The 144179-nt window shown below is 41.4% G+C and overlaps 2 protein-coding genes across 8 annotated transcripts; one reads left to right on the top strand and one right to left on the bottom strand.

Annotated features, from left to right (window-relative positions):
* Positions 1-25318: 25318 nt before the first annotated feature.
* On the top strand, positions 25319-94260 carry TPD52L1 (TPD52 like 1). Of its 7 annotated transcripts, XM_037045826.1 has the most exons (9): positions 25319-25533; positions 69601-69716; positions 74714-74862; positions 82286-82387; positions 85513-85527; positions 87129-87167; positions 90384-90444; positions 90953-91031; positions 93657-93737. In XM_037045826.1, the coding sequence occupies exons 1-8, from the start codon at positions 25515-25517 to the stop codon at positions 90995-90997; spliced, it is 546 nt and encodes a 181-aa protein (XP_036901721.1). In that variant the 5' UTR covers positions 25319-25514; the 3' UTR covers positions 90998-91031; positions 93657-93737. The 7 variants fall into 7 exon arrangements, with proteins under 7 accessions (XP_036901721.1, XP_036901718.1, XP_036901719.1 ...); XM_037045823.1 differs by lacking the exon at positions 90953-91031 and having other exon boundaries at positions 93657-94260; XM_037045824.1 differs by lacking the exons at positions 85513-85527; positions 90953-91031 and having other exon boundaries at positions 93657-94260.
* A 4432-nt stretch (positions 94261-98692) lies between these two features.
* HDDC2 (HD domain containing 2) lies at positions 98693-117928 on the bottom strand. Its single transcript, XM_037045821.1, has 6 exons — positions 117791-117928; positions 116548-116669; positions 114595-114697; positions 108347-108415; positions 102636-102774; positions 98693-100338 (listed from the first exon to the last, which is right to left on the bottom strand). The coding sequence occupies exons 1-6, from the start codon at positions 117872-117874 to the stop codon at positions 100235-100237; spliced, it is 621 nt and encodes a 206-aa protein (XP_036901716.1). The 5' UTR covers positions 117875-117928; the 3' UTR covers positions 98693-100234.
* Between the last annotated feature and the right edge of the window lie 26251 nt (positions 117929-144179).

The following is a 144179-nucleotide window of genomic DNA, read 5'->3' as shown; positions in this document are numbered from 1 at the left end:
TGGCTGTGAGGAGACTACCCGCTTTGGGTGACCAGAATGAACATAGCACACTTGATCTCAGTTAAATTTAACTTCAGATTAACAACCAATAATTTTAGTATAGCTATGCCTCACATATTTTATTTATGGTAAATACATACATACAGACACATACACACCAGGCATGCTATAAATGATAGAATTAACATAACATAGACAGACACTGGGCCCAGACAGACAAGATCACAAATGTAGGCTCTGATGTTTATCTCAAGGGACTGAGACAAGTCACTTACTCTCTCTGTGCTCCACTTTCTCATCTGTAAAACCAGAATCTGCTCACCTGGAAGGGCTGTTGTGAGATGAAGTGCCTGCTCTGTTGTGGCTCAGTAACGAGAACATTGTCTGGTACACCGTGATCAGTGGCTTAACAAATATTGTTGAAGGAATGAGCACTCTCCTCTTCCCTATATGGAATTCTCTGGAAGACTGGGACAGTTTCCGGCCATCCCTGAGAGGGGCTAGAGCACAGTCTAGAGAATACCGCAGGCTTCCACTGGAAAACTCACTCTGCAGCTGCTGCACCCCAGAACAACCTCGTTCTAGGATGCAGGGGCATCTTCTCCAGGACATAAAGCCCATTTGACACAGGCACTGTTTTCCTTCTAGAGAAATGAGTGACTGTTACGGTACATTGGTAGAAACATCTTACATTAAAATTGGAAAAGTCACCTAACTTTTCAGAGCCTGTTTCCACATATGTTGCATTGAAATTAAAAAGCATCTTCCCACTCGTGAATGTGATCCCTAATTTAAATGTGTCTAAACAGCTATTAAATAGCAACATAGGCAGCTCCCATTTCATTAGAAAATCATTTGGGCTGCTCATTTATTTCCTGGAGCTGGGATGAAATTTTTCTGTTTCCTTTTACAGAGGGCATTTTTGTATAATCAATTAGTAATAGTGAAAAACATCCAAAAGTGTATCATTTGTAGACACAAGGCTATTTCTGTTCAGAAATGAAAATCATTGTAAAGCAGAGTTTTTTCTTAATGCTACCTTTGTACCTAGGAATTTTGTTCTTGACTTTCACTCCCAATCAGCTCCACTGCCTGCTCACAGGTCCTGGGACCTTGAACCAGGCATTTGGTCTCTCTGCAGCCAAGTTTTCTCCCCTCAAATATGGGGAAACCAGCTCTCTAACACACTGTAGTATGTCCAGTCAACAGTAACATGTAACCAAAGTGAACTGCAGCAATTAAAAACTTCTCTCACAATTTTATAAAGTTAAATTTGTTTTAACAACTGCACAGGGGGAATACATATACTGTGGATACTGTTATCCAGGGGCCCCAACACAGTATTCAGTGAATGGGAAATCCCTTCTCCCTCCCCTCAAGCAGGGAGCTCTTGACTCAGAGAATGTTATTATTGAAATAACAATTGCTGGGTTGTAACTGTGACACCCCCGCCCCCATGAACATGCTTCTTATTCTGGCCAGCACACTTTGAATTAACACATAGTGCCTTTCTAAATTAGAATTTTGATTTTTCAAGTTAGACATGCTGGCATGCTTTACAACGTTTTAAGGCTTGTGTCTCTGAGACAAGCCACTGTAGAACTTGGGCACAGGAAGTGCCAGCACCAGCATGGCAGCCCCAAGAAATCACCCAGGCACCCCGCAAGGGAGCTTAGATGACTTCCCCCTCCGCGAGCAGCACAGAGGCCCTTTCAACACCCAGAAATAGATCTCCCATTGAGCCTCTGTTTATCTCCTCTGACCATAAAAAGCAGCTGGCCCCCAAGGAAAGGCGGGTGGCCGCAATTAACTCCAGGAGGCCATAAGCCGGAATCCTGAGCAGAGAGAATAAAGCCTGCTCAAAGAACTTTGGGAATCATGTTGCTGGCTCATTGCAAGGACCATTCAGTCCTGCAAGGAGTAAATCTGGGGACGAAACACCACACCCATCACGTCCAAGTTTCCTGTAGTCCCCAGAGGCCCTCAGAATCATTTCATTATTCTCAGAGTTGCTTCATGATGATTATTTATTAAATATGTACCATATGGATAAATACTGGTGTGTTGTTAAGCGAGAGGTATTTAGAAAGCCTTGATTGTTGATACAACTGGCCTTACCGTCCACTACTTTGTATTCGGACTTCGTTCAGTATTAGACTAACAGTAATTATGAAATCAGATGATGTTGTAAGACGACCTCAGGCAATAAACTGTTTCTATTAGAACACTTTTAGTTGTTCTAATACTGTTGCTGAATAATTACCAAGTCATTAGGAAACAGCTTCAAACATCTGTCATATTCTTGCTAAGAGCCTTTAAAAACACTATTCTTGCTGCTTATCTTCTATACAAACACATTAATGAAAGCCTGAAAAATTTGCAATAATTTAATTCATTAGGCATGTATCCAGGAGCAGAACTAGGAAATATCAAATGCAACCAAATCACCCTCTGGGACCTATTTGCAGATGACTCTCTCAGCTCACACCATTGCTACTCCTAAATAAACCAAAGTGAGGCCCCACATCTTTAACCCCAAATTTCTCTGAGGCTGAACAAATGTGCTCAAAGCTATTGGTAGACAATTTCATTATAAAATCCAAGCTCTTGGCATGACACTTTTATTTTATCTAAACATTATTTTATAAAACAAAAATAAATGTTCCTGATGAGTATGGGTTTCTGATGCAGTGATGCAATCCCCCAGTAACTGATCTCACCCTTCTGTGGACAACAAAAATAAGAACTCGCTACCCGAAAAGGCTGAGAATAAACAAGTCCAGGCAGAGTGTGGTGCTGAGTCCGAACATGCAAACGCTACTACCCCGAGGTGGAAAGGGTCTTAGCTTCCCTCAGACAATTTTGTCCCACAGGCAAGGTTTCAGAGGGCGCAGCTGCTGGAACTTTGCAGAAACCCTTGCCAGCTCACCTGCCTTCGGAACCACAGAAAGAAGGCAGGACAAGAGGGGCATCTCGGAGGGAAGAGAGCTGAGAAAGGGAAAATGAGTGAAAATAGAAAGCCCAGTAAAGACATAGAAACTGTTTTTTTTTTTTTAAAGAATCAAACAAAAAATTAGCACCAAACAATATAATCTTTGGAAAGCTTCACTGGATGAGTTCGAAAGTATAATGGAGATAACACACTAAAGACTCAGCAAGTGTGATGATGGACCAATAAAAATCATTGTTATCTGAAAAACAAAAAGAAAAAAGATTGAAGAGAAATATGTAGAACCTTAAGGATCTGTGGACCAACATGGGAAGTTCTGAAGGATGTGCCCTCGGAATTCCAGGTGGAGAGAAGAGAGGTTGGAGGACAGATTGCAAAGAGATTGGGGGAAACTCTGGAAAGTGTCCCTTCACTTAATCGTGGTCATGATTTCCAGGCACAATATGTGGAAATGCATTTAATTGTACACTATAAAAGTTTAATGTCATTTGTGCTTTAATGAAATTGTTTAAAACTTTTAAAATTTGCATACCCACACAAAAAAGGGAAAAAAATGTTTTTACACCTGAAACTGAGGGTCCTTACAACTTTGATTGAATTAAGTTTTAAACATTAGTTCTAGAAATCATCTCTCTGTATATATATGTATAGATATATATAGATATATAGATATATATATAGTAAGGATATAGAGAGAGAGGTAGATCTAGATATATAGATATAAATATATACTATAGTCTCTCTTTATAGAGAGAGAGATTGATAGATTAGATAGATAGAAAGATAGATAGATAGATAGATATTCCTTAGAAACCTAGCCTCTCCCTGAATAATTAACAACCCCAAGGCAGCAGAAGACAGTAGCCAGGAACCTGACCAATAGTCACAAGGTTGGGGCCTCTGGCAGGCTGGAGAGCTTGACTGAAGTTGTATTTCAGACCCTGAGCCCTAAGGTGACACTACCATTAGGCTACATGTTCATGATGCCAGACAGAGGGACACGGGAGCAGCCCTCAGAACTGCCCTTAAACCCTGAAGAAATGAACAATTACCCTTATGTGGCCCCCAACCAATCAGCTCCCAGCACAACCTGAACCCCTTAACCCACGGTATCTTGTGATTTTTCCGTATATAATCTGTAGCCGCCATTGAGGAGTCAAGTTTTCTGCATTAGCTTCCCATCTCCAAATTGGTCAACTCAATATTCAACTACTTTTTCTTTTTATACTGTAAACTTTCTACATTTATTTGGGCCAGTGCACACAGGCAGATGAAATGAAAAACACTGGGGTTCCAGTGACACCCCCAAATAATATTAGAGTGGTTTTTGTGTTCTTCTATTTTTTGTATGTTCTTACGTCTCATTATGCACTGGTCTTTATTTGGTGTTCAAATGTTCTGTTTTAAAATTGGGAAAAATTAAAATTATCTTTTTCTAAATAAGCAACTTAGATTAAATATATTACTTATCTGGTCATGTATTTGAGTATTTCCATTAGTGTTTTCAAGAATATTTAAATTTTATATTTGTCTTATCTATTTGATATGTTGTATGTTTAAAGTGTTTCTTCTTTTATTTTATTTGAACTAGCTGACCCCAATATTAAGTTTCTGATTTCTGGTTATCTGAAAGAGAAGAAAAACACAAAAATACATGAATCATAATAGCTATCTTACCCCACTTAAATAGTTTAAACTTAAGCCAAAAATAATATAAACCAAGCTAAAACTTAGAATGATTAGGGGTTAAAACTACCTTCTGAGCCCATTATTAATATTTTTTTTACTTAGGGATGTGAAAATTAACTTAATCACAATGTTCTGCTATTTTATTTTATTTTATTTTATTTTTAGATTTTATTTATTTATCTTTAGAGGGGAAGGGAAGGAGAAAGGGATAGAAATATCAATGTATGGTTGCCTCTCCTGCGTCCCCTACTGGGAACTGGCCTGCAACCCAGGCATGTGCCCTGACTAGGAATCGAACTGCAATAGTCTGGTTTGCAGGCCCCGCGCTCAATCCACTGAGCTACACCCGCCAAGGCTGCTGTTTTAATATTATGATGATTGTTTTCATAACTATTTTAAATTCCTACACTACATAAGAATTCTGTGTCCTCTTAAGCATATACCTCTAGGATGTCATTGTAAGAATTCACTTTTCGTCGATGTGGGCAGGAGAAACAGACAGCTTACTGAGTAATGTATATTTATTTGTGGTTGATAATTTGTTTGTATATATACCTTAAATAGAATGTGTTCAGGACAACTGATGTTATAAACTGTTGCATTGCAAGTATTTCTCACTTTTATAGGGACCATTTGGATTTTATTACACAGCTATCTTTTCTTTATTAAAAGTTATAATCTAAGCCAAATGGCCTTAATTTCCAGTTAAACTAAAAAGAACACAAATTAAGTATTTTGTAGACAAACATTAACTAGTGACCTACTTGGTGGTGTTGGAAATGATTATATTTCATCAAATCACTGTCATTATATAGCCTTGGAAATAAGCCTAGAATCTCAAGCTGTGCCCGCCAAAAAAGAAAAGCCCAAGAGGAGACCTTGCTTGAAGGTAGTAGTTTATTTGGGGATGTGAATTCAAGAAATAAAAGGGAGCCACTAGGGGATAAACTGGGGAAGGAAGGAGAGCATAACCGAGGATGCATTATCCAGGCTCTGTGCGTTATCACACAGGACCCTCTAAAGAGCCATGTGGACTGTGTGTCACAGTTGCCCACCCCAAACACAGAAGCAGAGATGTTCATCCACCTGCTCTGATCCCCATTAGCTAAGGATTGCTCCATGGGACAGTACCTTGCTCCTACTTCCGTGTTTGCACCTGAATCTCAAGGGCATTCTAGGAGGTAGAGGCAGAGAGCTCCCAGGATGGAAGTCTGAGGAAGGTGCTGCCAACTCTCACTTCTTGGTAACTGATGGCCCTCACATGGCTGAAGTCAAAGGATGCTCCGAGGAGATCTGAGAGCACAGAGGTGTCAAGACAACATCGTGGGTCTAAAGACACACACACACAACCCTTTAGGTGTATTGTGCATGTCCTGAGGCTGGCCTCCATCAGCTTTGGAGAATCAATTATGTTCATCTCTTTCAGAATTCTTGTTCAGTGACACCATGTTGGTAATTTCAAACTGGCAAAGATGGGGGCTTTGCACTACAGAAATTGGCAAACCGTGTAAACCAGAGCATTTGGGGTGGGGGGTTGGGAGTGAGGGTGGAGCAGAGAGGTGGTTTACTGGCATACCACTGGTGTGGATGTGTGTGTGTGCACATGCATAGATACGTGTGATAAAGGTGTCACTAATTTGCAAATTGTATTTTTGTAAAATAATAAAAATAAATTAAAATTTAAAAATAATAATTTATTGGTTCCAAAGTGACTATCCATAAGAGCCTTTCTAAGGAGAAATAGAATTGAAAATACGAGGAAAATGTTATTGCCACCACCTGCNTGTTCATCTCTTTCAGAATTCTTGTTCAGTGACACCATGTTGGTAATTTCAAACTGGCAAAGATGGGGGCTTTGCACTACAGAAATTGGCAAACCGTGTAAACCAGAGCATTTGGGGTGGGGGGTTGGGTGTGAGGGTGGAGCAGAGAGGTGGTTTACTGGTATACCACTGGTGTGGATATGTGTGTGTGCACATGCATAGATATGTGTGATAAAGGTGTCACTAATTTGCAAATTGTATTTTTGTAAAATAATAAAAATAAATTAAAATTTAAAAATAATAATTTATTGGTTCCAAACTGACTATCCATAAGAGCCTTTCTAAGAAGAAATAGAATTGAAAATACGAGGAAAATGTTATTGCCACCACCTGCCAACCCAAAGGTTAGATAGGAAAGCAAAGAGGACGTTAGCTCAGGTAATAGTGATGACAATCTGTCAAGGTCTTGCTGGTGTAACCATGAAATTGTCCAGGTTCAAAGATGGGGCCATGCAGTGCAAGCAGCCCTCCCATCCTTTCAAAGTTCCCCGTTAAAAAACAAGTGTGTTTTACAATTTAAACATTGTCCTTTTTGGCCTAGGTTCAAACTATTGAAGTCGTCGTATCAATTATACCTTCTCACAATTTGCAAAATCTTACTTATAACAGGATCCAAAAGCTTCGACCAATTTAGAGAACAATCCAACGACCAGATACAGAAGGGCTCATCAGACAGGAGTATTTGTTCAAAGGGCCAGAACACACGGACAGGAGAAACCTCTGCAAAGTCCAATTCTTTTTTTTTTAATTTTTTATTGTTGTTCAAGTACAGTTAAAGGCTGGTTTTTTAATTCAATAATTGTCTTTGCTGTCAGGACCCAGGACTATTCTATGCATATTTTTCCCATGTGATTTATTAGTAAAGTAAATAGTCTAATTGTGGGACTACAATCACATTTTAAAATTCACAGTTTAAATTATTTTTCATGATACTTCTACTTAGTAGAAACTAAAATAAAAGTTTCTGGTAGTGAACATTCTAGGTTCTAGTGAAATGTACTCAGCAGCATAAATTTTAGCTGAATCAAGTGATAATTAAAGCCATAAGAATTATAATGATTCCCCTGGACTCCCTCCTTGACTGTGCCTCTCTCTTGTTGAGTAGAGCACTCCCTTTGTATTCGGTGCTTGCCTTTCTGAAATGACCCATATTTGGTTTTAGGTTTGAATTTACTCTTGCCTTGTAATAAGTCACTTTCTGTGTATCATGAAATGCATCTAGAGTACGGTGGTGAATTTATTTAAGTCTAGTGGCTCATTCCCGTGCTTGTTTTTTCCTGATAAATACATGTAATAACATTGTAATCAACTCCCAACAGTTGTATCAACATTGTTGTGGTTTGCATGATGATCGTTGTTACGTTTTAAACCTACCGCCACACTACTATATGCCATGGTAATTAGTGAGGTCAGTGTTATGTGCTTAATGCACATGGAGAGAAGCAGGAAGAGACTGAGAGAAAGTATTTACTGTGAGATCCTTGAGAAGCTGTTTGGCATAGTAAAATCCAAAGCTTTAGCTTTAAACAGACTTGCTTTCACCAATAACTGGTAATCTTGGGTAAATTCATTAATCTCTCTAAACCCCAGGTCTTTCTTCTACAAAAAAGAAATACAATATAATCTAACCCACAAGATTCTTGAAAATCGTAATTTATTATAACCTATAGCAAAGCCTTAGCACCATGCACATATGGAACAATATCACATTCAAAAGATCAAACTGAAATAAAATAATAACATTTTATTATCTCATCTAGAAAATTGGGATAATAATTGCTAATTTTTAAAGATACAGTGAGAAGCAAATGAGTTTACATATGTAAATTGCCCAGCAAAGTGCTTAAAACAAAATAGATAATCAAGAAGTGATAGCTATTATCATCACTGGATTTGTTGTCACTGAAATAAGGTCATCTTTTATAAAACAAGCTTTTATTTTAAAGTGCTTATGATTTGGCACCCTCTGGTGTTCATCTTGGGCACTGCAATTTGAATCTGTTCAGCTTAGATCACTGATTCCTCTGGTACAACCGTTTACAATCATTTTGCCATATTCAAATGAGCAGTTTCTTAATTTTTTTTACTTAAACTAACTTATTTCCTAAAATAAATATAAATAAATATATTTCCAAAGCAGGTTTTCTATCATTATGATAAACGGAAAATCATATTTCCCAGTGTGTTTAATCTTGGGGTCATTTATTTTTTAAAGTGCTGTCTTACTTGTTTTTATTTTAGGGAAACATATATAAAATACCAAGTAAAATAAATTTGATCAATGCCCCTGGACTATGGACAGTTTTTTGTAGTAAAAATGATTAGCTCATTGGTACCAATATGGTGACTGACTTGAAGGAAAAAAACAAGATAAAAAAAATTAGAGTTCGATTATGCAGTCCACAATGAAGGAACATAAAAAAAGTCATTGCATTTGTCATTAGTGTGGAACCATGAGAGTTAAAAATAGTTTTAGGGCATTACAAATAAAAAGGCAGCAATTTATACTCTTTAAAAAAAAAGACTCATTAAATTAAGCAATGGAGTTTATTGGAAGAAATGAAACAATCTAAGAGACAAAAAGTACTGAAGGAAGAATAGATTTCTTAGAATGAAAAAAGGATATCACGTGCCAAGCAGAAGTTAGTACAATGACAAGCAAGTCTGGATAACAGCAAATAGAACCACGATATTTGAATAAAAGGTAGACTAAATGCTCAATAGTAGCATATAAATTATAGAAAAAATTCCCTTAAATAATTGCATTGTGTACTTCAGATCTCATGCAGCTCTCATAGAAAATGACAGATCTGGGTGGAGCATTAGAGCTTGTGAAGGGGTGGAAATGGATGGCGAGTCCCTCACTGCGGGTCGTCATCTCCAGAGTGAGCCTGTGCGTCTGCGTGGGGGCAGCGTGGTGTTTCAGCGAGAGTGGTCTGGAGGTAGAAGAACTTTTGTAAAAAGGTAAGGTAGAAAGCAAAACCCCTTGAATAGATAAGAAGAGTTAAAAGCGGGAGAAAATCTTTTTTTAATAATTCAAGACATTGAATTTTTCAAGCAGTTTGATGGATCCTGTTTGCTCTCAGATTGATTCCATTCACCAGCAGTTCTGCGGCTGCTACGCTCATTTGACAGTTCTGGGGGATAATTAAGCATTTCCCTCTTCTGAACTGGTTTGAAATGTCACATTGCTTGAGAGTTCCTGCGGTGTGTCGGGTAATGTTGATTTTCTCCATTTTCCTAGTGACTGCTTTAAACCGCTGCCCCCGCTCATGAATAGAGCGGCCCTTTTCCTCCTCCCCTGGAAAGACAAGGGACTGGTTAGTGGCGTCATTCGATGCACAGAAAGTGGAGCGTCCTGACACAGAGGTAGGTCGATATTTCTCAGAGAAAGTCAGGGTGTTTTGCTCTTCTTTTTCCCTCAAATGTTTCCATTAATACCATACAACACTTATTCTAGGTGAGTTTAGTCCATTAAACTTGGTGTTTAGTTTATAGTTTCACTGACTGCTCTCTGATATTATTAGTGTATGAGCTGTGACAATAATTGTTCCCAAGAGAGGAGGGAAAGGAAATTAGAAATTGGAGGCAGACCGCTATTTGTGTTAAGATCATAGGTTGAGGAATTTAGTCTGGGATCATATCCCAGATGTACTGTTATTAACTGTCTGACTTAAGTCACAAATAATCTCAGTTAAATAAGACTCGGTTTCTTTGCCTGTAAAAAAGAGACAAAACTAGCTACTTCCAAGGAGATTATATGCACACACACCCGGGAGTGGCGGGGTGGTTGGTGGGACAGGCCTTTCCAAAGACCTGCCAAAAGCACGAGGGAGAGGTGAGAAGATGTTTAGGTGAAGGAAGGTTGGTCCATAAACCCCCCAAAATGAAGGGTTAAATCTGGGAATTAGTTATAGGTAAGGTTAGACAGGTGAGTGAAAGCCAAAGAGAATGCCATGTGTTTTATTTTACTATTAGAAGTCATGTTTTCATATAGTAATAAAAAACCCAAACTAATAATATTGACTTAAGTATACATTACCAATTTTATTTTGGACTGTGTCAAATAACAACTTCTCTCTCTCTCTCTCTCTCTCTCTCACACACACACACTCTCTAACTTTAAACATTCTAAATATGCATGTGAAACCATTAAGAAAATCAATTAAATAATAGAATTATTGTGTATATATTGAAACAATTACAGGGAAATAGTGAAATAAGCAAAATGGCCGGGTTCAGAATAAAAATGTACACAGTAAGATGGTAGAAATAAATGACTCTATGTGAAGCAATTACACACAATGTTAAAGAAATAGATTGTCAGACTGTATAAAACAAACAAACAAAACTCTGCAGCATGTTTTTCAAGACAGACAACAGAGAAAGACTGAAGGTAAAAGTTGAAAAAAGTCCTATCAGGTAAATACAAACCCAAAGAACTATGACATAGCCGTGCTAATATTGGCTTAAGCAGTATTTCAAGGCAAAATAAAGAGAGTCAGTATACAAAGATAAAAAATTAACTTCACTGGAAGGATATAATATCTTCTAAATAGGAGATATTAACTACACCATTATAATGGAAACCTTTCACACACCACTTTTAATAATTGATTGAATATGCAGAAAAAATCAATAAAGGCATAGAAGATTTCGCCCTGGCTGGTGTAGCTCAGTGGATTGAGCGCGGGCCTGTGAACCACACGATCACAGTCAGATTCCCAGTCAGGGCACATGCCTGGGTTGCAGGCCAGTTCCCGGTTCCCGGCAGGGGACGCACGAGAGGCAACCATACATTGATATTTCTCTCTCTCTCTCTCTCTCCTTCCCTTCCCCTCTAAGATAAATCTTTTAAAAAAAGATATAGAAGATTTCCACAACATAGTAAACAAGTTTGATCTAAATGGAATGTAGATATTTATGAATGGGGGTATATACATTCCTTCAAACATAAATAAAAAAATTAAACAATGACTATATATTACACAATATAGTATGACTCAACAAATTTTGAAGAGGTGATGTCAAAAAGACCACATTTGTTAAACACATGTAATTAAATTGAGAATAAAAAGCAAAAAGACATCTCATTAAGTTAGATACTAAAAACATAATTCTAAAACAGTTCTTAGGTCAAAAAAGAAATAAAAATAAAATGTAAAATTATTTAGAGTTAAATAGTAAAAGCGCTACATGGCAAAATTTGAGGTCTCAGTATAGTGACACTCAGAAGAAAATCTAAAACCTTACCCATATTAGAGGAAAGAAAGACAAATGTGAAGAGCTGGTCATCCCACTTAAAAAGTCACTCACAAATACAGATTCAAATTTTCTAAACAAAATATTAGCAAGCTAAGCTGGGTTTATCCAAAGGATACAGAGCAGATTTACATTAGAGAGTGCATTCATATAATTCCCTATAATAAAAGATTCAATAAAAACTATATTTAACTCACTAGATGAAGAAAAATCACTTGCAAAAAATTAAACATCTACTCAAGGTGAAAAACTAAGAAAACATGAAACTGAAACGAATTGCTACAAAAAAATCTATTATATTATCCTAAATAATTAAAAATCAGAAATTTTGCTTTAAAATTTGTAATTTTAAAGAAGACAAAATGTTTACACTTTTGTAATGTTTACACATTTTACACAAAATGTGTATAGAAAGAAGACAAGAATGTTTATACTTGCCACTTCTGTTTAGTTCTTGTACTGAGAAGGGGTTGATTAATACATACAGATGGGTGATAGTTAATCAGATATATAGACAGTTGTTTTTTAAGATTATCTATCTACCTAGATAACCCAAAAGTATATCCAAAAATGAGAATTTAACAAGTTTAGTGAATGAAAAATCAATATTAAAAATTTTACTATATTTCTAAACATCAAAAAGCTAGAAATTATAATTATAAAAGTACTCTTTTAATAGTAGCAAAATACAAGGAGCCTAGGAATGAATATAACAAAAGAGGTTCAAGGTCTCTATTAAGAGATTAAAACTTTATTGAAAGATATTGAAGAAAACTTAAATGAATGGAATTAGTTGCTATAATCATGGGTGAGAAAACGGAAGATATTATTATTTAAATATGGAAGACAAAATATTAAATCCTTTAGAAGAAAATACATAAAATACATTTATAACTCCAGGATAATGACTATCACTTACCAAACAGAAAAGCACGACAGAGTTTATGATAATGGACAATAGATGTGTGCCAATATTAGATCGGTTCAATCAAAAAAGAGAAAGAACTTCTGGCACTGCCTTTCTGCAGAGGCAGAGGGCAGCAGCCACACTGATCATGCCACTTTCTCCTGCTCTTCCCCCCTCTCTCTCTGGAAATGAGGTAAGGCCCCTCGGAGTCCTTTCTTGGACAAAGGCATCTGTTCAGGCAGCAGATGAGGAATGACCGACAATGACAGAGACAGGAAAACTCTAAGCAGATCTATGTGGGAAAAATGGGCAAAAAGTGCCCTCCTTGGCTAGGTCCAAAGGATCTCCCTGTACTGCAGTCCTCCCTGAATTATTCAAGATAGTCATTTTCATTCATAAAGACTCTGGATCTTGAAGAACAAGTTAAAGCTATGGTTCTCACCTTGGGGTAACTTTGCTCTCCAGAAGACATTTGACAATGTCCAGAGAAATTTGTGATTGTCACAACTGGAGTTTCTACTGGCATTTAATGGGGAGAGGCCAGGGATGGTCCTGTATGTCATCCAACACAACAAAGACTTAGCCGGTAAAAATGCCAATAGTGTGCGGTTGTGATGCCCTTCATTAACACTTTGGAAAACAGATACATTTAGATGTTTTTAAAGATTGCTCTTTACACAGAGCTGCCAGCAGCACCAAGCAGGAAAGAGCTGACCCTTTTACACAGATTTGCCCCTCACATGAAACAGAGGGCTAATTTATCCAAAACTACACATTATTGGAAATAATCTGGGACAGACCAAGATGTGTGGCTCGGGGTGGAGGAACACACCCACCATCTTCCCTGAGGGACTGAACAGTGCCTCCCAGGAGAGAACCAGGAGTTACACCCTCCCGATCACCAGAAACGCCCTGTGGAGGCAGGTGGAGGTGGTACATGTGGTGCTGCCGAGGTTAGACGAACCACCTGCTGATGCAGAGACAGCAGGGCAGAACAGTGAGGATCAGTCAAGCCTGAAGGAGACAGCCACAGATTGTGGATTGTTTGTAGCCTCAAAAAAGGCTGCCTAAAGCTAGATGGAAATACCAGCTGACAATACCAGGGACAGATCCTGAAGGAGAAGACAACAGGCAAACATACACTAGACTCTGCTGAGATTAATCCCAACTTATTCTTTTTTATTATGTTTTGTCCTGCATAGTTTTTTAACATTGATCTTTGTCTTCAATTTTGTCCCTATTACTTCATCATTTTTAAATTTTATTTATACATATTTTTATTTTTATTTTAGTTTTATTACAAATCTCCTATTTTACTCTTTTTCTCTATTACTTCATTTTACCTTCATCCTCTCTTTCTTATTTTTGTTTTAAACTTTATTTTTCCCTTTCAATGCCTTGCATTGAAAGGGAAAAATAAGTTTGTTTCCATTCCTCATTCTTACTATTTCTCCTCCCTCCATTCTCTCAAAACCCATTTTTTTCATTAGTCATCTCACATTATTTTTCCCTTTCTTATAATATCCTATTCTTGTTCCATCTTTATTAATATTTGTTCAGTTGTTATTGGTATTGGATTGTTGCATTTCTTCAATTTTATTCCTAGTTTTTCATTTTTTAAATTTTAGATCTCATATTTTACTGTTCCCCTGTCCTACTCCATTTTGCATGTCTCCTGCCCTCTCTTATTTTCATTGTAAATTTTGTTTTCTCCCTTTATTAGCCTGGTTTCTAACCCTTATGCTTATTATTTCTTCACCTTCTATCCTCTTAAAATCATTTTTCCATCCTTTAGAAATCTCACAGTCTTTTTTTCTTTTTGTTCTTTTTTCATAATATTCTTATTCTCTTTCCACCTTTATTAATTTTTGCTCATGTGTTGTGTATATCACTGCAGTGATTGTTTTTCTTAAATTTAGTTCCTATTTTTTCACTAGTTTTTTCAAATCTCATATTGTATGCTTCCTTTTTCTTATTCTGTTTTGCTCTATTCACTACCTATTTTATTTACACTATAAATTTTATTTTCTCCTTCTCTTCACTTTGTTTCCATTTCATACTCATTATTTTTCCTCTCTCTACCCTCTCAAAATCATTTTTCTTTCCATTAGTCACCTCATATTCTTTTTTCTTTTATATAATATATCCTTATTCTCTTTCCATCTTTATTAATCTTGGTGCATTTGCTGTTAACATCATGGCAGTGGTTGGCGGGCATTTTTACTGGTTGGGTGTTGTTTGCTGGGTTGTTTTGTTTTGTTCTGGCAGCTCCTGTACAACAGCATACAAGATTTAGTGGGAGTTGTGACTCTCAGTCAGCCAGCCAGCCAGAGGGGAGAACCCACTGATGAACAAGCCAATGACAACAAAAACCCAATTACAACCAGAGAGCCCACATAAATAGCATAAAGGGAATCCCTAGAGCAACCATCTCAGGTGATCAAAGAGACTGCACCATCAAGTCCCACAGCTCTCCTACCACATAAGTCCACTCCACAAATACAAACAATCAAAGCACATCAATAAAGTATGCAGAAACAAATTAAAAGAGTCACCAAAATGGGGAGACAAAGAAACAACCCCCAATCAAAAGGAAAGGAGGAATCCCCAAAAGAGCACTAAATAAAATGAAGGCAAGAAATTTATCAGACATAAAGTTCAAAACAATGATTGTAGAGATGATAAAGGAACTCATAACTATAAGGAACTTACTGGGATAGAAACTATGAATAAGAGTCAGTAGGAAATGAAGAATGCAATATCTGAAACAAAGAACACACCAGAAAGAAATAGAAACAGGCTAGATGAAGCAGAGGATTGAATAGCAAGTTAGAAGACAAAGTAGAAGAAAACACCTAGTCAGAGCAACAAGATGGAAAAAAATACTAAAAAAGAAAGAAGATAGTTTAAGAGAGCTGCAGGACAATATGAAGCATAACAATATTTGCATCATAGTGACACCAGAAGGAGAAGAAAAGGAGCAAGGGAGAGAAAACTTGTTTGAAAAAAAAATGATGACAGAGAATTTCCCTAACTTGATGAGGGAAAAACTCATGCAATTTCAGAAAGCACAGAAGGCCCAAATCAAGATGAACCCAAAGAAGCTCAATCTAAGACACATTATAATTAAAATGGCAAAATTTAAAAACAAGTAGTGAGCCTTAAAGGCAGCAAAAGAAAAACAGTTAGTAACATGCAAGGAAGCTTTGATAAGGCTATCAGCTGATTTCTCAGAAGAAACACTACAAGCCAGAAGGGAATGGAATGAAATATTCCAAGTAATGAAAACCAAAGACCTGCAACCAAGGCTACTTTAACCAGCAAAACTCTCATTTAAAATGGAAAGTGAAATAAGAGTTTCCGAGATTTTTAAATAAAGGCTAAAAGGCAAGAGATGCTAAAGGGACTGCTTTAAGAAGTTGACCAGAGAGAGAGAGAGAGAGAGAGAGAGGAACACAGGCAAAAAAGGAAAAATAACAGTGAATAAATATCTATTAATAATAACTTTAAATGTAAATGGATTAAATGTCCCAATCAAAAGACATAGGATAGCTGAATGGATGAGAAAACACAATCCACATGTATGCTGTTTACAAGAGACCCACTTCAGGACAAAATATCTACAAAGACTGAAAGTCAAGGGATAGAAAAAATATTCCAAGCAAATGAACATTAAAAAAAAGCTGGGATAGCAATACTTATATCAGACAAAGTAGACTTCAAAACAAAGTTCATAACAAGTGACAAAGATGCCCTCTACGTATTACTTAAGGGAGATGTCCAACAAGAGGATATAACTCTTATAAGCATATATTACATATACATAATCATATATTACATATATTACAATTGCCCAACATAGTTGCTCCTAAATATATAAGACAAATCTTGGAGAACTTTAAGAAGGAGAATGACAGCAATACAGTCATCATAGGGGATTTTAACACCCCAGTATCAACAATGGATAGATTGTCCAAACAAAAAGTCAACAAGGATATCATGGCATTGAATGATACCCTAAATTGAATGGACTTAATTGATATTTACAGAGCATTTCACCCCAAAGAAGCAAAACATACATTTCTTTCAAATGCACATGGACCATTTTCAAAGATAGATCACATTGTACGGCACAAACCTTGACAAATTCAAGAAAACTGAAATCATACCAACCATCTTCCCAGATAACAATGGGTTGAAGCTAGAAACCAACATTAAAGAAAAACTCAAAAACATTCAGATACATGGAGACTGAATAGCATATTATTAAATAATAAATAGGTTAACAATGATGTCAGGGAAGAAACCAAAAAGTATTTGGAAACAAATGCAAATGAACACAAAACAACCCAAAACTTATGAAGCACAGTGAAGGCAGTCTTGGAGGGAAATTCATAGCAATATAGGTTTACCTAATGACAGTAGAAAAATCTCAAATAAACAACCTAACTCTTCATTTAAAAGAACTAGAGGAACAATAACAAATGAAGTCCAGAGAGTGTAGAAAAAATAATCAAGATCAGACCACAGTTAAATGACATAGAGACTAAAAAAATAATTCAAAGGATCAATGAATCCAGGAGCTGGCTCTTTAAAAAGTTAAACAAAATTAACAAACCATTATCCAGACTCACCAGTATAAAAAGAGAGAGGACCCAAATAAATAAAATCAAAAACAAAAGAGGAAAAGTAAAAACTGATACCACAGAAATACAAAGTATTGTAAGAAATTACAATGAACACCTATATGCCAAGAAATTGGGCAACCTGGGCACAATGGATAAACTTCTAGAAACATTCAATCTTCCAAAACTAAATCAAGAAGAAGCAGACAGTTTGAATAGACCAATAACAACTAGTAAAAATCGAAGCAGTAAGCAAAAATCTCCTGGCACACAAAAGACCTGGAGCAGATGCTTCACAGGCAAATTTTACCAAATCTTTAACAAAGAACTAACTCCTATCCTTCTCAAACTAATGCAAAAAAAATCAAGAAGAGGAGTCTTTGAGAAGAGTCCCAAACACTTTTTACGAGGCCAGTATTATCCTAATTCCAGAACAGGTAAAGACATGACAAAGAAAGAAAATTACAGGCCAGTATGTCTGATGAACATAGATGCTAAAATCCTCAATAAAACATTGGCAATCCAGATACAACAATACATTTAGGCTGTTTTATAAAATAATATTATAAAATATTATAAAATAATACATTATAATATTATAAAATAATACATCATGATCAAGTGCTATTTATCCCAGGGATACAAGGATGGTACAATATTTTCAAGTCAATAAACATGCTACCACATAAAACAAATCGAAAGATAAAAACCATGTGATCATATCAATGGACAGTAAAAAAGCACTTAATAAAATCCAGCACCCATTTATGATAAAAACACTCAGCTAAGTGGGAATAGAAGGAGCATACCTCAACGTAATAAAGGTCATATACAAGAAACCTACAGTCAAAATTATACTCAATGGACAAGAAGTAAAATCTTTTCCCTTAATCGCAGGAATAAAACAAATGTGTTCACTTTCATTGCTCTTCTTTAACATAGTACTAAAGTTCTAGCCACAGTGATCAGACAAGAAAAAGAAATCAAAGGCATCCAAATTGAGAAGGAGGAAGTAAAATTTTCATTATTTGCAGATGACATGACAGTGTACATAGAAAACCCCATAGTCTTCACCAAAATACTACTCAGACTAATAAGTAAATTTGGCAAAGTAGTAGAATACAAAGTCAATATTCAGAAATTGAAAGTATTTTTGTACACCGACTATTAACTATCAGAAAAAGAAACTAGGAAAAAAATCCCATTTACTACAGCAACAAGAAAAATCAAGTACCTAGGAATAAATTTAACCAAGGAGGTAAGAGACCAATACTCAAAAAACTGTAGAAAACTGAATTAAAAAATTGAGGAAGACACAAATAAATGGAAGCATATACTTTGTTCACAGATTGTATAAATTAACAACATTGAAAGTCCATACTACCCAAAGCAATCTATAGATACAATGTAATCTCTATTAAAATACCAATGGCATATTTCACTGATCTAAAGCAAATATCCCCAAAGTTTATATGGACCCAAAGAAAACCCCAAATAGCTTGAGCAGCCTTGAGAAAGAAGAATAAACTTGGAGGAATCACAATACCTTATATAAAACTACACTACAAGGCCACTGTAATCAAAACTGCCTGGTACTGGCATAAGAACAGATGCATAGATGAATGGAACAGAATAGAGAGCCCAGAAATTAACCCATGTCTCTGTAGCCAATTAACATTTGATGAAAGTGGCATGAGCATACACTGAGATAAAAAGAGTCTCTTCAATGACTGGTGTTAGAAAATTGTACTGGTACATTTAAAAAAAATGAAACTAGGTCATACACCAACTTGTACCATACACCAGAATAAACTCAAAATGGGTAAAAGACTTAAATATAAATCATGATATTATAAAAGTCTTAGTGGAAAATTTCAGATATCTTGCATAGCAATATTTTTGCCAATATATCTCCTAGGGCAAGAGAAATAAAGGAGAAAATGAACAAATGGGTCTACATCAAATTAAAAGGTTTCTTTACAGCTAAAGAAACCATCTAAATAAAAATGGCAACCAACCATGTGGAAGAACATATTTGCCAATGGTATATCAGACAAGGGTTTAATCTCCAAAATATATAAAGAACTCATATGACTCAGCACCAGGAAGACAAGCAATTCAATTAAAAATGGGCAAAGGACCTTGAATAGACACTTCTCCAAGAGCAGATGGCCCATAGACAATTGAAAAGATGCAAAACATCACTAGCTATCAGAGGGATGAAAATTAAAACCACAATGAGATGTTACCTCATACCTGTCAGAATGGCCATCTTTAATAAATCAACAAACAACAATGCTGGTGAGGATGTGGAGAAAAGGGAACCCTAGTGCACTGTTGTTGAGAATGCAGACTGGTGCAGCCACTGTGGAAAACACTATGGAACTTCCTCAAGAAACTAAAAGTGGAACTGCCTTTTGACCTAGCAATTTTACTGCTGGGAACATACCCTAAAAATCCAAAAATACTGATTCAAAAGAACTTATGCACTCGTATGTTCTTAGCAGTGCTATTTACAATAGCCAAGTGTTGGAAGCAGCCTAAATGCCCATCAGTAGATGGTGGATCAAAAAGCTCTGGTACATTTACACAATGGAATACTACACAGCGGAAAGAAAGAAGGAGCTCCTACCTTTTGGGACAGCGTGATAGAATGTTATGTTAAGTGAAATAAGCCAGTCAGTGAAAGGTCAACACCATATGGTCTCATTTATAAGAGGAATCTAATGAGCAAAATAAACTAACAAGCACCATAGAACCGAGATATAGATAGATGGAATAGACTGACAGCAGCCACTGGGGAGAGAGGAGGGGCATAAAGGTGGAAAGAAGGGAAAGGGACCAGTGAAGGCACATGTGTGAATGACCCATTGACATAGACAACGGTGTGGGGATTGACTGTGGGACGGGGGGTGGGATGGATGGAGGAGGACAAGGGGGGAAATTGAGATAACTGTAGTAGAATAACAATGAAAAAAAGAGAAAAAGGGTGAAACAAAGTTCAAAAAATGTTTTAATAAATTTAACAGATTTTATGGTAAATATTTACTGAACCAAATTGAATTGAAGACAGAAGGCAAATAATTGTTTTGAACAGCTTTTTTTTAAAAAGTAATAAACAGCTTTAAAAAACTTTAAATAATTAGTCTTAAAGTAAATAAATATATTGCATGGAAAAAGATTAGTCTTTAAAAGTGATTTTATATTTTAGAGTTTTAAAGTATAAAGGAGTAAGCATTAACATTCAGGTACATAGGAATGTCAGGGTTCATTTAAATAATATGTCTCTTTATAATGAGCAAAAAGGGACCCTCATCCTCTAAATTATTTGAATTTTTATGCATACTTGATGGGTCCAGGAAATATGTCTAGAAATGTTTGAGGAATTTGGAAAAAACAAAATGTGTACACTAGGTTTTCTGTAAAGGATTTCATAAATGTAACCAATTTATTGAGAAGTCCCAAATTTTGAGTGATAAATATAAAATATGTGTTCCCCCAACTGGCTTGAAAATGGCTCTTTTGCAGGCAGCTGGTTCAGCTCCATTGAGTTTAGTTAGTTTTTGGTTAGTACAGCAGTCTCGTATTGGTATGTGATCCAGTCTCGTCTCAGCCTCAGAGTAAATCTTTCCTCCCCTCCCTCAGCACTGCTTGCAAAACCTCTCTCTCTCTCTCTCTCTCTCTATACCCCTCTTTTAGCTCTCTCTCCATCTCTCCCTCCACGTGTGGGTGTGTGTGCTTGTGCATGTGTGTTGGAGAATTACAAAGGAAAAACTAACAGGATTTTTTGCCCCTTTCTCTTCTAGGCACCAACCCCTCTTGGAAGAGTACTGGGTGGGAGTCGAGAGGAAGGGATGAGACCAAATGACTCCCTATTTAACTGGCTGACGTTGACATTCAGGAGCCCCTACATCCTGGTGGACCCTAGCTGATGGCCTTGTGGAGAAAAGGGTAAATTTTCTCTTCCTTCCTCTGGTTCTCATGACAGACTGAATAATCAAATCAACATGAAACAGACTGACAAGAGAAAAATCAAATTTAATTTGTGCACACAGGAACCCCACATGCATGACCGAGTCAGAGACCCTGCATACATAAGAGGTTCAGAGAAAAAAAGGAACATTTGGTATATGTGACATTCTGAGCTAAAGATGAGGTAAGGCACCTTGGGACCCTAGAGTTTTACTTCAGGGTAATAAAAAGAGACAATGTTCAGTAATTAATAGTTTGTCCACCACGTGGATAAGTCAAAAGAGGTTATTTCTGTTGATTCTTATTACGCGTAAAGGCTTAGCTAAAATTCTAAGTATTTGGAGAGTAGGGGGTAGAAGTTTCTTGAGCCTGCTGGGACTCCAATGCCTTAGGCTCAAAATAATCTACATAACACAGAGACGTGTTGGAATGACTTGTTCTGCACCCTGCAACCTCAGGCTACACTCTCTGATGTTCACCTCTTGACTCTCTACCTCAGTGATCCTGGCAAGACTGCAGCCCACTAATCTCTGGCCTCTACGGCCATCCCTCTGGCTGGTGGACTTGAACAAGAGACATGTTCTAAGTCCCCCTGAGGACTGAGGAGTTTGAAGAGTTTGTGGGGAGAAGGCAGTTTGGGTCTCCTATTGGAGCAACACCTCACCAACTCTCCCCATTTCCTTTTCCTCTGCTCTGCAGCATTATGTGGGTGGTACCAGCAGGCCAGCTGGCCAGGCAGGGGTCCCCTCAGGCAATAGCTGCTCTCCTTTCATTCAGCCCCTCTTAACTTCTTGAGGGACTCTGCTGCAGCCTTTTCTGCCCTGGTCTCTCTGCAGCCTCCTGCAAATGATGGTTCACTAGCTGGTTCTCTCCTAACTTCACCCACATGGGGCTCAAGGAAACATCTAGATGTTTTCCTACACCACTTAAAAGTGTGGGAAATACAAAGTCACAGTCATTCTCTCCTAACAGTCCTCAAAGCAATCTGGCCATCAGAGTTGCTGATGGGGGACTGTCTCAATCAGGTCCTCTCTGCTCTGAAGAGCAGGGGAGAGAAAACAGTGAGAGACACAGGCAGACACACAGGTAAGCTCTCCTTCAGACTTCTCTTCCCTCCCCAACTGCCCTGGAAGCAGGGGTGGGGGGAGGGCACCAGAAGCCCTTGCTTCTCCTGCTCTTTTCATTATTTCTTTTCATTATTTTCAGTTTACCTGGGCAGAAACGTTCTTAATTTAAAAAAAAAAAGCAAATCAGAATATCTGGAGACTGGGGCAAGTATCAGAAAAGTTTTTAAAGCCCCATGGGTGCTGTTGATGCAGGAGAGGGCTGGGGACCACCTGCCCTAGAAATCCAGACACCCAGTGGGCTGGGAGGGGAAAAAACATCCATTAACACCTCTTATAGCCACAAAATGCAGAACCCGGGGCATGAAAAGACTAAGAAACGTGCTTTAGGTTGCACAGTCATTTTCAGTGTAAGAATGTAATGGACCCCAAAGTCCATGTTCTCCTTCAATGTGTTTGTAATGTTTGTGAGCCAGAGCTACATACTTTATTTGTCCTCTCTTACTGCTTCCTCTCATTTCTGTGCTCCACCTACCTCCCAAGGACATCCATCTTCAGTGTGTTATGTTACAAATGACCTTGAACGTGGTTAGACAAGAACTGCTGAATACACTTTGGACATTTATGATTTCTGCTGCATCCCCACCTCTGCAGAAGATCAATTCTGCAGGACTGAACACTTACTGCATTGACTACAAACACTTCTTTTTTTCCCCTGCACAGTAGCTGCAGAGATGAAGAACAAAAGGAGGTAGATAACTGTTCAGTAAGCTTTAAGGAAGTTGAGAAAATTCACCATCCTCAGTGAAAAGGAAAAGAGACATCACAATAGTCTTCCCTGGCTAAACCATTATCTGGGGGCTAACACAACATACCTGGTTGACTCCTTCATCTTTTAGGACTCAGATGAGGCAAACATCTTTAAAGAAACGTTCCTTGATCTCTCCAGCACTCTGAGTTAGGAGACCTCCCTCACTGCTGACGTGCACACTGGGCTCACCTCGGCACAGCACCTATCATATTGCATGGCTTTATAAAGCTTCTGTTTATCTATCCGTCTCCCCAGACGGTGAGCTCCCTGGGTAAAAAGGAACAGGCCTTTCACTTGTATCTTTACATCTACCACAGTCCCTGGCACAGAGAATATTCAATGAGTATTTCTAATGAATATCAATATTTTATTATTATAAACAATGATATTAAAGGGATAGTATCTTAAAATGTTATGAATCAGAAAAATGAGTCAGAGTTTAGGAGAAGGTTAAATGACTCAAGCTGGAAAGTCATTGACTATTTTTAACTTCTTTTAACAGCTGGGAGTCAAGCCTAACCTGGTGTTTAATTTCCAGGGTGAAGAGGACCAGAACCACTGAACAGAATCTAAAACTGATTTAATCACTGATTGTGTTTTTAAAAGCACGGATTCTGACTTATCACTCGGTGCATCCATGGTCACTATCACCAAAAGCCATTTAAAAAGCCCTGTGCTTGGTGTTCTAAAGAGCAATTTTAATGTCAATGACTACAGATCAAGGATATCTTGAACATAACCCAAAAAATACTGATATGGTTTTACATGTGCCTGGAATCCATCAGTCTTCCTTCTCTCAAGCAACAATTTAAAAGTACATTGTGTTTATTAAGTCTATACTTTGAAATAACTTGGGCATGGATAAAATAGAACCTACTGGTCCCTTAGTTGTTTATTCACTACATTTTTTTGGAGCTATGAATTTGAATAAGGCTCTTTGGTAGGAAATATGGGGACTCAATATGGGACTGACAGTTGGCCCTGACAGACTTTACCATCTAGCTAAAAAAAAAAAAAACACGGAAAAAAATAGAAAACCAAGACCAAGTGTAAATAAACACTACATTTCCTTTTCTAGATGTGGATTGTGTAGGTGGGAAGACAAAGGGGAGATATGTAACCGCTAAAAATCCGAGCAGGTGAAACATGAGCTGATGATTCTTAGTCCCTGCTACGCTTTCTAGTCCAATTGCCAGGCCAGACTTGGAATAGAACTATACATATCTAGCTTTTTCTTAAAATGTGACTGCTCCCTCAACCTATAGACATGGCTTTATTGATTTCAGAGAGAGAGAGGAAGTGAGACAGAGAGAGGGGGAGAAAAACATCAGTGTGAGAGAGAAACATTGATCAATTGCCTCCCATATGTGCCCTGACCAGGGATTGAACCCACAACCTAGGTATGTGCCCTGAAGGGAAGGAACTAGGGACCTCTCAGTAATGGAACAATGCTCCAACCAACTGAGCCACACTGGCAATGGCAGGTTTTCTTTAATTAGAAAACGTATACACAGTTAATTTATTGTTTGCAAGTTCCACATTTGTGAACTTGCCTCATCACTAAAATTTATTTACAACACCAAAATCAATACAGCACTTTCACGGCCATTCCCAGACATTGGCAGAGTCGTGAAAAATTTGGGTGGACAGTCGTACACATTCCCAGCTGAGGTTCAACAACACTAAACTCTACCTTTTTATTTCAGCTCTCATACTGTACACAAGTACCCTCTCCACAGACCGTGATTAAACCATTTTGTGCACTTGGTGGTGAGGAGGGCTGGGAGTTGCTGTTTAAAATGGCCCCCAAGCACAGTGCTGTAGGGAGCTGCTGTAGTGTCCTGGGGACAAAATACATAAGTTGAAAAGGTTAATGAGTTAACCAGCAAAATATGTTAACAAATCTTTAAACAGAAACTCACAGAAAACAAGGTTATGTATTGGTGAGTTGATAAAAAGGTCGACTCCAGAAAGTAACAAAAACCGAAGGGTTTTCCCCCAGGAGCAATAGTCGTTTAGTATTGTAAATCTTCCCTCTTTCCTCTCTCCCGCGGTATTTGCCCTGGTACAACCGAATTCGGGGCCTACTCCAGCTCCGTGAGGCATTTATTTGGCCTGAGCAAGGGGCCTGAGCCAGGAGGGGGCGCCCTCCACCCAATGCTCAGAGTGGTCGGTAGGTGGCGCCCACCGGTGGCCTTTTTCTTTACCCCCCAAGGCCGTCTAGGCCAGGTGGACTGGGAGCCGAGGTAACCAGAAGCTGCTGCCGGAGGCTCTTCCCCGCCTTCCGAGCTCGCGACGCGCGTGCAGAGAGAGGGCGCCTGCGGCTGGGCCAGCTGCGTTCTGAACTCGGGCACCGCTGTCTGAATCTCTGAGAGCACGCTCCTGCCAACCCCAGCCCGAAGTCGGCCACCATGGAGGCGCAGGCACAAGGTGAGTGGTCGCCGACCGCCCTGAGGGCCAGCCCCCCCGTGCGCATCGAGGCGCTTTTCTTGCATCACCTAACTTCTAGGACAGAGCCGACCGGTGCCATCTTCACAGGCCCGTAACTCTGCTCCTACCCGCGCCCGCGGGATGGTTCCCACTCCCCAATCTTAGGGTTTGCCGTGGGGCTGGAGACCTGCGAAGGAGACGTTAAGTGGAGAGGTTCCTCCGTGGGAAATACGCCCACGGAATACTCTGGCCACTTTTCCCAGTTCGTCGCCACCCCCGGCTCCTGAACCTCGCAAGTGCCCAGAGGACCTGTTGTGCAGGCTTGGGGATCCGCGTTTTGTTCCTTTTCCCGCGGGGAGTGGGGGAGGGAGGGCGACTTCTCTCGCCCGGAGCGGCGGGCTTGCGTCCTGCACTTCCCAAGTAACAGGCTGGGCGCGGGGCGCCCAGATGTGGTGGGTCTCGGGTCTCCCGGATACGGGAGAGGCTGGCGGCGCAGGGACCGGCCTTCCCCGGTGTGGAAAGCGTTGCCCGCCCGCCGATCTGCAGCGGATCAACACGTCGTGTCCCGGTTTCCCTCGGTCCAGGAGCACCCTGTGCCTCCCCAGATGCACGGGGCGCCGGGTCGTGCTCCAGTTCCCCAGCTCCCCAGTCCCGGGGCCGCCAGCTGGAGGAGCCCGCGGTGCTTCTCGGAAGGCATCCTTATATCTGGGATCACACCGGGACGGGGTTAGGGAAGCCCAATGGAACCTTGCAGGAACAGGAGTAAACGGACTGTGGGAAGGAGCAGAGATGGGAGTATGTGAAGCACGAGACGGGGAGGAAGAACGCTGATTCTGGCACCTAACTCGGGAGCAACGCCGGGAAGGGATGGGTTGACTTCTGATTTCTTCGGCCTGTAAAAACAAACACCACACGTTTCTCACACAGTGTAAGGAATTCTGCGGTGACTTTTAAGGTAAATAAGAGAAGAGGATGTTCCTACGTGCTCACTTTCAGGGCCAGAAGCGTCCCGAATAAGACCGGTTCGTGGGGGGTGGGGGGGCAGGGGCCTGGAGCCATCCAACAGGTGAACTGCCAGGATCACTACTGTCTGAACAATGTGAACCATCCTTGTTTGTTCCGCGAGCCAAGATCCTGCCCCTAAAGCTGCCCATTATATAAATAAGAAAGAATTCAACCCCCCTGAGATTGATCAAATTCAAAAACAGAGATCGGCCAAGAGGCTTTCTCTTCCGAATTGAAACAGATGGGAACAGCACTGGGGCTTTCCAACCTGACTTGCAAATTAGAATTATTTGGAGAGTTTTCAATGCTGGCGGTGGCTAATCCCAGAGCAATCAAACTGGCATCTCTGAGGTCCGGGCATGGGTATGTCTGATAGCTTTCCAGGTCATTCTGTTACTTAGCGAGTTGGAGAAAAACGAATTCTGAAGACATCTGAAACTGCAGATTGGAAACTCAGGTGTCTTGGTTCGCCTTACTTGAGAGATTTACTTAACAAACATTCTAGTGCTTTTCTTTGCCAAACACTGTGGTAGGAGAAGCAAACATACGATTCCTGCTTCCCGAAGCGGAAGCAGTAGAGGAAGAGAAAGACATTAATTTGAGAGTTATTTGATAAAATGTGAAGTTGCAGCCGTGATTATGATATGAAAAGAGGCCCTGGTAGTGCAGGGTGAGCCTGAAAAAGTATAGGTATGGTCGGTGATGATAAAAATAGTGAGGTCTGTTTACCGTGCACCTGTTTCTGTTCTTTGTGCTTTGCATGTGTCGACTCGTTTCTTCTGCACAGTCGTCTCATGAGGCAGACAGTGTTCTCATTCCCATTTTATAGAGAGAACATAGGCACAGGATGTGAAGAAATTCTTTGTAAACAACGTAGGTAACGAGTAGCAGAGCTAGTGCTTGGGTGCCCCAGTACTGCTGGAAGCCGCCCACCCCTTTTCCAGGATAGGTGAAGAGGCCCGCATCTCCTCCCGGGCCTGTCTGCCACTCTTCCCCGTTCCTCCTAAGTGGGTGGAACCTGAGTGGTTGGGATGACAAGTTAAGAGGCAACTGGAATAGTCATCGAGAGACCTGGACAGGGTGGTGGCCAGCCACGAGGAGAAAAGCGGACAGGTTGTAAAAACATTTCAGAAGAAAATCAACATTACTTTGGTTGGAAATGAAGGAGGGTGTTGTCAGGGCTGAGCCCCACTTTATACTTCTACAACCAGATAGATATTTGCCTCTTAAATCTTTACCTTCTTGGTACCTTAAGTTTTTCATTTTAACAGCCACTTTTTTGATCATTTAAGGTTTTTTGTGCTAAATAAAGCAGTTTTTATTACGTGTTTTAAGGGGAAGAATACTGTCCCTTTTTTGTTGTAACTACAAGGTGGCATAAAATTGAGGACAGGATTTTAAAGCTGGAAGGCCCTGTGCAGCAGCTCTTGCCAGTTGAGCCCCCTCAGTCTTCAGGTTAAGAGACCGCGGCCCCGGCACCTGAGGGACTCGCCCAGTGTTGCAGAATGGACACCGTCACTGTGGTCTGGCCATAGCGAATGGAACAGTGTGCTTTGTATGTCAGACTTCAAAACGCATTTCATCCACATCAAACTTTTCATAGTTTCAGAGTCAAAACTTTTGTTTTATTTCTCTTTTTTAAGTTAGGTAGAAAAAGGCAGTGGTTTCTGGTGATTAAAGGCCTCCTAACCCTTGACATACTTTCCTGGGTGCAAATCATTTTTATTAATTATAGAAAAAGTGCTACTTGTTTTTTGTTTTTGTTTTATTTTAATGCTTGCACAGGCTTAGGCTTAATTTTCCATCTGTCTTCCAACTAATGCCTTTTTTTATTGTTCAGTTACAGTTGTCCCATCCCCCCCATTATTCCCCACTGTCCTACCCACCCCCATCTCCCACATTCAATCCTCCCCCCTCACTGTCTTCATTTAAGGTTTTTAAAAATAAAACTATTCACAAATTATTTATAATTTACATTAAAGATGAAATCTTTCCACTTGGCGTATTTTTCTGGTTGCGTGGAACTGACTCTTAGGTTCTAAGAGAGTCCTGTGCAAGTTTGTATCATCAGCACGGCTTATTTTAGAACTGTCTAGAGTGCTAATGGCTTATTATCTTTCTCACTCCTGGTCTAGAGAGAACAAAGATGAGTTAGCTTGACTAGGCAGCTGCTGCCATGTCCCCTGCACTTTGCAGGAACCAGCCAGGTGCTGTGGACACCATTAGCACATACTTGTATCGTCCAATAAATGCAGCAGCCAGTGCCAGAAACATTTCCCTAAGTGAAATTCTGCAAATATGTCCTTTGACTTTGTAAAAGAAAAGATTACTTTCAGCACACATCCTGGGAGATTGGTAGAAGAAAAATTCAGAAGTGAGATTACGAGCCAAGTGACTCAGTGAGAAAGGGCTGGAGAGCAGTGTGGAATGAGGGCCCACCCAATGCCAGGAGTCCCGGTTGCCTTCCTGGTACTAGAGAATCTTGCTGTGATATAATGATACATTAGAGAGGGAATTTGGTGAAGAATGTAGCATTTGCCTGAAGCATGTGCCCGATCTTTTAAAACTGCCTCTCCCAATGTCTTTCATGTTAAAAGAAACATTTTCTCTCCACTTAACCCTTGTTTATATTCAGATTAATAGCTGCTTTAATTTCTTATGACCGCTGCAAAAAAATTGCTACATATTTGGTGGCTTAAAACAACAGAAATGCATGTTCTCGCCGTTCTGGAGCTAGAAATCAAAAACCACTGCCCCTGCACCGAAGTCAGGGTGTCAGTAGGCCTTCACTTCCTCTGAACACGCTGAGAAAGAGTCCGCGTCTTGCCTGTCGCACCTTCCAGGGGCTGTGGGGAGGTGCACTGGCGGCATCACTCCACTGTGTGTCTCCGCGGTCGCGTTGCCTCCTCCTCAGTCTGTTTCAGGTTCCCTCTGCCCCCGGTTTGTAAGGACACTTGTGGTTCCCTTTAGAGCCCACCTGGGTGATCCAAGATCGTTCCCCATCTCGAGATTCTTAACCACATGTACGTAAGGACCCGGATGTGTTTGGGGGCCTACTAGCTAACTATTTTTTATATTGAGACATTCTGGTCAGAGGGCTTTAGGAAGTCCGTGAAGGACATGATGTAATACCTGTTGGATCACTCCCGTCTGATGCTAAATCCCATTAACGTGAAAACCCACGCGTATCTTACGTATCTTACCCACCCGACGTAGTACGTTGCTCACAGGACGTTTCTTTACCCTCATCTTGTTCCAGGAAGAACTTAGGGTGACTCACAGAGATGTATGGAACACAACAAAATATATAATTTAGAAATAGAAGAAATGGAGTAAACAAGAATGAGAATAGAAAATGAAGCAAGGAATGAAGTTCTAGAAAAATAAATACAATTATATCCTTTTAATTAACACTGCACGGAAAACAAATTCTTGCTTTGTGAACAAAGTATGTTATTTTGTTTCAAAACCCGCCTTCCCCTGCCAAATAGCAACCAGCCAAATCTCTTATATTGTAGGGATCGATTACTCCGTGAAAAATTTTCTTGTACAAATTTCAGCCAATGTAATTGTAAACCTCAAACAACGGGAGCTAAGTGTTAGACATTTTGAATCAGAATTGTTAAAGGTAGTGTTAAGAACATTCTTACTCTCTTCAGAGCTACCTCCTATTGTTTTAATATGCTTCTAAATAGAAGTTGCAACGTTGCAAAGTTCCATACAAAGCAGCAAGAGGATGCATTTTTGTGGACTATGATAAGATTTGGCACTTAGGGAGCGATACAGTAAATAATAAGTACTTCACAAGTATTGATTTGTCAAATAAATATTTCAACAACTATTTATTGATTAGTATAGGAATAGCAAATATTTGACAAGCACTTAATACTGAGAGATAGGGAGTAGTGGTTACGATTGCAGAATCAAGGCAAACTGCCTGAATTTTCATCCTCCCAGGGTCACCATTAACGTGACCCTGAGCAAATTACTTCATTTCTCTGGGCCCGGGTTTCCAATATGTAAAGTGAGGATAATTGCAGCGCGGAAGTCACGGGATTGTGATGAGGGTTTGACAAATGCATACAAGCAGCATTCGTAAAACAGCGCCCAGCACGTGGTAAGTACTTTCTAAACGTTTGCTGTTGCTCTTAGCAGCATATGCCAAGAACGTGACATGCGTTGTTTTATTGAATCCTTATTTAACACTGTGGGATAAATACCATTACTTTAAATTCAATTATAACCCGGGGAATGGCAGGTAAGAAAAATTAAGTGAGGAAGGCAGGATTCAACGTGAGGTTCATCCAAGTCCAGAGGATGACCGCCACCACTCTCCTACCCTGTCCCTCCGCCTGCCCAGGGCAGCACCTGCCACAGGACACAAGGATGAATTTGATGTGGGTCATCTTCTCGAGGAGGGCAGCCAAGAAGAGTCCTCCCTGTGGGTCATGGCACAGACAGAGAACGGATACAATGACCTATCTCCGTCCCGATGGAATTTTGAGAGTACTACAGTGCTAATGAGAACTGATTCACGTTGAGGGTGAAAATAATGGTAATATTTTAGTGTTGAGTGTTTTTTAAAAATACCGGATACCATGTGATGAAATTTAAAAATCATGTTAAGAAACACAACAAAGTCATTGGGAAGGCAACGACCTTCTCCTCTCACAGACGAGGAAACTGAAGTTCAGAGCAGCAATGTGACTCGCTCCTATTCGTACAGCTCAGACGTGCTGGACGTGCTGGACGTGCGGAGCGGACCTTACTCCGGTCCCTGTGACCGGGACGCAGGTGACGGCAGTGCAGCCGCGCGGAAAGCCTGCAAAGCCGCGGTGGACAAAGGTGCGGGCTCTCGAGGGCAGGACTTGGAAGACCCTGGTCTCAGTTGCTTCACAGCATGCTTAAGATTTCTGAGTAACCTGAAAAGCTTCTGATGACAAATACAGATTTCTGCTCTTGCTATTTTAGATGTTTTAAAAACAAGACACCGGTAAAAGCTTTTATATGTGTGTGTATATATACATATATAAATTGCATATAGTTGTATCCTCATCACCATCTATCCCCTTTACTTTCTTTTTCTTCAGAGAGCTGTGTCTTTTTATATTGTGCATAATGACTTGTTTCTGTCTCCCAATGTGCCATTTAAGTTCCTTGAGAGCAGGGACTTTGACTGTTTTCTTCGTTACCATATGCCCAGAGACTAGAAATGACTGGTTCATGGAAAGCAATGTGTAAATACTCATGGGGAAATTGGTGAATGACAGAATGAATAGCATTGAGTCACTAGTATCATAAATGACCATGGAGTACAGCTATGTCAACACTAAGATGGAGCTAAGTTGTTCTTCTTAAGAAAATGATAGTGAAGGAATATGGAAAAGGTAAGGGGGAAATTTGGGACAGGGAGGAAAGGGCCCACAAAGACTGAGTCCCGGAGAGACAAAAAATAGAGTGGAAGAGAGAACAAGATACCAGGAAGCTGAGGAGAGAAACTGAGGACAAGAGATGCTTCTAATGATGTTTTCCCGAGAAATGCTACAAATGATTCCTGATTTCCCCTACAACAACTTTAGTATAAATTCTGCAGCACATAATCAAAATTTTTGTGCAAATAGAGTTATGATGTGGGGCAGCTCAAAGGAAAAGTGGTGACTGACTGGAGAGTTGATGTGAATTTTCCAAACAAAGAAATAGGTACTTAATTCCTCTCCATCTCCGTTAAGCAAATACTGAGCACACACTTAGACTCTCAGTGTGAGACGTGCAAATAACCATGTGTTTTGGGTTCCGTGTTTTGCTCGCTCGCCTGGTGTGGAGGTTCCGACGTGGCAGAGGAGGGGTGAGGAGGAGGGAGCTGCCGCCCACTGCCTCTGGGAATGGTTTGCCTGGGTGGCTCGTTTGCAGGCAGTTGAAAACCCTAGGTCAGCCACACCTGTTAAATTATTGTATCTGGACAGATGAAAGTCTCATTTACAGAAACAAAACCCACAATCATGTGGTGGCATTTTCTTCTGTCACATGCATGTGGCCTGCTCCGATTAGCTAGTTCATTGACATGTATAAGAAAATATGTCCACATTCTTGTGTTGCTTAAAACCATTATTCTCTGTGTTGCAAGTAGTTATTGAATTAAACCTGAGAAAAACTCTTCTTTCCCTGAATATGCTGCTTCCCCCAAGTCCTCACTGAGGGCTGGCCAGTGTTTGAACTATTGGTGAAGGTGAATCCATTCTTCTCTGCATTTCACTGACCTTTCCATGGAGAGTATTTTTGGCTTCGTTGAGAATTTAGGGGAAAGGAAATCTTTTACAGAAATATCACATTATGTGGGGATTCTCTCAGTTTCCTGGAGCTCAAGATGAACTGGGTAACATGATATTTGAGTCCTCATTAGCCTTATTCTGTAAAGTAATATGAGCTTAGTTTTAAGCTAAACACCCAAGAAATCCATGTGTCATTTACAGCATATTCTTCTTGTAAAATCTAACCTTAATATAAGTAGATATAATAAATTTGATAATGGATTATGTGTGTAGGTCCTAACTAAATGCTATCATTGTGCTGTGAACCTGTCTCTGACATCCAGCAGATACCGTAGCGGCCGCTCATACATCCTTTCTGGGCTACGACGTACGTTCCTCAGCACAGCGGCGAAGTGCTCCCGTGGCCAGACCGGATGGCCGGCGCACCAGCAGGTGTTTTCTCTGACTCCCCATTATCCAAACCCACTTTCTGCTTCCCCAGGTTTGCTCAGGTGGTGTCATCCACTTCAAATGCTGTTTCCCCGCATTTTGACTTCTCAGGTGCCACCAATGAGCTGCTGATTTTCCCACTGGAAATAAGCCTCCTCCCTTCTCCACTCCCACAGCATTTGGATCGGTTTCATTGTCCATAAGAAGTAGCACCATAATTTAGGAACGGGAGGGACTTAATTAATGATTTCATGCAGTCTCCTTATTTTGCAGATGAAAGAACTCCAAAACAGCAGGGGATTTGCGTGGGCTAGTTTCCCATCCGCGGGGGCACTGGATCAGGAGCTTGGTTTTCTGCCTCGCACGCAGCCTGTGCTCCTTTCAGCCTGTGCTTCTTTCTCTGTCCAGAGCAGCCCCTCACTTGTGGTGCATGTTGTGGCGATTGGGACCCCTGTCCTCCTGAAGGTTTATCTGTCATTTAAAAAGTTAACATTTTTTCATTAAAGTCAGATGCAGCAAACTTACACTTGAAAGTTCAGCCTGCAGATCGTATTCAATTTATAAAATTAGTAAATATTAATAAGTACTTTTAAAAGAACTTGGAATAGTGATATTTAAGCACTAGGATGTCAACTAGCATATTTAGCTGAGATACTCAATTTCATATTTAAGAACTCCAATTTTCTAATTGACTAATATCCCCAAGAACTTAAATCTAAAAATTAAATATGTAAATACAGTAAATTCTAAAATTCTCTTAAATGTTATAATATTAGTTGCAAATTTTGTAGACTTTCCCTTACAAATCTGACTTAAATCAATTATCAAATTAAACAAATTGTAATTATGAGCCTGATAGTCTCTCAATAGACCAAAGTCTCTCAAACATAAAATAAAATACCAGATATTCAGATGCCTTCCCACAAATATACTAGTTCTACAGCTTTGGTTTTATTTCTTAATTCAATAATTATTTAAAATATCTATGTGCCAGGCATTATCTAGGTTCCAGAAAAACACAAGCAACTAAAATAAAAATGTCTGCCCTCAGGAGGTTCATATTCTAGGGAAGAGGTCAAAAGCATGTAACATAAATTAAATGAAGGACACAGTATACTAGATGTTGGTAAATGCTAAGGAGAACAGTAAACTGAAGAAGGAGGCTGTGAAATGTGTGGGTGGGTAGAGTGGTTGTGGAGGATTCTGCCACTGTCTGGGGTTGATGCACAGAGATGCGATCACTTACCCATCAAGTTACTTTCCAGCAGACAGGAGGCTGCACAAGTTCCCCGAGATTTGGGTCGGGGCTCGATTCCCAGTGGTGAAGCAGGTGAACACTTGGAATGTACAGTGGCCACAGCGCCCACTCCGAAGGGAAACCTGCAATCCTACGTCACTTGATTGGATTTTATACTTCTTTGACTCTTACAAAATGTAAGCATACTTTCCACCCAACTGTAAAGACCTTCAAGGGAACCCTGGATTCCTTCATATTCTTCGAACCACTCAATTTTAACAGACACAGCTGACCACGTTCCAGGCATCCCTCGTGGTTTTGTCCTGCAGTTTGGACACAACTTCCCCGGTCACTTTCCTGATCAATTTTAGCTCTTCAAGAGACCGTGAAATTTGGGAGGGAAAACACCACGGCTTAGCCCTGTTCTGTTTCTTATTTATCACCGTGTAGTGTAGAGCACACTGGGCTGGCAACCCAAGTAGACCCTCAGCACATGCTGGCTAAGATGGGAGAGTGAGAACAGCCCAGAGACAGTCACCCAGGCGGTCCCCTGACTGCAGGCACCTCTCAAATGTGCATAGGAGTTGTGCAAGCACTTTGTAAACGAAGAATCACTGTATGAACATGTTTTCCTTAGTATTAGTAGCTGAATGTCTATTTTTAAAATCGTTTTCTATGGAAGACATTCCTTCCATAGAAAGGAACATTCCTTTCCCTTCTATGTAGGATTTACGGTAATGTGAGGTGCACTACTATTTTGTTTTTACAGTGTTGTACCGGGTACATATTTAATGCACACGTTCTTGGTCATGGGATCGCTTCAGCGTAGCAGAATGATCTCTTATTGCTTTCTTTTCACTCTATGGTCCTAACTCACTTTTTTTTCTCATTCCTTCATTTTACTTACCAGCAATCTTTTATGCACTGAAATGCCGAGAAGGCAGCTCTTCTTTAGATTAAAGACTCACTTCTTTAGAGTGAGTCTTTTCTCTCTCATGCATGAGACCATTGTTCGAACATTCTGAGAAAAATTCAGAGATGGCTTGAAGAGTGCCGTGTTGCTCTGGGGGACAGCATCTGAGGAGAATATGGTCCAGGGAGGGTGTTTGAAAGTCACGTCAACAAGGAAAGTCACTTTCTCCCTGGAGTCTGGGCTCCCCTGTACCTGCCGCCACACTGAACTCTGATACCATCCCCATACCACGTGCTCATCACCTTGAGCCCGTAGTCTGGTTAGGACTGTTCTTCAGTTCACGCTGTCTCATGGGTAACTGTTATGCTCAGAGCCTTTGGGATCTTCACATGTCTCAGTTTCCCTCTGTCCTTTAAAAAGCTGCTGCACAAGCCCTGCTTTATTTTTATGTAGTTATTAGTTCATCATATATGACATTGTGAACCAATTCGACTTCATGGAGAGAAGACGGAAGGGAGGGTAGGAAGGAAAAGAAAGACAAGCTTGTACTGTTACGTTTTCAAAGACGGTTGTGTTTGAAAGTGTATATTTCCCATCATTATAAAATACCCGCTTTGGTTAATTGGGCACAGTTAGGGCCAGGCATGGTTTATAATGTTTTTTAATTGAGCAAAAGTTTACTTTAACCTGAAATTACTGAGTTACTAAATTACATATCAGAGTCTGCAAATTAAATGCGCTGCCTGCATTTAAAACATGTGGATAGTTTGGTGTGTATTGGTGTGTGTGTGCACCAGAACAGCCGTTTCTTGGTCAGAGAACGTGAAGGAGAGTGTTCATCCTACCCCATTGCTTCATTCTGGGGAATCCAACTTACAGTTGGAAACACGAAGTGGGAATATTTAACATCAGTATAAAACAGTTTCCTGGTCCTTCTAGTGATACGTTCAGGGATCAAGATTTTCTATTTACGTCCTTGTGTTCTTTAAATAAAGAAACAGAATCCCACCAGCTTCCTTCTCTGGGGCCCACAAAATCACAGTCAAATGACTTGCCATTTCCACAATCCTTTATTTTTTAAGTTATTTTGTTGTCGTTCAGTTACAGTTGCCTGTGTTTTCTCCTTACCCCTCCCTTCACCCCTCCGAACCCACCTCTTTCCCTTGCTTTTCCCTACGTCTAATTGTGAGTGTTTCACGGTATCTGATGAAGAGCATTCGCAGTGATGGGAAGGGGGATGGTGCAGTCCTTGTGCAGATTTCAAAGCTAGAACCAGAAAAGGGGGGCAATGATTGCTTAAAATAATCTTAGACATTGGGTCCAAGACTGTCATTTATTTTCTCTTTAAGATCGAGGAAGGTGAAGAATCAGATGGCAGTGAACCAAGTAGTAAACGTGGTCTCATAATTAATTTACTTATGTATACCTGGTAGTAACTAATTTGTAGCAACTAATTAACAAACCTGATAATATGTGTTCTATATGATTGGTACAAGTAACAATACCAGGACCAAAATTCAGGAAGACTAAGAGGTGAGGATATAATAAGATATGTCTCCTGAAGCACCTGGGATAACCAAAAAAATTAAATAACAGGCCTATCTAGGGGACTCAAAAACCATTTCAGAGGTAGCGTCAAGGCAAACTGGCTGTATTACCTTATTATGTACATGTTGTCCATTTTCTATTGAATAAAGAGAGAGGAGGAACGAAATTGAGACTTGGACAGCATTACGGGATTTAAATACCAGAGGAGGAACAGCTCAGAATTTGGGTGTTTCATACTATCACTGAAGACAGAGGTCATAGGAGCATTTGTCATTTTATGATAATATTTGTTCACTGGCAAGCATTTGGCGAACTCTTCTGTGTGCTGGGCAATGTACAGATTCTGGGGTTACAGTGAAAAACTAGAACAGATGCTAAAATGTGTCAGCACAGATACTATGAACATCCAGGCCCTCTCCATTTATCTTGGATGGTGTGAGCGTAGGTCTTTGGCCAGTTTCTCTCTTCTCTGGTTGTCAAAGTCGGGGTTTTCCAGGAGAATCAGAGTGAGTCATTACTAGATGGTGCACTGATTGTAGGATCTAAGGAGACTCTGGGAAGTTAGGGAGATTCTTGGGCAGTTGCATTTCATTTGGAAAGTTGGCTTTGGACCACCTCTGTCCTGGTAACTTCTGTCTAAATCACCCCTTCAGGACAGACTTTATGGGCAGAGCTTCCCCTAGGACACTTCTGGCTTTTGAAAGGCACTACTATGCTCCTTTGCAGCTGTACTTTGCAGAAACCACAGTTTAAAATGGTGACCAAGAGTCCCTGGGAAGGCGAGTAGGCCTAGATGCTGAGTCACCGCCAGGTGCCTTTATTAAACCAGTATTTGCCAAAGTGTTAGTTGGCTGGGCATTATACAGAGCAATGCAACAATGTAAACAGCACTGTGCTTTCTCTAAGGCAAATGTGCAAACATCAAAGGCACTTAGGGGCCCAGGGAAAGGATGTAAACCCTGAACAGCTGCACAATATTGTGTCACTTTGACCATACATAAACACAAGCCACCTTTTTCAGGAGTCGTGAGCTGAAGTCGTGAGCAAAGGGTTGTAGGAGTTGCATTTTTGGAGAGTGCGAGGTAGAGAGAAAAGGCTTCCTCTGTCATAGTCAGGAGACGATTGTTGAGGGGGTGGTTTTTGAGAGTTGTTTGGAAGTAGAAAGAGAGGGAACCTGCCATCTGGATGCTGATGACATTCCAGGTCTTGGGCACAGCACCTTAAAGTACTCTGGCTCTTGGAGTACATTAAGGGAACACTACGTTACTTTGGCTCCTAGCTGAGGGAGTCAGGACGTCAAGAGCACTGGCTGGGCTGTCGGACATCATTCCCACAATTTCCTTACTCGAGACCCCAGACAACTGCTAACTAGGCATTGCCATTCAGGGTCCCAGGTTTTGTTCTCCAAGACATAGCCATGCAGGAGGTGACAGTGTCTCCATTTCATAGATGGGTAATTGGAGGCCTAGATCATTTAAGTAACTTGTACACCAAAACTCAAAATTACTGTGTGCATATATGTATGTTTATACACCATGTATGAACACACACATACTATGGGGATTCACAAAACAAGGAATGATGGTTTTGAGACTTTATGCCAATCACTGTGTTATAAACTATGAGGATAGCCACAAAAGCAAATTCCCCCTTTTTGAGGAATTTCTAATAGAATCAGTCATTATACAATAAAAAAATAGAAATGAAGAAGAAGAATGAATGGCAATTTTGGAAAGCAACCCTGAAGGTGCATTAGAGCACTGAAGTATCCAGAAAGTTCAGGGTGGCCAGCCAGGGTCAGAACTGGAGGAGAACCTAATGGAAGAGTGGGCTTGGAGCCAAGTTTCGTGGTTAGAAACGGTAGGATGTAAGTGATAGGAAAGAAGCATGGGGAGATGAGAAGGGCCTGGTGAAGGGCCTTGATCAGAAGCACGTGTGGAAGTCACTGATAAATTTTCTATATAAATCTACTGGAAGATTGTAAGGGGAATACTTTTACTCACATTGAACAAAGCCTCACTGGGTTGATGAGAATAAAACTGCAAAACATTTGTAAAATCTGTGAAGATGACTATATAGAACAATAAGCCAAGGATCAAGCTTTAACCATCTTCCCCCCTCCGCCCCAACAAAGCCAATCTCTAACAACTTTGTTGACACTCCAGTGCTGGTGAAATGTAAGTAAATGATGATAATAATTGGTGATGTGTAATATAAGAGGTATATAAAGATTCTAGATACAGAAAAGATGTATTGAACGAGAAACTTTGTCTAAAACCAAAAGTACTAAATTATTATTTCAGTAAAATCTGTGAGTTTTATGGGGAGAAAGGGAGAGTATGGTTGGGGGTCCAATTGCAGAGGACGAAATCCGCCTGCCTACTTTAAACAGGAAGAATCCGTTACAGAGCCATGTTAAATGGCCACACAGGATCCTGCGTAGCTGGAGTGGTGGACTCTGGACTAAGATTTCAGGAACTACTCTCCAGACCTGGGCCCCCAATATTCCTGCTGTCATGGCCACTATTAAGAAGCATTTGGCATCAAGAAGCCACTGCTGTTGGGACCTGCCTTGTCACCAAGCTGCTGCTCCTGCCATTGGCTGCAGACTGTGCTCCGCCTGCTTCTGCTTGCAGCAGCTCAATGAATGAGTCACACCATGAACTGGGGTGAGGAGGACATGGGGACCTCCCCACAGAAAGCCAATGGCTTCAAGACTGTGCCTGGCTGCGGGGACAGCAGCGGTGACTGAAGTGCAGCCTGAAGCTCTGTTCTCGTGAATCTCCTGTGAAGGCTTCTGACCAGAGTCACACGAGGGCCCTGTGGCTGCAGGAAGTCCAGCTTCTGGGGCTTTGCAGTGGAGGCAGGCACATCCACACACAGAGAGAATTCACGTCTTGTCTTCCAAGGGCAAGGGGGAGGCAATGTAGAAGTAACGTATCTGGAAGGAAGAAATAGTTGGTGATTTGTATAAGGTAGCAAACGTTTGATTTTTGTCTGATAACTAACATTAAGCATTTGTTTTCAGAAGATTTTAATACAAGTATTTGTGAAAGAAAGGCAACAACTTACGGAATTGAAAAGAGTGGGGCAACTTTTAAATTAATTTTTTTAAAAAAAGAAAAAAAGAATGAAGAGCAACTTCACCAAGCCAACAAAATAGTAAAGAGAAAAAGATGAGGAAAAACAAAGTAAACTGTAAATGCAAAATTTTAAAAATCTGTTGTTATATAAAATATAAAAGATACTGATACCCCTGCCTAAAAGAAGGAACTTCTGGCATAAAAACAAAAAAAAATACATGAGAGTTGCTATAAGAAATATATTTAATCATTATTTTTTAGGGTTGAGGGAAGACAGAGATAGGCAAAAATATTCAAGGCAAAGAGCATATGTAATAAGACATGAAGAACAGTAATTAAATTAGTAAGAAAGTACAAAACCATAGAAAGAGGCACAATTTGTGAAGTCATAAAAGTCTATGAAGTCTATGCCCAATTGGCACTTAGCTACAAATCTACAATCAAAAGCTATCACAGTCGCAGTGAGAACTGTTCAGTGATTCAGTTTTATACTGATGTGTTTTAATGAGTAAAACAGTAGATAACAGGTAAAGACAGAAGGGCCTTGAACGACCCAATTAAATGGAATTAATAGATATAAAACTTTATGTAGAACTGCATGTTCTTTCCCTTAACTCTCTTGCTGCCATGAAACACTTAGAAAAAACAGTGAACCACTTGACCCAAAGAATAGCTGAAAAATCAGAAGAGCTTTTATAGACCACATTCTTTCATTATTGTACAACATTATAAATAAATATTAAAATGTAACTCAAAATATTTAACAGTTTGGAAAGTTAAAAACATGTTTGCACCAAGGGCAAAACCAAAATGAAATTCCAAAATATCTAGAAAATAATGAAAGAGAGAACCCTCCAAAATCTGAGACACAGAGTATCTACAAATAGTACAAGTTAATACTAAGAAATTTTTTAAAAGTACACTAAAAAAGAGAGAATTAAAAGATGGAAGCAGAAATTTATAAAATTAAAAACAGCAATAATGAAAGTAGCAGAAAGGATAAAGAAATTAAAAAGTTAATTTTTGAAAAGATACAAACCTTTTGTGAACCTATTTCCCAGACAAAAAAGAGAGCAAAGTTAGAAATGAAAAAGGAAATATAACTAAAATATTGAAGAAATTTTAGAAGCGGAAGAATACTATGTATGGTACTTTCCAAAAAGTTATTCAGTGTAGAGAGTTATACCAAATAACTTTTTAGAAAATAAATTTAAAACAGAGCAGAAATCTGCATACTTTTTCTGTGAAGTTCCATACAGTAAATATTTTAGGCTTTGCAGGCCAAACAGTCTCTGTCACCCTCTATTCTGTCACTGTAGCCCAGAGGACCCATAGAAATCATAACAACCAAAGGGCATATCTACGATCCAATAAAACTTTATTTTCAAAACTAGATGGGGCCAGATTTGGCCTGTAGGCCAGGTTTCCTGACACCCAAACCAGAAAAAGTATAGCAAAATATGAACTACCAAAATTGATCCAAGGAGAATATAAAACTTCAAAAGATGAATTAATAACTATACTTACTGTCATTCCATTTAAAGTCCCAGCAAAGATATTTTGGAATTGGATAAAGTGCATCTAGGGTCCCTACAGAAGAATCAACATGTAAGACCACACAAGACATCAGGATAAAGACGGCTGGGCGGGGGAAGAAGCCGCTTACGGAATGGGAACGTACACCAGGAACTCACTTCCATCAGAACAGCATGGTATTAACATAAGGACCACACAGTGGAGACAGAGTGGGTCTTAAAATATTCTGCCAATTCAATGAGAAATAGGCGTTATTTATTCACAAGTGCTAGTACATTTAACTACCTGAATAAAGTTTGACTATTATTATTTTGTGCCTTACAAAATGAATTTTATGTAGATTAAAACCTTTACAATAATAAATAAGTGCAAATCTTTGTTAAAAATGAGATGACTTTGTACAGTGCAATAACTGGGGGATTGATTCAGACAAGAGCGGAAACACAGAAGGTACAAAAGAAATACAACAGACATAATATGTGAAATTTTAAAAGATTTACATGACAAAATATATTATGAGATTCAGTAAACAAACAATACCTGAGAGAAAATTTCCTTATATATAGTAGTTAATGGATTAATATCAATAAAATAGAAAAAATCTAATAATCTGGTATACCAAGAAAATAGGCAAATATTTTGAATGGACAGTTTACAGAAGAGTAAATACAACTGACCAACAGCATATGAAAAGATTCTTAAATCGGGTACTTTTGAAAAAGGCAGATTTTAGTATTAGCACGATATTGTGTTCTATACCCTAGACAGGTGAAAAGATAGAAGCATGACGACTCTAATTGCTGAGAAGGAAGGAAGAAGAGAAAACTCTCACGTGTTGCTGATGGAGCGTGAATTACTCCAGTCTCTTTGGAAAACAACTGGGCAACATCTATTAAAACTGAAATCTCTTGAAATATTTTGGAACTAAAATTACTTTATGTACTGACACGCACCAAGATGGCCGTTGCAACACTAATTACGGTGTCTGTCCACCCAGAAAAAGGCAAAGTGAAATAAATGTCCGTCAGTGTTGGAATGCACACAGTGCTTACGGCCCATGAAATATTCAGCAGTCATTGAAAGAATGAGTTACAACTGTACCATTTGGCACTTATATTTAGTATGAATTCTGAAGTAAGAGTAGCAAGATACAGAGTGTATAAATATGCCATTTTGTCAAACAGTGGCAAAAAGAGCATGTGTATATATATTTATTTTTGTAAATGCACACATTGTCAAAAAATAAACAAAGTCTTATATTATCTTAAATCCACACACTGTCAAATGCACTTTTATTTTTGTACCTCCTCATGTACCAAGGTTTATTATGGTGTTGAAGAATAAAGAGTTTTATAGCTGGGGTTACAGGCAGGAGTAAGGGGAGCATTTTGCATTTAAGAATAATTGTTGGAGATACTCTTTTGGAGGTTGCAGCTGAGAAGGCGTCTGGGTTTTGTGGCGTCTCCTGTTGGATAAGTTATCCCACAGTTACCCACACATGTTGTGCTTTTCACCACGGCCCTCACAGCTGGTTAGGTTTCAGAACAAGTTATCATAGCCAAAAAGCCAATGGCCCCAGTGAAAACTTTCCCGCTCTCCTCGGTTAAAATAGCGACTTCTTCAACTTCTTGTCCACGTGGAAAGGCACATTTATATTCCTTAGTGGGTCTGTCTTTGTGTGTTGTTGGCTCTTCTTCTCCCAGTTGTGTTACACCTGTAGCTAAAAGTGTCTTCATCCCCTTTATGTGTATATATATATAGTTATGACTGTAGTGGAAACAAAAATTCATGAACCATTGCTTGTCCTTATTATGTGCATTTCTAATAATTTCTACTCTATTCTAGTCTACCTTATTTTATTTCCTTTAAAAATGCTCATCACAGTCCATTAAGTTGATTTAATGACCCATTCAATGGGGCAGTGACCTTCGGTTTGAAAAAAACACTCCATCGAAGGAGTCCTATCAAATCTCCGTGCATGGCAGTGCGTGGTCGGAAGATTTCCACTGGGTAGCAAGGCAGTTACTCTGGAAGGTCAGGTCCAGACCCAGGCATGTTTTGTTTCATTTAGCCCATGCCAATAAGGCCAGCTTATATGGAAGACATCCTGACAGCAGATTCTTTAAGGTGGTTTTCAGTCTTAAGTGAAGCATTGTGACACCTTTAGAGAATTAGCTTAAAATGAGGCGAATACTTTTTTACTGCTGTGGTTGACGCCTTACGTTAACAATTTTTCCCCAGCAGCTGTGGCTGTCGTGAGAAGGCTAGCCATCTTGGTGTAAACAGAAGGCACCTCTGTTGATTACACCTCTGCCCCAAGCATTCTTGGATTATCTTTTCCACTTGGAAATTGTATACTCAAGTTGGAAAAAAGAATTTCTATACTAAACTAAAGATCAATTAAATATATACTTCTACAGTAATTACCCCAGTTGGGAGAACTGCTAATTCTCCTTTAGATCAATAAGATCATCCCTGATAGGTGTGGCTCAGTTGCTTGAGTGTTGTCCTCAAAGCCAAAGGTTACAGGTCAATTCCCGGTCAGGGCACATGCCTGAGTTTCGGGTTTGGTCCCCAGTCGGGCTGCATACAAGAGGCAACCACACACTGATGTTCTCTGTCACATCATTGTTTTTCTCCCTCTCTTTCTCCCTCCTTTCCCCTCTCTCTAAAAATAAATACATAAAATCTTTTGAAAAAATTAGACCAGTAAGATGAATTGTGCGTTCCGTTCCAGTACAGGCTTCGTGTGGGTCGTAAGCACAGAGGTGGGCGGATGTGTAGAAGTACAAGTGTTGGAAAGCCTGACCTCTGGTTTCACCACAAGGGAAAACGGTGTGTGTCATATCTAACTAAATTTGGGAGCACAGAAACAACACAGAAAATGGACTCTGCCTGTGGCATTCTTTATAGTATTCTTAATGTAAGATGTGCATTAAGAATATTCATTAGAAAAGAAGGCTCTTACATCCTGCCATGCACTTTATTTTCAATGTAACCTTTTCCCCCAGTGATTAACATCGACGCCTTTGATGTCGTGGGTGTTGTCAAAAGTTAGTTCACCACGTGGGGAAAGAGCAGAGGAGGAAGTTGGCAGCTTCTCCCTTCTCGGTGTTTTTCCATAAGCCCCTGTTCATCAGCCTCATTGGTATTTCCTTTTTAATCTGAAGCACTTCCAAATCCGATATTGTAGGAATTTGATTTTGTTTCCTTACTGCATGAGTATTTGAAAGAGATGGAAACTTTTTTCAAGGTATTTCATAAGCGGCCCAGAAAGAAGAATGTAAAGTAAAAAGCAATAGTAACAATAACCGCAACGGACAAAATACCTAACAAAGAGGTAGAAAGAGGCTGAGATGTAGAAAGTCAAATTAAAGTACTCCAAACACTCACCTTTCCATTTTCCTTCCCAAATGGAATTCTCTGGCAACATTACAGTATTGGGAGTTAGGATAGGAAGGAAGTATAGGTAGAGCTTTCTGCTCTTACGACATCCGCCCCTTCTTTCTGTAGCTGAGGACAGTTCACCTCAAAGCAACTGAAAGTGCCTGTTGGAAGTAGTTTCTGTGAATCAGAGTGGCCACAACTTGATCTCTTTCTGTCAGCTGTGACTTTGTGACTGGCAAGAAGTCATATGTCTTTCTTAGTTTGTAGGGCTGTCAAAAAAACAAGACACCGAATTTGTGACTAGTCCCAAATGAAGCAGACTACAGCCTGTGGTGCTCCATTTTCAGAACAAGTCCTAGGTCTTCCGTTCTCTCTGAAAATAGCACCAAGGTAGGTGGCATGTGGGAGTCACTGCCGCAGCCAAACTGATGACAGGAAATCAGTGAGACTGAGAGCCATCATCACATCAGCATGCTTTAGATTTTTGAGAAGTACTCGGTGTATTCTCCTCTGCTGGACCAAGGGAATAACGTGGAATCATCCATTCTTTTTTTCTCTGCATTTGACTGTGGGGATTTGTATTACATGGTATAAGACATCATGCGGAGTCTTAATTCAGCTGTGTTCCAAAGGATAACTAACGTTTTCTTTTAAATTGAATAATTCCTTGCTGACCTCAGGGTTTTATTTTGCTGTCGGTATGTGTGTGCATGTGTGTGTGTGTCTTTGGTTGCCTGTTCAGATGATATCTTGTCCATGTCTTTGCTTCAGTGACCTTCCTGTGCCTTGTTTTCTAGTGGACGGTTTTGCAGAGGAACAAACCAACTGTCCGTAGTCGCTTGCTTCTCGCCCATTGTCCACTTGCTTGATGTGCTTCCGTGAACACAAGCAGCACAGTTTCCACACTTAGTCTTCTAAGTGAAGAAGAGAGAGACCAAATGTCCTTTTCTGGGTTCCATGAAAATGTGGATTTAATTGTTTTTCCTTCATTTAGGAACAGGCATTATGATGCATTCAAACATGGGTAAAGGCTGCTAGCTCTTCTAACTGAAACGGAGCAGAGGAGCCTGCCCCTATCAGATCTCCCTGCGGCGGCACTGTAGACACATGCCCAAGGAGAGCAGTTTTGCCGTCTGGCTGGCTATTCTCCCATGTTGTTGGGAAAAATAGACAAACAAAGTGCACATATTTGGAGGATGAGACCAAACATACCCTGAGTGTGTCGCTCCCCCTACCGTCTGAGGAGAGAGAACTCTGAGCAAAGAAAGGAATTAACAACTGTGGGACATCTCAGTCTTCTGTGCCTTCAGACACCTATGTTTTTGCTCCCTATTCTGTTCATTGGACAATAGCATCCCTTGTCACAATGAACTATTATTTTTTAAACAAGGTAAGTTCAAAAAAATGAAAGAGGACCAAATATGCACAGTGTGATAGTATGGAACCTGCGATTCTAAGGCAGAATCGAAGTAAAACTGTACACGGTGTGAACATTTTCAGTGAAGGACCCAGCAGAGCCCCCAGCTCTCCCGATGACTGTCTCCTGTGGGGCTGGAGGGGAAAGGTGTCCTGCCATCATTGTTCTGCAGGAATAGTGGGAGGAGCTGTGGTGGCTTTGATTTCAAGTGGAAGTTTTTGTTTTTCTGATGAACCTGACTAGCCCTCAGGTCACCAGCCATTTAGCTCTGGGCATATGACTGTCACCCAACCATATGGTCACCTGCCCTTAATGCCACAGGCTTCAATTCAAACCCAGCTGATCCTAGCTCCATGAAGTTCTTTTGGCTTCATCTGTAGAAATCAAACTGTGTTTCTGCATCCAAAAATGTACTGGCTGCTGGCAATTTGAACAGTAGTTTGTTAAGAGGAGGAGAAACGGACATGTAGATGTGATGTGACACTCAGACTTCACCCCTCTAATGGAAAAAAACCTGCTGTGACATTACCTAGTCACCAGGGGGCGTGCTGTTGCCAGAGAGCCCTTGTTTCCTCTATTAGCACCTCCTGCGGAACAAAGAAAGGCCTGGGTTTTTGTGGAGCAGCACCTCACAGAGAATCTGGCTGCCCGGCTTCATTGCTAAGAAGATAAGCATTGATTTCCCCCGCTCCACTTTGTTAGCTTGCTGAATCTACTTTTCTGGGTTAATAAAGAAGCCAGAGAGAAAAGAGAATAGTAGCAGCCACTGCAAACACCAACCAAGCCTTTTGCAGTGGTCTGCTTTGGTGGGGGGCCCGCGTCTGCGCCGACCCAGCACCCCTGCCTGGCGGGTCTCTCTCATGCTCTGCATCTGACTCCCGCACGTGCCTTACTGATGAAGCCAGCCCAAGGTGTGGCCGACACCGTGGGAGCTGGGTCCGTACCAAGTGTCCTCCCTGATTTCTCAGAAGACTGCATTAGTACCCATGCCCTCCTCGGTGTGCATCTCCTTGTAATGGCACTAACAGGGCGGCTCAGCTCTGCCTGACGGGTGGCTTATTTCGGTCATTGCTGCCATCTGTTCATTATCCTTATGTGTCAGACACTGTACCCAACAGTTGATGTCATTTTATCTCATTTAATCTTCCAAACAACTGTTGGAGATAGTTACTATTTTTTCTATTTTACAGGTGAGGAAAGTGAAACTTAGAGAAGCTAGATGAGATGGCCAGGATTTTTCAGCTCACAGTTGTGTCACTAGCACTAAACTTGGGTCCATCTTATTCAACAGGCCATATTCCCAAGTTATACTCTGATTCTCAGTTTACGGAGGGGTGGGAGGGAGGTGGGGAGAGTGTGGCAGAAGGACTTAGGGAATTTTTTCCAACTGCTGTGCTTCTATTCCCCTTGTCCATCCCCTTCCTTTCCCCTATTCTGTCTGATTTGCTTTCCCGGGTGGCTGGGGTTGGGGGCGTGGCTGGGGTTGGGGGCGTGCCTGTCCCAACCGCTGAGGGTCACTGCTACACTGAGTCACTCTTCCTGTGGGGGTGCGCCATAGCCCTCAGGAGGACTGTAATAGAAAAACAGCCGAGAACCCGTGAGCTGAAGGAGGACTGACAAATCCTAAAGCAAATTTTCCGTGACTTCCTATCTGTGGAATTTTCTCTTTGGTGGCACAGTTTCAGGTGGCGCACACATTAGCAGACAGCTGAGGAAGGATGCAAAACGACTTCTATATGTATAAAAACGCATGTACAAAAAATAGAAAACATACATAAAATGCGTGTATACATGGAAAGCATGCATAAGGAAAACACATATACATGAAAACATATATTCACACTTGCATGAGAACAGACTCTCGGCATGGACGTCCCCTCCCCGCCAAGTGCCAGCATCAGCGTTAGTGCGAGTGCACAGCTGTCGTGCCTGCACCGTGCAGTGACTCCTCCTTGAGCCTCTCGGAGTTCGCTGGGGCCTGGGGTGGGGGATGTAGGCTGAGGGGATGGAGGTGGGCTGGGCTAGGCATTCAAGGAGCCTGCAACCCAAAGGGCTTTTGTTTTCCTGGAGGACACTACAGACAGTTCAATTTATAGATCATCTGTCTTAGATTGTCTTGATCTATATAGTCAGAGAATTCTGTGAAAAAGTTTCCTGAAAAGTAAATGAAACAAATAATCAGCTACTACAAGGCCCCCATGCCTTTTTGTCCCTAAAAGCTGACTGGGACACCTTTGGATTTCAAGCTTATTTACTCAATTATATTATAGGATTAAGTGTGACTTATTAGTTTCTTTTGGCAACTTCTGATTTATAGTCAATTAGAAATGACAGTTGACAGCAGGGAGAGATCTGGAAGCCACATCAACTCCCTGTTCTCAGCATTTCTGAGCTTTTTGTTTAAAGCTGGTCGAAGTCCCTGCAGTCATCCATGAAGTATGCTGTCAGGTGTTTTCTTCCTTAAGAACACCCCTTATCCTACCGTCCCTCTGCTCAGAGGCCTTCTGTCTACGGCCTCCTTCCCCTTCCCATCTCCTTTCCAGCCCCAGGCCTTCCCTAAAAGCCTCACCCCAGATAATGAGCAGTCCTTCCTTCCTTTACCGTTCCTGAACTTCCTTGCTTCTGATACTTTGCCAAAACTCTTCCCTACACGATCTCCCTCCCTGTCTCTACCTGTCAAAAATCTCTTAATTTGTTAGCCCCAAATCAAAACTTATCTCTATGAAGACCTTCAGGATTCATTATTGGAATTAAACCTCCCTTGTCTGTGCTACTGTAACAGGGTGCAGCCAAGAAGGAGGGCCCAAATAAGGATTTGGAATGGGGTCCAGAACTCAAGGTGTCTAGGAAATATTAGAAAGACATATAAGATGTCCTCACCCCTTTCCCTACCAACAGGTGTTGGGATACGTGGAGCAGGAACACGCAGGGCTGTTTTGAACAACAACAGCTTTGCAGCTAACCCCTGGCATGGTCATTTTACGTATTTATAACCTTTAAATGGCTGCATAGATATGTTAAATAGCTGTGGCCATGCTCTGAGCCAGGGGGATGAAAAGGGATTTCCCCCCCAAAGATATAACTGGGGGCAGGTCCCCCAGGTTACCATGCCTGTGTGAGAGCTTGGAGAAGATTGGCTCCATGACATGAAGCCGCACCTGCCCAGACTCACAATGGCAGCCCAGTAAACTTGGAATAACACTGGAATGCTGGCGGGTGTAACCGATTGTGGGAGGAGTCGGAAATGCGGCTGCAGAGGAGGATTGGCACGGGGATTTAAAATGCAGACATGGCAGCCATGGGTGGGAGAGCCACGTGCTTCTGGCAGAATGGGGACCCCTGCAGCCATGTGAGGGAACCATATGGCTTTGCTGGAGTGGGGACCCCCACAGCTTGGGTAGGGAGAATCACCATGTGGCTTTAGCAGAGAACCACCACTTGGCTTTGGTGGAGTGGTGACCCCCCCTCCCCACGGCTTTGCCAAGAAGAACCATGTGGTTTTGATCAGAGTGGGGACCCCTGCAGCTTTGGTAGAAGAGGACCATGTGGCTTTGGGGTGCTCCCTTTGGCCACGTGGCCTGGGAAGCAGGAGAGACTTTGCCTGGAAGAAGGGTGAAAGAAGTCTTGCCAGTAGGCCATGAGAAGGTGCCACATGGCTCTGGATTAATTAGAGATTCTGCCTGGACGCTGACACAGCTGATGGTGTCAGGAGCCTGAATCACAGACATTTGCTTCTTTTCCTCAGCTATAGTACCCCGAATTAGGGCAGGGGGAGAAGGAAGCACTGTGGGCATCTGTGGGTATCCAAAAGGAGTTTGGTATTTTAATGAAGACATTAGGTCACTACTTGAAGTCTGTATAGCTTTAAATAAACATTTCCTTTCCTTTTCACAAGTCTCTGGCATTGAGAGGTGTCTTTCCTTTGGCGACGGACAATTGAACCTAGTGGGGTCCTTTCGGTACTAGTATTTCGTACACCCCCATGGCCTTCTGGGATCTGTGTTCTGCAACACTACTAGCACATGGTTTAGACCTTGGGTCAAGCATTTAATAACATTCTTTCTTGATTTGTAGTGAGCTGGGTACATGGAGGACCTCTACTCTATTCTCTGGGGATCAGGGGTCCTGCATTTTTGTATCACCCTTCAGTGAGAGAAAAAGTTTGTATAAAACATGTCATTTTTAAATAGTTTAAGAAAACTTTACATCTACGGGAAAGACACTTATGTGGGATCCCCTGATAGTACCAGTCCAGCAGCATTATCATCTCGGGCTGCTCTGGTCAACAAGTGCATCTTCTGATCCTTTGATGTATGAGACAAGTTTTAACATAGGACTTTTGAACTATTTCCTCCTTCCAAGGAGAGGGGTCTCTTTTCTTTTGGAGTTTAACACACAACTCCTTCTTGGGGCCGGCACAACTGACCCATGTTAGCGAGTCTGCCTCTGAACTCTCAAACTGCTGAAACTGTGTCTCTAGTCACTGTGTCACTGTGTCACCGTGTACCACAGCACTATCACAACCGACAAGTTTTTGCTTGTCTGCTCAGTATGTCTCTTAAGCATCATGGGAGCAAACGCCATGTCTACTCTACAAATCATTATATTTTCAAGACCTGTAACAAGTCCTCCAACAGCTAGTTCCCAGTAGAAGGCACTGGTGATATCTTTCAAAGCTGTAATAAGGGTGCCTGTGTCATCCCAGGCCATTCCTGGAGGCTGCCCCGCCCAGTGGCACAAATCTCCTTCTTGCAATTGCAGGCACAGTACAGAAGAAGCAGATGTCACTGTGGGATGTCACTGTTACTGGCCTTCCTTGGAAAGGCTGGTGACCATGGTGTGGAGGGTCAACCTCTTCCTGTACCTGTGTGGCATTGGGCTTAAGCTTGGTCACAATGGTATCCTTGACTCCGGCTACCATTGTCTTAGGTGTCACCAGGAAGGAGGCATTGGGCTGCTTCTGTCCTGTGTCTGCTTTCCAGTTTATAAAAAGAAAGTGAAATATATATAATTTCATACATACGTAAAATGTGTTGTAAATGGCTGATACTGTTGCCATTTATATCATAGGATAATATTTAAAATCGGTGCTTTCAACATCAGTTCACTGCGGGGGCTTTGAAAACAGATGTGCAAGGCTGACCTCAAATATGCCTCCTCAGTTGGCCCGGAATGATGCTTTTAAACTTGGCTCTGTGAATCATCAAAGGCCCAGGAAAACAAGGAAAGATAAGCTTCCCATAGCTTCCAAAGCCGGGCTTGTGTTGAAGACTTTCTATGTTCTATTTTAAGGACTCATCACGTGCCCTTAATCCTGTGACTGCCCACAGAGAGGTAACAGTAAGATCAAACATGAACTCAGATTAGCTGCAGGAATATCTGGGACAGCTCCAAAGTTTTAATTACAGTTTCAGTTGGGTAAGAGCTTAATTACAGCTTTAATGTATAAACAACTTTTGGTATGTTGCCCTACAAATAAAGGCAATGTAAACAATTATCAACCAGGCTTCTATCTCAATGGAAGATGAACAATCACCAAATTATTTTTAAGAAATGAGCTATATATTAAATGTTATTTTTCTGTTAGCTTAAAGTACATGGTAGTCAATAAGCTGAAATAAATGCTTTTTTGATTCACAGTATGTCTTTGATGTTTATCTGATTCAACTTAAATCGTACAACAGATTTCCATGAAAATAGAATTTTTTTTCATATTTGTGTATTTGATAACAGACTTTACTCTAAGCTCATCACGTCCTTCATGAGCACCATAGTATTGAACCAGATTTCTAAGTGTGACATGATGTCCCCTTACTTTATGTGTGGGCTGCGGAGGTGAGTGAGAAGGAGTGAGACTCCTGCGGAGAGCCGCTTCCCCAGTTGGTCGCAGAACCAGCATTGGAATTCATCCGCCTTGACATCAAAGGTGTAGTCATATTTCTAAGTCATTAAATAAGAAAACAAATCCCAGAAACCTTGAAACTATTCCTCCGTGATTTCTGGCCACGCCTGTGCTTTTAATTAGAATAATCATGTGGTGAATCTCCCACTGGGGATCTCCAGCAAAGATTTCACAACTTTTTCTAGACCGTAAAGAGCTACATTAAATTTGTTATCTGAAACTATTTCCTAAACTGGACTCGAAATGTTGCTCCCTGAAAGGTTTCATCCTTCTTACCACTTGCGAGAGAAGATCTGGCACCCTTTTCCTTTTAACACACCCTCCTGATGTGAAGTTTCTAGAAACATCCTTTTCCCAAATAAATCTGCTTTTAAGATGTTACCACTTTGACCTTCCAAACCCAGCAATCATTTTAGTTTTTCATCTTGGTAGATCTGTTCCCTTCATAATCTCTAATTCAATAGTTCTAAACCACACATGTTCACCAACCAATCCCATTCAGTCTAGAGTGAGTATGAATCAAGTTCATAGGCTAAGAAATACATGAAATGTAACTTTCCTCATTTTCCTGCAACTCATTTTCATGTCTATCTTTGAGCTCTTTTTCTACCAGGGAGAATTTTAAGGAAATGTTTGTCCCTCAAAGCAGGAGACACTCCCCTCTTACTCCCCGCCAGCCCCCAAAGAAAAGACATTTCAGTGTCAAGTGCAAGGTTCAGAATTCTCCAGAGGCAGAATACTTGAAAGGATTTTTTTAAAAAGCAAAGCCTATTTTCTACCCAGAGTAGAACATAATTAAAGTACTAATCAAGTATTCATTACTTTAAGTTTGCTATTTCTAAAACAACATATAATTTAATGTTTTCTTAAAGTTAGGTGACACTTCAGAAACAAGAGCGCCTCTGAAATAACATGCACCCCAAAAGATCAGAACCGCTTGCCAAGTTACTTGCTTTGTCTTTCATTTAAGTGCTGAGGGTTCGGAAGAGTGGCAGGACCTAAGCAAGCAAAAGTGTCCGTATTGAAAGTAGAAGAATCCAGAGGGAACTGAAGCTTACTACACCTCAGAGGGGAGGGCTTGCCTCATCTGTTTTCAGAGTCTAAAGAAGGCATTTGGGTGTCCACACCTGAAATAGCAGAGTCACTACTGACTCCAGAAACAGGGAAGTAAAAGGAGGACGTAGGGGACGTCACAACAGGGCGTGCTTGACAGCATCTCATTTCTGAGTCCACGTGGGTATGGCTGGGCCTACACCTCCAGTCCAGGTGATCATCTAGCCCAGTGTTTCTGAGTGAGCCTGGAGCTCCAATTAAATAAGCAGAGGCCAGGACCTGAGACGGCCAAAGCCTTACCAGAAACTAGGATTATACCCTGGGCTTTAAGCCAAGACCCTGGCTCTCTGACTAATGTGAGTGTGACCCTGAACTCTGTTTGGCTCTTTGAGAGGAGAAGGAGCCCCAGGTCGGTCTGTCTTCAAGGATAGAGGATCTGCGGCTGGTTTCCAGTGGGTCCTGATTGGAGCAGGGCAACTCAGAAGGCTCTCAGCCACTGGGAGGCTTTCTCAGTGTTTTAAACACTGCAAGGCAGTTGGAGTCTCCTGTGCCTACTGTATTCCCAGTTGTCTTGTGGAGCATTTAAAATGCATAATGGTGGGGTTAAGCGATTTTTCACCTACTAACTGGAGATGGAAAAACTGAGAAGTTTCCCTGCTTTGCATCTCTATTTGCTTGCAGTGGCTGCTCCAGTTCTGTCCCGGCACACTCCTGCTCGGGTGCCTGGGGTAAAAGGAATCTGTTTACAAACACATGACCAAATTCTGAAGCTGAGAGGACCAGGGACATGCTGAGGTGATAGGTCCCCTGAATACAGAAGAAGCAGGAGAGCCCAGCTTGACCACTGTCTCTCTATGAACATCAATGTTCTCATCCCTAAATTAGAGATAGTAATACCTACCTGAATGAATTCATGTGCATTAAACTCCTGGCCTAATGCCTGACCCACTGTGAAGACAAGAGTCACCTCAAGCCCAGAGCCATGATTGTGGATGCGGAGCTTGTCTCTGTGAGGGATCAGAGCTTCCTCGATGGTTCTCAACGGGGTGTCGTTTTGTCCTACAGGGAACCTTGGACTGTGTCTGGAAACATTTTTAATAATCACAACTGGAGGGAAACAGCTTCTACCTGGTGTCCAGCTGTTAGAAGCTATGTGTACAGCTAAATATCCTGAAATGCTCAGGGCAAAACAAAGAATTCTCCAGCCCAAAATGTCAATAGTGCTCAGGCTGAGAAACACATCCAGACAAATAGTCACAGGAAAAAGGAACAAGGCTGATTTTTCTTCCTCCTTAGGTAAAAGAACGTGCTAAAATACTGTTGACACACCACAATTACTGATCTCGCCTGGCACCAGAGGAGGCAGAGACAGTAGAATCTAGACACTGCTCTGAAACGAAATCCAATTCTGGTGAAAGAGCTTTCCCTGGATTCTAAAAAGAAAGTAAATGATTTTTAAAACTTAAATAAGCAGTTCTAACTAAACTAGTTTATTACACTATGGATTATAAGATCTAAAGTTGGGTTTTATTGATTTTAAATTTTACCTGCAATACAGCCTGACATTTTTGATAAACTTGTATGATTTATTAAATAATTGCTGATGTTTGCACGGCATCACAAAAATGCCACTAGTTAAATTCTGCTTATAGGGTGTTATTTCAAGTCAAATGAAACTCTAAAGGAAAGAAAATATTTAAATTTACCTTGCCTTATATAGAAGTGAATACTTACATCACAAAATAGTGGAAATTGGATGTTGATAAAAAGTTTTAAATGACCTAATGCATAAAAACACTTTATAGTCAAAAGGCGCTTTTTAAAGGTTGACTTTTTTTTTAATTTAATTCTTGTTCAAGTACAATTTTCTGTCTTTTATTCCCAGCCCTGCCCCCCCAGTGCTCCCCACCTCCCTCCCATTTTTGCCCCCCACCTTAGTTATTGTCCATGTGTCCTTTATACTTGTTCATGTGAGTCCTTCCCCTTTTCCCCTGTGCTTCCCTCCCCTCTCACCTCTGGACCCTGTCAGCACGTTCTGTATTTCAGTGTCTTTGGTCACATTTTGCTTGCTTGTTTGTTTTGTTGTTTAGATCCCTGTTAACGGTGATATCATATGGTATTTGTCTTTTACCGCCTGTCTTATTTCGCTCAGCATAATGCTTTCCAGTTTCATCCATGATGTTGCAAAGGGTAGGAGCTCCTTCTTCCTTTCTGCAGCATAGAATTCCATTGGATAAATGTACCATAGTTTTTTGATCCAGTCATTGACCGATGCCTCCACTTTCATTGCATTTCCACGTTGTTTCGTTGTGAGGTGAGGTCTCCTCGGTGACTGCCTGGGCTGGGTTCCGTGGGACGCAGGAGACAGCCAGCAGTCATCACCGGTTCTGCTGTTGCTGCTCTGCCTCCGACGCCTCTTTGAGAGAAACATACCCTTTTAAAACTGATGGTTATTATCGAAAGCTTTGTTTCGGTCAACTCCTTTGCATATTTTCATTTTGTTTGCCAACTAAAAAGGTCTTTAAAAGAGAACTTGGGCCCTGTCCTGCTTCTCAAATATGTTTAGCATGGCATACATTCCATCAATAAATTCTTGAGCTTCTATTTTTAAAAAACAGCTCTAAATTTCAGTCACTTGTTAAAAATGTGTTGAAAATTGACTACCCACGGATTTAAGTACATATTTTTTTAATTTTTTACCCGAAATATCAGAAATATTTTTTGGAAAATAGTCTCAAAGATGTACACGGCTTCTTAATAATTCAAATGACCTGATTTTTTTCAAGGGGACCTAGTATTTGAATGCTCATCAGTAATCATTTAGCTCCAGATGTGAGCAAAGGCTGTGTGTCTGCAAGTGTAGGAAACTCCAGCAGCTGCTGCTGACTTCTGATGACAGGTTTAAGGAAGGCCATTTTTTACTGTGTCTTCACAGGTGGAAAGGGCCAAAGAGCTCTCTGGGACCTCTTTTATAAGGGCACTAATTCCATTCATGAGGGCTACACCCTCATGACCTAATCATCTTCCAAGGCCCCACCTCCTAATAGCATCACATTAAGGATTATGATTTCAGCATATGTATCTGGGGAGACACAAAGATGCGGTCCATTGCACATGCTTATTGTAACCAGCCAAGTACTACAGGGGTATGTGGAGAGTCAGTCTTCTTCTCCTTATTTAATCTCACCCTTTTGCAGTAACCAGCATACAATTTGGTATGTATCTTTTCTCACCCTTCTCAGTGCTCATACAAACACATAGAGATTCCCTTCTCATATAAGGTATTTTTGTTAAAAAGAGTACTGTGTACTAGTTATTAATCCCAAGAGAGCAGAACTCAGTGTACCAGTCCCAGGTGAGGAATCCAAACACTGCTCTTGGTTGCATCTTAGAGCTGGAGTTGCCAAAGAAAACAGTGAAGCAAAATAGTGGAAATCAGATGTAGATTTACACTGGCTAAAACGAGAGCCCTTACTTGCCTAGAGAAGAAACAGGACAAGATCGGCTTCAACAGTATGCGTCAATCTGTCGTGGCCAGCAATTGCCCCCCTATAACCTTAGCAAGTGATTGAGCAATTGGCCAACTCACACCCCTCTCCTTTCTACCACAATCATCATTGGAGCGAAGGACTCTAATCCCTCCCCCTCCCCTGAGGAGTCTGAATTACTGAAAGCTAAGGGTATGCCTGGGGGTCATTGACACCCCATGCTTAAGCAGAACAAGAGAGCACATACTGAACCTGAAAGGGGGAAAGATACTCCCCCACAAGGTGATAAGCTGGCCGCAGGCTCCATGGCTCTGTATTTCTGGTGGGAAGTGTCACAGACCCAAGGCCCTTTCTTGTTTCATGAAGTGGAGGTCCAAAGGCCGCATGCATGAGGCTAACATTCCCAACCATTTTTCTTCCTCTTCCTAAATGGATTATGTGCAAACACGACTCAGCAATTTACTTTTCGCATTTGACAAAATACAGTGAACATTCCTTCCGGTCATTATTTCTAATAACTTGACCAATAGTATAGTGGGTACACTGTACTTGTCTCATTTATTCCCCTACTGCTCGGCATCCAAGTTTTTATAGTTTTCTACAACTACCAGCAATGCTGCAGTAGATATCTGAAACCTACCTTCTTAGTCAGTCATTTTTTATATAAGATTGACTCTCAAGAATGGGATGGCAGAGTCAAAGTCTCTCCATCAGCTGTCCTAGCCCAGAGCTCAGTGATATATGAAAGGACCTATTTGTCCACAACATTGCCAACACACGCTGTTATCCAACTTTTGCATTTTTGCTATTCTCTTGGATGAAAAAAATGGTATATATTTGTGATTCTAATTCACATTTCCTTTATTACTAGAAAGGTTGTCTTTCCATATTTTATTTGGCGGTTGCATTTTCTTGTGTATGACTTACCTTAAACTTCTCTAATTCTTGCATAATTTATTTTTGCCAAATAGTTAATAGTTCAGAAACACATATTTTCAACTCTTTTAGCATTTATTTTTCTATCCAGATTTGAAGAGAAAAACAGAGTTTCTCCTGGGCATTGTCAAGAGCATTTCTTTGAAATGCAGAAGATTTGATAAGTGAAACTGGAGAAATGTATTCCTGAACTGATGGCTTAAAGTACAGGGAAAACTTATACCTCTGATCAGTGTTCTTTAAATGGTCAGCCCTCTGAATTTGGCTGCAGGACCAAAAGTCATGGATCCAAGCTTTCCATGATGCCCTCATGACATCACCCTTACTGTAGCCTTGATGTTGTGCAAGGACTAGAGGACTTTGGCATGTACCAGCCTGTCTGAAAAGGTCTTTTGGACTCCTCTTTAAATGCCTTGGAGGGAGGGCGTTATATGGTGTCCTGCTTCTTGTTCATAGTGGAGGTCTTCCACTGCAAAAGGAATGGTTTTACTGTTTTCCTGAACTTGCCCTGAAGGATGGCCCAGCATGCTATAAAGCCCAATGAGCATGCAAGGAAGGACAGGGGAGGTGCAGTAGCCTGTCCAGTGAAGCTGATTACAGACACAGATTTGTCTGTCTCACTCTCTCAGGGCTTGGAGATGGTAGACACTAGTCCCAGAGCTCTGGGCTATAGCTCAGGGACAACTCACCAAATGAGTGAATGGAAAACCCAGTTCTCAAGTCTTACAGTGTGAGGGGGAGGAGGATGGGAGGAGGAGACAGAGAGACAGAAGGGATTTTTTTCTTTAAATAAGTGTTTCTTTTTGGTAACGAATTTGAATTTAGAATAATTTATTACCCTAGAGTTAATTCTTAGTAAAATAAATGAGACCATCTCACTTCTTGCTGAAGGCAAAAATCTAAGGCAGGGTGTTAAATTATGACATTTATATTTTGTCACGTTTGACTTCTTTCCCAAGTTCTAGGAGAAGTAAATTTGTATATGCGTGGGTGTTGGTGTGCAAGGGGGTGGAAATGCAGAAAATAGTATGGTTTGAAGGTTGAAATGGTCTGCATATGTATGGTTTGTCTATACACATTCCTGTAACGTTTTCATTTTTCTCTTAAAATATAGGTGTTTATTCAGAAAAGGAAGTTCCTAGAGTCTATCCACCAGGAACATCAGCTATTTTTGGTTTTCCATAACTATTTGTTTGGCTTTCTTTATTCACAGATTTGTGGCTGCTGTGTTTTTATCTCTTTGTTCTTGTGTTATTTTGGGCTGAGCTGCTGTTTTATAGAGTGTGCATCTACCTTGTGTGAGTGTCAAACCATGCCTTTCAAGAGCAGCAAAGAGTGATGTGAAATGGGCAGAATATCCCAAATGCCTATATCTTTGGGATTGAAGATGCCAAAGGTGGCATCTGAAGCCGAGATGCTACATTGTTTGAAGCTGAGACGGTTTGTCATAAATATTATGCATCTTTTCATTGAAAATTGACTTCCGTAGTTTGGGGTGTAGTTGCTGTGATGCTGGTAACCAGGAAAAGCCATTGGTGTGGGTGAGGTCATGTGACCCCTTATGAGGAATAAAAGTGCAGGTCTGAGCAGCTCCCTCCTCGGTTGTGACTGAAGTCGGTCCCACTGGAGTGAAGTTCAGAAGCAGCCCCCGGAGGAACACATTTACCACATCATCTGTAAGGAACTTAAGCTTCTGTGTTTCTGGCTTCCATTTCAAAAAACCTGCGCCTTCTATACTTGCTCCCTTGACCTACTTACAAAACAAATTTTTCAAAATTTTCTACAGCATTGACAGTTAAGTTTTCTTTTATTGTTATATCCTAAACATGAATTAACATGGAGGTTGGGAAGCATAGCACAGCTGTGTCCTGGTGACATGAAGAGACACCTTTCCACCACAAAGAGTCCTGGGTACATGCTGGTTTCCAGCTCACGAGGATGTTGCTTGAGATCCTGCTCTGGGTGTTTTTATTACCAAAAGCAGTTAACATTCTAGGGTCACCCTCCTGGTCATGAAGATCCCAATTCATCTTAGTCTTTTTTATTTTACTTACTTATAGCCTTTTTGAGAAAATAGAGGCTTAGCAGTTGTTTCGTCTGGGAACGTAAAGGTGTAAACTCAGGCAGAACATCGATAGGATGAAAGCTAGCCTCTGGCTTCACGAAGCTTTTCAAGGGACTAGATGCAGCTGACATACTAATGTGTGTGACTGTTCCTCCTCTGTTACGTAGTATTTGCTATTTCAATGGCCAGGGCATGGGTTGTAAGTCTTAGTTATTTTATCTTTAACACTACAAAAAGAGAGGTGCTTCCTTGACTACATTGCATTTAATTTATAGGCATTTGAATATTGCATATGTCAGGTCATATTAACTAATTAAATTATTCCACAATTACTTATTGAGCAACTAGTGTTAACAGTGACAATCTAAAGGAGAAAGACAACAATGCAGTTAAAATACGTTATAAGTGCTACGATATCTTGAAGTCATCTAACTCCCTTTAGTTGTCCCAATGCTTACCAAAGATGTTTCGCTGTTTATTTGGTTTCTCAGGTAGATTTTATTCTGCAGATGTAAAGATTATAGAATATGCCATAAGATATTTGGTCTTCTTGGCAAATCAGTCTCCCAGGAGATTTGTTGGTAGAAACTGTCACCTAAGAAGCCCATCACTGCAGTGTGAACTGGTGAAATAAAATTTCTGGACCTTAAAAACTGCAGAGAATGAGATGAACTTAAGCTTCAAATATTATATCTTGGAATATGATGTTTCTCTAATATGCAGCCAACCTAGAATGCCAGCCTGAATGGCCAGCTGGTCTTACACATTAGTCAAAGCTGTGTATTAATGCAATGGTAGTTTCTGTAGTTAGCCCAGTAAAATGATGTCATAAAGCAAGCCACTCCCATGGTTCTGGGCAGCGTCACTGTAGCCTTTGGGTGAGCTGGTCCCACCTGTCACCCTAAATTCCTACAGTGCTCAGTGCCTGTAGGAGCACCCGGAAGCCATGGGTTGGCATGAAACCAGGGAAGCCCTGGGTACTGAGGCCTGTTGAGTCTCTCTGGGATTGTTCCTGGAGCTCAGTAGGAGTTCTGGTCAGACCTTAGCCACAAAAATGATGATTTAGGTTTTTGTACATCCCTTTTTGTTTTGACCTTTTTGAAGCTTGCTCACTCTTGAGAGCCACGTGCTACATGCTTAACTATTGTGTACCATATATTTCCTGTTATCTTCAGGATCGTACTGAATATTGGTAGTTTCAACAATACACAGTTAACCTGAGAATTGTATATCAAAGTTATGTTTCTTTTTGGCATCAGAAGATCTTGTACATCTGGATGAATGAGAAATAGGAGGACGTATTTCCATATATTTGTTGATTGCTACCTCATAGCATGTCACTGCCGTTTTTAGCCAAAATTTGGTTTTGGCCAGTCATAAATTTTTTTAAGATCATTTATTTATTTATTTAGAGACAGGGGAAGGGATGGAGAAAGAGAGGGAGAGAAACATTCAATGTGTGGTTGCCTCTCACATGGCCCCTACTGGGGACCTGGTCTGCAACCCAGGCACATACCCTAACTGGGAATCGAACCAGCAACTCTTTGGTTCACAGACCGAGCTCAGTCCACTGAGCTACACCAGCCAGGGCCCAGTCACAAATTTTTATGTAGACATTAGAGTCAGTTTTAATCAGCCTGCATTTGGATTGCCACCTAATACCACATTTTTTTAAGCTGAAAGACGGATTGTAAGAATTGAATCTAACATACTACAACCTTAGAAGCAGGTTCTGATGAAATACTTAATAAAAAACATAAAATCTTTCTTTGTTCTCCTGATTAGTATACAGTCAAGGTGAGTATTACAGATATGACTTCTTTTTTAAGCTGCATTATTAAATGAAACCAATGCTTTAGAAAACAATGCTATTAGTAGTGATGACTCATGTGTTTATATTTTAAGAAGAACAAATAAGTTCTACAAGACAGTGCCCAAAATAATTCTTCATAAAGTTGTTAAACTATAATTATAGTAATATATATTATTATTTATCTTAATGCAAGTTGTAGTGTAGCTCATACTACATATGGCGTTTAGGAGTTATATATAGAATGTATATAGTAAGATGGATAGAAAACAAAAAAGTCAGCACTGTAGATCAATTTAAAGCACATTACATGTTACTTGTTATTCTCGTGTTGTTGGCAACTGGGTAGGATTTTTAGAAGAGAGACTGAGGAGGAAGAGGAAAGAGGCTTTTGAAGCCAAGAGGCACAAAAGCATGGGATTGAAAAAAGTGTGATAAGGGGACACTGCCTATGGCAGCCTGACTGGTTGGAAGGCTTGGTGGGAAAATCCTGGGCAGGCTAGTTGGAATCATCACTTGAATGTTAGTATAAAGATTTTCAAATTTAGGTTGGAAGCGATTCCATCCATCGAGTGTTTTTTGAACTGAGTTTTGACATGATGAAAGTAATGTGTTCAAAATATTGATTTGAGTGTTGTGTAGGCCGGGTGGTGGGGAGATTGCTAAGATTTCAGTTGTCTCTGTGTGTAGGGATAAAGCCTGAATCACTGTCATAGGAATTAAAATCAAACGGTGTAGGCAAATATGACAGATGGCAAAAAGGCATGGAAAGGGCATCAAGAATACTTGATAGTTTGATTTTCTATCCTAGGGGATTAAGTCAGCAAACATTAGTTGGGGGACTGCTATTTGAGAAAGTTTAGGAGACGTAAGCTCACCCTAAACTCTTCACAATGCTCAGTAATGGGGAAGCTACAGATGCTGAAGTTACAGAACTTGACCTTCAGTAAGCCTGTCTTGCTGAGTAGAAAGTTTTCTGGGGCGAGATAAAGAGACAGACATTTTAGTTCTTGTTCCATCTCTACATGAGATATTGTGATCGAGTTGAAAACACATGAACTCTGTAACCCGACAGCCTTGCAGTCAACACTTAAGTCCATCATTCACCAACCATGTGAGTTGGGTAAGTTATTTCACATTTTGAGCCATCATTTCTTCATTTGCAAAATGAGAAACCACCTGTACACGACGATTCTAAGTAGACCTCTCGCATTTCTGCCCACTTGGCAAGAAGATACACTGACAGCTGTTCTTTTTGGACCATCCTTTCACAGATGTTTACAGGGAACAGCCGTAGAAGGTAGACATTGTGTCTATCTCTAGAGCAGGAGTCAGGCTGACTATATGGTCTTATTACCCAATGTCACCCCAATAAATTTAATGAAAATAAAATAAAATGAAAAATGAAGATATAAGTGATACATACTTTTTTTAAAGTAAATATTTTTCAAATTAAAGAACTCAAACAAAAACTAAGATAAAAGATACCAAAAAAAATTCTGGGACTTGTATATATTTTTCAACAATGCAGAATATGGCCACTCATCTGAAATCATAGTTTGTACACATTTTAACTTATACACAACTGTCTCTACTGTTTTAGTCACGTGTGTGAAGCCATGATGTAATCCATTGGAGTACTTGACAGTGCGCATTAAACGTGTGTTGGTGCCAGTGGATATTAGTCTTGAGTTTGTCTTCCTCTGCAGAGTATGGGCCCAGTAGACCTCCCAAGCTGATTCAGCCTCACCTTGGCTCTCTTTGGGAAAAATTTCCCACCTCTTCTATTCACACCTCTGGCCAGGGCCCATAGCCTCAGTGCTGGCTGCAGGGGCACCAACCCCTTGTCAAGGTGGCGAGGTTCTTCCTAAGTACTGTGGGGAGATCAGCCCCCCATGTATGGTTAACTGACTGCAGAAGTGTCCACTGGGGAACTAAAGACAAAGGACCAACCTTTGCCACCCCCCAGCACCTGCCCAGTGTACAAGCATGTGTCTGTCTGTGCCTCAGGTTGGTTGTGTGGGACAGCCTAAAAGATATTTTTTTCTATAGGTCAAAAAGGAAATTGGGGCAGCCTTCCTGCACTAGTCAGGGTCCAGGCAAGAAACAGATGGTGTTTTCAAAAGGGGTGCCTGATTCAAGAGAGTTTAATGAAGGGACTGTTACAAAGACGGGAAGAGTTAAGGGAAACCAACAGGGGATGTTAAGCTCCTCACAACCACAGCAGCAGGAAGTCAACACAGTCCCTACGCTGAAAAGAGGGTGGGGTTCTTGAACTTGACAAGAGCAGAGCTATAGAACAGGGCTTCCAAATAGTTACTGTGGCCTTTGGTAGTGAAAAGCTAAGCCATGCATGGCGCAGCCCCGTCGCATCACACTGGGGCCTCTCATTGGCCAGAAACAGAAGTGCCAAGGAATCAGTGCAATCCTTACATCAGTCCCCCAAGACACAAAGCAGGGTAGAGGCAGGCAGATGGTGGATCTGCAAGGGCAAACCATCTTTCACAGGTTACTCTACAAATCTTTTTGGGTCCAGGTCAAAGAGAAAGAATGAACACACACATATCCCAGCTTCTCTCTCCTTTCTCCCTTCCCTCATCCCACTGCCCCCCAGGGGTAGAGCAGGAGGCACATCCATCCTCTGTCAGTCCTGGTACACTGTGCACTGAAGTGGGACTTCCTTAACTGGATGCTTTGGCTTGGCTTTTGAGGTCCAAAGAGGAAAATAAAAATTGGAGAACATCCTCTTCTAGAAAAACTGCTTATTTTGCAAGGCTGTTCATCTTTCTGGCAAATCTAATTTCAAATGCCAAAAATCTGAATATTAATTTTTTTCATTGTGTTTCTTTTGCTTCTTGGCCCTTCAGACAGATGGGTAGCTTCCATCAGCTAGGAAAATAACACATTTGGGGGAAGCAAAAGAGAATATAGCTAATTAATATTCCTAAAAACCATTATCCTCAGTTTCAGCAATATGCTGCTATAGTTTATATGGAAATTAAAAATTTTAAAACATGTTCACATATCTCCTTAAATGTCATTTAATTTTTAAATCCTGGTAAAGTCTCCATCTTGTGGATGAGGTCATTGAGGTCAGTGCGCTCTGCTAGCGAGCAGCAACCCCCCAGGTGGAATTCTTGATCTCCTGCCGTCCCTTGTGGTGTTTTCTGCACCAGACAAAAGGGGTGTGGTTTGAGCATTTGGGAAAGAGAACCAAATTCACGAAGTTGTCTCAGAATGTACAGTACCTGCTACAAAATGGTGTTTTCTGAACAGGTTTGCCTGTTATCTTTATTTAAAATATGTTTTTTATCTCTTCTAATATCTTCTTCCATAGTAACTAGGTCATTTTATACTCATTTTACAGCTCTTCTCTCATTATCATCTGCCACTTGATATCTGTTACCATTTGCTTTTGGTTCTTCTGGTTCTGATTTAATTTCACCGGTTAATTACTTTTTAAACCAATTCCACTTTTCACCTGTTCTGATTCTGGAATTCTCAGTTGACCCCATGATTTGATTGCCGCTTCAGTAGCCCTGTGAGTGGAGCATATTCTGGTGAAAACAGCGGGCCTTGATTTCCTTTTGTCTGTGGGTGTGTGGGTCCCTGTGCTGAACTGTGGGACTCAGAGAACACCCCCTGGGAAAGGATGTAGCAGGATGTAAATATGTAAGTAGAAAAAGAGGATGGGGAGTCATCATTTAACTTCAAAGATGAGAATGAACAAAGTAACTGGTCTAATTAGACATGAACTAACTAGCACCTTGGCCTCCAGGCAGATTTCCTGAATGTCTTCTGGGACTGAGACTTCGAAAAATCTGTGACATCTTTGAGAAGGGGGCACACACCAGATCAGAGCTGAAGGCCAGTGCAGAATATCTATCTTGCTTTGTAAGTCGTCTGTACCTGGCCCATGAAAGGTGCTGAATAGAAGCTTCCTGCTACATGTGGGACTCCATCTTTCCCTACGTGCACCAGAAGTTTCCCAATTCATGTTTTATCAGTGAAGGTAGATTTCAGATTTTCTTCCTAGAAAATATGAAGATAGTAAAGGTGTTTGATGTCTTGAAAAGTCTAGGAACCTGGAACTATTGTCTATGCTTTTGCCTGGCTGATGACCTCTCACGTTGTCAAGAGAGAAGTTTGAGAATCTGGGTTCTAGCTGAATTTGAGCAACATCCCTAAGTCCCAGGGCCAGGCTGAGTTGGGGAGCAAACCAGAGTGTCTCATAGGTTCCCACCACACTGTTTCCTAACCTACCATACTGTTACCTTCCCGGCCTACCCCTTAAACCTGTGCTTGGAATGCTGCTGGTTCCCAGTTTAGACATTTGTCCTAGAACACTGACCACATATAAACATAAATATTTACAAGCAGAAATAAATGACCATGATTTTTCCCCTTTAAATGAGTTATTTACGTTGTTGTACTGTCTAGAGATACTCCCCTACACTGCTGATGTTTACATGAACTTGACACAGCCTCTCTGCCCAGTGATTAGGCAGCAGGGTTTCAAGTCCTCACCCTTTGACTCAGTAGCACAGTCTATACTAAATCATCAAGATTTTGCCTAATGACTTGGCTAGGAGATATTCACTGCAGCCTCCCAGTGAAAAAGAAAAATTACCATTCATGCATGAGGCAAAATACTGTACAACCATCAAAAATGTACACAAGTAGATTAGTTTTAGACATGAAGGATTTTCATGATATTCTATTGAATGAGTAAATAAATCAAATTCACAGCAGTAAATACATATAAAATATATAAAAAGCAAACATTAGCAAGGAGGGACCAAAAGGATAGTTATTTCTGGGAAGTGTGAATGAGAGCGATTTTAATTAGAAATGGACAATTTTATTTTCCTGTCTTCTGCAATAAACAAGTATCACTCATTGAAAAGAGCATTACTGAGCACTGAAACTGGCCTCTGGAGTTCACAGAGGGGACAAAGACCAGATGAACTTGGGTCGGCAAGATGCTGTGTTCACTGACGTGTGTTAGGGCATCAGCAGTAATACAAGGTGCTGACGGTACACTGTTGATTCCAACAAAAAGGTGTGGGTACAGTGGGCTCCACAGTGAGGCCAGCTTCAGAAAAGCTTTGAAGATCAGGCCATATTTTTACTCTAACTAGAAGGCTCTGATTTTGTAGGATAGTTATTGGCCTTTCTCTTTTGACTGTTGACAAAATATATTTTAATTGTTTTATTGAATAATAATGCCAAACATACAAAAGAATATTTACAAAGTACATTTAAAGTACGGAGGATACTCATGCACAGAAATTCAGTGTTCCAGAAATGGAGCCCTGCCATTAACCCTGCTGAGGTCCTGTGGGTTCCCCCATTTCCACCTTCCTTCCCCACCTACCCAGAGCAAGCCATGGTCCTGGCTACTTTATCATTGCCTTGCATTCCTTTGTAAATCTAGTCTGAAACCGTATTTTATTTACTGCTGCATGTTTTGGAGACTTGACACTCGTGGAACCCCACTTTGTGTGCTCCTGCAACTTCCACTGGGCGTCTGGTCCCCAGGTGTCACCCACGCAGAGCGTGTGGCTGTAGTTCACTTGTTTCACTGCTGCCCAGCCTTCTTTGTGTGACGTACCAGGGTGTACTAACGGGCTGTCCTGTTTGTGGACCGCTGCATGGCTTACAGTGTTTTGCTACCAGGAAAGCTCTTGTTCATAACCTCTGATAGTGACGCCTAAGTGTCTCAGGTACCTACGGATACATGGGTGTGGAATTGCTGGATTGTAGGGTGTTTAAATGTTCAACTTTATTACATAATGTTAATTATTTTCCACATCTTTCTATTCCTATTCTTGTCAGCAGTTTCGAGGCTTTGCATCCTCCACAGAGTCACCAACTTTCACTAGTGTCAGACTTTTAACCTATTGCTAATCGAGTGGGTGTGAAATGGTTTCATGTGCATTTCCCCAAACATCAATGAAGTCGAGCTTGTTTTCTTGGGTTTATTAACCATTTGTGATTTCTCCCTATAAAGAATCTGTTGAGCCCTGGCTGGTGTAGCTCAGTGGACTGAGCGCGGGCTTGCGAACCACACGATCTCAGTTCGATTCCCAGTCAGGGCACACGCCTGGGTTGCAGGCCGGTTCCCGGCAGAGGACTCACGAGAGGCAACCATACATTGATACTTCTCTCCTTCCCTTCCCCTCTAAAGATAAATAAATAAAATGTTAAAAAAAAAGAATCTGTTGAGTCTTTCAGACCATTTTTCTATTGGGTTATTAACTTTTTAAAAATTGGCTTTTAGGGATTTTTTATGTTCTGGGAACTAACTTTTTGATAGTTGCACATGTGACAGACATCTTCTTCCAATTAGTGGCATGCCTTTTCAACTTCCACATTGTGTTTGATGAAGAGATATTTGTAATTTTATTTATTTTTTTCTCTCCTAGTTGTCCTTTTTCATATCTTAAGAAATTCTTCCCCTCTAGAGATTCATAAATGTAAATTCCTATGTTGTCTTCTATAATGTTTACAGTTTGACTTTCTGAATGGTCAGGGTGTTCAATTTTACTTCTTCTCTATGGACAACTGTTTGTTCCAAGAAAACTTATTACAAAACCTTCCTTTCCAACAGAGCTGTACAGATGCCAGCTCTGTTGTAACTTATATCACAATGAAGCTTCCATGTGTGAGGGGGCCCGTTCCCAGGGCCTCCAAGGAACATACGCGTTTGAGTTGGCCAGGTGCTGAGGGACTCTACTAGGAACCTTCTTTGTTGTTCAGTAATAAGGCATTTCTCTCACATAACAAGTTAGAAGTTGAACTCTGCCTGGTTAGTCTGTGGCACAAAGACGTCATAAAGAACCCAGGCACGTCCCATTTCCCCTCTACCAGAATTCGTACGTCTGTGATGTTTCCTCATAGCTGCAGCTGCACCAGATTCCATATCTGTACGCTGCCACATCCGTAGTGCAAAAAGGGCTTCATGCCCTGAATTCTGATCACGTGGCTGCTTTGGACCATCCAGGTAGGAGCATCCAGGTAGTTGCAAGTGCACACGCAGTCCCCTTCAAAGTTATGAATTCTCAGGGGATGATCTTTTGGTCTCTCCATTCAGTGTTGTGTATCATGGCAGGGAGTCAGCCTTGCAGGTCACTGTGTGGAAATACAGTATTCGTCTCCTGTTCACCTCACTCTTAGGGTATAGCGCTGGGGAGCAGAATGATGTAGGGGTCTCACCTAAAACTCCTCTCCTTAGGTGGACCTGGACTTTATTCTCTGTACCCTGAACCCCAAGAGATAGTGAAAGCTAAAGTTGGAATTCATCTTCATAGCAAAAGGAGAACTAATGAAAACTTACTTTGTTTACATCTCTGGCTCCCCACTTAGCTTTTTGACTTTTCAGTATTGTTTACCTTCTTGGAAGCTCATGACACCTTTAGAATGATGTTTTTTCTGAAATGTTTAGGATTTCTTTAGTGAGAGGGTCAGTATATATAGTCTTTCAAACTGTGGATATACAAGTTGGCTAAATTCATTTTATAAATTTTTAATTTTTTATTCTTTTCAATTACAGTTGACATGGTAGTTTCAGGTGTACAGCATGGTGGTTAGACAGTTGTACAGTGTACAAAATGGTCCTCCAATACACAATTCTAGTACCTACCTGACACCATACATAGTTACTACAATATTATTGACTATATTCTTTATGCTGTACTTCAAAATTTTTAATTTAAATATAGTTGATATATGATGTTATATTACTTTTATTAGTTTTAGGTGCGTAACATAATGATGGGACGTTTTCATACCTTACAATGTGATCACACCACCGAACTTACTTTAATATTATGACTACATTCCCCTTCACCTTTTTTACCAATCCTCCCCTCCCACTGGCAACCGTCTCTTTGGTCTCTGTTTCTATGAGTCCATTTTTGTTTTGTTTTGTTTTGTTTGTTTGCTCATTTAAAAAATTACATTATGTTTTATTGATATTGCCTAAAGGTTTGTTGGAGACTGAACCGTTGCACGGAAGAGATGAAGACGCAGTAGCCAGTGCCGACTTCTCTAGCATGCTCTCTGAGGAGGAAAAGCAAGAGTTAAAGGCAGAATTAGTTCAGGTATGTTTAGTAACTCTATTGTTGCTATGACTATCTCTGGATCCTGAGAGTTACTACTTCTTTCATATAAGTCTCATATTACAATGGTTATAATTCATTCAATATAATTTAATAAGTCATGGGTTGCAAGATGGATTTATTTGGGAGGGTATTTTGTAATGCTGATTGTCCATTATTTGTTGGATACAGTACAAAAATGAATGGTTATGCTGCCTAAGCAACAATAACAATAGTTGTAAAAATGCATCTCTTCTTCTTTCTCATGTCACAACACTGTGGGAAAGATGAATCACTTACAACCCTGGTGGGATTCCTTCAAGACCTTGGTGCAAATACAAACTGCTATTTAAGAGTAGTTTTGTTTTAGGTCGGCAACTGAGCTCAGCAAATACTTTGAAATGATTTAGTTTTGTAATGAAAAGTCAATCCTAAAGCAGCTGAATTAACTGAGTTGTGCCCTCTTCTGAAGAAAAATCAAGCTCTGGGGATGAAGACGAAAGCTGAGATGAATGTAGGCTTCTTTATCTCTTAGGCCGTTGTTTGGGCATCTGGACTTAGAGGCGAGGTGAATGCCTGGCTCATTGTGAATACAAGTCTTTGTTCAAGCCTTTTGTTTGCAAAACTCTTATTTATACTCTTTGCTAAGGAGTGGTTGGCTATGTTACAGGAAGAAAGAGCCTGACACAGGGAGTTTCCCAAGTAGAATAGGCATCAGGGCAGGAAGGATGAAGCCAACATCCCCTCCCCAGTCTGAATCCCTGGATCAGAGGGCAGGAAGCTCCTGGTCCAACTGGAAGAAAGGCTTTGTCCCCTTCTGGCTCTGGCCTCTTCTGCAGGCTGGGGAGAGAGCTCTGAGATCCACCTTACCCTCACCCTTTGTCCAATCTAGACTGCTCAAGTTCTAATGTTCCGATTGTGTGTGTTTGTGATTGCACATATTCATATTGAAGATTTTTCAGGGGCTTTCAGAAGACACACCCTACAATAATTTCATTACAAAATGAAAGAGCAGCTTGTTCCTCTGGTACAGCAGAAATTAATTGACTAAGCACAATACCTCAAATCAAATAGCCTGCTCCTTTAGCTGGCTTTGTCTGTGGCCACTGACCCAGAACTACTCAGTTTACCTCAGTCTGGCCGCTCATTCCAAAGCGCACTGAACGAAGCCAGCCTTATCTGAGACCGTGCCAGGTCCCCATTTTCTTAAAGCCTGCGATTCTGGTTCATGACCTGTTCATGTCAGTTGTGCTGTCCAAAAGTTTTATTCTGTAGATCAGTGTAGATAAACTGATTCTGTGCTAAAATTTACCTCCTTCACATAATAGTCCAAGTTTAAGTTCAGGTACAACCTCTGTAACAGACCAGCTTTTATAAAATGACTTGATTTTTCTGGGTTCTGGGATTACTGGGTTATGCATATATGCATACATATATCAGTGTATTTTTGTGCATTCCATATTTTCTAAGTGCTCAGTAGGGAGCATGTATTGTTTTTATAATCAAAAGAAAGTAAGTCTGGGTTCTAACTGGAGACGCCATGAATATAAATAACCAGCAGTGTTCTCAGAAATTACTGTCTTACGTGGCCACATTAATAAGCTTCCAGTGCATCTCGTTCCTCACACTTTTTGAGACTGGCTTCTGAAAATAACAGCGGACTCCTGTTACTTGTTCAAGTTCCCAAGATTCGAGTTTTCATTCCTCAGAATGTTAGCCTCCATGCTTGCTGTCTCTTATCTGTGGATTCCTCAGGGATGGGGAAGCATTATTGCATCTTGCCCAGCTAGTGCTGTGACTCCCATGGGCACAGCTGTAGGTCACCACCGCCCAGTGAAAAGCAAAAGAAGAATATCTGTTGTTTTCCCTCTTCTCATTTCATGTCTTCTCCTTCCCTCTCAGGCCACCTCTGCTTTGCTCATTCTTTCCTTAAGTCTTTTTTCAGGGCCCTTCTACAAGTACTGGTGAGCACTCATGTGCATGCGCACACACACAATCAGGTTCTTTCCAAACACACATGCACTCAGGGGCTAGGATTTCATTATGACGAGGACACACAGAGAACCACCCCCATAGTCCCACTACTGGCCCGATGAGGAACTGAGACACCTTTGAAATGCTCGACTTCTCTGCTTCCACTCTCCAGAGATTCCTTCTGGGGCCCCTGGTCTCAAGCAACCCCTCTCTGTGTCCGACGGAAGATCCTACTGGGTCTGTTAGCCAAGAGGGTAACAGAACACCTCGCAAGCCTGCCTATTAGACTGCCTTTGAGTCAGCCAGGCAGTTACGGCCATGATCTAACCCCAGAACTGTGGGTACAAGGACTTCTTATCTCTGATTGCTTTGCTTAACAGGGGTCGTGGGGTGTGCCTGTCTCCTCTTAGTGCGCTCCTCTCCCTGGCTTCCCGAGGTTCTCCTGCTGCCTTCTGGCCCTGCTGGCGCCTGCCCTGCTGCTCTGTCCTCGCTGTCTTTTGTTTATGTTCCTACGAGGATGCCTGTTGTCTTTGGGAAACTCCTCGTTTCATTCACCCACACCACCAGCACACTGCTCACCAAGTGCTGGTGATAGGAAGACCTGCTCTGGTGGGAGGCATAGAACAAGCCCATAACGCCCCAAATTTGTCTACATCTCAGACCAAGTCTGCATTCTAAAAGAGGAATCTGTTGTGAACACCATTAAGTCTTTAGTTTGTGATTGTAGCCATAGAATACGTGTGTTTTTAAAAGTTCCTTCAGTGTGAGGCCAGTGTCACCACCTCTGATCTGGTGCAGTGGTTTGTGCATAGCAGATGTGCCCTCGGATGTATGATTAACTTGAATTATTCTATAGCTTCAATGAATATTCATATATGTAAATGCCAGAAGTAGATTATGCTTTTTATAAACTTCCCATTAAAGGCATTATTTTGTGTCAGACATTTGTTCTCATTCATCTTATTACCAGCTGTTCCTGACATCTCTGAGGACTTCGCACACCCATCTCTGGGTTTTTTCCTCTGTCTCCATTTGCCAATAAGCTTGTTCAATGTTTCTGTGCTTCAAACATCTTGCTCCCACTTTCATTTCACTAAGCTTTATTTCATGCTTTGTATTCCATAATGTGACTTGGCTTTTGAAAAGGTGAAGTGTTGGCATTAGTACTGTAAGTCCGTGTTGTGTAACAATCGAAAACTGCCAATGTCCCCTTGATAAAATGACTCCAGAAAAATGGGCATTAATAGGAGTAGGAACATGCAGGCGGCACTTTGAGGTAGGCAGCACCTGCTTTCAGGCGCCCTTTGTAACCCCCACTCAGCGCTTCTCTCTTCCTTGGCTGTGTGGCTCCCTGGGAAGAACACACAGTGCCCTCAAGTCTGTAAGTCGAGTCTCCCGGACTTACAGACTCCGTCCGTTCCTTCCTCAAAATCTCTCTTCTTCCTCTATTAAGCTAATGTTTATATCTGACAATGTCTTAGAGTAACATTCTTCTGTATTAGTCAGGGTTCTCCAGAGAAAGAGAAGCACTAAGACGTTAAGCAAATGGAAGTGGATTTATTACGGGGAATCGGCCGCTGTGAGGATGGAGGCCAACAGGTTCCAAGATCTACAGTCAGCAAGCTGGAGACTCGGGGAAACCAGTGGCACCGCTCCATTCCAAAGGACAACAGGCTCAAGGCCCAGGAAGAGCTGATGTTACAGTTTGAACACAAGGGCAGGAAAAAATGCCACAATGTCTCAGCTCAAATGCAGTCAGGCAGAAAGAAGTGAGGAAGGGTCCCCTTTTTTAGTTCTATTTAGGGCTTCAGCTGATTGGGTGAGGCTCACCAGCATTGAGAGGGCCATCTGCTCAACCCATTTTGCCAATTCAAATGTTAATCTCATGCAGGAACACTGTCACAGACATACCCAGAATGCTGAAAGAGGAAACGTGTCCATACAAAGCCTCATTCATGAATCGTCAAAGCAGCTCTATTTGCATTAGCCAAACCTAAATGTGCTGCAGTAAGTGAGTGGATTAAAAAAATGGTAGCAAGTCAATCAATAGAATACTATTTTGCCATAAAAAGGGAAGAACCATTGATAATGCAGTGTCATGGATGGACCTCAAACAATGTGAAGAAATTAGGTTGAGTGAAAAAAGCCAGGCAAGCATAATTATATACTGCGTGACTCAATTTAAATAAAATTGTAGAAAATGCAAAGTAAATGCTAGTGAAAGAGAGACCAGTGGCTGCTTAGGGGTAGGAGGAGGAGGGAGGAATGACAGGACCTAAAGAAATTTGAAGGTGATGAATTGATACGTTCACTATCTGGAGTGTGATGACTTCACAGGAGTCTACCTGTGTCACAGCCTACATTTTGCACACTTTAAATGCATACAGCCTGTTATGTGTCAATAAAATTGTTAAAAAGAAAAAGCAGCACAAATCTCTCCCTTATACACATTCTCTTCTCCCTGTTCCACCCTGCCTAACATATGAGCTTGGCAAAATCAAGGTGTCTAAACCCTGGCTGGTGTAGCTCAGTAGATTGAGCGCGGGCCTGCGAACCAAATGATCATGGTTCTATTCCCAGTCAGGGCACATGCCTGGGTTGCAGGCCAGTTCCCAGTGGGGGACACATGAGAGGCAACCACGCATTGATATTTCTCTCCCTCTCTCCTTCCCTTCCCCTCTCTCTGAAAATAAATAAAATATTTTTTAAAAAATCAAGGTGTCTACATGAATGTTTGGAAGGTTAGAAACCAAAAAAGTAAGCAATGGCTATTTTCCAGTATGTTACAGGTGACTTCATTTTCTTGTTTGTATTTGGCTGTACAAATGAATGTCTCACAAGTAGTGGTGATTGCTTTTATAATCATTGAAACTGAAAAATCCATTTCTCACTATTGAACTACCTGTGCTACAGGATGTCCGTGATAGCCCGGGGCGGGCACAAAGGCTGCCTCAGCACAGAGAGCCTTGCAGGGTGTGTTTCAGCTGGTCTGACATCTTTCCCACCATTCTCCTTCCTACTTGTAGCTAGAGGATGAAATTACAACATTACGACAAGTTTTATCGGCGAAAGAAAGGCATCTGGTTGAGATAAAACAAAAACTGGGCATGAACCTGATGAATGAATTAAAACAGAACTTCAGCAAAAGCTGGCACGACATGCAGACCACCACTGCGTAAGTATAGTAGCAGAATATTAACAAATTATTGCTCACTTGCTGTCTCTTCATTCTTCTGTATTTTTTTTTTCTCCAAGGCTGACTTGGTCCTGTGGCTAGAAAAAAGAACTTTTTCTAAAAGTGGGGGAAAATGATAATCATTAAATATGTTGCATGTGAGCACACTCTATAAAGTAGCTTCATGACATTAAACTTTGTTCATGAAAATTCCGTTTTCACTCAGACTGTCTCTAGGGAGTTGTATGGTTAAGACTTATTTCTCTCTATTATATGTTTTCAAGAATTTGTTTAATATGTATTTTTTTTCTTTATGTTTTCTCAAAAAATTGTAAGCGGACATGGAGAGGCGTGGTAGTAGGAAGAGGTACCAATGATGGATAGCAATTATCTGTTTTGCTGGGGGCTCACTTTGCCTGCCTCCTGAGAACTGAAGTTTGTGACCTTTTGTTCCCGTATTAAGGTGGACTTTGTTTGAGGAGCTGCCTCTAAAAGGAGTTTGCTGTTTCCCCACTGTGGCTCCTTAAGTTTCCACCTGAAAGGAGGATAGTCTCTCCTACTCTAACAGCAGAGCCAACCTATAGGCCTTTGTGCTTGTGTTTCCGAGGGCTCATCTAGACAGGGTGGGGGCACAGCCCAGAGTAGCATGGAGCTGGGAGCCCAGCAGTTTATCTGCAAAGGCTAATAACTGACCTTCCCAAACATGATGAGGAAAATTTTAGAAGCGGATAAGACACCACGCACTGATATTTATAAATTCAAATACATATCACAACACCTTATGAACGGTCTCCTGAAAAACATAGCGGGATTTTAGGCAATAAATTAAATGAGCTGATTTGTCAGTAGTTTGGTCTACGTCTTTATACATTGGTGGCCTGCACCAATTAATGGCCCTAACAGTGTGAGGTGGGACAATCTCTAATTCCTTGGGTCTGGCCACCTCTGTATTTAGTCCAGGTCTGGAGGCTTCATGTCACACTGACCTGAACGTCCTTCTCGGTGTGAGAGCCAAGCTGGCTCTTTCTGCTTGGCCTCCCTAACCACACTGCTAGGATAAGCTGACCTGATGGAGGGCCCAGAATTCTGGCTGTCCTGTTGCTGAAGGGAGGGAAGGAGGGAGCAGGGAGATGGGCAGAGGGTGCCTCAGGTTTGCTCCAGGTGTGATGGGGCAGGGTGGGCCATAGGGCAGGGAGGGGAGAGATTCATAGTCCTCCTGGTACCTGGAATTAGAGCAGGCAAGTTCTAGGAAGGTTTTTAGCCTCTTCACACAGGAGAGAATATGTAGTTTGTATTTTTCCCGTGTTTGAAAAACAAATTGGTTTCATAGTCAGCTACCTACTTAGTATCAAGGTTTTTTGTTGTTGAATGAATAGAATAGATTTGTTCTCTGGGGCATAGAGTTATAGTCTAGTCAGGAAAACACAGTTTTGTTTTTGTTTTGTTTATCTTATAGGTTATTGCAAACTACCAGGTAAAAGTTAAGAGTGAAGGACGGGGTATTGTCGGGTTGCAAAGCAGGAGGTTGAACCTTGCTGGGCTTCCAGGGAAGGCTTCCTGAGCAAGAGATGTCTCAGCAGAACTCTGAAGATGAGTCGGAATTCTGAAGCCTCCTCGGGGAGGCCAAGCCCTGTGAAGGCCCACAGGAGAGGGGGCTCCTTGCAAGGAAAAGTTGTCTAGTTATTTGGTGTTGCGGAGGGGGCCGGGAGAAGTGGCCTTGCGGCACCTGTTAATAGTTAGTTTTTATCCACAGGCCATAAAAAGCCATTAAAGGGGCCGTGACAATTCATTTATCCAACAACTTTGATGAGGATCTACTCTCAGGCATTATTACCCAGAGACTCATCTAAACCCACAGGATATAGGCTTCAAGAAGACGGGCAAAGTTCCTACTCTCCTTATGTGTTGAAAGGGAAACAGATAAGGAAATATAGTGCCTGGAAGTGCTATGTTGTAAATAGCATAGGGTGATGTTCTAGAGGGTGACGCTGCTGTGATTGGCTCCCAGTCAGGGAAATCCTACCCTGGGAGGTCACTGTGGGCTGAGACCTGAATGATGAGGAAAAGCCTCTTGTGATCACCTGTGTAAGAGCTTTCAGGCAAAAGCAAAAGTTTCTGCAAAGACCCAGAGACCAGAACTAGCTTTAGTGGTTTCAAGAGCCAAAGAAAGTGCTGTGTCTGGAGTGCAGTGAGAAGAGAGGAGGTCAGAGTTTCTGGGGCCTCCCAGACTGTGGGGTCAAGTGCAGTTTTTCTTCCAAGGGCTCAGATCCTATTGGAGAGTTTGAAGCAGGAAGGGACCTGTTCTGATTCATCTTTCAGAAAGAGTGGAGAGGCAAGAGTGGAAATGGGAACATTGTTTGTGGAACTACTGCAGCTTTCAAGGTGGTGATTGTGGTGAGGGAGAGTCACAGACAGGTAGGGGACAGGATTTGGAGGTGAGGCCAATGGCGCTTCCCAGTGGTTGGGAGGTGGAGGATGAGGGAAACAGGAGTATCAACTCTGACTCAGGTCTTTGACTTGGGCTACTGGCTGAGCATGGGCACTGTTTACTGCAATAGGAGTATAGCACTGTGGTTAAGCCCATGGGCTATGGACTCCAGTGTCTTGGGTTGAAATCTCGATCTCCCTGCATCTGTGGGAAGAGATCAGATTAGTCCTTGTTTCATAGGAAGTGAGGATTCAATGAGTTAATATTCATGCACCATGAGGACCACGTCTGCCACTTTCTAGGCACGTTCACTGTTCTAGGAAAGACTGAGGCAGATCTGGTGGGGTAACCCAAGAACTGTTTTGGCTGTGTGAAGTCTGAAATGCCCAGTAGACAAACACGCTTATCAACTGAGAGGACAACTCAGAGGAAAAGTAAAGGACAGAGGTGGACATTCAGGAGTCATCTACAAACGAATTGATGTCTTGAAAGCTGTAAGACCTGGTGAGATGTCCTCAGAGATTATTTAATACACACTTGCCAGTAAATACAGGCAAGTGTGGATTCACTAATCTTCAGAGATGACATGAACTTTCCTTTGTAGAAAAGAATCTCTTTCTGAAGAGGGAGGTTTTCACCTATCAACAACATACTTTTCCTCCCACACTTTTTTCTTGGCTGCTGAAAGAAGGGATAAATTCTCAATCACATGTTGGGGTCGGGGTATAACAAATCTATTTTCTTCATTAATTAATTCAATTCCTGCTGTTAGTGTCCAGGGTACCCATTCCAGGACAAGCTCTGCACCTCATACAATGAAAATGTTGGTGGGAGGGAATTGGAGTGGGATTAGGTTGGGTAGAAGTAGATTTTAAAGCACTGAGAAGAATTTCAGCTGTCAGAGAATTGCCTGTGATTTCTAGAGGCAATCCTTTTCATACTGATTAGGTAATCATGACCTATTTAGTCTGATTTATAATAAAAAATGGTGGTATGATAATGAAAGATCTTACCATATTTTAGTCTTTTGTTGATTTGTCTTACAGTCGTAGTCAGTTTGAATCCTTCCAGTAGGATTCAGATTCAGGTAGGATGGATGAGTAGGAATAACTACCCAGCACACTGAAAGTACCTCCTTTCTGGAAAGATAGCCGCACAACAGCAGGTCCCCAGAGATCACTGGTGTCCAGGGTTCGCTGTTGCTGGGGGGTTTTTTTGGCCATAGTTTTTCACATGCCTTGATTTGAGAGAATCTAAGAACGGACACAAAATATTTCCCCATCCTTTTGTTTTTAATGATCTCTGCTCCTTTTTTATGTTGTCTTTAGGCTTCAAGGAGGTACGTGGGATGTGTGTGGCTTCAGGGTCGAGCTGTGGGAAAACCACTGAAGAAGATGTTGAATCTCTCTGTAGGCAGAAGGAGTAGGGACTCGGAGATGCAGCATTGCTGCGAACCATTTAATCTGATGATGCTTCATTTTTAATAAGTGTCCAGCCTTTGCTAACCCATGAGATTCTCCTACTGATAAACTCCTCTGAGTTGTACTGCAAGCCAAATGGGAGGTCTACAGAAGGGAGGTTTTGGAATGGAATTCAAACGATGCCGTCTTTTGGAAAGTTAACAACTTAACCTTTATAAATAGAAATAAAACCCTTACATTCAGCATTTAAAAAAATGCACAGTGCTTAAAAATTAAAGTCTACCTTATGACTTTGATTTTGTGCTTCTAAGGCTTCCAGGCCATTGTGGTCAGTAGTGATTATTATTTTTTAAGGGAGTCTGTTGGCACACCACTGAGTTCAGAAGTGCTAGTAAAGATCAAAGACCTAATTTTGAAAGTGCACTTAGCCAGTCTCTCACAGTTGTTCATTCTTCCTACCTTGCGACTTTCATCTTATTGTGCAAGGCAGGAAACAGTTTCTGTTTTCTAGATTCAAAATGCACATTTATGTTTTAATAATACTTTTAGAGAAGCTTTGGAAAAATATTCCTCAGTATTTTTGTATTTTTGGTGAACTGATGCAGATGCAATCATTAGAGTAATGCCCTCTTTCTCTTAAATTCCATAATACAAAATATACTTGTGCTATAAAATACCTTCTTGCAAAGAGATTGCTGAATCTTTATCTTCCATGTATGTACATTCCATTTTTGTGCAGAAACGGCAAAGCATTTTAGAAGAAGACAAGCTTTCCCCTTTTGATTATATTTTATAACACTGACTTTCAAATTAGGAAGATGTGACAAGAGGAATCTACACAAAAAGTCAGTAGGATACCTCTCACTTGACCTGCAGGGAACCCCACCCCACACACTGGAGACCCCCTTGTCGGTGTGCTGGCCAAACAGCTAACCTGAGCTGGCCATTAAATGCTGTTCATTCCTTAAAGAAAGTGTGGTACATACAAGCAATGGAATATTATTCAGCCATGAGAAAGACATCCTGCCATTTTTGACAATGTGGATAAACCTTGAAGGCATTGTGCTGAGTGAGATAAGTCAGAGAGAAACACGGATACTGCATGGTATATCATTTGTGTGTGGAATCTACAAAACAGGGCCCCTTCCACCCACCTCCCCACTCTCCTCCGCCCCACAGTTCCCACACTGCTCTCCATGTCCGTGAGTTCTTTCTTCTTCTTATTCCATCCCTCCTTTTAAAGACCATTTCTAAGCCCAGTTAATCCAAGTGTTCAGGACACTGCTTTGGGAACCTATTTGGTGCATGTTTCTTCTGAAGAATTCTTGGCAATGTCATTTCAAGATCACGCTTCAAGAAAACTTTGTAATAATGACTAATGTTTCCATTTCTGATCATTAACATTTAGTTCTATTTTAGCTGCCTTATCACTAACATCACAAGTTAGATGTTAATATTTTATTTCATATCTTAACTGCCTGAAATTCCATGGTTTTATGTAATCATAAAATTTTTTCCCCAAGTTATTTAGTAAAGTGTAAAAATAAAATTATACTTGGAATAAGCTGGTATTTTTTGTACCTTCACAGCAAACAACATAGGGAGACATCCCAAAAGCTACTCCTTTCTTCCATCTTCTCCCATCTCATTTGCTGCTCCGCCCCAGAGCTATCTGGGGTCCCCCTTCCCCCTCCTACTCACACGGCTCTCTCCGGGTACAGATTCCCTCCTACTCGCCAGATTCTTCTTCGACCCTTATTTTCCTTGGTCTTTCCACATTCACTAGGAAACATCTGTTTGAAAAATGAATAACTTGTCTTGACTTTATGATCTAAATCAGCTTTTTTCAATCTCTTGCTTCCCATGGCACACATAAACTAATTACTAAAATTCTCTGGCACACCAAAAAATATATATTTTTGCCAATATGACGAGAAATAGGTATAATTTTGATTTATTCACACTAGGTAGCTATCGTTGTGTTGGCTATTGTCATTTTTTTATTTGACAGTCTACGGGAAAGAGGTCAGTGCCCCTGACTAAATAGCCAGGTATTGCATGTTTCAAAAATTCTTGCCACACACCAGTCAAAAATCACTGGTCTGGATAACAGGATATTTATACTTCCTGAAAAAAAAAGGCATTGTGTAAATAAATATCATGCAGTGCTGTAAGGTTGCAAACGTATTTCTTCCTGCAAAAAAAGATGGTAATAGAATACCATGTTAATAAAGTAATTTCCTGAAGAAGACCAAGGGGCATCTTTAAAGCATTTTCTTTCTTTAAAGCATTTTCTTTAAAGCATTTCCTAATAGTGCAATTAGGACTGCAAGACTTGTGAGACATGGAGAGGATGGAGGGTAAGGGGCGTTCCCGCACAACTGTTTTCGTGCAATGTAAAGTCTGCTCAGAGGTACCAAATAATGCAAGTAATGCAAATAATTCCAGACCATACAGGCAGCTTTGGGGGGATTTGCTTGGGACTAGCACATATTGGAAGAAGATGTTATGTGCATGTAAGAATTAGTTTTTTAAAAATCTATACAAAACATTTTTGTTTCCAATTTCATTGGGATGTAATTGACATACCACACTGTGTAAGTTTAAAGTGTGTAGCATAATGACATATATTGTGAAGTGATGTACAAAACATTTTGTTGATTTCTTTTAATTCCCTCAAGTTAGGTGTCTTTTGTTTCCTACTTGAATAACTTAGAAGTTTCTCAGACTTATGGGTACAGTGTTCTTCCTGGCACTATGCTCAAAACCCCAGGCTGATCTTTTCATCTTGTTCTATTTGTCACTTACCACCTCCTGTCAAGTCTCTTCCCTGTGTTTCAGTGACCCACCCCACTCCTCTCTGTTCTTACTGCCATGACTCCTGGGTCAGGGCCACCGAGGAGCACCTTCTGATCATCAATCCATTCATTTATCCAGTATTTACTGAGTCTCTCCAGACACTGGGGACACAGAGACAGTCTAGTGGGGATCTAGACCACATGAATAGGTGGATCTGTGAAGTACTAAATTACTAAAACTGTTTTTGAAAAAGCCACTGTTGCCTGAAATGATGTGCCTTTCTTATTCTCAGATACAAGTATTAAAAAAGTAAGTTAAATACTAGTCATATTTTGCCTTGTTAGGGTTAATTCTACCCACAGTAACAGTAAAAGATTCAATTGCCCTTTGAAATATGTGTTTTAAAATTTCTGTGCAATCTCTGATGGCTAAGGCTTTTATTGACCAATGTCTCTGTATAGACTTCATATACTTCTTTAAGAATGGCTGTTTACTCTCAGAATATTTCCACTCTGTGATTAAAGATCTGTACATGCAGACCTACACTTGTGTACATGTGTTCTTCCTGAACTCAAATTTAGCGCTCTGACTTTCCCTCTGATGAGTGGCAGCCAACCCATCGTTCCCAAACAATGACTAGAAAACAGTCACTTCTGTGGTTCATCTTCTTTCTAAATCTGTTTAGGAAAGGCCATTTTCAAAGTCAGGAGAAAAAGATGACGACTGTTTTATGGGTGATCATGATATACAAACTGTTGTTCCGTTTTAATTCTAGCTACAAGAAGACACACGAGACCCTGAGTCATGCAGGGCAGAAGGCAACTGCTGCGTTCAGCAATGTGGGGACAGCCATCAGCAAGAAGTTTGGAGACATGAGGTATTGTGGGAGAGAGCTGTGGCTTCCCGAGGGTGGAGGGCATCGCCTATTGGCTGGTCTGCCCAACATATTCTTTTTTAATTGGATTAAAATATTATGTGGCAGAAATTGGTGATTGAGAGAAATTATTATATTAGGACATTTTCTGACTGAGCATCAGCTTAGTGGGAGGCCTGGTCCTAAAGATGCCTGTTCCCCTAGGATCTGACCCGGTGTGACTAGAAGATAGAGGATGCCTTCAATCACCGGTGATGAGGGGGGGTTTCAAAAGAATGGCAGACATTGAGTTTTAATTATTGTAATTTAGACAGTAAGTTAAAATATGCACTCAGTGGAATATGCTCTGATAAACTACTTTAGTTACAGTTTTATATAATGTAAGTATTATTTTATTCCAAAAAGGTACCTTATAGTATATATATTTCTGGTAGTTTTCTTTCTTCACTTGGCAATATTATGAACATGTCAATAACTGTCTATTACACCTTCATTTTTAATGACTGTATTAGGTTCCAGTGCATAGCTGTAGCCAAACTTCTGATCAAGTCCTCTTGCACATTTTATTTTCATATTTCACTATTATATAAAATTAGGATGAACTTCAAGATTTTGAACTGACAACCAAATGTGCTCACTATAGTCACCAGAAAAACATAGTATTGACCATTATTTTTTTATATTACGTGCTAAGGAATTATATAGAATTGTTACTCTTATGTTTTTTGCTCATTTAAATACCTATCATGGTTTATTTTTAATTTAGCTCTTATGCTTATAAGATTTTTCTTTATAACAAATCAAATTCATTTTTTAGAAATCAAACTATTCTCTAAAAGCTTTCAAAATACATGTTAAATTTCTTTTAAAAGGATCTGTATTTTATTGAATTCTTAAACTATTAGTTTTTAATTACTTTGCAGCTTTGATGCCTAGATGCAAATATTTATGTCTTTGTGTTTAAGTTATTTTGGCTTTAAATACTGCTAGGTTGTGTGCCCAATAGTAGTGTGCCATCTCAACAATTTAGCATTCATAAGACTAGAGTTAAGTAAGTACATGTACATTAATCTGAGCATTTTTTAATAATAATGCAATAACAAACGCCATTGATATTCTTCAGAGGCAACATGTGGTTAACAGGTAAACATTCTGGATTATTAATTAACCTTACTTTTATTACAAATAAAATTTTCAATCATTTCAATGGTATTAAAACATTTATGGGAACTAAATGAATAATTTCTTAAATAGGGAAGACCCTGTTACCTGCTATATCTAAGGAAATAGATTTAGCTGTGTTTATAAAATTCATTCTCCACATACTTGAAACCTTTCACTTGAACACTGAGACCTCAGTGTTTCTGCATCCTTAGGGGACCTTATAAACACCTGTGAATGTTGTTTAAAATACATCTTTACAGACTGTTCCTCTCAGATTGTGCCTCAGTAGCCCTTGGGAGGAGCCTAGGAATCTACATTAGTAACAGCCTCACAAGGGATTGGACTTCAAGGGGTCAGGTTATGAGAAAGCCAGAGGTAACTGAGCTCGAGTGTACCTGGGGGTTTTGTCAATTATGAAATGGGGATAAGGGTAACTGTGTCATCAGGTTATTTTAAAAGTAGAAGAGAGCCTGTCATGTATTCAGCACTCCATAAATGATAGTTGCTATCTTTAAGAAGTGACCGTCTCAGTTACAAGGTGGCCCCATATGACAGAAATGAGAAGGAATCCATTAACAGGAGTACACTGTATTTTGTAAAAGCTTTGTTCTTTGTTTTTCTAAGTAGTAACTGAATTTTACACATGCAATATGTTGACATACTTGTGCTCATGCACTAACTGGGTACAGTATTAAGGGTGCGTTGACTCCTTTCCTCCTGCTTCTGTGCGGCTTTGTTCTAGTGCAGTGGATAACCTGTTTCCCAGGAATTCTAAACGTTTTGTTAATTGGTGCCCTATACAGAGGGTACACCATTTTCATTACAAACTGTGGCTAAACATTCTGGGAATGGAACCGATGTTGCTGAGATGTAGATAATGGCCCTCTGGTATTTCATAGACCTTTATTTTCAGAGCTGTACTTTTCCCTAAGCACAATATGTAACATTTTATATAAAGGAGGATGAGTCCTTGCGAAAGCAACAAGTTTTGGAAAGAATTTTTGGTTTTAAATTATGCTAAAAGAATAAAAAGCCTACTTTAAAGCTGCTTAAATTTTCTCCAATAGATAGTTTTAACTGAGAAAAATTAATGTTTTTTGTTCAAATTAATTTGTCAGTTTATAAAATGATAGTGAGGAATTTAAAAAATTATATCATAAACATTTTCCTTTGCACCCCCTTTTTGCTTTAAAAATGTATTATTATATAGTTACGTGGTAAAATTCATTTGTGCATTCTGAGAACACATTTCCGAACTCATTCAAAAAGACTCAGATACCTGTGAAGAAAAACACTACTTCCAGTTTTTCTTTAAAACAATTCCAAGTCAATAAGTGTGGATTTTGAAAACCTGTTATTTGGGCCTTTTAATAATTGAATGAAAAGTCCTTTGCTATAATTTAATTTTAATATTTTGTAAGAATAAGTAATATTTCCCAAGCCAAGGTTCCCATTCTCACCTGACTGCCGTTAAGTGGGGTCCTCTTAGCCCAGTTGTGGAGTTGCTTAGTTGCTCAGTCTTCCATCCATGAAATAACATTGTTAAATGCTCTCTAACGAGGATGTTCCCTGTGGAGTTAAAATGCGGTCACATTTATGAAAGCGCTCTGAAGAAATGCAAGCTGTTGGAATAATTTTTATAATATTGGCATCTTCTTGGAGTTTCTCATTGAATTTGTTCAAATTGCACGTGATCTAGTGTAGATAGAATCTTTGGAGGAGACACATAATTTTATTAGAGTTTCACCATCACTACATTTCCATGAGAATAATAGCTAGAAGCACTCGTAACAGGTCGGTAAAACAAGACACGTTAAAAAATCAGTAGACTCAAGAAGTGTAGTGAACTACCATTGGCTCCAGGGCTCTTGAAAAAGGGGACAGTGGCCAGTGTGGTTGTTTCTGTGCACCCTGATGTGCTAACTCTGCTCCTGCTCTTCCCTCCCGTGCTGCCCCGGCTGCAGGTCTCACTCCATTGGGTAAGCGCTGCCCCCCGGGCCCTCCCCTGCCCAGCCATGGTGTCCCTTCCTTCCCAGAGCTCACTGTTCCTTCCACACTGTGGGTGTGCCTCAGCCAAAAAACCCAATCTTTTTCCTGAGAGTGTCCATGACCAGGGAGTTAGAGTAAAGGGCACCGAATGCATGTGGATTTATTTCAGCGCATATTTATCTCATTTCTCAACCATTTACACCCGGGTCACTTGCTAAGTGATCTATTATGAATCTCTTTTCCCACATCATTCCTTCCTCTGTTAGCAGAGGTCGTCCACCTGGGAGAAGAAAAAAGGAATGTGGATATTGAGAGTTGTGCATTTTTAGAAAACTTCTGGAAAGTAAGGTCAGGAGGCAGAAAATTATTTGTCATGTTTTTTGAACACCTTGTAACTGTTTCTCCTGGGGGTGGTTCATCTTGGACTAGATTCTGGACGCTCTGAAGTTGAAGAGGGAGAGAAAGTTCTTGGAGAAGCACACATGTTAGAAAGTATGCGGACGTCAGGCCAGGCCTCTGAATTAATTTAATTTTTTTTAGCTGGAATCTCATTATATACTTTTAAAATTTTGTAGTTAAAGTGATTAATATATTAATAATGCTGATTAAGGCCTTTAGTAACTCTTTTTAAATGTAATTTCTAAGGCAATATTTTGCCTATCATTTCCAGAGTGCCTAAGGTAGGACCATAAGAATGCCCTGAACTTCTTTGTCCTTTTTTGTTTGAATTCTAGTCAAGTGCTGCCCATACTGATGACTTCAGTGGATACTGATGGGGAGGGGTAATGAGTTGGATCCCTGCCCAGTTTGCTTCTTGGGAGGAGAGAAAGCAGGGATGCGGTTAGAATGTGTGACAGGGTAGTGCCAGCCCAGAAAAATGGACTTCGTTTTGCTTTCTTCCTCCACCCAGCCTCATTTCTGAGTGGAAGTCACATAGAGATAGCAGGCGATTAATTTCAGGGAAAGTGAGTCAGCTACAGTTGAATTAAGGGGAGAAGGTTGAAAGTCGCCAAGTTCTCGGAAGTGTTGCTGTGTGTACCGATGTTGTAGAATGGACTGGAGTCCCTGCAGGACTCCCTGCTCCCCTGTCTGACTGTTTGAGTGGTGTTTGCCTGGTGTGTGTGTCCTCGATTGTCTTGGAATGTTAGCGACAGATATTACTCCGGAGAGTTTCTCTACAGTGGAACAAGTAGCTTTTACCTGCCAAGCTGTACTTCTTGGATAAGCTTGTCCTGTCTTCTTGACCAGGAGAAAGAAGCGGAGAAGGAGCTGGACCTTAAGAGAATGTCCAGGGGCTACTGGGCTGACCTGGAGGAAACCAAACATCCTCCTCAGATTTCCTGACAGGGGACCTACAGTAAATAAAATAATATGCAGCTACAGACCACCTACTCTTCCTTTAGACCCTTGCAATCCACAGGGGCCCATGCTTCCCAATGAAAACAAATATCATCTGGGTGGGGTGGGCAGCAAATACTTCAGAGAGTTGAGATTGCTGTTTTAGAACTGTGACTGGGGAGTTTCTCGTGTACTTATATTGTGCTGTGTTTTTTCTTTCTTCTCTTCCCTTTAATCTGCTTTTGCCCCGAAGCTACTCCATCCGCCATTCCATAAGTATGCCTGCTATGAGGTAACGTGTGTAAATTACTTTACAAATTATTAATGCCAAATGTGTATGCAGTGTTAGTTTATTGATATTTACTTTGTGATTTTTTTCTCCTTCACATGAAAGGAAGTGCCATGTGGTTTTTTTCCTCCTTCTTTATTTGAAAGGAAGTGCCGTGACCTACTTTATTCTCATTTCTGATGGTCCTCAAGAGAAAAGGCTGAGAACTCTGTACAAGTATTAAAGGTGCTTTGAGCTTGGGCTTTTGACCAGACACACTAGCTTGAATCCAGCTGCTCCTGATGTGTGAGACCTGAGACAAGTTGTCTTACTCACCTCAGTCTTCAGTCTCTTCTAGACACTGGCTGTGTGGAAGAAACAAGACTTCCTTCGTGTAGTTGTGAGGTGTAAACCAAGTAACCTGTGTTGGGAAGCTCTTAGGACAGGGCCTAGAACATTCTGAGCACACTTGCAAAGGTGGAAATATGTTTCTTATACCCCTAGAATTAAATACAAGCCTGGAAGAAAATTTACATGAAAGGATAGGAGATTAAGAGCACTACACTTTTAGAAAGGATATCACTAGGGTTTTTTAAGGTATGCATTAAGGTGAGGTATCCATTGAACAAAAAGATTATTGGCTAGTTGAAAACTGAAAAAGATTTTTTCTGCTTCCAGTTTGCTCAACTTTGTGATACAGCACATAAAATCAAGCTGAGAGTAACAGAATCTATGAAAGTTAGATTGGGAATCAGAGGATACAGGTTGCAGGCCAACTCTGCCAAGAGTGAACTTTGCAGCCTTGAAAGACTCACCTCAGTCATACGGATTTCATCATGTTTTCAACAAGATAGGCTAGAACCAGATTTACTGCTCTTCTGGTGGAGCTTGCCTTGGGTTGCCATGGTGATGGTGTTGTGGGGGGCGGGGGGTAGTTATCAAGCCTCTGGACCCCCCACTTCAGTTAAATCTGTGCCAGTTCTACCTGCTTTGTCTCATATATCATGGTGTGGCTACATTACAGAGGGGGTTCAGTTACTCTAAAGAGTTTGAAAGCATTGAAGCCAAGTTGTTTTGGGGGTTATTTGCAGTGCTAAAAGTTGCTAGTTGTATATGACATAAATCTGAGTAAAAAGTTTCTCCCTGTCCTCTAGCATGTATTCTACTGTAATTTAAAGAATGTCTGTTTTATTCTGTCCAGTGAGGTTTCTTCCAAATGGGTTATTTGGGTACGTTGGGAATTTAATCACAGTATTCCCTCTCCCTAATTCGGTGGAGAGCGCAGACAGATTCAGGATTGCTTTGTCTGTGTTTGAGTAACTTTCTCCCTCTGGCATAAGAACACCCAGACTGGGTAGTGTAACCTGAGGTTCCTAGCTCTTTACTTGTCAAAGTTTAATTCTGGAGCTTGCAAAAAAATTAAAGTGATTTTGCTCTGCAAACCAGGAATTCATGTAGTGGTTTATGAGTCAAATTCAGTTCCTGTAAAGTTGCCAGAAAGTAACTTTTAAGAAAATGATTTTACTCACCTCGCATACCCATGAGCTATTAGGTAAACTGCCTGCCCAGATGTGGTCTAATGTGACTGACGATGCCCACGGTCATGTGAGCAGGCTTGGCCAAACAGCTTGCAGTGGAAGTCAGATGCCAGTAAGTGTCTACTTTTGAGACATTCCAGTGTAATTTCACTAACATTTCCTGATGAAACAGAGGTATTATGGAGGAGCACTCATGGGAATTTGACTCATGTTTGAATCAATTACAACATGTGATGCCATGCTCGGGCCCTCTGATCTCACCATGGTGAATTCATGCAGCCAGAACACAAACGCATTACTGATCATCTGGAGCATTGGGTCTTGGGAGACATCCCTAACAAAGCCAAATGCATTTACAAACATGCCCTCGACATTCTTTTCCTATTGAAAGTATTAGAGCTGTGCTTCATCCCACATCACACAATGAAGCCTGTGTTTTATAGCCACTCTCCTTTCTGATGTTTCTCCAGGCCCTTCTTCTTATTTACTATTTTCTGACTAGAGAGAATCCTACGTGACTTATCAACTGAGTTATTTTATCTGAAAACAATGACAATCATTGTTGCTAAAAGCTGATGTGGATACAAGATTTAAGACACGCTTTTGCCTTGGCTGGTGTGGCTCTGTGGATTGAGCACTGGCCTGTGAACCGAAAGGTTGCCAGTTTGATTGCAGGTCAGGGCACATGTGTGGGTTTTGGCCAGGTCCCCACTTGGGGGCATGTGAGAGACAGCTGATTGATGTTCCTTTCCCTCCCTCACCCTCCAAAAGTAAATAATAAACCCTTAAAAAATTTCATTAGGTGATTAACTTAATTATTTTAAAAAGACACATTTTTAGTTCAGTTCTTGTTTCTTTAGTTGGGCTTGGTGATAACCAATTTTAATGGTAATGTCATTAAATCACATTGTATGGCCAAATCCAGTATAGGGAACCAAAAATCACCAAATGAAGTATTTAATGCTTACAGTTACAAATCGTATAGAGATTATGACTCAACACAATGATGAGTCACAGATAAAATGTCAATAGACTGTGAAGGTTTTCTCTGGTAAGTGGACAAATAGGTAAATCCCCTTCAGAAAGAAAAATACCATATGCAAATAACACCATTTCGACAAGTAACATTCAACTTATAATAACCAAAGCATTGACTTTCAGAAACACTCCTTTATGGAAGTTGACCAAGTGGTTACTTTTGAAGGCATTAAAAAGAAAAAATACTTTCAAATCTTTTATTTCTTGAGCTATGTCTGTCTTGTCTCACATTCACTGAAATGAATGACCTGAACGTTGCAGGTGGGAAAACTCAGCCACTCTTTAGAGAGACTTTGCATGCTAACGAAAATGTAAAAAGAACTGGGCGAAGAGTGTTGCGAGAGCGATGCTTAGTCAGTGAAAAATTCAGCTGTGACTCCTTTGACACGCTGCACCGTGGAATTTTCACATTTGTACCAGTCACAAATACTATATTATTCTACAGTTGAGTATCTATTTTACTTAGAAGAATTTCATGTCCAGTCATGGTTTTTGGATCGAACCTAGCGGAAGTGAAATGTATGGGGAAACGTGGTTGGTGCAGGCGGCAAACTGACCGCTCTCTCTGGTGCGGAAGTGATGTTGACGAAAGCGGAAGTCAGATGGCATAGCTGCTAGGACAGGTAGGTTTTTGGAGCTGACATCTCTTTTTTTGTTATTTTAGGAATTCTCCTACTTTCAAATCATTTGAGGAGAGGGTTGAGACAACTGTCACAAGTCTTAAGGTACAGATGAAGTGAATTTTATGTCGTTGGGGCCATTGAATCAGGACAGCGGTTAGTCCCAAAGAGGAGGCTGCCCACATGTGGTGCTGTTGGCAGCCTTGCACAGTCAGTCTTCACATAACATCTATAAATAAAACCAGGACTAAATAGTATTTCTGTGCCCTTACAAAGTTGTTCATATAAACCACTAGGTGTGAATTATTCATCAAAGTGCCTTCATTGGTTTCATTTTCCAGCAGTTTCATGTTTCTGCTTGTCAACATCATCACTTGAGTGACCAGTAGAAGCCATTAAATTGCCCCCACTCATAGGGGAAACATTTGATGGGAGAGATATACAGTATCTCAGACATTTCTATTGTTAGAATATCTAGTTTCAAAACAAAAGGCTCCAAAAATCTTAGGAGTCAATTTCTCAACATTTGATTCTCAGCCTAAGACATTCCAAAGAGGATGGATTCTGTTGCGTTGTAGACAAGTTCTGACATAGGAGAAGTTGTACCTTTTAGGTTTTCTTTAGAAGAAGGAGCTATGAAGAAGCAAAAGAAGAATAAGAGCAACCTATTTTCATTTGCTTGTAGAAAACTGGTAAGCTCACGGCTCACATATGATTTTATGATTTAAGTGTTTGGCCCACATGCTCAGCTTCTCACTTGCTCACCTTCTCACCTCATTGGAATGGGAGGTGTAGAGCTTCTTCTGTGCTCCTCCGAGCATGCACAAAACTAACTCAGCCAACTGGATACAGCCTGCGTCAAGACTTCTTCAAAGCGGGTAATTGTCCATGACTTTAATAAGACTCACATCCCACCTGCTTCCTAAGTCACGGTCAATGCCTAGTTCCTCATTTTCTGCCCACCCAGGCAATGGAGAAAATAGCTAATGACCATGCTTTGTGTAAAACCTCCCACTTCCTTAGTAATACCAAATTTCTCATTCCTTTCTTCCTCCAGATGAAATAATGGATGCCTAACCTTTCTTTATATAGCTTATTTTCTGCATAGTTTACTTTTCTGTCCTAAATCTCATACAGAATTTCTGTGGTTTTCTTTAATTGTGGATCCTGAGGCTGTTTCCTGCTGAGGAAATGACTCAAGAATCAGTAAGGATGAATGAGATCCCTTGCAGGTCTCTATGCTGCATGTCCTTTCTTAAGCTTGATTTTTAAACAAAAAAGCAAGATATGGATGTTTCTTTGCAGCCTTCCAACCAGTTATTTTATTATGAGAGATTAGGAAGCCAAATTCATTAATCAAATAATTTTTTGCAAAGAACAGTTATGATTTGGGGGACAAAGTGGCACATTCTTGGGTGAAAAACTGTTAGGAAGGGAAGGGTCCAGGAGTTGGTCATTGTTCGCATCTGTGATTAGGCAGGTCCATACCTAGAGCATTGCAGTGTGCACTCAATAACCCCACATGGTTAGGAAACTCCTTTATTTCACTCCTCTTCACCAAACTGCTTTATTTCAAGTGGTTCCCTCCTTCTTTGTATTTCTATTTTGATGTGAGAAAATAAAAAACTAAGCAGGAGAGAAGAATGGAACAAAGCCCAGAAAAAAAAATCAGTAATTTCTATTGATCTGATTCAGTACTGTGTGAAACTTCTATTGCAAAAAAAGAATGCAAGTTAAATAGAGAATGGGAACTATTAATAGAGTAAATTAAATTGGGTTAATCTTGTTCCTATCTGGAAAGAAATAAGCATGGTAAAAAAAATCACATAATTGAAAGCCACCTACCTCCTTCCTCCCAGTGCTAAAATAACACCAATTAGAGGAGAAAACAATGTTCTATGCCAGAGTCCTGTAAACTAAGGCATGTTGGCCAAATCTAGCTGGTCACCTATTTTTGAATGGCCTATAAGCTAAGAATGGTTTCTACACTTCTTTAATGGCTGGGGGGGGGGGAAAGAAACAAAAATATTTGTGAAAACCAAATTACAAGATATTTACACTTTGGTGTCCATCCAGTCTTTTTGAAAGTCACGTTCATTCACCTATGCTATTTTTTGCTGCTTTCAATAATGCCTAATTTGAGTATTTGTTGATTCCCAAGCCTAAAATATTTATCTGTCACTTTCCAGAACAAATTTCTCAACCTCACGCAGATGGAAAAAATTCAACTTAGTCACTGAAATTTAAAAAAGTAGAGTGGGATTTTTGGTGACAATTGGAGAAAAGTGTGTGTTTGTTTTGCAATGACTGAACTAATTGTAAACCTGGTTAAGATTTAAGAGGGCAGAGCCGGCAATGGGCGGATACCTTCATTCACCAGTGTGGTTTATGTTCTCGTGAGGGACCACTTTGGTGAGTGAGGTGCAGGCGGCAGTTTGAGAATAGCAATATTATCTGTTCTTTACCTTTCTTTTCCTCCGAGTGCTTTTTCACATGGGTAATAGTTAAAGAAAGGCCAGTGTGACTATTAATACGACTTTCACTAAGCATTCTGGGTAATTAAATATTCTTTTTAAGACCTTTTAAATGTGGAATTTTTCAAAGTGATATTTCACTTTAATAAAAGACTGTACACCATATTTCTTAATTATAAATTGATTTCTTCCTAAGTCCATTCTTATTAGCCAGTAACAAGTACATGAAAATGGAAGCTTGTAAAACATTTTAACTTTGCATTTTAAGGGATATATACCTCCTATAAAAGCAACTACCTAAAAGAGATAGGAAGTGACCAGTGCTTAAGACTAGATTCATCTTTAACTCTCAGAGACCAGAAATCATGTTCGGTTGAAACATTCTGCCTTTTCAAGAGACATTTGTCAGAACTGCAGTTGCCTTGTTAAACCTCGAGTAGAAAACCTAAGTTGAAGTCACTTAAATATGCCCCCACATTTGTAAAATTGAAGGAATATATCTAAATCCAGGTGTTTTTGTTAATTAAAACCTTTCTCTGGGTGAGTGAGGAGATGGAGCCAATCCACAGATCTGATTATGCTCCTGAAGGGACCGAGAATCTTGAATGTACAAGAGACAGAGAGCATTCACAAAATTATACAAAATGAAAGTTTCTACTCCAATCTCAGAACCCAAGTGTGAATGACATCCTAGCCCTCTGCTAAACCAAACTAACTTCTTTACATCCTTTACAAACAAACCCTCTCAAGGAAAGAAAAAAAAGGTACTGCTGAACTTGAAAATAATCAATGCTATAAAAACATGACAGAAATGAACTAATTTTTGTGTCTCTGCCCTTTCAGACGAAAGTAGGCGGGACGAACCCTAGCGGAGGCAGCTTTGAAGAGGTACTCAGCTCCACGGCCCACGCCAGCGCGCAGAACTCGGGGAGCGGCCCCCGGCGGGCAGAGGAGGAACTGCAGTGCTAGGGCTGCCAGCCCACTGATCCGCACACACCGGGTATAAAGACCAAAATCCCACTGAGAGAACCCAGGCCTTGACCTTCAAATAGGCTCTCCACAAAGTTTAATAAAGTGATTTCCATTTGTATTTGTCTGGATAATGGACCACTTGACCACACTCTTCAGTATTCACAGACCACCCATCATATTTTAAAATGTCCTGATTTGAGCAGGTACACATTTGGTCATGACCCTTCTCTGTGTAATTCAAACTTATTTTCCAGACGTGAGCTATTAATTACTTGCTGTGATTTTTGCTTGGATGCCGTTACCATGCGCATGTGTTTGAAGGCTGAGTGAGCACCCTGTTTCCCTTCAGTCAGTTCACCGGAGTCAGTCTGTTGTCTAGCAACAGGATGACACTTGGACATTTCACCAGACTGCTTGTGGTCCCCCTCACCTACATCAGTTACATCTGCTACTTAAACAATTAAAATAATTGATTTTAATGATGACTTTAAGTTCTTCATTTCTTTAAGTCTTCAGGAATATTTGTGACCTTCAAAGGGGGTAGCTATAATTCTGCAGACACTATTTTAAACGAACTTCCACTGCTAATCTGGTGAACATGACAGAGGATATGTACGTAAGTACAACCTCAGCTACTTTAGGATGCTAAAACAACCTTCAATTCTAAAATGCTCTCTAATCTACATAGAGTAATAGTTAACTCGGGTTAACTGCTAAATCTGCAAGGGATATCAGCAAAGGGAATATAGTAGGTAGAAAATTCGAGAACCCAAAGTGTGGAACCCTTTACGGTTTGCAAAATCGCTCACATGAATGAAAAAGGCATCATGTCAATGTAATATTTCTTCAGTAACTTTTACCTTCCACATTACATGCTTCTCTTTTCTTCTAAATGGGTAACAGAGATACACCCTATACATTCATTTTTTTACATGCACACAGAACAGATCTTCTAACAAAAAATCACAATCTAGGTATATATTAAATATATGTATCTATAACATAATCCATGTAATACACGTGTAGCCTATATATATCGTTAGTATGTTTACTGTTTATTTTTTTAATTTATTAAGTAGAAGTGGACACAGTGAAATAAAGTCAAACTGAAAAATTCTATTTCAATTAATGATGCAGGACAATCTGTATACCTGATAGAAAATCAAGTTGGTTCAGGGTCCCATAATCTCTCAGGCCAGGACTCTTAGCAGATACAGGTATGGGTATGTAAACTTGAACCAGAGTGAATAAATGAGAACAGAGAAGCCCTGCCAGTAGGATCTCTGGTGTTCTCCCTGATTTATCCTTCTAGTCTGTTGGTGGAAGCCAAACCCCATCCCACCGGCTTGTGACTATGTTGCTCATCCCCAGATACCTGTGGGTACTTCTCTCTCTCTGCCCATCTTGCAGTTGCCCAGTGAAATTGCTTTTGAAATAGTCATCTTTTGTAAACGCACCATCACCTTTTTTTTTTTTTACCACATTCAGGATACTGCATTGTCTTGTAGAAAAAGCAGAATTATGGCACTATAAGCAAATACCCTCATTCACCAACCAATTTCTGCACACAGTGGCTTCAGAATCACAATTGGAAAACACAGTATCAAAATCAGATAAGAAAACAAGAAAGTCAGTGTTGCCACAATTTAAACCACATTCTTTATCAGTTTTGTACAAGCTATATTCATGTCACCTCTCCTAATTGAAAAGTTTCTAATTATTCACACTGTTGTCAGTAGAAATTGGACTCTTACACAAGATTGCAAGGAAAGCATCCCAAGGACCCACGCACGGGAGGTTGTGGTGTGGCAAAATCTGAGTGGAAATAGAAGCTGCCCCCTGGGTTTCCGATGTCCCATCCCCTTCCATCCCAGCATGGGAAAGTCCAGGTATCTTCAGCAAGGCCAAAACCAAGGCCCAGAGTTTGTTCCATATTAAAGCCCAGTCCTTCGGAGCCCGTGCATTCTGCCACCCTCCCAGTAGCTGCTAGATCGGAATCGTTGTGTGCTCACTCCCAGGCAAGAGAAAATGTGTGAATGCGTTACAGAGAGGGAAAACTGTTTCCCTGGTATTGTGTGTGCTTGGGTTTGGGGTGAACCAGGTGCTTCTTCAAAATAACCAATGAATTTCCCCAGCTTTCCTGTGCTTTTCGATGGGTCCACCTCCCAACCAATCCTTTTTCCCCCGGGGCTAGACTGACAGGCCTCTTTGATCAAGCACCTTCCCTAAGCCCTCCAACAAAGGTACCAGAGCAGGACAAAGGGATGGGGGTTAATGCCTTTCCTGGAACAATGCTATGATCCCTGGGGTGTGAAGCTGTAGCTTCCTGGTAAATCAAACAGGCTTGTGCTCCCAGTTTATTAAGCTCCATATCCAATTCCCTTTCCCGTCTTCCCTTTATTAACATCTAGCTAACTACGTACAGTAATAACTCTGATCTGGCAACGATATAACAGCTATGACATGAGTAGTCTTTTTTCATTTTGTGTCTGAACCAGCCACATCATTGATTAGAAAAATCAAATCACTTGCTGGTTGGTAGGTAGTCTTAGGCTAGAGGTTTCACTTCCTCACTGCCTGATCACTCACAAGCTGCCTGTTCCTCCCTCACTTTGCATGTACAAGTTCACATACAGTAAGTTCAAGTGTTCCTCAAGTGATAAAGCATCTGCACACAATAGACAGAGCCTTTTACTAGCAAATTGAAATTTCTGGTAAGGACCATGTATACAAAATGATACCACAACAAAAAATGTACACTAGTCTCTTTATCCAGTTTCTCTTTCTGCAGGGTCAGTTACCTGCACTCAACCTCAGTCCAAACATACTAAATGCAAAATTCCAGAAATACACAATTTGTAAGTTTTAAATTGTGTATCGTTCTAAGTAGCTGATGAAATCTCAAGCCATTCCTCTTCGCCGTGCCAGAGACATGACTCAGCCCTTCGTCCAGCATCTCCCCGCTGTATTTGCTCCTGGCCCACTAGTCACTAGTACTTGTCCATCAGATGGACTGCCTAGGGATCACAGCACTTCTGTTTAAGTAACCTTTACTTTTCTTAATATGGGCCCCAATGGGCAAGAATGATGATGGCAATTTGAATATGCCACAGAGAAGCCTTAAACTGGATATATGCATAGGGAAAAACAGCATATATAAGGATACTATCCAGTTTCTGATATCCAGTAGGGGTCTGGGAACATCCGAGGGGGGGCTACAGTATCTCAGTAATAAAAAATTCCAATGTGAACTGTGTTTACAAATAAACTCTCTTTTTTTAAAGCAAGCCATCTGTAAATTAAACATTTTCTACTATTTAAATGCAACTGCTCTGATGGAAAATATTATAAATTTATGCAGCAACTTTACTTTAAACTCACATCACATAAAAACCACAACTGTTGGTAGGTCATGTCAGCAAAGAAATCTGCATGTAGCCCTAAATCACACAATTTCTTGTAAGTCTGCTCTTGAACCACAGACAACAGAACTGCATGCTGTACTGTGCAACGTCCTGGATGCCAGCCTTTCGGTGGTCCACATGAGGACACCAGAGTGTAAGCTGCTCTCTGCCACTGCGTATTGTTCCACAGCTACCTGTCAGCTTGAAATTTGTTGAACTTCACTATACAATGGTGCATAAGGTTGCAAACGTCAGTCTCAACACTCTCCTCTTACTTATTATCAAATTGGAATGTGGGTGGATGTAATAAAGGAAGACGGTAATAAAGTTGGCAAGTGACTTAAGTATAAAATGTAAAGCAACTTCAAATTTGGTGTTCAAATATAATTTCAAACTATTATCTGGCAAAATCTTATGGTTACTTCTAATAAGCTCTAAGAATGGTGCAATCCTTTACATTTTTACTTAATATATTATACAGAGTATGTGTTAAGGCAAACCCAAAATTATCACCAATCTCCCACAGAAATCACCCTCCATCTCACTGTGAATGTGAAGACTAAGTAAATAAAACTGCTGCCTACTGAGGATGCTTTTTCACAACACACTTCATCAGTCCTTTATCCCAGAGCCTGTATCACAGACTTTCAGACAGACAGGTTAGAGGTTCTGTTAGGGCTAACATGTTTTCTATTACAAGGGCATTGAGAATTATGTAACAGCTAATGAAAGGCTAGCCCACAAGGGAAAAACAAGGAATTGTTTTGGGGAAAGAGCCGCCCACCCACAGTCAGCCCCAGGGTCTCGGCAGGGAGCACCACCCTGCGGCCCTACCCTTCTGCCCTCTTCCTTTTGAGTGAGGTAGTTCCTCTTCCTCACTACAAGGAGGTAACAAAGAGTATTTTTTGAGTTCATGTTGGAGGAGGTCATCGAGAGGACGTTAACTCCTGGCTGACTTGCAAGCTGGGCCTGGGCAATCAGAGGCTTCTCATTCACACCCATCCGGGGCATGTTGGTTCTGGCCACTGTTCCCATACTAGGAGTTCTTTCAAGGACAGAGCCTTGAGAGTAATGTCTCGTTGAGACCGTCTGGAAGGCATACACGACTGAACCCAAAGAGAAGCTTCTAGCATATAAACTTAAAAGATACCGGCATGTGGTGCAGAGATTTACTCATCTTGTGACCACCCCAGATGAGCCCCGTATGCAAGTTCCGCTGCTTATTAAACCCACACCCAGTCAGTCTGGAATGGTCTGCGTCCCTCTCTGGCCCCTCTTGCTCTTCATGTATGGCACCCAGTTTGTGAATCAAGAGTTCAACCCAGGAATAATTATTTACTCTCCATCACAATGACATGGCTTGATATTCAGAAAACCAATTCCAGGCAAGTAGCATGAATCTTCCAAGAAAAATGCATTTTTAAGTGATAATGCTCATATATTTGTAGACATCAACTGATGAATTCAATAGCTATTTTCACTGATCTTCATTTTGTTCTTATAATATTTCATCTATAGCATCATTACATTTTCATTGCTTTAAACATATCACCTCAGTAAGGAAGGTTTGGGCCTGTGTGAACCCCCACTTGGTTGGTAATGATTAAGTGATAATGATTAAGTGACCAGTGTTAAATCTGACCCAGTAAAAGCGCTCCAAAGTCTCTCCATGAATTTATGAAAAATACAGAAGGAAAGATATTGCAAATAAAACTCCAGGGCCACAGGCAATCTTTCCATTGTAAATATATGAGCCTTATCTTAAGTTATTTTGTGTGCATGTTTTCATGGCAGGAGAAAAAACTCCAATACTAATAGAGGTAGTTCTATTTTCCTACCACTGTATCTCCAATAATAACCACACTTTTCAACCATTTATCACCTTTTAAATACTGTTTCTATCATGTGGACTGTGTTTGGACGCAAAACAGCATTGCTCTTTTCAACACAGAGCAGCTAGCTGTATGTACACAAGTGTGCTGCTCCTGAAGAGATCATGCACTTTGCTTCCTGCAGATTGGGTATCCATGGAGACTGCAAAGAGTTTCCAAAGAAACGCTGCCTAGAATTCTCACCATGCCAGCCTGAAGGCTTTCTTCAAATGGAAACTGACATTTGAATTAAAGGGACAGGCATCATCTTCTACATGAAAATCTATCAGTGCAAAATAGTGAGCAGGTCTGCACCAACAGCCTTCCCTTCCTTGTCATTCAATGGCTGAGCATCATTTAAAGGCCAGTGGGCAGATTACTTATCCTATGAAAGGAAAATGAGGAGGAAGAAACCAGGTCTCATGTGTTCCCTAGATAAGGTCTAATGACCCCACCAATACTCTTAGATATATTTCTCACCTGGTGATACATTTCTATAGTCAAGGTGTGAACACCCTGTAAATGTTCTGATCTGTAAATCAGACAGGGAAAAAAACACAGAGGAAAACAAATAGCAGTTGACATCACATGCCCCAATTTATACCTCCAAATGACAAACAGAATTGGAAGAAGGGGCTGAATCTGTTGCCAGGTTTACAAGTGCACGATCAAAGGCCTAAAACAGGTCACAGTGAAATTAAAAATCTGGCTCCAGAGAGTGATCATATGAGCACAGTGGAATTTCATCTGAGGAGATAATACATTCATTTTCCTGGATCCCTACCAGTAAGTCAGCTGAAAAATCTGTTCTTAAAAGCAATCATAATTAAACTTTCCACTGTTCAGTGAATCTTGCCCTTGGGGATGGAGGGTACAAATTCAGTGGATTAAAAATCTCCAATAAATATGCCAAAGTTTAAGGTTTTTAAAATGTATGTATTTAGTTCACAAAAAGACACCCACCCACAGGTCCTCACCCATGCATTTTCATGACCACATTCTGTTCTGCGGCTTCTTTTGTGGCCCAGTTGTATCACGTTTCTTGCTGGAGCCCAGGCAGTTGAAAGTAAACAGACTCACATCTGGGGAAATCAACAGACCAACAGGCAGCAGAACAGCATCCAGTGGGAAAACGCAGTGTTCATTACGGGCTTGCAGCAACACGGAGCACGTCTCAGGAGTGTGGTGCACTGGCGGCGGCGGCGGCGGCGATACTAGCGTTTCTTTCCGCCTCCAGTTCAGAGACAAGCTGGACTATCTCAGGGTGACTGAATTTTCCTGCGAGGCAAGAAGACAAAAAGATAATATCGCACAAAGAATACATCAATTTTCCCACGTTGATCACAGGCCTCGTCGGGGACTCCATCCTGTGACCTGCCCCGTGCTTTACTCCAACGCAAAACACGATTCCCAGGCCGTCCTGATTTGGAGAGGGGCCAAAGGGGGCCACCTGGAGCTTATTCTCCGTCACCCCTGCTGCCTCCGCGCATAAGGACGAGAATCTGGCCAAGAACCATCGATGAGACAGAGCTGGCAGAAACGTGACCAGGCAGCCTCTGGAAGAAGGCACTACAGGGAAACGCAACTCAGAACAGTGAATCCTAATCTCGGCTCAGTTATGGGCAGTCACCCTCTTTCCGAGCTCAAGTTTCTTCTGTAATAAAGCTTGGAGCTGAAACTAGATGACCCTTCAAGTACCCATGTGTTTAAATTTACTAGTATTTTCATGTTTTGTTTTGGGGTTTTTTTTTTTGAGAATGTGTCAAAATAGAAGATAATGTTAAAACTGTATTTTAGTTACATTATTAACAAAATATACTATCTTAGAACCTAATCATTGCTTATTAACACAGCTGGCAAATCTTTCCTGTAAAGAGTCAGACAGTAAATATTTTAGGCTTTGTGAACTTACATGTCTCTGTTTCAAATTACTCAACTGTCCGGTTGTAGCACAGAAGTAGCACAGATGATACGTAAAGAACAAGAGTGGCAGTTTCAATAAAAACTTACATAAGCAGGCACAGCGGGCCAGTGCGGCCGGCCCTGGGCCACAGTTTGCTGACCCCAGGTTTGCACGTTCATTGTACTGAACAGAAGGCAAACATTTTTGAACACCACCTGTATCAAAGACAGATGAGACGAAGGTGGTCTTGGCCCTCAAACAGCTTATTATAGGATGGGGTGAACAAGTGGGGGTTTGGGAAGAGACCCAAGGCAGGGCATCACTAAGAAGAATGCAAGTCAGACTGTGAAATACTCTGGGAAGCTCTAGACCAAGTGGGGCCTGAGCAAGAAGAAGGGAACACAGTTTTGACAGGGAGAGTTAGGGAAGGAAACCTGAGAGGCAAGTGGCCTCAGACTGCACAGCTTTACAGGCCACTCAAAAGCATCAGGATTTTATTTTTTAGGAAGAGACAAGCCACAGGAGTTTTAAAAACAAACATATGATGATACCTACAACTACAGGAGGAAAACGTTGAATGAACACACAAAACCCAGAATGAACTGGCAAGCCTGGCAGGCAAGTTGGGTGGTTACAACAACAGCCCAATACAGAGCTAACGAGAGCCATGCCTAGCGCAGAGGTAGTGGGGCTGGAAAAGAGGAAAGGAAAATCAGATCAACTTCATTACAGTGCAAATCAGGTTCTGGACCACCAGTCTGTGACCTGGGATCTTCCTACATTGTTGGGCCACCTGAGGGGCCTGAGAGGTCCCAGCAAGGCTGTCCTAACTCCTCTCAGAGAATATGGAAGTGGAGCTGGGTGTGAACCGTCCCAGAGAAAGAGAGGTGGGGTTGCACTGGGGGAGCAGGGGCGGGGCAGGAACACCAGCTATCCCTAACACAGAGTACTTAGCTCCTCACTCATCAACACTGTATAAAAATGAAGATAGTTAAGGCTTATTTATCGCCAGGTATTATTCTAAGTACTTCGTAGGAATTAACCCACTATAACCTCAAACAGCCCTACAAAGTAGATTCTGTAATTACCTGCATTTTCAAAATCAGGAAACTAAGGCCCAGAACTAGGTTAAGTAATTTACTAGAGGTCACAGAGATTTTGTGGCAGAACGAGGATTCAAAGCAGGCAATGTGACTCTAGGTCTGTGCGCTAATGACACTGGTCCTCTAATGACACTGGTGTTGGCAGCCATTTGGGGTTCTCTTATTTTAAATTTCTATTTCTACCTCCACCTCACATGACCTTACACCTACAAAGCAACTACAGATAATGCACTGTCATATAAATTCTCTCTTGAATCTCAAAACCCACCTATGACTTAAGTAGGGTAAGTATTATGATTTTCATTTTTCAGAGGACACAGAAAGGCCAAGAGGCTGCCCAGGGCCACACAGCTAGTAGGTGTCACCTTGAGCCTGGCGCTCAGACTCCAGGGCGGCAACGCTCTCCTGCACCAGCCCCCTTCCCAAATGAATCCCACCTTTTCCTCTTTACCTGCTCCGAAGGAAAGGTCAGAGGAGGGCAACCACAGTGCATTCACTAACATAATGTATTTACTACACTAGGAGTAAGCCAGACTGCCATGACACCCCGCGCAAACAGCACTGAGCACCTGCTGTGGAGTCATAGAAGTCCTGCAGTCTCCCAGGTCTGTTCTCAAGGTCTTCATATTCAGATGCCTGAAGGATCATCTCACATTGGTCCAGCTGCTTCACAAATTTGGCTTCTGCAGTAGATTGGGTCTCATATTCCTAAGTGAAGGGACAATTAGAGCAGCATGATTAAGGCTTGCATGATTGAGTAATTCAGGAAAATTCCGATGCAGGCACCTGGAATCAGGTCACAGCTAAAAAGCACAGGCTGACTTGCCCACGTTTCTCTGTGGTACATAACCCTTCACAGAGATGCGCCACCTGCCCCTGCACAGCTAACATCATCGCCCCACGCAAGGGGCACGTGCTCACGTGCCATGTGTTCCACTGGATGCACAAGTCTCATTTGTTCACACGGACACAGGCAAGCATTTTCCTTCCTCTCAAGCATCTTGTCTTCACTTCCAGATCATTATTCTTTAACCCAACTGGTCCAGGTCTTTTTTAACTCCAAGCTAATATTTCATCTCATGCTTCTCAAATTATTTCCCTCTCTATTTAATGTTAGTTTTCTTCTACAAGTTGAATTTCTGGCTTTCTCATTTAATTTTGGTTACCACTTTATGCCTGGAATCTCTGACCTCACTTTCTAAATAGGGAGGACTTAAGTCTCTGCGTGATGCCTCTGTAGGATACAGTCAGGATCTGTGAACTCTTCCCACGGTGCTGTACTCTTCCCACGGTGCTGTGGGCGAGTGTTGGTGGCAGGAAGGTGGTGATGTAATGGACAGGGGGTCTACCTTTCCTCTTCCACTGGTCCCTCCCTCCTCAGTGCAAACCCGAAACAGAAGCCACAGAAGGTCTGTTTCTTAGAGTGTGACACATGTCACACAGCCATAGGCCCCAATTAATGCAATACAGAATCACTATTCTATTCAAACCAAAGTGTTCCCAACTGGTTTCCCCACAGTTTTCATTTCAATCCCACCCCAGACGTGTTCAGATAATGAACCTGTCATACTTTCTTGGCAAGATAATGTGATGTGAATTGCTGAAGGTTTCTCGGTTTTTACTAAATGCCTTACTCTTATAAAGGCAAAGGCACTTATAAATAATTACTGTTAATTGAAATGTTTAATTGTATTTATACTTATATATTTATATTTAATAAATTTAAGTTCACTACTTAACAAAAATAAATGCCGTACTTTAAGCATAGCAGTCCAGAATTTTTCTCTCTTGAAAGTGAGAAAAAAGATTACAAGACCATTAGGGAATAACACATTTTATAATAAATTCTGGTTAAATTACACATTCCTTTTAAATACAAATCACAGGATTTTCTCTCAAAAAGTAATGGTACTGATTCTTTGACTTCACTTTCCAACCAGGAGGCAGGGCAGGGAGAAAAGTACTACAGATAAAGCTTAGTCTAGAGTTAAGAAGAGGCCATGGCATATTTGGGGAACGTACTGGGAATAGTTCCTAATGGCAAGATGGAGAATGAAGGCCAAGAAGGTGAGCGGGAAGAGGCTGAAGGTGGAGGAAAAGCCAGCTCCTGAAAGGCCTTGTGGTTTAGGCTGTGGAGTCTCAGCTTATTCTGCAACTACTGGACATCACGGAACGGTTTCCAGTAAGAAGCGTCGCGATCAGCTTTGCATTTTAGAAACAGCCTTCTAGCTCCTGTGTGGAAAGTAGCTAGGCTGCGAGCAGAGGTGTCAGGCTTTGAAACTCTGTAGGACTAGCGGAGAAGTTACGAGAACGTGGCAATGAAGATGGGGAAAAGTGGGCTGATCTGAGAAACGGTAAGGAAAACAGGTAAACTAAAATGTGAAAGAAAGGGAAAGGGAGCAGTCATAAACGACTTCCTAGATTCTAGCTTGGGAAACTAAATAGGGAGCAAAACAGAAGAAGCAGAAAGACAAAAAACCCTACAGAGCAAAGAAAGAACACCACCAAAAACCTCATGGATAACAATAACAAAGCGGAAGGTCATATCGCTACCCACAAAATATACATGAGAGGAAAATCACCTCCACCCCTGCATGTAATCAGTGTCTGTCCGGGAGCAATTAGAGGAGACTATGGGCATCGGGGCGTCTGCTGGACCTAAGAATGGGAGAATCTCTAAATAGATGATGGGTGTTCACAGTAGTATCACAATGTGAGAACAGAGCCCAGCACTGAAGGAAACTTGCCCACTCCAACTGCAGTCGATGTAAGTCCAGTCCTGGTGAACTGGCCAACCTGACCTGCAGGGCCCCTTCCAGGTCATGAGGAGAAAAAGCTGAAATCTAAATTGAATGGGATAAGCATCACAGAGATGAAGAAAAAGCCCAGATAAGAGTTCGGAAGGGGAACAAAGCCAGGAAATCTCTGAAAGTAAACCACCACATTTTTACATTAAAAAAACCAACATACCCCCCCCAAAAAGGAAGAGGAAGCTCTGTGAAGTTAAAAAAGCTATTTGAACCAAGTTTCTTTCCAGAAGTCCAGGAAAACTACCATAACTGTATATCAAAATGAATAATAACAACAAAAAGCAGATGCTACGATGAATTTGGATGGTCAGATTCTACAGAAGCTGACCATGAGATAAAGAGAATAACAAGTAAAATAACATCTCCACAGACAATTCACATCAGAAAGATATCTTCATTTTTAAAAGCAATCTGATATATAACAAACTATTTCAAAAAGATATTAAGAAAATGATAAGACATGAAAGAGCAACATAAAAGTAATTAGAGATAAAAGAAAAAGTTATGTTAGAAATAAAGACTAAGCAATAAGGAACACAAGAATAATCAAACACGATAAATGACCCCTTAAGAGAAACAGAAATCAAAAAGGAGGAGAGGTTTAAAAGTCAAAGAAATGAAAATGACATAAAGAATAGAGAGAAGGTAATAAATACTGAAGATAAGCAAAGAAGAACAAACATACAGGCACACAAGAGTCTTGGGGGGAGAAGAAAACCAAAGCAAAAGGGAAAATTACATTGAAAATTTTTTAAAAATGAAAAACATTTGAAAGCATATATTGAAAGTGCATACTAAGTTCTTTGGGATATTAACCCAGAATAGCCAACACCACAAAGACATATTCTAAGAAAACCGCCGTATATTAAAAAATCCTTTGGACAAATGCAAAAAGTACATCTGACATATAAGAAAAATATCATTATAATCACCTTGACAGCAATGTTTTATGACAGAAGAAAATGGAAGTAACATATTTAAGATACTCCAGTAAAGAAACTGGGAGCTAAGGTTTTCATTTCAGCTGTAAGTGACCTTCAGGCCTAAAGAACACAGAGGAACTATTAAAGACACGTGACACTGAGGGAATGCTATTCCTGTGGGCTCTTCTTGAAGAACCTGCCAGAGAACTGGTTTCAGACAACCAAAATGACTGGGGAGAGACTGACATTAGGACCAGTGGTGGGCACTAACCACACAGGTGCTTACAGAACTGAGGTTAAATGAGGTTTAAAAAGAGAGGGGTCAGAGTATGTAATGGTTAAATGTTTTGACAATGTGGATATATTGTACAACTATAAAATAGGGGGAGAATAGAGACAGCAAAGGCAAACAATCTTTAAAACTGTTCTCAACAATCAGAACTGATGATGGTGGTGTGTACAACTGTTATTCTGAGATGGTACATGTGTAATGAAGGATAAAGGTTATATAACCAGGATTCCTGGTGTAGACGGACATGCAACATAACATGCAAGAGACTAAGTACAAACCGAATTGGAAATATCACTATGAATTCACAAGCTATTTTATATGTACATATATATACCAGCTGTGTCCATTAAAAAGTACAGAAATAATAATGAACTCGGTAGCAATGAGCATCCTTAGTAACCATACTGTGGTCTTGAAATAACAGTTCCTATTTAAAAATGAACTGAAAAGAAAACCGGTGGTCTGGCCAAGGGCTTGTTCAAGATGAATGAAGCTGAATCACCTGCCAATACTGCTATCAAGGAAGCCACCAAAGTCAAGTGCTTTTACCACACCTTTCTCGTCTGACGTTAACCAGAGTAGATGAAGGAGAAGCATCTGGTAACAAAGTTATTTCCACTACAAAGTGAAAATGAAATAAAGACACTAGAACACCATTCTGTAACACCAAGGGATTGAGGGATATAAGCATCAAGGTAACCCAGACATATGCATTGCATGATGAAAGAATCCACCACCACCTAGAGTTCTGCCAGAAGGGTCCCACCCAGTCTGACCTCAGGCTGCAGAAAATGAGGACCTCTCTCTGCATCGTGACCATGGAACTGGCAAAGCCCATGCCACCAGAAACTCGACTACAGGCCAAATGGACTAGAGTCTTCAATGATAACAGGTAGAAAAAAAAAGGGGGAGGGAGAACNAAAGACACTAGAACACCATTCTGTAACACCAAGGGATTGAGGGATATAAGCATCAAGGTAACCCAGACATATGCATTGCATGATGAAAGAATCCACCACCACCTAGAGTTCTGCCAGAAGGGTCCCACCCAGTCTGACCTCAGGCTGCAGAAAATGAGGACCTCTCTCTGCATCATGACCGTGGAACTGGCAAAGCCCATGCCACCAGAAACTTGACTACAGGCCAAATGGACTAGAGTCTTCAATGATAACAGGTAGAAAAAGAAAGGGGGAGGGAGAACTGTAGATTAAAGGATATATAAAAATGTTCATTGTAAAAGAAACAGGTACTATTCAACTAAAATATCTAGGGATGAAAACTTGGGTGATAAAACCATAAAGAAGTTCAGCAACCACCATGAAAAGTGCAGGCTGTGCGGGGCAGGATACGAAAAGGGCATCTGGGGAGAACGGCAAAGTTCCAACTCTTGATGCAGACGGTAATTGCAAGGAAGTTATTCTTCTAATAACTTACTATGCCATGCATTGGTTTTGGGGTAGTCTTCTATAGTTTTCAATAAAAAGTTTTTAAACAATAAAAACGGTCACAGACAGTGAGGGCCATGCTAGGTTGAGCTTCCTATGGGTATTTAGGTGGAGCTGTCCATGAGGCTGTTGGATTCATTAGTCTAGAATAGGCAGGGGTTTGTTTTGTGTCCTCCTCACAAATGAGAAGCGGCACGAGGAGGGGGCAATGGCAGCACCGTGGCTGTCTGTGCCCTTTCCCTCCATCACGCTGCCTCTGCAGTCCTAACTTCAGCAGCACTGGGAAGGAGTGAGCACTGACAAAGCCCTGGTTCTGTGCTGGGCGTCATGGCGGCACTTCATCTTGACCTTGGTCAGCCCTAGCAACCCTTCGAAGTTCACAGGTAGGCAACATACCAAGAGGGGAGCATGCCCAAGATCACTGAGCCAGGAAGCAGTGAGATGGGAATCAAACCCAGCATTGCACCACCAAAGCCCATGTCGTTTTCAAGGACCAGAAATGGGTGGTGAGTATGGGGTTGGTGGGGGTGGCAGGGCTGGGGGGGTGACAGCAATGCATCAGGAAATCCAGGGGCCATGAGTCTTGCTGTGCACCAGGTTTTATGGTGACAGGGGAAATGGGGAAATTGAGGAAGAAAAAATGTTAGCCATGAGAAATTCCTGCAGCAGCTCAGAGGTGAAAAATAGACGCAAACCAAAAAGTAGTAAATTAGAGACAGCTTGCTACAATAATCTAAGTTAACTAAAACATTGATGAGGCCTATAAATTCAATCACAGTGAATAAAAAGCAATCCATCATATACACTTACTTCCCAAAGTCCATAGAGCTCCTCTCCGAGATCCTTTGAGAGAAGTTGGGTTAACTGCTTCATAGCTGCCTAAAATATCAAAACATTATTTTAATCACATACACATTTGAACTCAGCTACAAAAGCCAAGTGTTGGGCTCAAATCCTTAAAATAACTTCCAAAGGGGCAGAATACTGGAAATATTTATGGCTTACAAGGAGGGCAGTTACGTACATTAAATAAGAACAAGTATTTATTCACGTGGGCATCAGTCACCACTTATTTCGTGGCCTGAAGCACATCACACATAAAAAAAGACTATGAGGAGGGTGTGAGACAATCTGAAATAGCAGAAGTGAGGCCAAAGCTTTTCCACCTTCAGAATGAATCACAGATGCCCACATAAACTTCAGTCATAAGCATACCAGAGTTCAACACAAACGGTGCGTGGAAAGAATAGGAAAGTAACAATGAATTACAAAGCTCACTGAACTGTTTTGTACACTATTACATCCATTTTCTGTTGTTAATCTTTTTATTGCAAAATGTAAACCACCACACAAACGGGCAGTTATTGTCATTAACATAGAGGAAATTTATGATAGCATCTTGTAGGCTAACAGACTCAGAGGCTAAAAAAGGGATATTGCAGGGTAACTGGCCAAACCGTCCATGACAAGTATGTTTATGGAGGGAGGCCTCCATAAACATGTCCAGAGATGGGGACCTGGCACCTCAAGAGGCTGCCCAAATGGCCTTTATGCAGCACTGACAGAAGTACCTCCTCATACCCAGCTGAAACTGTCCCTGGGGTTCTTACTCTGTGCCTAACTCCTCCCCCCCCCCCCGNACCCCCCCCCCCCCCCCCCCCCGCCCTTCACAAACACAAGGTACAACAGGTGGGCAGTGACCCAGCTGGGCCAGAATTTCTGCCGCAACAGTGACTGGTCCAAGGAATGGCCGTGTAGGTGACCCCCAAGTCAAACTATGCAGGTGATCCCCAAGTCAAACCAGTCACTTGGGGGTCACCTGCATAATTTGTCCAGCAGAGGCTGGGAGACAGAAGTCACAGACAAGCCAGAGAGAGTCAAAGCCCAAAGTAGAGATATGAGAATGAGAGAGCAGAGAGTGTTTAGTGCTTATTTTTAGTCTCTGAAGTCCCAGGAGCCTCATTCCCTGTGCTTCCCTCATTTCTGTGTCGCTCCAGTATCCTAAAATGCCACATTTGGGGGCATAGGGTCTGCAAGTTACCCTCAAATGGCTTCAGATTTCTTGACCATCATCATCATCCTATTAATCTATTTTCTATTAATCTTTCTGATCTATTAATCTTTCTAATATATTCATCTATTTTTCTCTTAATCTATTTCAGTTCTAAACAGAGGTTAGGTTCCTTGAAAAGAATATGGTTGTAAGAACCACTTTTGGAAAATGGTTCCCAGTATAAAAGTGGGAACAGTCTTATATGAAATCAAAAAGGGAATTGGGGAAAAGCAATGAAAATGAATATGGATATCTGTGTGCACATTTATTTATTACTGGGAGGAAAAATATTTAAAAGTACAATCTCTTCTACAGCAAAACATATTTGCCAGTGTCAACAATCTGTTTCATGTATAGAGCATCACCATCGTGAATGGCTTGTAGCATCATACCACTGCAAGGGTATAAAATTTAGATTACCTTGTACCTGCATTCTCCCTTGGTTCTTTTTCATACCTCTCATCAAGATACTTGAAAAAATAATTTGCAGTTTCAAAAATTAAAGGTCTCTGTACACATAGTGTATCATTCCACCATTGCAGACACACAAGTTTGCCTACTGCTGTTGTTCAAACTGAGGAACATATATGTGCAGGTGTATTCAAAACCTAAACTTTGAGAATACGAACATAAAAGTCCTGCTTTGAGAAGAGACTGTTCTCTTCCACTGAGGGTTGTTCACCCGGCACTGAATGTAGCTACTGATGTGTGGTATGACCAGGGTGGAGCAGAATGGAACCACAGCCTCCTGAAGCCGGACAGTCTATCTCCATAAATGCATCTAGAACTGAATTGGCCTTTTGGAGATCACATCCAATTACTGACTGACTGGCTTCCCGTTGACTAAAATCACAATGTCCGTTAAAAAAACATAAAAAACAGACAAGTATATTGTTGCTCTCTTCCTGCAATTGAGCAATGGTTTTCTGGATCTAAACTCACAGATATCATGTCTTATGACACAACGAGAATTGCATTTTGAGGTCTCTTAGGTAGCTGATATTCCTTGGTTGGCAGCAAATGCCCAGAATCCTGCCTACATTTCATTTTAAAATGAACCCTCAGAAATCGACTTCACAGAAGTCCAGGGTACGTGGCTATGGGTGCCAGACCTTCTCTTCCTGATGGTGAGCCTTGCCACACCCACTTCCCTACTTTTTTTGCCTTGTTCACACATAGATTTTGAGAGGAAATTTCCCTTGCTTATTCCTGTTAGCCAAGCATGTCAACAATCTGCTTAAAGTTCTGAGCTGAATGAAGCTTTTGGCAAACATTGTGTCAGTTTTGTGACAAGCACCCAGAAAGCATTATTTATTGCTCACACATCACTGGCGAGGCTGAACTGTGCTGCAGTGAACCACAAAGGACGGACTCCCGGGGGGCTGAAACCAGCTGTCCATTCCCCAGCTGAGGAACCCCAAGCAAGTTACTTCATCTCCTTGTCCTTCAGCTTTCTCAACTCTGAAATGAGGTTAATAATGGTACCTACTTGAAAGGCTTGCTGTGTGGAATAGTTTACATACAAAGTGTTTATTATCTGGCACATAAGCAGCACACTATAAAATGTTCACTAAATTTCTCATTTTCTCCATTTTACCATGTTGACTCGCATAATAAAGTTCGGTTCTTCTCCTTCCAACCTCTCAGTTCTTTGGTAACTTCGACCTTCACAGGTCCATATAAAACCATGACCCTTCTCCTGTCTTAGTAAGTTTTTCCCTTTATGAAGGAATATAACCTGCCCTTTCTGTACTCCAGCCTCAAGTTCCTCCCCATTAATTCTTGATGATCCCTACCAGGAGCCCTCGACCAACTGGGTTATAATATAAAGTACACAGGGTCTAACAGAAGTCAGGGTTCTTGGAGTGTGGTTGGTGGGTTTCGTGAATGTCTCTCATGGAATGGACAGCAATTTGAACATTTCACCTAAAATGTCATATGGTGTATATGAGTATGATATTGTTATGTTACAGAATTACATGCTTATGATTTTGTAATTAAAAAAGGGCATTGTTTGTGCCAGACCCTGTATTTTATCCTGCTTAGGAAGGAGTCAGGCTACAAGTATTGCTTTTGGCCCCCAAATTCTCCTTTGGATATTCTCCCCAAATATCCAAATATTTGCTCTCCTCTAAAACAATCAACGTTCCAGGCTTATCGAGTATTTTTCCTTCCTCCTCCTTCGGTCTAGAGCCTCCTGGATGCAGTCGGCTGTCCTCTGGGCCAGTGGTGCTCCCTGCTGCTCATTATGTGCATTCCACCTCGAGCCAAGAAACCCTCATTTAATTATCAGAATGCATGGTTTGGATGTCTACATCTTATTCATAAACACCATCTGCACAGAGAATGGTTCAACTCTCAGATCCTCCTCTCTGTTCCCAAATCCTAGCCAGCGGCGGGAAGAGGCAACAAAATATCAGTGCTCTCCAAGCCTTTGGTTTCTGTCCAAGAACTTGCAGTTCTCTAGGGTGTTTCCCTTGTCCCTTCTGATTATGGTATTTACTCTCCTGTGAACTGAAGGAGTAGGCAGTGAGCAGGTAGTTTAGTGAGGCCACAGAGGTTTTTCATCATTGCCAGGACACAGAGTCCAGCAAGACAGCAACATTCTAATGGTTCTGGTCCACACTATGTCCCTCCACGGAGGCCAGGTCTCAGCTGTTGTCAGGTCAGCAGTGGGTCCTCTTCCATCTCCAGTCGTTGGAGACCCTTCCTCTGGGCTGTGCTTTTTCCTCAGATGGGTCTGACGTGCTCCTTAATGGAGTTAGCCCCAAATTCACGCTGTACCTATCTTTTCTTCCTCTGTGTCACTTCAAAATCTTTGGTTACCCTCTGGTATTTCAGTATATTATTTCTCGTCCACGACACCCAGATGTCCCCTTGAATAAGACTGTCATGTATCCTGAAATGAGCTATATAATCGAGGAGGTTCCCCCCCTTTTTTTCTGTGTAATGAGTCATTAACCAACATCCTCTGGTTCAGAGCTAATTCCTTTCTGTAACTCAGTTGGTTTCTTTTTAAATTAACTGTTAACCTAGGAATTTTTAATGACTTTCCATCATTTTTAGATGATTTTAGACCTACTTTTCAGTTATAGCTCACATACAATGTTATATGAGTTTTGGGTGCACAACGCACTGAGACATTTTACGCCTTACAAAGTGGTTGCACCACAATGAATCTAAACTCTCCATGGAGAATGACTTTCTTAGCTCCTGCTCTTTCTACAGGCTCTCACGAGGCTGAGCCTACAATCTAGACCTGTATCTTGGCAGGAAAAAATACATTCCTGACAATATTCCCCTTGTACCTGTAATTCTGGATGTTTCAGAACTCCTAAATTGGATTCTCTTGTCTGTGGGAAGGTAATAATGCTGCTGGCTACTAAGTTCATCTCCCCTCAGCTCTGAGAAGAGCTATTTAAGACCACTGCCCTGTTAAACCATCTGAGATAAAGGACCTGTCCACTTAGCAGTTTAGGATATGCGGTCTATAATAAAAGTAGCTTACAAAGATCCCTGAATTGAGAATCAGCTATTCAGCATTATAAGAAAAGCCTTCATGAATTTTGCAGCCTCTGCCTTAAATATCTCCCTCTTTGGCCTTCGCCTCTGGGGTTAGAGCCCAAAATGACATTGATTTCACGTTTTATTGATGTTGTTCATGTCTTACTAATCCAAGTATTTTTCTTTACCTCTGAACACTAAATTAAAGGACTCATTTAAAATCCAGGAACAACTATAAAGGACACGTGGCCAAAACCAAGGGGGTGTGGAACCAGGAAGGGAGGTGGGGAGGGGTTTGAGGGGCAGGTGGAGGAAAACGGCAGTATAGTTGCACTTGGAGAATAAAATTTTTTAAATGGAAAAAAATACATAAAATGATATTAGAGAAGAGAATATTAAGAGCTATCAGTAAAAATTATAAATTAGCCCTGGCTGGTGTAGCTCAGTGGATTGAGCTCGGACCTGCAAACCGCATGATCGCGGTTCGATTCCCAGTCAGGGCACATGCCTGGGTTGCAGGCCAGTTCCCAGCAGGGGACTCACGAGAGGCAACCATACATTGATATTTCTCTCCTTCCCTCCCCCTCTAAAGATAAATAAATAAAATATTTTTAAAAAAACTATAAATTATAACCATCATAGTTCTTGAAAAATAGTTGCAATAAAAAATATTTGCTGAGGCCCTGGCTAGTGTGGCTCAGTGGATTGAGCACGAGCCTGTGAACCACATGATCGTGGTTCGATTCCCAGTCATGGCACATGCCTGGGTTGCAGGCCAGTTCCCAGCAGGGGACTCACGAGAGGCAACCACACATTGATACTTCTTTCCTTCCCTTCCCCTCTAAAGATAAATAAATAAAATCTTTAAAAAATATATTTGCTGAAAAAATCCAACAAATAATAATTATAAAAATGATTATACTTGTAAGTTATAGAACTTTTCTCTAAAGAGCTTAACTCACATGGAGAACTCCTTCAAGTTCCAGCTATTTCCACTGTTCTAATGAAAGCCATGTTACCTACACCCATCTTGTGATGAAAATCGAAACCAACACAATTTGCTGTCCCCGTGTTAAACAAGGCTGGGAGCCTTGTTCTTGTGTTACACAAGGTTAAGAACCAGCAAAAACCATTCTGGTCTTACTCCAAGGAAATCCCTGAGTCTGGAAGCTAAGACTGTAAACCCCAAAATGCAGTAAACACACGCAGCTCACGCTTCAAGATTTTGCCTCACCCATCCCACCAACCCAAGGCTCTTCCATCCTAAACTCTCTACTGTCTCAGCCGGCTGCCCATCTTGTAAGACCCATTCAAACACCCTCCAGCCCAGGCTCTCAAACTTGATAAAAATGTTCCCCTGATGTTCCCCTTCTTTTAGTGAAACACTAAGACTCCATCAAAGTGGGGCTCACCCTGACTCCAACAGGTCTAATAAACTTAGCTTTGCTTCAGCAACAGGTTTTTCTGGTGGCGTCGTGTGGGGTCAATAGTCAACACTGACCTCTTCTCGCCTATGTTTTTCTTCTTTGGGGATGTTATCTGCTGGTGCTATGTCCCCAACGATGCATTCTGCCATATCGTGAACCAGGGCTAGGCGCACACATCTGACCAGGCAAGAAATGGCGAATAATTACATGGAATTATACTCATTACAAACCCCTTCTCTACACTATGTTGAAGTTATGTAATATATTATTTTTCTCTACCCTCACAGAGTATTTTAATGCAGCATTTTCTAAAGTAACTATATTTTGCCAAATTTCAACAGTTCAAGATCAAAACTGCTTGTTAATATTCAACACAAAATATGAGAATGCAAAGGAAATTGTGAGTCTATGTCTTTTTAGAAATGGCTGGTTTCTCAAATATCACTTTAAAAGATAAGGTATAAGGGGACTCAATGCTAATAGAAAACAATATATAATAAAAATAATAAGAGAAAGACTTGCAATAGAGCAGGCTGAAAAGTCAAGATTAATAAATGTTGAATAAATAGTACTTGTGAATATATAATTAATAGTTAAGAAAATAATTAATACAAATAAAAAATAAAAGATAATTTTAGATTACAAAGCCAGGAGGTGATCTGGGGGTTAGAGCATTTAGTTACTAATATAAAATTCAAGAACTCATTTCCTTAATATACTAGTTAGATGTCAAAATGAGGTCCTTTAAAGAAAAATGAATAGAGTTGGATGGACCTAGGTTCAAACCTAGCAACCAACATTTATTAGCTGTGCGACCTTTGCCAAATTACTAAATTTCTTTATATGTTAAGTGTTATGAGCCTTCATTTTATCTTCTGAAAAAAAAGAGATACTACTTCATAAAGTTAGTATGAAAATTAAATTTGGTAATTTATGATCCCAGCACATGGTGTTCATACAATAAAGACTATGATTATTAGTGATAATGAGTAGTGATTAGAATAATCACTGTCAAAAAAAACCGAAGGCAGGTCATGAGATAAACGTCCCAGAGGGCCAGTCTGATTCAGGTTCCCACTATTACCAAAGCAGAACAAAGCCTAAAGAACTCCTTGGACGTGTCCCCTCCCCGCCTGCTGGCTCTTCCTGATCCAGTTAAAATCTCACACTACTCTTAGGTTTATCTCCACTCAACACTAACTTTATCTTATACCCTTCGCCTAAAATGTAAGTTCCGCACTATCTACACAGTAATGGGGCTCCTCAGACTCCCTAATGAAACTTTGCTCCAATTAAATTGACTGACTTACCATTTCCAGAGCATACCTTCACCTTCCTGCCATCAGGGTTTTCGTTCCTATGCCCTTCCCTCCACATGCTGCGCCTTCTACTTCTCTCCCTAGTTGACTCTTCAGGGCTCACCCCAGAGTCCCAAGAACAGGTGCTCTCTCCCGTCGGAGTATGGTGCTCATTTCCTAACACAGCTTATTTTGGAAACCGCTTTGGGCCTGTGTGATTCATTTGGTATTTACTTAATGTCTTATTTTGCTGGGAACTTTGTCCTACACTCCGAAAAGCATTCTACATTGTTGCTTGACTGAAGGAAGAGAGAATATCTCTTTCTCAGTTATATCTTGCACATAACACTCCAAAAAGTCACCCCATCTAAAAGGGACTAGATAAAAAGGTCACAGTGTGCTGATACAATGATAAAATGTAAGACGTAACACACTCGCTTCAAAGGCCCTGGAAACCCTAATACCACATATATATGTTTTCTTGAAATCAAGGCAGGCTCTTTCCCCTGCCAATTAACAGAGAAAGCCCAGAGTGCAATTAACAACTGCAGGAATCTACACATAGTTCCGGTTCCCACATTTTGAATCTGTAAGGTTTGCCTCAAAAATTTTTTCTTGATTTATAAACTAACCTGCCACAAGAGTTTGACACACACCTCAGTGGTGAAAAGCAGTGCATAATCACCGGGCGGAGACCCCCCCTGACAAGCACCGGAGTTCACAGCTTACCGGTCTTTGTTAAGGTGATCGTCTTTGGTCACCAGAGCCATAACTGCCATCCTGTACATGTGATCGGAGACACTCTCTGGCCGCTCAACATTTCTGTACACCCAGCCAGTCCGTGGGACTCTCTGATAGAAATGAAGAAGAAAAAGACTTGTATAAAAATAAATATTTTGCCTATCTGCTATGCTCTTCGAGAGAAGTCCAGGGAATGGGACACTGAAAGACAGTGAATGGTTTCAGAACAAACGAAAATACCTAACTAACTGAAGTGAACAACATCCAGAATCCAATTAACCAGCGAGGTCAGAGAATGACGGAGGGGTGGGGGGATAACTCACAGGTATACAATACAAAGGTCTGTAGCCACGTTACTCTGTGCTACTGATGTATATATTTTCCAACACATACAGTCCTTTAAACATAAAACAAAAGTGTAAAGAAACTTATTTTTCAAAGCGACGAGACTTGGGAAGTTTTGCCTTCCAACAACCACATTAGACAGACACAAGCAGAAAATACTGGTGAAAGCTCTGAGCTTGAACAAGTGATGGACTTCCAAATTCTCAAGCAGAAGGGCTAATGGCATTTCTAATGATTCTTCCTTTTATTCACATCATGATGTGATCCCGTGAGTATGCATTTCCTCCTCAGGAGTCTACATTGCTCATGAACTTTATAAACTATAATAAGAGTGCCAGGAAAAAGATAATCTCCGAGGCTAAACTTTGGAGAAATTCAGCAAAATCACTAACGGGTAAGCGGGGGGGAGGGGGGGATGAATGTGACGTCACTAGTGTGCACTAGCTAAAATCCTCTGTAAAAAAACACAGGCTTGTTACTTCTGTACTCATGGGGCAAACTTTTTGAACACCCAGTTTATAATCTGCAGGACTGAAGTCAGAGCTCGGAAGCCGACTCCACCCCCAAAGTCACGCCCCAAACGTACACGAACCCAACGCAGACGCGGGCCGCTGCGGAGGGCACTGCACCTCGCCACCCCGGCCGGGCCCCAGAAACCTCCGGGGTGGCTGCCTGGGCCGGGCCGAGTCCTGAGCTCGCTCCACCGGCCCGGGACCCGCCTGGTGGGCCGGGCGTCTACAGTCTGCAGGCCCCGCGGCACCGAAGGGGGCGCCCTGCCCCCGCCCACGGGACGCGGAGGGCGGAGAGAACCGGAGGCCCCGGCTCGGCTGGCGGATCCCGGTCCGTGGCCGCCCAGGCCTCGGAAAGCCCGCTGGTGCCCGCTCACCTTGAGCTGCCCCACCAGCCGCAGGAACTGCAGCAGGTTCCGGGCCCCGCGGCTCGAGACGGCCACGGAGGAGGCCAGAGCCATGTGGCCACCGGGTCCAGACAGAGGATCTAGGGCCGCGTGGTCGCCGTCCGAAGCCCCGCCCCTTTCCCCTCCCCCTTCCTGCTTTTTCCTCCTCCTTCCTCCTCCTCCTCTCCCTCCTCCTCCTTCCCACTTTCTTCTTCCTCTCCCCTCTCTGGTAATTTTCCTCCACATTCTCCTCCTCCATTTCCTCACCTGGTTTCCCCAGATCCTTCTATCCTGTCTTCCACCTTCCTGTCGTGGGTGGCTGCCCCCAGGAGCAGGCACAGTCCTGGGCACATACCTGCACTCATTACTTGCTAAACTCCATTTCAGGAACTCCATCAGACTTGGACAAGGGTCGCCACAGTTCCAGGGGTCGGGGAGGGTTTGAAGGAGGAGGAGGAAGACTGAGCCATATTTTGCCAAACACTTGCCTTTTAGTAATTCAGAGTCTAGTTGGGGAAAAGACAAGGAGCTCTACTTAAAGATGGACAAACTAGAAACATTTGGACACAGGCACAAGGAAAGTACTTCAAAGGGGAGACATTACTTAGGAATGACCGAAGTACCGGTAGGACTTTAGAGTTAGCCGTAGCCGAGGACTTAGGAGATAAACACACGTGAGCTGGAGAGTGAAGACAATCCCAGGATGTAATCACAGCTACGCTTAACACCTCAAGTGCTGAAGAATCTCCTAATGCCCCAAAAGCTGGTCATGGTCTGTCTTGACTGTGTGTCTTAATTCTATTAACAATGGTAACAATTTGTAAAGGTATTTAGTGAACAAACATATGGAAGTACTCAGGGGAAGAGAGTAATGTTAATAGACCATATGGGGCAGGGACGAAGTAGGGAGGCCCATCAGAGCCTGTTGAATGGTACTTCGGAGAGATGGTTTCGGTGTGGCCCAGGGTGACTGCAGTTGGTGTGCTGAGATGCTGAATTTTGGACAGGACTCGACGGTAGGACTAACAGGGCTTGTGACAGATTGGATATAGGGAGTGAGAGACACAGAAGAGTCAAGGGTGACTCCACACATTTTGGCCTGACCAACTGGATGGATGCGGTTGCTATTTACTGAACTAGAGAAAAGGGCAAGAAGAGCAGGTTGTGGGGAAAGGTAGGAACCAGAAGTTTCGTTTAGGACATGTTGAGATGCCTATTACGGATCCTAATAAATATATCATCGGGAGGTCAGGAGAAAGGTAAAAATTGTATGTCATTAGCATGTAAGGTGGGGCCCTGACTGGGTAGATCAGTTGGTTAGAATGCCATCCCCATATGCCAAGGTTGCAGGTTCAATCCCCAGTCAGGGCACGTAGAAGAATCAACCAATGAATGCAAAAATAAGTGGGAAAAAGAAAAAAGGAAGATTGTTTGTAAAACCACGAACCAGAATGAGACCGCCAGGTGAGAAAGTATGGATGAAGAAGAAAAGATACCTAAGGCCTAAGTAAGCCCTGGGGCAACCCGACATTCAGGGTGGGGGAGACCAAGAATAAGCAGCCAGTGAGGTAGGAAGAGGACTAAGATAGTTGTGTCCTAGAAGTCAAATGAAGAAAATATTCCGAGAAGGAAGGAATATGGTCAGCTAAGCCATATCAGATAAAGATTGAGATTTGACCACCTAAGTTAGCAAATTCAATGTCATTGGTGACCTTGATGGAGAAGATTCAGTTTTAGTGGGGCAAGCAGAACCCCAACTGGATCCAGAGAGAATGACAATAAGTGTTGGAACTCATTTAAAATGGGTGGAGCTACTCGAGGAGAGAATTTTTTTTAAGGCAGAAGATAGCATGGTATATTTATTAACTGATAGAGTGATCTAGTCAAGAAGGAAGAATTGACGATAAAGAGACAGAAGAGAAAAATGCTTGAATGATGGCTTTTAGTAGATAAAAGACAATACAATCTAGTGTGCAAGATGAAAGATTGGCCTTAGGAACATGGAGAGCTCAGCCATAATACAGAAGAAACAATATATGGTGACTAGTTAATGGTAGATGTGGTTGTTGGAGATTGTAGATTTCTCTTCTGATTGCTTCTATTTTCTCACTGAAGAAAAAGCCAAGTGGAGACGAAGTCGTGTTGTAGTAACAAGCAACCTCTGTCTCTCAGTGGTTTAGCACATTGAAGGTTAAATGTCTAATGCTGGTCAGCTGAGGATGCTCCTCCAACCTCTCCCAGGGAGCTAGGTGACTCTGTGCTCCTCTGTGGATGAGACTGAAAAAAAAGGAAACTGGTCCCCTGCCTTCTGAAACCTGTCCCTGGAAGGGCTATATAGCCCTTCTACATGTCACTGGCCAGGATAAGTAATCCTGCCACATGTAACTGCAAAGGGGGGCTGTGGCACACACACTGCCCATGCTTCTAGGCGGGGAGGAGACCAGAGTATTTGTGAGTTAGGGAGGAGGCACTGAAGGATTAAGCAGAGAGGAGAAAGCATAAAATAATTGTTTTGCAGAGTGGTACAGCAACAGGATTAAATATGACTAAGCAAACGAATGCCAAGGACAGTGGAGCATCCATTGAAAACTGTTAGGATGATGGACTGGAAGCTATTTTTATGGTGGTAGGTGGTGCTACATAAAGGAAGAATCAGAGACAAGTAGTCAGGTCCCCTGGAGGAAAATAAATGAAAGATTCAGTAGAATAAGAAAGATGAGGATATTTGACTTGCAAGGGAATGTAATGAGGAACAATCTAGAGATGGAGCCATGGAGCAATGGGACTACAAGCCAGATGGTGAACATGCAGTGTGACCTGTCATGTGTTCCGAGTGGCTTTGTCCCCCCTTTTTTTTGCCAACAGTGCCTTGATTTTCTTTAAGCCCTTTCTCAATCATGGAAGCTTTATTTAATCCTCAGGGATATCTCTACTTGTTATTTGCAACTTTCTTTACAAAATACACATGAGTTCTCTTAACTTGAATGAACTATAAGGAATTTCTCCAGGTGCCTAAATTATCAGGAGTTTGAAGACATTGAATTACTGAGAAAAATATGAATTGGGTATATGTAGCTTTTGAGAGGTCCTGTTTTAAAGATAGGGGTTTTTTGAGGGGATGTTATTATCCAAAAGTATATGGGTATAATGACAATTCAAAAATTACTGCCAACTTGTTGCTTTTCTTAACTGTAAATGTTCATCAAGTCTTGTCAACGGGGCTTATTCCTACCTTGCCATCAAAAATACCAAGAAGTTAGCTTCAGTAGACAGAATAATGCTCCCCCAAGAAGGCCCCACGTGCTGATCTTCAGAGCCTGTGAAAATGGTACTTTACAAGGCAAAGGAGAGTGATAACAGATAAGATTAAATTTGCTAATCAACTGAATTTAAAAAAGAATTATCTTAGATTACTCAGATGGGCCAAAAGTAATCACAAAGGGCTTGGAAGGTAGCGGAGGGCGGCAGAAAAGTTGGTGTGAGCGATGCCAGGAGAGAAAGACTCTCCTGGCCATCACTGGCTTTGGAGATGGAAGGGGATCATGAGCCGAGGAACACAGGCAGTCTCCCTGAAGTAAGGAAGGCAGGAAAACTGGATGCCCCCAGTCTGTCCTCCAAAAAGTGATGCAGCCTGGCCAGCACCTCAAGTTTGGCCCAGTTAGACCCATGTTAGATGCCTGACCTCCAGAAATGGCTGACAGTAAACTTGTGCTATGCGAAGCTACTAAGGTTACAGTAATGTGTTACAGAAGCCATAGGAAACGGACACGGTGACTAATCATATTGGACCACTTGACCCCTTTTTACCAGCTACTCTTCTTCGCCTTTTGCTTTCCTGAAAAACTGAACCTAACAAGGCCCTTTGCCCTCCAAACCAATGATTTATTTCAGGACCTGTTGGCCAACCACTACCATTAGGGGACATAGGAATCATTTCTTCCTGCGGAAGGGGGCGCCAGTTCGAAGCAATGCACAGGGAAAACAATTTGGCGCCACTCGCTTGCGTCCACTGAAAGAAAAGATGAAATGAGAAGGCTTTCGTTGGAAAGATCACTCACTTGCGCTTAAGCTATACTTTAGGGGTGTCTGTGAGTATTCTAAAATTGTCTACCAATTGTGTTGGTTTTGAGGATTTCTCTGTTTACTAGAGCCTTGAAGAGATCTCCGACCAGAAAAGAAGCAAACCCTCCCACTGCTGGGGAAGCTGCTTTGACGTGCAGCTGAGGCCGAGCCCTCAGAGCTCTGGCCTGGGCGTTAAAAACAAATAGGACTATCACCTAGTGAGCCTCTGTTAGGGAGACATATTGTTACCATCTCACCTCATTTTAATGCTCCCAACATCCCTCTAAAATCTTAACAGCCCCACATTTCAGATGAGAAAACCATGTTGCCCAGAAGCTGAGAAACTGGCCTGAGTTTCCACAGAAATGAAGCTCTGGTTGGTGTGCATGCAAATCTTTCTTCCTATGACACCCTGTTGCTTTCCCGCCCACTGGCTGTCAGTACTCATTTCTTATTATCATGAAATTAAACTGATTGTATGAAATAGATTGTGTAAAGTTATATTCAAAGAATCGGGCAAGAGAATAGAAAACTGTGGATTGATCTGAGACAATTTTCCCAGAAAACATTTATGGATATACTTAAGGGACTAGCTAAACAGTAAACCCCTTAAGACATCTCAAGAAGAAATAATGCTTCTGCCTGCTGTATCTTCATAGATGAAAATGTTAGTAATTGGTCCGCATCAGTGGTTCTCAAGCTCAGGGTGATTTTGCCCTAAGGAAAAATTTAGCAATGTTTGGGGATGTTTTTGTTGTCACAAAGTGTATGTGTGTGTGTGTGTGTGTGTGCGCATGCACATCTAGTGGGCAGGGGCCAGGGCTGCTACTGGATGTTCTACAAATCCCAAGACAACCTCCCATGGCAAAGAATTATCTGGTGTGAAAGTTCACTAGTGCTGAGTGTAATAAGCCACAATTTATCCAAAAAGGAAATGTTCACGATTAAATTCCTTACAATGCTGATGAATTATAATCAGCAGAGAAGTTCTGTTATGTTTATATTAAAAAGAGGGACGTAGTAAAGGAAACAAACAATTTTCATATGATAACTCGTCTTTCGAAAAAAAGAAAAGGTTCCCGGGCTTGGCTCTGATGGAGATTCTGGAAAGATGAGGGGAACTTGAGAAGGACTTTGATCATTTGTGTAACTGGGTTACAGGGCAGCAATTCAGCTCAGAGAAGACAAATGCAAGATAGTAAGTCTGGGAACAAAAGAACGTTACTAAAGGAATGTTTGTCCGAGGGAAAGTGATCGGGCTTTGGTCTGTTTTGCCACTTTCTTGCCCGGGATGCAGTATTGCAGGGCAGTGGAAAAGGCAGTGTGCGCACTCTCCCCACAAAGCCAGCCACTAACTAAAGGGCTCCGGGAGGGCTTTCCCCTGCAATGAGCAGCAGCAGAGTGAACAAAGCCAGTGCTGCCTCGGGGGATGCCCAGAAAGATGTGCCTTCTTTCCAGTTGACCTGGGAGGCAGACAGTGGTGTGGCTCCAAGACAACTGCCATTAGTAGGTGGCTAAAGTCACCTCCGGCACAGCCAGGTTACAGAGTGCAAGGCTCTTCCTGTATGAAGACCCAGTCGTGTTCTCTTTTAAATTATTATCTGAGTAAATACAGTTGACCCTTGAACAACATGGTTTGAATGGCACATGTCCACTTGTACACTGATTTTTTTCAGGAACTACAGTAAAAGTATTTTTCTCTTTCTCAAGATTTTCTTAATAACATTTTCTTTGTTCTATCTTACTTTATTGTAAAAATGTATGTAATGCACATAACATACAAAATATGTGTTTATTGACTGTTTATGTTATTGATAAGGTTTCCAGTCAACAGTAGACTGTTAATAGTTAAGCTCGGGGGAGTCAAAATTCAAGCTCAGATTTTCATCTGAGCCCTCGGGAAGGAGGGGTTGTTGGGGCCCTAATCCCTGCATTGTTTGAGGATCCATTGTAATCCTTTCCACAAGTGTTTGGCTAAGCCCTCAGATCTTCTCCACAGATGACCATCTTCAATACTAAAGGTTTTCTTAATTGTACAAGAAATTTTAGCTACTTATCACCCCACCCTTGTCCTATGGGTAGACGTGAGCTTTTATCTCTCCAGTGTGACCAAAGAGATGGCTTGGCCCTCGTCAGCCTGCACCAGGGACAGGACAGGGCTTGCAGGTGGACTTCACAGAGGACCTTGACACCTGCCACTGGGAGCTGCCACCTGGTCACCCATCAGGTACCTCAGACCTGGTGGCATAGTTCTTCTCCAAATACAGAAAAGGAAATGAAACTATGGCACTAACTCAGTGGAAGCATTTTTTTTAAACAAAGAAAGTAGTTACTCTTATTAAACAGCAGCCAAGTTAACTAATATACATGTAGAATGTCATAAGAAAAAGAGAACCAGGAAAAATATGGGTAACATGCAGCTTCTAATCATTGGAACTGTTTTTCTTCACTTCTAACTAGAGGAAGTGCTATCACTAAGCCAGTGCTTTCTTAACCGTTACAGAGTAAACCCATGGGCTTTGCGGTAACACCACGGTTACCCCAGAGCCCATGCTTCCAGTAATCCCATACATCAGGAACGGGATGGCACTCAGAGGATTAGAGCATCAAAGGGAGGGAGGAAAGTAAAAGTGCGTCCAATAGGCAAGAAAAAGGGGAAGGGTTTGCAGGAACGAGTATAAAGGACACATGGACAACAACTAAGGGAGTGGAAATGGGAGGGAGGTGGAGAGCACTGGGGGGTGGGCTGGGATGGGAGTAAAAGCCAGAAAACTGTACTTGAACAACAATAAAAATAAATTTAAAAAATAAAATAAATAAATTTTTTTAAGAAAAGAAAGAAACAGTGCCAACCTAGAACATCCAGCATTAAAGCCACCAAACCAAAACACTGATTGGACTTGGTCCAGGATGTCACTTGGCGATTAATGGTCTCTTAGTTTGATGTGGAGAAGAAATAGAGCCATTTCCGTGTCTTATAAAAGTCATGAAAGGCAGAGCACATCAGCATTCAAGCCAGGAGTTGTAGAGGAAGTTTGAAGGAAGAGAGAAAACAGAAGAGAGGAATGGCAGAAGACAAAGGCAGCAAGTGATGGGTATTTCAAGTAGTAGCAACAGACAGGAACACTAGAAAAAAGCAGACCTAAGGGCAGATAATAAAACTGCAGAGCTTGGCTGCACAAAAAGCACAGGACAGTTGACAGTCCCACAGAAGGGAGGGCTTGTGAGGAGGTATTAGGGAATTAGATGGCAACCATAATGCCTTTTTTAAAGAACACCTCACTGGTACCAGGCACTTTACCAGGACCTCTACCATGTTATTCTAATTTGTGCAACTTTCTGAATATCATTATCTGCTTTTTGCAGGTGAGAAAAGGGGCTCAGAAAGGGTCCATAAGTTGCCCAGGGTTGTACACCTATTCAGTTGCTGTGTCAGAATGTAAACTTCGTAACTCCATGACTTATGTATTTGCCAGTAGCCATACTACCATAATGGGGGGTCAGAGAATACACCCTCACAGCCTATGGTTGGGGGAATGAGGGAAGCAGATGATATGGCTTAAGATACTTTGCATACCTATGGCAAGCTGGTAGCTAGTTTAATAGCTATGATAATAGCTTGTGCTACTGCTCTGGGTGAAAAGGTGTGACTTTCAGGCTATATCCTCACTCGTGATGTATCCAGTAGAGATTCGCCCTGGATCACTGAGTCACTCTCGCCCTGACTGGGGGTGGCAGCTGAATAAATATAAACAATACAGGAGGACTGGAAAATGTAGCTCACTGTGGGAGGAGTTGCAGGTGAGGTCACACAGGAGGCCCGACAGCCAGAAGGTACTCAGCTGTGGAATTTGGAAGGGTGTAGAAGGGGCTGTGTCGGTAGGGAAGTAGCAGCTGTACAATTTGTAGGGATTCTGCCATGGGGCTTGGAAGGGAGTGGCAGAGCCATGTGAGAGGGAGAACTAAGCAAGCAACTACGTAGTTGGTACTCAGGGTCCGGCCTTGTGGCCTGGTGCAGTAAGGGAGGAGACACATTGCTGCTCTGATTATGTCTGGTCTAGCTGACCTGCTGCCTTGCCTACCCAGACTTTATCTGGACTCTTGAGACTTATGTCATTCCTGGATTTGACTATGATCCAGTGCTCCATGGCACATGTATCCCTGGACTGTTACATGGAGGCTGATGACTGTGTACCCCAGATCCTGAGGGACAGATCAGCTGCATGAGAATGGCGACTTTGGTACCTTCCAGAGGGACTGAAGAACTATTTGCGCAGTTGGCTTAAAACAAGAATATGGACAACTTTTTGGTTTGCTTTTGGCTTATAGCCTTTTGGGAAACCAGGGAAGTGCTGGGCCTCATGGGAAAAGAGGGCTGTGAGTTAAAGTGCTCCCAGAACCCCCAAGGGTGGAATACTGTAAATAAAGACCTTTTCCTTCCAATACTGATTGTTGGGTCAGGCACCAAGGCGTCACATGAATGGGCCCTTGTTACACTACATCTCAGGACTTCCCAGAGTGGCAATGTGGAAACCACAGCAGTCATTAAGCTTTCTGTGTGGGGAGCACTTCATGCAGAGAGAATGTGGTACCATGATTTATAAGAAATATTTATCTGATCATTCAGATGACCAAAATATATTTCTCATATATATTTGGTGTGGGTCCACAGTTTCTGGCTCACAGCTCCTAAATTGGAATTTCTTAATTGTGGAAAGTGATCAAGGTGTCTTTGTTATGTTAACGAGGTGACCTTCGGAAAGAACCAAAGGATGGGGGCTGGTGTAGGTGGAGCCAACAATATGACTACAGTGTTGGACCTTTCAGTCCTCTCCCTTCCTGATCTCTGGGGGGAGAAGGCCTGGATGTCAATCATTCGCCAATGGCCAACGATTTAATCTCTGAGCCCTGAGTGGTGAACACCTGGAGATGGAGGGAAGGTGGTGGTTTTGGAGAGGACAGGGAAGTGGAACACGCTTCCCCCCATACCTTGCCCTGTGCTTATCTTCCATCAGGATGTTACTGAGTTATATCCTTTTATAATAAACCAGTGGTCTAGTAAGACCATTGTTTCCCTGAGTTCTATGAGCCACTCTAGAAAATTAATCCAACCCCAAAAGGAGGGATTTGTGGGAACCTCTGATGACAGCTAGTTGGTCAGAAGTACGAGGAACAACCCAGCCTTGCAACTGGCATCTGAAGTGGGCCCTGGGGTGGGGTGTGGGTGAGTCTTGTAGAACTGAGTCCTTAACCTGTGGAAACCTGTGCTATCTCGGGCTAGGCAGTGTCAGAATTGAATAGAATTCTTGGACACCATGCTGGCATTTGAGAATTGTTTGCTGGCTGTATGGGGAACATTCCCCCAACATTGGAAACTGAGTATCAGAACACCAATTGAGAGAGTCTATGCCAGACTCTGGCACTGCCGTGTAAATGAATGAATGAATTCATTCACTGAATGAATCTGATGTGGCTCTGTTGCCAAGGAATCATATTTTTTAGAGCTTGGAAGAGAATAAATGGGCAGAAACCTTCTACAGAAAGTGTATTCACTTTACATAGAATACATACATTATAAAATAGTCTATAAACTATTCTTTCGGAATACTTGAGCTCCCTTTGGTTTGTCCTAAGTGAAGCAGCGCCTGAGTTAGGCCAAGTTTCCTTCCTGATGGCTGCTCCTGGGTTTTCACAGTGGACTCGACCTCAGAAGGTGAAAAGAACAAACGGCCAAACAGGAAGCCGCAGAAGCATCCTCTAACTCTGTGGAAGTGTGTTCCTGAGCTCCTGGAATGGCTCTCAGGCAGTGTCACCGCGATGGTGACACCAGATAGAACGATTCTGGGGAGTAGACGCTGCGTCTGCTCCATCTCCTCTCTGCAGAACCAAGGACCCTGCATGGCATTCCCCTGAGTGTGGTGACGAGAAAATGGTGAAAGGATGGAGGGGGTGGGGTGGGAGATGTAGGAAGGAGACGCATTTTAGAGACAGAACCACCTTGCTCAAAGCGAAGAGGTGTGAGCCATCAGGATGTTTGAAGAGTAGCACAAATCAGAAGCTCAAAAAATTAATTTAATGAACAAAAGCTGTCTATTTGGAAGATGTTTCCCATCTTCCACTGAAGAGACACTGTTGGCCCAAGGGCCGTGGCATTTCTGTGAAGCAAAGATGCTCAGGATCGGGCTGCACCTGTTCCTCTCTTCCCCCGTGCCCAGGTGAGGCAGGGGCCGCAGGGAGTTGAGGGTCATGTGTGTTAAACTGCCAGGTCGGCCCTCCCCGTCTCTGAGGCCGGGGCCCCGCCACCACCAGAGCCACAGCAGCAGCCTCTGTTCTGTCCTTTCTCTTTTTTCCCTTCGTCTGAGCGTTGAAACTGCCTCTCAGACAGGCTCAGCAATGGGCCTGGGATGTGCCTCCAGCTGTTTCTAATTCTCTTCCAGGCCCACTCTCTCCCAGTAAATGACACATTGTAGAAGGTGTTTTACAGCCTACCTTGTCCATAGAGCCAGGCCATCTACAACAAAACCTAACACGGCCATCGAGGTTAAAACACAAATATCACAAACACATGAGTTAGGTAAATGTAGTGTCATCGAGAAAAGAAGGAGCTGGGCCAACTAATTTTTAAAGTCCCTTCTGATTCTAACATTCAAACTTTCAAAATGAGATTTCCTCACAGGTGGAGGAGACACTGCTTTATAATTGGATATTAGATTTTCCCCTGTTGGCAAAGTTCTTTTTTCATAGATTCTATCATAAATGAGTGAATGAGTAACATAAGAGCAATCAAATGTGCTCACTTACTCTTTGTGGGGGTCCAGGACTGAATGTGGGCAGAGCTCTGCAGGACGCCTCACCTACGAACATCACTGTGGTAAAGGTGATAGTGAGTAACCGCAGGGGCCGCTATCACTACACATTCTTCTGTAACTTTCATAATTAAAGGTGAGCAACGTCTCCCTTCTTCTCCTGTGGGGAGAGGATTCTGAATGCAGATTAAGGCCAAAGTTTAACCTGCAAATGCCAAGAAGGATCTTTTGTTGCTTTGTGATTCATTAATACTTTAGTTGACACCCAACTCTTTGCTAGCGAGCTAAGTTATGAGAACAGAGAGACTGCAACTACTCATATGGAAGTTACAAACTAGTAGAGGGATGCTGAACAGATATGAGAGTGTTGTCCACAGCCCTGCTGGGGACAGGGAGAGAGAAAGGTGTGGGAACAAGCAGTGCATTCCCACCTTCTCAGTGAAGACGGGAATTGAAGGCCCCTTTGGCGAATATTTTCCCACCACTCACAAAGTCACTGCCTGTAGTGCTGGGAGACTACCACTAAGTGGCACCATCTCACCAGTGATCTTCTCTCATCAGCTTGATAAAGCCAGTTGGGCGTCAGCTTCTGGCCTGGAGACAGGTTTGCTGATTTGAGCTTTGCAGGTTTGCTGATTAGAGCTTAGCAAAAGCTTTCTGCTCTTACCAAACTTCCCAGGATTTTTGTTTCTTTTTGCGGGTGTTTTGTTCAGTTCTTGGAATCTGGGCCATTACCTAAGGATAGGCATGCAGACAATGGCCATCATGGTGGTAATGATCACAAGAGATAACCTAAAGGAGAGAAATACTGATTTTAACAAATATGTGTTGTGTGTCAAGAGCTTTCCAGGTATAACTTCCAAGACCCATGGGGACCCTGCAAGTCTGCCTTCATTGTATGAGCAAAGAAACAGAACTTCAGAGAACTGAGGCAGCTTTCCCAAGGACACTCAACAAGTAGGTAATAGAGGCACGACATGAATCCAAGGCCTTAATAATCTTTGAGGCATTCATGGAACTTGAATATTGGGCATTGTGAGAAAAAAACAAAAAGTGTATCCTTTGTGATGGCTGCAATCTAAAAGAGAAAGTAGAAGGAAATGGAGGGATTAGAGTACAAATTATTTGTAAATAAAGGAAAAATACACATGAGGTCTGTCCAGAAGGTATCCAGCCATGCAATATGAAAAATAGAGGCATTGACAGAAAGATACAAGACACAAGAAACACTGTACATAGGACAATGACACCTCACTCCTCTTTAAAGTAGGCACCTTAGGACCTCACACAGTTCTCCCAATCACCATCAGCTGCCCTGTGGTATTTCCCTGAATCACATTGATGGGCTTATATCTCTTCCGTTTCAAAGGTGACTTTAGTTTGGGGAAAAGCCAGAAGTCACAGAGTGCCAANAAATACACATGAGGTCTGTCCAGAAGGTATCCAGCCATGCAATATGAAAAATAGAGGCATTGACAGAAAGATACAAGACACAAGAAACACTGTACATAGGACAATGACACCTCACTCCTCTTTAAAGTAGGCACCTTAGGACCTCACACAGTTCTCCCAATCACCATCAGCTGCCCTGTGGTATTTCCCTGAATCTCATTGATGGGCTTATATCTCTTCCGTTTCAAAGGTGATTTTAGTTTGGGGAAAAGCCAGAAGTCACAGAGTGCCAAATCTGGGCTGGGCAGGGGCGGGGGGGAGGGGGCTGAGTCATCTGGGTGAGCTGATGTTTCACAAAAAAACTGCACGAGATGCCATGCAAGACCATGTGCATTGTCGTGATAAAAACTGTCAGTAACCAGTTGCCCATAGCTGCGGCCTTCTGAATCATCTGAATATTTTCCATAGAGGAATGTTTAAGTTCAATGCAAAACTTGATGCAGATTCATTGCTCTACTCGCTCAGTCACTTCCCAATGCAACAGACACACAGTACTCACTAAACTGCATCTCCCACCCTCACTGACTAGTACAGTGCAGTGGTCATTGTCATGCATGTGCATTCCAGTCCACTCTCCTTGGCTGCCAGGGTTACACTGATGTTGTGCAAACTGTCCTCATTATATTAACAATGGCTGGACTTGTTTCAGAGAAACCTCATGTATATGACTTATTTATAAGTCCATAAAATTTATAAAGGGTTTGAGATCATTGGGAACACTAGTTAAGTAGTCAGTTCTTTTCTTGGAGCAGAATTCTTCTGTAGGAGACATGGTTCCAGTTCTGAAGGTGAGAGTAAGGAGGGCAGAATAAAAAGCATACATCCTGGGTTTACCCTCATACTCATGAATCCTTACTGTCAATGATTGTGTTTTATGACACTTGAATTTTCTCTATGTCCTTTGAAGTGACAACTCAGCTAGGGCTTTATACTACGTAACCCAAGTAAAATATTTTAAGGGCTAAGAAACCCAATCTCCCATGTTATTTGCCCTCCAGAACCATATGAATGGCAGGACTCTCATAATACTAAGACAAACTAATATGTCTGTGTGTGTGTTTGCTGTGGGCTGGACATCCCAGTGGGTACCTTGCATTTATTACTGTACTTAATCTTAACACAAACCCATAAGATGTGTACTAGATTGGTGCCCCCTCAGGATGGTGAGCTTAGACAGGTTCAATAACTCTCCAGAGGGCACACAGCTAGTGAGAGGTAAAGCTGGGATTCCATCCAAGTTGGCAGATCAAAGAGCCCACTGTTAACCTTTAAACACACTGTGTCCATTTAGCACACTTCATGGCAGTGAGCAAATGCTCTGGCCATTGTAATACCAACTTAAATTTGATTATAAGTTTCAAAGAACTTCCAAGGATATTGCTGGATTTGATACTAGCAACAATCCAATGAGAAAGACCGTTTAGCTTTCCTTTCTACTCTCTCCCCTACCCCCAGCCTGATCTCTCTCTCTCTCTCTCTCTCTCTCTCTCACACACACACACACACACACACACCCCTCCACCAGGAGAGTTTGGTGACTTGGGTTAAGTCAGAGAACTATTATGTGGCAGACACTGTGCTTGAATCCAAAGTTCTCGTTCTCAGCCCATCGGCTTTCTCCTGCAATGAGAACATCCCTTTATAGCAGATAATATATTTTAAGGTAAAATTTCCTCCCTTGTCACTCAGAATACATTATATCCAAAAGTCTCTGTTAAAAATCAAGCATGCTATTTAGGAAAACTGTGCGATCAAATAATACATACAACTATATATTTCAAATCACTTAAAACTCCCTATAAGGGAAGGAGAATACACACAGGGAATACATTTTTTAAAAATTTACATGAGTAATTTTAGAGACATGTAGTGAAATATATAACTCTATTTAGAATCAACATGTTTTATGCATTATGACTAGAGATATTTATGTTTTATCAAAACAGAGCACAATAAAAATATAAAGATAAAAGTTCTATTCAGACACAGCCTAAGATCTCACAGTGAGTTTTCTTACAGTCCCAATCTTTCCAGTGCCATCTGTGCTGCAAAAGTTGGGGAAGGTTGTCCAAAGGATGGGCCCTGAGGGTAGTAGTCGGTGGGTGTGGAGTCAGCAGGGGTGGGGATCTGACATCACTCTGGACCCCGGACTTCTCACCTGTAACCGGAGGAGCCACGAAGACTTCCAACATCCCTAAAATGCCAGAGAAGAATGCTTAATTTGAACGAGTTCAGAGACATGTTTTCTTCAGTAGAAGATGCAAACATTTTAAGAGTGCTCCGGACTGAGAAGATTAAGGATTTTTTTATTACTCTCTTTTAAAATTAAATTCTTAGATAGTGAAAAACAATGGCGACATAGAACACTTGGGTTTCATTTTCAGAACTGAGTGACCCACCCGTGTGTGCTCCCAGCGCACGCTGTCCAAGCTCAGGTACTCTACTGTCCGTGAAGAAGTCATTGCCTGCACGGTAAAAATGCGGGCGATCCGTCCTTCACCCTGTCTCTGCCTCCTGGCTTCCTGACGAGAGGTGGCGCTCTTTGCCAAAAGATCATCACCGCAAACGCGACGGCTGGGCCTGGGGCTTACCTCTTTATTACTTCCTTTCGTGGGCCGCACGTGTTCAGTGTAAATGAATGTGGAATGAATGGGTAGCAAAGAAGTGATTATGGAGTACCATATTCCCTTGGATGAGAAACTTCATTCAGGAGTTTCTCATTAAAAGGAGAATGAGGAAGAAAAGGAGAAGGAAAGGGGGAAGGAGAAGAGGGAGCCGCAGGAGGAGAATATGCTAAAGGATTTCCAATGTTTCCAGAAATGTTGAAATTCCCTTATGGACCACTCTTTGGGCTCCGAATTAATGTGGCAAAGAGGTAGGCATAGACTCCGGTCCTGCAGGTAAAACCAATTGGCTTTCAGGACCTGGAAGCCAGAGCTCTGGACTAAGGTGGGCCGGCATCTATACAGAGAAGAAGACAATATGGGAGACTTTCAGGTACAAACGTCACCCTCAATTAAAAAAAAATAACAAAGATTTATAAATAGAAATTAAAAACTTGAGATTTAATAAATGGTGGTTCAAATTTAACACAGAACTTCCAGAAAGCAAGGCTTAAACTGATGATATTACAGGGTGCATCTTTTTACACCCTTTTAAGTAATGAATCTTTTCCTTCATGGTCATGAAGTAGAAAATGTTGGAATTTTTTCTTAGACCTGGGGCCAAATTGGCTGCCTCTCTGACAGCCTCATAGATCTGGTCCAGTCTCCAGCATGTACAGCAGGGCCCCCACTTATGCTTGAACTCCTCCCGGAATGGAGAGCTCACTGTTTCTCATGGCAGCCCACCTTGGACAGAGTTTATTGGATCATTCTACTTATATTAAAATAAAACTTACTTCCCTGAAGTGTTTTTCTGTAATTCATCCATCAAACAATACTTAAAGAAGGAAGTTTTAGCATCTGCCACATGTCAGGCCCTGTTAGGCTTTAGGAATAAAAAGGTTAGGAAATTATATGCACACAGTTGATCGCATGGAATTTGTAGTCCGATGTGGTAGACTTCTCAGTTCTTTGCATTCTAACACGCTTAAGAAATAGGCACACCCCCATGGATAGCAATGGCACTCTGCCGGGGGCACATTAGCGTCTCATTATGGAGAAAGAGGTTGTGCCCTGAAATCCCCAAGTGACACTGCATAGTGCCACTCTCCTTTCAGAAATCACTGCTCTGTGGTGCTATATTTCTGTAGAAGTCCAATCCCACTTCAACAGGACGAGAGGTCAAATATCTAAAGACAACTCTCACATACCCTTTGGCCCACCTCAATCATTTGTGCTTTAGGCTAAACATGCCTAAATTCAGATTTCCAACTGTGGTTACTGCAGTTTTGGGGAAAAGATTGGCTCAGAAAAAAACTTGTTGCCAGCAGCTGTAAACGCATTTCCATCTGTGGAAATGGAACTCATTCCATCAGGGTAAAGCAGTTGCAGGGAGAAGCCTGAGCTTCATGCGGCGCCCAGGGGATGTGACCTCTGCACCAGAGCACCGGCTGCGATGATCAACCCAAGTGTGAGGAGCAGCGACAAGGGAAGGGAGCCGGGGCTGTACTTACTGCCCCGTTTTCTTGTCTTCCTTCTAAGGCACAACCAATTGTTTCTTGGTTGGGATTAGAAAGGAGGTATAAGAAAGCATATTCTGTATGGATTGGCAAAAGTTAAGATTTAAGGAAGGGTAGGGGGGTGAAGGGAGAGAGAGAGAGGAAGAAGAAAAGACAAGCTGAGATAAAAATCACTCCAGTTTATATAGCTGCAATGTTTATGATGTAAAGAGACAGCTGCATTAAAGGATTAGGCCTCACTGCTTGATTAACATCATTTGATCTTTTGCTATTGAAAGGACCCTGTGTGTTTTCAAAGGCAATGGGCTTCTTAAATAAAACCAGGAGTCTGGGTTAGAAGAAAGCTGTTAGAAAACAACACAATGTTTGTTTAGCAATCTTTTGTCCTACTTGCTTCATAATCTTCAGCTTCCGCTCTCTGTTATTGGGGGCTGCATCTAAATCTGAAAATTGGAGTGCCGGCAGATTTGAGATGACAAAAAACAAACATAAAAAATAATTTTGACCCAAATTGCTCAGATCAGACTTTCCCCATAGATGTCATCATAGAGGAGCCTCTTTCTGTTTTGTTCTTAGTTTACTTTTTAATTCTTTACTCTCACCCCTAACAACTGCCATGTAATTTCAGCAGAGATTAACACATCATCACACTTCCATGATTTACTTTCTCTCTTGTTTATGTTCTTTCTGTTTTGCAAGTTTCAAGTGAGATTGGTTCTCCTACTGAATTAGATTGATCATCAGAAAAAATAGTTGGCTATTTTCCATTAGCCAACTGGGTGCAGCATGTTGGTGGGAGGACTCTGAGCATCTCCCCTTCCACGCTGTCATCCCAGGGTGGCTGGGCAGTGAGGGGGGCCGGCGGGCTTCTGGTGGTTCAGGAGGACCCAGCGGTCATCATAACTAGTTCAGTCTCTGTGGCCCATTCAGCTCTTGGCATCGCTGCCAAGCCAGCCAACAAAGGGGTATTATAATCCTGACAGTTTCCCAGCATTGGCTGGACGGGCACAGACCACCAACCAGCTCCTTTTGCTTCTACTGTTCACAAGTGAGACCATGAATGGAAAAAAGTCAGTGGCAGAAATCCCACATCCTGCTGAAGTTGGTGTGTGGATGTTGTTCTAGCAAGTGAATCTTCCTTTAAATTGGTAATCCTCATACCTGTTTTCTTTTTCTTTTTTTGTTTGTTTTTAAGTACAACAAGCCTGAATGGAAATGCAAAATCCTCACTGAGGTCTGCCAAAATATTAGATTTGAGTTTTGAAAAACAATCTATGGCATGCAGCACTTTAGGGAACGAAAAGTGTAATAAAAAAGAAATGTCATAAATGTAAAAAGATAAATTGAGATAAGGTTCTGAGAAAAGAGGCAATAATTCCAGCTAGTACTGGCAGCCACTGTGGTTCTTAAGAGATTGAATTTGTGGTACAAAAAATAGTTTGCAGGTATAAAATGAAATCATTTGAAGTCAATTTTAAATTTTGATTATGCATCCAAAAGTCTGCCCTTTCTGTGGACCAAGTGAAGGACATTTCCAACTCTGATTTTAAAAATAGCAGTAAGTAAAAGAAAATGTTTAAGAACAAGTAACCTCAAAGATTTAACAACTAGATAACATGATCTTTTAATACACTGGAATGAGAAATGTGGCATAAATCCATTTGTTCAGAATTGCTTTCCTTATAAGTATAAATAACAATAGCAAGATGCCATATTTATGCATCAGACACCAAATTCTCAAACAAACCGTAGTGCTTCATGCTGGTGGTATAAGAATATGGTGTTCAAATAAGAACCAGTTTTAGAAAGCAATTTAGAAACTTAGTAATAGCAATTTAGGAACCCAGTTATCCTACTTGTTTTTATTTTATTTTACTTTTAAACATTTTTTTAGAGAAAGGGGAAGGGAAGAAGAAAGGGAGAGAAACATCAACTCGAGAGAGAAACATTGATTGCTTGCTTCTCGAACCAGGAACCAAACCCACGACCCAGGAAGTTGCTCTGGCCGGAATCCACCCGGACCTTTCAGTTTTCCGGACGATGCCCAACTGAGCCACACCAGTCAGAGCCCTGTTTCTCAAAATATATTTTATGTGTGCATGGGTTCTAATATTTAAATATTATATTAAAGGCAAAATAAGAAAATAAACACAATATTATGCATCAAGGCAAATATAAAAGCAAAAACAAACAACAGGAAAAAAGCCCCCCCTCAAAATGAGAACAGTAGAATTAGTTGGTAAGTGAATTGTTAACCCAAAGTAAATCTGCATAATGGGATACCATGTAGCTATCAAAATTGATGAATGTATCCAAAGATTCTTAATAATTTAAGAGAATACTTATTTAAATGGTAAGGGAAAACAAGACCGAGTAGCTGGTGATGATTTTAGCCTGCAGAAGTGCAGTAAAATGCTAATTGTCATTGCCTTGGGAGGTGGCATTATGGTTGATTTTTCAGTATACACTTCCACATTTTCAAAATTACTCCCTGAGAGCATATGTGATTTTTTGTAATTGGAAAAGAGAAATTTTATTTTTAAAAAACTTCCTTCTGCCCTGGCTAGTGTAGCTCAGTGGATTGAGCACGGGCCTGTGAACCACATGATCACGGTTTGATTCCCAGTCGGGGCACATGCCTGGGTTGCAGGCCAGTTCCCGGTTCCCAGCAGGGGATGCACAGGAGGCAACCATACATTGATATTTCTCTCTCTCTCTCTCTCTCTCCTTCCCTTCCCCTCTAAGATAGATAAATAAAATCTTTTAAAAAATTTAAAAAATAAAAAACTTCCTTCTGTTGTAAAAAAACTCAAATTTCCACCTTCCTTACTCTATAAAGATTACTTTACTTAAGGACAATACACATTACGGTACATATACACAATGGAATTCTATGCAGCAGAAAGAAAGAAGGAGCTCCTACCCTTTGCAACAGCATGGGTGGAACTGGAAAGCATTATGCTGAGTGAAATAAGCCAGGTGTTGAAAGACAAATATGATCTCATATGATCATATTTGATCATATGATCTCAAAGACCATATGATCTCAGCTTTAACAGGAAGCTAAACAACAAAACAAACAAGCAAGCAAAATAAAAGCAAAGACACTGAAATAGAGAATAGGCTGACAGTGACCAGAGGGGAGAGGGGAGGGAATTTCAGGGGAAAAAGGGGAAGGATTCATATGAACAAGTATAAAGGACACAGGGACAACAAGTAAGGGGGGTGGAAATGGGAGGGAGGTGGGGAGCACTGGGGAGTGGGCTGGGATGGGAGTAAAAGACAGAAAACTGTATTTGAAAAATAATTAAATAAAAAATTTAAAAAAAATTTAAAGGACAATACAAATGGATGAACATCTTAACTTGTTACCAGAAGGTTCTACTGGAATAAATTTTGATGCTGATTAGATTGACTTTCAGTTCCTTTATTTTCTCCTTGATCCGTCCCTAAAAGTATAAAATAGGCTGAGCAACATAACCTGGGATTTCTCCTCTCCTGTTACCCGAGTACTATCTCCGGCTTGTCTGAAATGTATTAGCACGTGCAGAACGCCAAGTCCTGAACTGTGGTGGAGAATCCAGCAAACTGGATCCTGTGTGCTGGGGAACAAGGGCCTTGACTGACAACTAAGCCACAAGGGGCTCCTCGGGGAAAGCCAAACCAAGTGTCGCAGCTGTGAAAACCAAAACCAGTGGTACTCAGAGCTCTGATGCTCCTGTAGCTCCAGCATTTTTTCAATTTTATTCCAGAGATAATATGCAAATCGTTTTCTATAAAACTCTAAGAGGTCAGATACTGAATCTCCCATGCAATCACTCATTCAGCTAGCAATCGTTGAATGCCCACTGTGTTCTATGGAGCTGTTTTGTTTAGCTAAGAGCGTAAGCAGAGTTAACCCAGGTTGACAGCACTAGCCTCAGACAAAGGCAAGAGGTGGATGGGTGCGTGGGGATCCTCTGAGCTCCACATGTCAGAAGTCCCTGTCCTGGCCTCTAGGCCTAGCACTGGAGAATGCAGGTTCAGGGACACAGTTCCCCGGAGCCTGTCTGTGGTCACTGACCCATCATCCAGCCATCAGGGACCCTGGCTTTTCCTGCTCAATGGCCCAAACCTATTTCCAATCTGCTCAGGCCCCTACCCAGGCCTGTTCTTCAGAAAATGCCAACACTGGAGATCACTTACAGGCCCAAGAAGGGGTTGGGGCAGGCATTGTGAGGGGTACAGAGAGGGTTCGGCTATACAGACTGGTATGGAAGCATTGTAAAGAGTGATAATATTTAACACCATGCATAGTGTGCAGTGGATGCTTGACAAATGTTATTTTTTTATATATTCCCTTAGTATCTCATCACATAGATAGAGAGATATCTGCTTTGAGAGAGAGAGAGATAACAACCTTGAGAATTCACGCTCTCACTGGGGGACACTATTGTAATTTTTGGTGTTCAAAATGGAATCTTATTTTTTTTCCTGTAACTTGACTATTGTCCTTCCAATACTCTGTATTCAAGCTAATTACATTCCTCCCCCACTAGATAAATTATTCTTCACTTCCCCCATAAAAACCATCATGTTGTACTTGTGAAACAAAATGCTTCTGTGTTCTACCACGCATGCAAAAATGGGTTGTACATTTCAATACGTAACGAATTCCTCTGTGTGTGATTGGAGAGCGGCAGTGGGATTTGTGACAGTGAGATGTCAATTTCGTTCAGTGATGCCTCTGAATATGACAGATTCCCTATTACGCGGGCACCATCACAAGATGCGTTCTCCTGATGACGTAATGTGAAAATCTTTTCAACATTGTATGAGCGGAGACTAAACAGAGGTGCACTACTGAGCTTACTTCTAAGTCGCCACCTCCCCAAGTAAGGTATTTATCTCATCACTTTTAATATTTTTAATGTTAGGGGTCTGAGCATTCATGAAATGGTATTCTGCATTCTTCCCCAAAATTAAGAGGTAGGATTGTAAGATAAAGCTGGTAAAGCTGGAAAGAAAAATGTGGAGGATTTTAAGAAATCACTCTCTCTTTTCCTCTCCCTTTCTTGGAGCTTAGCAGCACTTAGGTCTGAAATCCCCCTTTGGAATGTGAGTTTCACTTCTTGAGATCACAGAGCATGGAATAATAATGGCAAAAAAATAGTGGCTAAATAATAGTGGCAGATTTTCAAGAGGGACAAACAGCTTAGGACCAAGGCAGGGCCCAGAACACAATGGGCTCCCCGTTGAGAAATATTCCAAGAAACGTTATCTTTAAATCTAAACTATTGTATATCTTTGGGTTTTAAAGACTTTATATAAGAGATGACCCTCACCAAGTTACCCTTTGCTGCGTTGCACTTGCTGGAACGGGACCTGGTTACTGTGAATCAGGAGGTCCTGCCCTGAACCTGGATTTGTGCAGCCGCTGCGTGTCGGGACCCTGCTGCCTCTCTCCCCAGAGCTCCCTGTGAGTGGAAAACAGTGGCCACCTGCCCCTGCTCCACATGAGGACTTATTGAATTATAGTAAATCCTCATTCAATGATGTGGAGAGGGTCTTGGGAACTGCTGCTTCTTATGAAATGATGTACAACAAAACCCATTTTACCCTAGGCTAATTGATATGAAGAAGAATTAGGTTCCTGCAGCTTATTTCCAGTCACAGAAAGGTCATCAAAGTTCTGAATCAAGACCCAAAACACTTCTAATGTTAAACATTGAAATAAATGTGCACTATACATACATTTAAGAAAAGTTAATAAAAACAAGTAAGATCATTATCATTCTAGTTCAGGGTCACTGGTGGCTGGAATCCATCCCAGCAGCTCAGGGGGCAAGGTGGTACCCACACCTGGACAGAATGCCCTTCCATTGCAGGGTGCACTCACACCCCCCCCCCACACTCACTCCGAGTGGGACAATGGAGACACACTAATTCACTTCACGTGTACATCTTTGGGATGTGGGAGACACTGAAGGTCCCGAAACAAAACCCACACAGACGTGGGGAGAACACGCCAACTCCATACAGACAGTCGCCCCGGCCAGAAATCAAATTTCGTTTTTGCATCAAATTGTAACATCATTGGACAAAACAACACTATCCTAGGACCGGCTGTATTTTGTTCCACGTCCAGGCTGAGGTTACCTAGGTCTGTGAATTTTCAGATATCAGTCCGAAATGTTTTTCTCATTCTAGTTTTCTACTGCTACAGCAATGCAGATAACTGAAGCAATGATACCTGTAGTTCAGGCCCAGATAACTATTTGTGAAAGGAAATAACTGAATGAGTCAGTGAAATATGGTTGTTTTATCTGATCAGTTCTGAAAAAGGATTGCAATTACTTGTCTTTTGCAGTGGGAAGAATTTACATTAGATTATCGTCCCAGTTACTGCTATTGTTTTGGATATTTGTCACAGCCTTTTTTCCAATCTGGACAGTTGGTAACCACAGAATAGAATTTGCTGTAATAAGGGTCTAATTGGCATTCTGCATAGTGATGTTCTTGTATGATTTTGGAACGCTATACTTTATTTCTCAAGGCGTGCTTCTCCACAGGTGAAAAACTGTGGACATAGAAATTCCCTGTTTTAATTTTTTCAATTTAATCTTTACTGTATCTTTCCCATTACCATTTAGACTCCTTATACCCTTTTCCTCCCAGCAAAGTCCCTCTTTTTAGTTTCTTCAGCAGAATGATGAGCTTGACACACGGCAGGTGTTTAACTGGCATCACGATTTAAAAAAGAAGGACTTAAGAGCACTGACTAAACTGATTGATGAGCAATTCAGTTAAGCAACCAATGTTAGGATTTACGTGAAAGGATATCCGGGAATCTTGTAGTGACCATCTTGGCAGCCCTTGTGGGGGAAAGCAGGAGAATGACAGATACCAGAGAAATGGAATCAAAGGCAGGAGGAGCACCATTTGTAACCATGGATAAGGCATGTGAAAGCGAGACCCACGTTTGAAGTGTGATTGGCCATTTGCTAGCTATGTATTTTGGGATAAGTTTTTAAACCTTTTAACTCCTCGGTGTTTACATTTCATCATTAACAAAATGAGGACAATAATAGTCTTCACTGTGCTGTTGTGAGCATTCGTTGCTCTAATGTGTATGAAGTGCTTAACATAAAGTTTGGAACATGATAAGTACTTAGGAAATAGAAACTGTCATTTTTATTAAGGAACCCTTATAATTTCCTGTTATACCTTCTAAAAAGGAATATGAGTAGATTATAGGTACACCCCCTTCAGGAAAATCTCTCTAAGGAAAAGAAACACAAACTTGTAGGGAAAGTTGCATATTGAGTTATTTGCCTTCACTGAAGACTTCAGGGTGGCTCAGCAGAAATGTGCCGTTTTGTTTATGTTTTGTGAGTTTTGCTAGACCATGATGTCTGAAAAGAAGCGAGCACAGTAGTCAACTTAGAGCAAGCATTCCTTTCTAGATGCTGCAGTTCTCTCAGTACCATTATTCTCATTCTTTTGGCTCAAAGTTCTCATTTTTGAGGGATCTCTTCTTCACCTCATAAGCAGTTGTCATGACCTCATGTCAAGGCCTTCCTTTCTGCTCCCGTATCCACCACCATCATTGCCTCTGGAATCCCTTCTCTCCCCAACTCCTGTCCATGAGGAGTGGTGTGGCCTGGTCCCCGGGGTGGGTTTGTAGCAGCAAAGCACATGTTAAACCCACTTCTAAAGATATTATTCTGGGGCCTCTGCTGGTGAAGTAGCTTGCTCTCGCCTATCCAGGCTACACTTCTCAGACTGCTCCTGTCTCACCATAAGGATGGCTGGCTATGAAGGGTTAAGAGTTATGAATTTTCTTGACTCTTTTTGGTTGAACTCTGGTCCTGACTCTACTCAGAGTTCTCCACCTAATCCATCTTTCTTCAGACAGCAGATCTCAGGCATTAGCAATCAAGACTCTGTCGTATTAAAGGACATGGTTCTGGGGGGCTGGTTCTCTGTGCACAAATTCCCCTGGGAACTGCTCAGCATTTTGATCAAAAATAGCATTTGATCACAATGCAATATACAGACCGTGTATCATAGAAATGTATACTTAAAACCTGTATAAACTTAGTAACCAATGTCACCTTGATAAATGTAATTTCAAAAGAGAAAATAAAAAGATCATGTTTGAGGGTTCTGGCTCCTGATTCAAAGTCATCTCTTTTAAATTCATTGACTTCCTCTCAAAGTCTCCAAATAGATCTTCTGCCTTCATTTAGTTCTTTACCCAATTTTCCAGCTCAATTTATTATTCTTGTTTTATAAACACGACTTTCTGCTTATTACTTGTTTGCTCAGAAATGTTCACTACCTACCACTGATTAAAAGGAAAAAAAACCCCACCACTTTTTGCATGGCATTCATGGCATTTCTGAATCTGGTCCCGATTTAGCCTTTCAACTAATCCCAAAGGTTGACTGACCTTCCCCCTCTTGTCCTTGTGAATAGCTGGCGTGGCTCCCACCTTTCTTACATCACCTCGCCACCCCCCTGCCTAGCAAATCCACTGAGGGTGAAGCATTATTAATTAAGGGCATCAACTCTAAAGCCAGGATTAAAATTCCGGCTCTGTCACCAACTCCCTGTGCAAACCTCAGATAAGTTACTTGTCCCTTGGGTTTGTCATCTACCAAATGGGGAAAAACATCGATAATAGTCTCTACCTCAAGGAGTTGACCAGAGGGTCAAATTAACTAATGAATGTGAAGTACTTTAGATAGTGCCTGTTATATATAAGAGCTAACACTTGTTAGATATTACTGTGTTACTCAGCTTAACAGCTCACACCCTCATCGTAGAGTAATTCTTCCCCACTTTGTCTAGGTGCTTTATTAGGCACTTATTAGTTGCTGCATTACAGTGCTAGTCAGTTTAATTGCTTTTAGTAAGTATTGAACACACAACAGGATATCTCTATTATATTTGGAGGACACAGGGTGAACAACAGTACAAATATCTGTATTTCCATGACCAAACTTTGGAGATAGGGTATTATTAACCCCTAAGGAGGCCCTTGCATGTCCCCTCTAAATATCATCTACTGTCATCTTTCCATAGGTGACCTGGATTCAGATATTTTTCTTTAAGTCAATAATAATTACCAGTGCTGATGATTCAGCACATAGTTTTAAGTTTCTTTTTCTCTGGAAAGTTTTCTTGAATTACAAAGTTTAGCATTTGTCTTGTGCCATTTCTTTGACTCCTTTTTCCCTCTGGGCTCCTACCTGCCTGCCTTTCATTTCTATTACTTTGAGTCTGTTTTTATGTCTTCATTTCATTTTGAATTTTAAAATTCCTTTTTAAAATTGAATTCTTTTAAAAATATATTTTATACTAGTATTATTAAAATAGAATTCATATGACATAAATTCATTGAGTTAAAATGTACAGTTGAAGGTTTGTAACATATTTACAGAGTCCTGTGATCACCATCACAATCAATTTTGAAACATTTTATCATCCTCAGAGGAAACCTCTTACTGATTAGTCATCAGTCCCCATTTTTCTTACGCCACCCAACCCTTAGGCAGCTACTAATCTACTCTCTGTTTCTACAGATTTGCTTATTGTGGACATTTTATGTCAATGGAATCATAAAATATGTGGTCCTTTGACTTCGGTTTCTTTCACACAGCATAATGTTTTCAAGGTTCATTCACGTTGTAGTGTATATCAGCCACTACAACATTTGTTTTTGTTGCTGAATAATATTCCATTGCAAGGATATATCACATTTTATTAATCCATTCCTTCATCAATTGAATGGTATTGGGGTTGATTTCATTTTTGTCTACCATGTTACTATAAACATTTGTATAGCAGTTTTGTTATTCTGGCAGGTATGCCTGGGAGTAGAATGGCTGGTTCACAGGACAAATCAGTGAAACCTTTGAGAAACCATCAGACTGCCTTCAAAAGTGGCTGC

This window comes from Sturnira hondurensis, unplaced genomic scaffold, assembly GCF_014824575.4.
Source record: "Sturnira hondurensis isolate 20B ecotype Veracruz unplaced genomic scaffold, ASM1482457v3 Scaffold0004474, whole genome shotgun sequence".
Taxonomy (NCBI): domain Eukaryota; kingdom Metazoa; phylum Chordata; class Mammalia; order Chiroptera; family Phyllostomidae; genus Sturnira; species Sturnira hondurensis.
This window is presented reverse-complemented; position numbering and strand designations above follow the sequence as displayed.

Excerpts from the sequence above, each read along its gene's own strand:
- TPD52L1 (XM_037045823.1), top strand. Across the intron at positions 87,168-90,383 it reads ATAAGTATGCCTGCTATGAG|GAATTCTCCTACTTTCAAAT; the intron begins GTAACGTGTGTA and ends TTGTTATTTTAG. Across the intron at positions 90,445-93,656 it reads CAACTGTCACAAGTCTTAAG|ACGAAAGTAGGCGGGACGAA; the intron begins GTACAGATGAAG and ends CTGCCCTTTCAG.
- HDDC2 (XM_037045821.1), bottom strand. The coding sequence starts at position 117,874 with ATGGCTCTGGCCTCCTCCGTGGCCGTCTCGAGCCGCGGGGCCCGGAAC. Across the intron at positions 116,670-117,790 it reads GGCTGGTGGGGCAGCTCAAG|AGAGTCCCACGGACTGGCTG; the intron begins GTGAGCGGGCAC and ends CATTTCTATCAG. Across the intron at positions 102,775-108,346 it reads AGCTCTATGGACTTTGGGAA|GAATATGAGACCCAATCTAC; the intron begins GTAAGTGTATAT and ends CCCTTCACTTAG.